General features: G+C 39.8%; 3 protein-coding genes across 4 annotated transcripts in view; all 3 read left to right on the plus strand.

The window, feature by feature from the left end:
- LOC117950826 (glypican-1-like) overlaps positions 1–8,276 on the plus strand; it is a 33,838-nt gene extending 25,562 nt beyond the window's left edge. The window contains exons 3-10 of the mRNA XM_034882172.1: positions 77–294; positions 798–971; positions 2,513–2,678; positions 2,910–3,040; positions 3,838–3,975; positions 4,241–4,371; positions 6,007–6,182; positions 6,500–8,276. Coding sequence (XP_034738063.1) covers positions 77–294; positions 798–971; positions 2,513–2,678; positions 2,910–3,040; positions 3,838–3,975; positions 4,241–4,371; positions 6,007–6,182; positions 6,500–6,681 — 1,316 coding nt within the window. The 3' untranslated portion in view covers positions 6,682–8,276. The remainder of the gene's footprint in view (positions 1–76; positions 295–797; positions 972–2,512; positions 2,679–2,909; positions 3,041–3,837; positions 3,976–4,240; positions 4,372–6,006; positions 6,183–6,499) is intronic.
- A 4,001-nt stretch (positions 8,277–12,277) lies between these two features.
- Positions 12,278–98,209, plus strand: LOC117950593 (ephrin type-B receptor 1-like). The gene is made up of 20 exons (XM_034881745.1): positions 12,278–12,556; positions 43,487–43,551; positions 44,557–44,847; positions 45,939–46,157; positions 46,285–46,465; positions 54,545–54,700; positions 59,776–60,038; positions 61,891–61,966; positions 63,366–63,490; positions 72,742–72,907; positions 73,112–73,217; positions 74,509–74,570; positions 74,668–74,865; positions 82,016–82,263; positions 84,830–84,897; positions 85,375–85,522; positions 86,026–86,175; positions 91,611–91,807; positions 92,602–92,760; positions 94,767–98,209. Exons 1-20 carry the CDS (start codon positions 12,463–12,465, stop codon positions 94,876–94,878), a joined length of 3,084 nt encoding a protein of 1,027 aa, XP_034737636.1. The 5' UTR covers positions 12,278–12,462; the 3' UTR covers positions 94,879–98,209.
- A 15,969-nt stretch (positions 98,210–114,178) lies between these two features.
- LOC117950993 (putative bifunctional UDP-N-acetylglucosamine transferase and deubiquitinase ALG13) lies at positions 114,179–129,089 on the plus strand. 2 transcript variants are annotated; one of them, XM_034882457.1, is made up of 24 exons: positions 114,179–114,406; positions 115,711–115,794; positions 116,029–116,079; positions 116,152–116,198; positions 116,712–116,784; positions 117,593–117,671; positions 117,757–117,922; positions 118,414–118,477; positions 118,933–119,050; positions 119,328–119,392; positions 121,325–121,425; positions 121,669–121,754; positions 121,979–122,225; positions 122,532–122,633; positions 123,238–123,415; positions 123,998–124,082; positions 125,017–125,052; positions 125,143–125,198; positions 125,617–125,758; positions 126,323–126,363; positions 126,844–126,946; positions 127,389–127,496; positions 128,457–128,898; positions 128,935–129,089. In XM_034882457.1, exons 1-24 carry the CDS (start codon positions 114,275–114,277, stop codon positions 128,948–128,950), a joined length of 2,622 nt encoding a protein of 873 aa, XP_034738348.1. In that variant the 5' UTR covers positions 114,179–114,274; the 3' UTR covers positions 128,951–129,089. The 2 variants fall into 2 exon arrangements, with proteins under 2 accessions (XP_034738348.1, XP_034738349.1); XM_034882458.1 differs by having other exon boundaries at positions 122,535–122,633.
- Positions 129,090–144,179: the final 15,090 nt, after the last annotated feature.

Genomic DNA, 144,179 nt, shown 5'->3' on the forward strand with positions numbered 1-144,179 from the left:
CAACTTTCTTGTTTTAGTTCAGTCTCTCTCTTTTTCTCTACTTCCTTCTCTACTTCTCTCTTTTCTCTGCTTCCAGCATATTTCACTGAGCTGCACGGTCGCTCTGAGCGCTCCCTCCCCGAGGCGCTGTCTCCCCTCGGCGCCCTGTACTCACAGAACACCCGTCTCTACGGAGATCTCTACACCGACCTGCGACAGTACTACCGAGGCTCCGCTCTCAACCTGGACGAGACCCTATCTGAGTTCTGGTCCCGCCTCCTGGAGCGCACCTTTAAAATCTCTGCTCCCACAGAGGTGAGTAAAACCTTTAAGACACATGTTGAATGAAAAACTGGTGTACACAATGATGAAAAGGTAACAATTAAAATAGTAAAGCAGAAACCAAAGGACTGATACTGAGATGAGAGAGAATATGGCAGCCTCAGTATGTCAGATGTTTACTAATACACTAACAATTATATGAATTATACCAAATATATTCAAATGGTGATACTTGCAAATTTGAGTCAACACAATTGAAGGATTTCTTGAACTAGTTCTCCTGATCCATTTAGATGCTGGCTGAATGGCCTCTGTTCAGCCCTTTTTTATGTTCTGGCAAGAGAACAAACATTTGCAAATCTTTCATTTGTAGATAAATAACTTGCACTGTTTTTATCTAGTATTAATATTAGCTGGTTTATGTTTTACTGCTATGGAGTAGATGCAATAATTCTCTTCCAATGACATACTTTTTAACATAACATATGTTATTAATACTCCCATGTTTTTTCTCCCTATCACCTCCTGTCTGGCAGGTCAACCTGTCAGAGGACTACCTTGAATGTGTTGCCAAGCAACAGGAGACGCTACGGCCATTTGGAGACATCCCAAGGGACATGAAGGCGAAGCTGATCCGTGCTTTTGTCACAGCCAGGTCGTTTGTCCAGGGGCTGATAGTTAGCGGAGAGGTGGTCAGGAAGGTCTCACAGGTGAGGGAATGTGTGTGTGTTTTGCGTGTGTGTGTGTGTATGTGTCTGAAAGAGTGCGTGTGTGTGTATGTGGTGTTTGCGTACATGGGAGAGACAGTGAGTCAGACAGAGAGAGACAGGATGAGTTGTTGGTGTGAGAGAAACTGTGAGAGAGAGTGTGTGTGTGTGTGTGTGTGTGTGTGTCAGTGAGACTAACGCCTGCTGGACTGAGTCCCAGGTTAGGAGATATGATGGATGCATGTTTGTCACACCCTAACTGTCAGAGAAAACGTCTCCACCCTAAAAATTAAGAACACACAGATCATCAAGACATTAAGCGTCTGACTCTGCCATCAGAACAAAGCTTTCATTTGTGAGAAATGACAACAGTGTGGTCAAATTACATGTGATGTTTTTTTGAGCTCCTGATGCCGTTTTTTTCCCAGCACTCAAAGACGCAATAGACATGGTCTGATGTGACTGTGTGATTGTTTTCTTGCTATTAGTGTTTGATGTAGCTTGTGGTCACTACAATACTTTTTCTTTCTCCATTCATCCCTATAAGGTACAACTGTACAAGCTTCATCCAAATTCGGCAATTTAAAGGACCATAGTATATCTTAATTCCTATTTTTCATGTTTAATCAATTTTACACAACTCAAATATTTTGTACTTCACATTACAGAAAAAATATTTTGCTGTCTTTTTTAAATCTGAATCTTTTTACCTTAGTTTCAGGCCTCATTTAGATTATATTCCTTTCCTGTTGATGCACTAATTAGAGCACATTCTTGACTTAAGTTGTGAAATCCATCACAGTGAACATCATGTCTGCATTAATTTGTGTCAAAGCTACATTATCGTTATAAGCGCAGACATTTTACACCAGCACTTAAACCACTTCACCACGTGACGATAATGTAAAATTGACACAAATTTATTCAGACTTGATGTTGACAGGGATGGATTATTTACAACTTGAGTCCTTGGACTGATTTCAGTTCTGCACAGACATAAATGCATGAAGACCTGTTGGGAAATGCATCCACATATCTAAACTAGTGTTTCAATTACAAATAATTAGCAAAAATGTAGTTTAAATCTTGCAGACATACTGACGTGCCCTTATTTTCAGCGTGTCCCTCCATCACATCTGTGCAGCATAGTGGTAAAATAACTCCACTGTGGAACTCAACACCTTTCATGACTTGTGTACATGATCACTAGTTGACAGTGTAATATAAACCATGTACTGTGTAAAGACAAGCAGGGCCATTGCCGCTTTCTTGGTCACAGCGTGTCCCTTGTAATGATGCAATACTGCCCTCTGCTGTATATGCCTTTCATTGTGCTTTTTGTACTTTGTAAATTCCCTGTTAAAGAGAAGTGGGGAAGAGCTAAACAGGCAACATTTTGATTTAGGCCACAACTACGTTGCCCACAATAGTGCAATTAAGGGTAAAAGGAAAAAAACAGGACCTAGTACCAACATACTCTTGTAGTATTAATTGTCCTTGCACCGGAGGTTTGTGACGCTAACTGTCCTGTCAAACCTCTCCAGGTTAATTTGAGTCCAGAGTGTATGAAGGCCCTGATGAAGCTGGTTTACTGCCCCCACTGTCATGGCATTGCGTCCGTCAAACCCTGCTCCAACTACTGTTCCAACGTCATGAAGGGCTGTCTGGCCAACCAAGCTGACCTGGACCCCGAGTGGCAGAATATTATAGGTGAGGTTCAGACCCCAAGGTAAGACATTGTAAGGTGGAGTGGATCGATGGAACAGACATTGGGCCACATGCAATACCACTTTTGTGTGATCATGTCAATACAATGCATCATTTATGTACTGGTAAACTGTGATTTAATGGCTTGGGAGTAAATCAAGTTTTGTGCTGCAAAAACTGGTTCTGAGTGTATCCAAAAGTTCTTCTCTTCTTTTTTTGCTATTCCATATGCAGACACCATGATCCAAGTGGCCTCTAGTTTCAGCACGGAGCCCAGTCTCGATGTGGTTCTCTCCTCTATCCCTGCTCGAATCTATGAGGCTGTTCACTTCCTGCAAGAAAACATGGACACATTTACAGCAAAAGTAAGACATCTCGCTTTGTCTCATCACTTACTACATTTCCCTGGGAGAATTTTATCTCCAGTCAAAAGCCAGTTTATGTTTGCAATCCTGCACCCCTAAAATTATTTGTCAAACCCTTCACCACTTTATCATATTGTTCCCCTTCCAAACATCATTAAAAAGTGTGCACATTCAAATTATTGTCTTCAAGAAGTGTTTACCTTGATTACTCAAAGTAGAGCTCAACAATTTGCTTCAACAGCAACAAGCTCAACCTCTCACCACTCACCTTTTATTTGTTTTATAGATGTATCCTTTAAAATAGGGCTAGGTAGCATTATGAAATTGCTAGGCTCCCATAATTATACTGATGTATATATCAATGTCCCTTTTTGGACAAGCAGTGAGTGTAGCTATAAACATTCTTGACCTGGTTTTCAACTTCAAGCTGTTCCTATTCCAACATTTTATTTAGTGCAATTTATTTTCAAGCTCTGTTTATGTCCGGTCACATTAACTTTAATATATAACATTGAATGTAATATTTCTATGTATTTGGAAAGCAATAGCAATGATATGTTCCTGAACACATAGGCTGTGGAATTATGCTAGTCAGTCGACACAAACATCCTCACAAACACTTGTCTATAGCGACATCTATTGGATTATTTTAATTGTCACAAATGTTGCAACACAGACTAGCCAGTCATTTCTGGAGCAGTGTGATTTGATATCAGTTGTTTAACTCCAGTTCACAGCTTCTAGCACATGTTTGTGTTTATGTATGTCTGGATATCCATGTATTTGTATGTTTGTAGGTGTACCAGACATGTGGTACTCCAGGTGAACCAGGAACAGGAAGTCCCATACTTCATGAGCAGAGGAAGAAGAGCGGCTCCCTGACCGCATCAGAGTACAAACCCTCTCCAACCGCTGGGCTCAGACTGGAGATGCAGGTGTGTATATACACCACATATCATATAACAAAGATATTATTTCATAGAAAACATGGATTCCTGGCTTTGTATGCACCTCTTAATCTTTTTTTATGTGGGTACTACATCCCAGGTTATTTTATATGTTGTATGGTAGGTATTCTGATGCTGTTTACAAAGGCTCTTTAAAACTCATTATGACTTGTTTTGGATATACAGTATACCAAAACCAAAGGATTTGGGATTTGAGACTCACACTTGTCTAAAATATTGTCTTTGTCCTCAGGTTTCAGATCTGTCAAGTAAGCTGAGGGACATGCGGCAGTACTGGACCCAGCTTCCTGTGGCACTTTGCAGCAAACTGGCAGCAGGAGGCGCCGGTCAGGATAAATGCTGGAATGGCATTACAAAAGCAAGGTGAGGAAGAAAGGGTAAGGGTAAGAATACCAGGCTAAGCCAATCAGAGGCAAAGGAAAGGACATCCTTTTCCAATCGTAGGAAAGACAAATTTCTCCTTTGAAAGACAAATTCTCCTCCAGGAAAACATCTATCACTGACCAATCACAAGTTTGTTTAGTTTAAATGTGACTACAAGTCTCCAAGTTTAAAAATGTCCCTCAAATCCAGAGTGTTTCGATATGGTTTGACTAGATATTATTTTTGGGAATGCATTTTTGAATTCAGTCCTTGAACCCAAGATGATGTAAACGACGTTGCTGCAACAAAGCTTCTAAACAAAAAACTACCACATCCTTCAGCTAGAGTGTTGAAAAAAATACTTTCAATGTCAAAAATCGGTTCAGACAGCACAACGTGGGTTCATGCAGCACGGAAACAAGATACATTACAGAAAGAAAACTCATGTTCTTTAGCACCTAAAAGCTAGAAGAGACTGATGTCAGGGGTATAAGTTGCTATGATACTGGGCAGTTCTCATCCTGTTGAAGGCCATTTGTGTCAGAACAAAAAGAGGCAGCAAGCTATTTCTGTTAGGACAAAATAAAAGCAGCGGTTAACGGAAACTTATTTAAACTGACACTGCTTCCACATAAACAGAAATTAAAAAGCCTGTGCAGATTCACACTAGCAGACATAGCCACACACTTTACACTTCCCATAATTTATATGTAAATGGATTACAGTACATTTTGATGCCTATTTAATATATGTTCCGTGTGTGAGTGAGAGAGAAATGTGAGAAAGATCATAAAATATAGATGAGTCGCTGATAGATTGAGTAAATATGTGTGTTGTAATGTGTGTTGATGTGGCAGAGAGTACATTATTACTGATTTCTGTTTGAAGCTCTACAGCGACATCTCGTGGATGCCTTAAGAGCTCAAACACAAAATTATGACTAATAAATTCTCAGAGTGGAAGATGAATTGTATTGTTGGAGTAGTTTAAATTGGGTGTTCCAATTCTTAACTTCTCTAAAAGGCAGGTCTTGCTATAGCATTGATAATTCTATTGGCCATCAAGAGACCATTTCCTTAAGCACATGGAAGACAAAAATCCCAATTGTGCAAAAGAGTAATTTCATACTAAACAGATACCCGCTCGATATGTCTCAGACTGCTGAAGCCAAACACTAGATCCATCTAAACTTTGGAGTACATTTTTTTACTAAAAGGACTGAATTTTGTCCCCCATCTCTTCCATTAAGAGCATGTTAGGAATAATTTCTTAATGACCAGTTTTGATTTGAAAAGATTTCAGACATGGTTTTGAGGTTGAAGTTTTAATTAGATTGGGAATGGTTAGGGTCAGGATAGGGCTGAGCAATCGTTCAAAAATGTAAAGGATTTTTACTTAGTTTTTCTGAAGTTCTTCAACAATTTTATTGGAGTGAACAATCTATGGAGTACTTATATATATATATATATATATATATATATATATATATATATATATATATATATATATATATATGTGTGTGTGTGTGTGTGTGTGTGTGTATGTGTGTGTATGAGTATATTGCTTTACGTTTTAAGAACTGCCCTAACTATGTTGCCACACATTCTTCCCCTTTCCCTCTTGTCCTCCAATCAGGTACCTTCCAGAGGTGATGGGTGATGGTTTGGCCAATCAGATCAATAACCCAGAAGTAGAGCTTGACATCACAAAGCCAGACATGACCATCAGGCAACAGATCATGCAACTCAAAATCATGAGCAACAGGCTGAAAAGCGCACTGGAGGGCAATGATGTGGACTTTCAGGATGCAAGTGGGTACCTTTCTAATATTTGGACTGAAAGTACTTTCTAGTGCTAATATGTTGTCCATGGTACACATTCTCCATTCTGTTAAATGTTTCCCTTATACAAAGTCAGCACACTCCCACGTTCACGCACATATTCCCCTGTGTGAATGGTCATAACTAATAAATAATAAATGTTACTAAACCATTGATTTCATTCATGTACTGTAGATCAATGCTCCCCACTCAGTAAGCAAATCCAAACGGAAAAGTTATCAAGAGCAATTGAAGGTGACATATTTCTTGTCAAAAAAAGTAAAACTCATCGGTTTTTACCTCTGTAGGTGACGACATTAGCGGTTCAGGAAGCGGGATGTGCGTGGGTGGTCTGTGTCCTCGGAACAGACCGGGATTGTACGCCTACACGCCAGACAACAACCGAGTCAAAGGCACAGCCACGTCTCAAACACGCATCTGTGGCCTCCTACTCCTGCTCCCATTGACCATCCTGCTGCATCAGCGATGATGGACCGCAGCTGCCTCACATCAGACTCGAAGTCTAGGGGAGGGTTGAACCACACGACGGACAAAAAGGGGTTGGATGGGGGGCAGGGGGGTGGGGGGCTTGGAAGGTAAATTTGCCAAAAAAAGGAAAAAGACATCTTGGGGAACTAATGGAGGACATTTTATTTGACCAAGAGGAGCAAAACTGACAGTGACAATTTTCTTTATTTAGTTTTGCTCAGTTTGAATGTGTCTTAGGTTGGGTGGGATTCAGTTTGTTGAGCTGGTTTCAATGGATTGTTGGAAGAAGACTGAGACGAGGAAGGCAACGAAGACAAAGAGAATGATGGCTGTTTATGATGAAAATAATGAGGGGGATATTGATAATGATTTATTGACACTTTATCAGATCCATTTAGCTCCAGGTTCCAGTCAGCAGGCAGCCCAGCTCAGTGAAAAAAGGTTTGGTTCCCTGATATGTACTGCATTCAACAATTCTTTTGGAGTCGAGGTTGACCTTAACAAACATTGTGCAAGTTGTAAATGTTTGTGTACAGTAGCTAAAAAACTGGCAACATATTGAGCCATGAATGTACAGTGTAATACTATATTGGCAATGAATCTCCCCATAATCTGGGATGTAGTCGTCCAGATGTTTTGGTGTGTGTTGGCATAACTAGATACATTCAATAGGATTTGTTTAAAATACCGTGGATAAATTATCACACATTACTGTATGAGATGTTGTGATTGCAAGATTTAACTGAATTTTAATGAACACCCAACTGAAAAGGAAATGACCACCTTTAGAACAACTCGTCACTTTCTTAAGTTAACAAGCAGTCTCATCAAAGCTCTTGTAAACAAGCACAGACAAGCAGGTTCCTTCAATCCTGTAATTTATCCTGCAGTGAAGGCAGAAAACTGCACATTATTCTGACAAAATCTCTGCAGAGAACATTTCATGACGCAGAAATTTGGAGAGAGAACTCCTTGTTGAACGCACACCCGCGTTTAGTAACTTTAAACTGAGTCTTAGAAGCAACACAGTGGCTGATAAACAGTACAGTAGGTCAAACCAAAGCACTTATTACACTTTTTTTTGCATTTTTTGACAGCAGACATCCCCTCGTTTAACATTTGTGCCCTTTTTGCCAGGTTTTGTAACTGCATATTTAAACAAACAAAAAAGCATCAATAATAATAATAAGGTCTTGCGCGTACAGTACAGGATGTGCAGAATATTGACAACATGTATCCATTTACCTGGTGATACATAATTTACTCGGCATGCCTTTCTTTCCGTCTACACTACTATACTGATACATATGGGACTCCTGATTCACATAAGTCTCTTGCACATACACACATTTGCACACACTTGGGTTGGGTATTAAGCTGATTTGTATTCATTAGTGCATTTAATCACACTTAATTCATTAACGTGGTTTGATTGTGGCAGTGGATTTTGCCATGCACAATCTTTAGAGCTTTATTTTAAGTGGCACTCCACCGATTTTACACATCAAAATTGTACAAAGTCCTCTGTGGCTCTGGATGGAGCTTTCTAATGTTTGAGAAAATAAGCCTGTGGATGTCATAGGGATGTCATCAGCTTGGGTTTGAAGGCTAGAATTTTATAACCAAAAAAAACTGGGTGCATCAGGTTTGAAAAACGTGGGTGTTTACCAGGCAGAGAGGATTGAACAAAATGATTGGCGTTGCAATTACGGCAAAATATAGGATCTAGTGTTTACGGAGCTTGACCCATTATTAGGGAATAAAAGTCAGGATATCTCTAGGGATGGCAGTCTCGGTCCATCTGTTGGACCACCACTTTGATCCAGACTGAAATATCTCAAAATCTATCAGAAGGATTGCCATGTTCCCTGCAGGATTCATTCGTATCACTTTGGTGATTGCTTACCTGTTCATCCGGTGCATCAGGTCAAAGTTTTAATGTGTCTAATACTTGGGTTAATGACCAAATACCTGTTCAACTTTTGACATTCCCATCAGCCTCAGTTGTACATAAAGTAAAGGTAAACTAAAATTATGAAAATGGTAAACATTCCACCCCCTTGGCATCATTTGGTATGTTAGCATCTACCATCCATCCATCCATCCATCCATCCATCTTCATCAGCTTATCCGGTATCGGGTCACGATGTTAGCATCGTCATTTCATTTATTCATTTATTTTGCTGATGTTCTCCTTTAGCTCATAGTGCCACTGTGCCCAAGTACTCATAGAACCACCAGCATAGACTCTTGTTTAATAGTCTCTTGCAAGTTCCCCACACTTTATGGAAGTGCAAAACTAAATCACTGGAGTACCCCTTTAAGGCCTCTATGTTCCTCTCATTGTGAAGACTGATACAACTTTACAAACATGTACTGTATCTAAGAATCTGTCCATTAGCCATAGAGATATGACCAAACACCAGTTGCCCTCATCATAATGTGTGTGCCTGATGCTCTGTGGCCCGTGGATTTGGTCACAACTCAGTCCCTGACTTTGCTTATTTTCTATAAAAACTCAACTTGCCAGCTGCATGGCAGCTATAAATATGCATATAACTCTTTAGAACCGGCACTGATAAGCCTCATGTGGCCCTGCTGGAGAAAAAATGGGGCCATGTGTTGTGTGTGGGGATAACAATCCTGCACCAGTGAGGGAGTTTTGAGTTAATGAATGATTTATTTTCCTGACGCGTACAACAGAATAATGCAGAGCACCAGGCACATACACAAAGAGTTTACTACAGATTTCCATCTTTGAAGCTGGAAAGGTCTTAAATGTTTCATTTCTCAACATCAGTATTGAATATAAAAGACCCGATCTGAACGTCCATCCGAATTCACCATTTCTTTGCATCACAGGTATTTCCCAAAAGTCTTTTTCTGTAATTGTAAATGATGTGGAAGAAAAGGTAGGGTCTGAGTTTTACTGAGATGTGGGAGGACAGCTGGGAGGACACGTGTAGCAGCCATAGTCTACAACACTGTTGATTACTTGTCTAGACATGAAGAAGATGTATCGACTCCCAGCACTCCGAGCTGAGCTGTCTGTCCATGACCAACATTTTGAGTCACCCGGGTGAGAGTTACCTTTGAACAAAAGGTGCCAAAACTCTTGCTGAACTAATATAAGAAAGGTAACTCTGGAGACAGCTTAAACATTATTGTTCTGCTCATCTAGCAGCTTGCAGGTCTAGAATCGATTTTGGGTTTCATCTGTAGTTTGAAAAGAAATGGATTCAGTGCTAATGTGTTTTCTTGTAGACGTGGCTAATTTTCTTAACCAATTTCAAACGCCTCCAACTGCTGGCTCTAAGATAAGAAGCATCTCCCGCTCTTTGTTTCCTTTCACTTACACACAGACATATACACAACTCTTTAAGATACTGGTCAATGTGTACAAGGATACAATAGCCAATGAATAAAGATGATTGTTGTCGTGGTACATGGATTAGTGTCATGAAAGCTATTGACAAGGGAAATGTGTTGAAAGACTTCAAATAGATTGTATGGGCTTTAAAATGCAGTGTCACGCCAATGATACATTTACTGTTGTGTTGTTTAGCAACTTCTTTCCCTCTATAGACACAGTGTCAGAGACAGGAAGCTGCAAGAGATGAAGGAGACGAGAAACTTCAAGAGCAAATTGATCTGAGGCCATTGGAGGTTGAAAACGTTTGTAGTTTACAAACTGCAGTTGTCATTGAAACTTTTAGATTGTTGTTGCAGAGGGCCAAAAAAACTTGAACATACTACTAGGGATGCACCTACAAGTTCTATCCTGACACCAATTCCCACACCTCTACTCAGAGTATCTGCTAGTACCTACCAAGTTCCATTTGAATACAGATCCTCTCTTTGTCCTTGAACTTCGAATCTATTTACCTACTGTATTCCTTCCTACATCGGAGCCAATTTAAATCTTTTCCATGTAAGGTAACATGGAACCAGGGATCGCTGATGCACCAATGGCTGAGTCAGAAACAATCAGATTTATAATGACATTCTCAAAGAAACTGAACTAAATGTCACCTAGTAGGAAATACTGCTTCATGTAAGTAATTAACCTTTTACCATCGCCCACTGTTCATCCTTAGGGATGCTGGGAATACTTTCACTGGCTGTTTGGAGCCATTGAAAGTTGGATAGATGTGAACATGCATCATGTGTATGATAGATATTTTTTGGTGTCATTGTGGTCACTTTCAAAAACAAGCCCCCAATCCAGAGCAGTCCAATGGTGTAATTAATCCATAAAAATCCTTATGTCTTAACCCACCACCATTAAAGCCCTGCTCTGTGTGTGTAGGGTCTACACACATGCAGTATTGTTCAGCCACAAATACTTTATGTTCACACTTTTACACACACGTTGTATTGCACAAGTTTCATGGTCAAAAATGGCTCTTTTGTTTTAATGTTAAATGGACCAACTCCAAAAAAGCAATTGTCTGTTAAAGGGTTAAAGTTGTTCTCATAGACTTGGAGGTTAACTAATTAAAGTGCCAACAAACCGCGACAGGTGTTTTCACTTACACTGGCTGATTAGAGCTCTCAGGTTGAAGTATGGTGTGGAGCAGCGTTGAGGTTGTCAAAGGTAAAGCTGAAAAGATTGCTTCCATTATCAATGTTATTATCACATGTATGGTTTTCCTGCTGTGACTTATCGAAATGTTTGCTGTGAGAAAGGCATATAATAATAATACAGTAAATTATCCTGCCGAACAGGCACCGCAAAACTAACCAAAGTCAATCAAACTTAGTACTGAGAGGAAGTCACTCAGAAAAGGTGTGAACATGCAGTATGTGTGGCTGAACCGTTCTGTATGTGTGTAGGCCCCACACACACAGAACAGGGCTTTAATGGGGGTGGTGATTAGGAACAATAACACTTAAGTGTTAAACTTGTGTAGCTAAAAGTCAGGTGGACATGGAAAGATTATAGAGCAGCTCAACTAATTTAAGCAATTAGAAATTAAAATTCTATATTCACATATTATCATAAATCAACTGTAACACCATAACCCCATATATTGCAGTTATGTAAAAGTGTGTGAAAGCTGTGACAATGTGGAATTATTTTTGTGCCTTGAAAAGCGAGACCATATGTAATTATAGCTTGACAATGCACAATATCACCCCCGTTAGAGAGTAGAGTACATACGCTAGAGGCACCTATATATAAAGTATGGTAGATTTTTATTTTGATAAACTTGGGTAATGAGTTGTTAAACGTCCATTATTCATCGCTAACTTGTCAGTTTTGGATGTATACCTTAACAGTTACAAATTTTGTTATTGTACTGTGCGTGCTTATAGACCATAACTACAATCTGTCATAAAGAGGCACGAGCCATCGCCACCTGCACATGTCCCTGAGGGGGGGGGGGGGGGGGGGGGGGGGGGGCACCATCAGCTTCTCTTTCAGTTGCTGTTCTGCCATGTGACCGCTGGGTGTCGCTGTCCCTTCACACTAGCCACCATGCCGGCTCGGGGAAGAAACCTGACCATTGGGCATTCAGCCTGGGTCAGGTGGAAAAGAACGGGTGATTGGTTTACGATCCGCCATGCTGTCTCCTGATTGGACAGGAAGGTGCGAGAGTCGAGAGAGGGGAGATCCACCAGCAGTGTATCGCTTCAATCCCCGCTGAGTCTGCCGGTGCACCGCACACACACACACACACCCACACACACTCACACACTCACTGAGGGCTGAGATGTGACAGTTCACCAGAGGAAAACAGCGTGTTTCTTGTGGGATTTTTTTATTGTCAGCTGGATAATGGGAGAAGACATGCGGGGAGTCATTTTAAAGATGCGAGCCACTTGGTTTCCCGTGCTTCTCTGTGCCATGACTTCGGTGTGCGCCTTGGAAGGTAGGTGTGCAAAGACGGGGCAAATTTCACTGTTCAGATGGAAATGGGAGCTCGAATTAATTTAACTGTGGTTAAAGCTGTCCTGTCCACTGACCTGTTTTTTCATTACTCTGTTCTTACTATACTTAGCCTACTAAGGCTACAGTTTAACTTTGTGTATCCTTGCTCTGTAGACTACTTTCAAACTGAAACTTAATGTGATATTTAGCCTGAATGACTGCTGTAGGGATTGTTAGGAAGTTTTCTTATTCGCCAGGGCGTGTTTGGGGCAGGGTTGAACATTTCTGGGATTTTCAAGGTGGAAACTTTCCATTGGAATTAACGGTAATGTATGGGGAATAGCCTTTGTGTAAATGAATGAGAAATAACGAAACAAAATGAATATAAAGAGGTCAGGCTGCTTATACCATGTACTGTGCAGACAAAAAACGAACCATTCACCATATCATAAGAAGACATAATCCAATAATTTGCCCAATAAATTCATGAATCTGTCAAATACAATGCGAAATTTTAGATGTGATGAGTTGGATATATAGCAGGTCCAGCAGGGGAAATTTACTTTGGAGAAATCGAGCAGGGCTGTGTGCACACCTAGGGTGTAAGGTGAACAAATAATGTATATTTATTTTTATTTGTTTCCAATATGAATGGACATAGATGAATTCACATGCTTAATCAAGGAAAGTAACAGCTAGCCAACAAAACTAGCATAAGGTGTAAATTGTTATTATTATACATTGTTTAGCCTACTTGTGGGCTATTATCTGCTGGTTAACTGAAATATTATAGAAAAAAATGTAAAAAAGATACAGTCCTGTAACATAATAAAAACTTACCTGAAAACATGCAGTCGTTTAGCCTAGGCAGTGCACTTGTTCAAGTCAATTAATTGGGCATGCGTTTAACCAAAACATACTTGTTATGTGTATTTCCACACAAATAAATTCACTATTAGAATATTGTGTCATATTGTGCAAACGTTCCACAGTGTGAAATGAAACTTATCTTGGAAATATTTCCGATTTTCCCGACCCTTTTGCAAAGGTTTTTGTTTTTTTCTTTGTGTGGGGTTTGATATGAGGGTTAATTGACCTTTTAAGCTGTGGAATTTTTGACAGTACAGGAATGCAACTGTGTCTTATTGGAGGTTGAAGACAGTCTGATGGCCTGTTAGTCACAGCCCACATTTCTGTAATAAGAAAAGAAAACGTGCAGGCTTTATTTGCTACTGCTTCTCAATACTATTCTGAAAATGTTGTTAATTCTAAAGTATACAATGATTTAATTGTATTTTAATAATCCAGAGGAACAGAAAACACATGCAAAATAATACCAAGCATGAAATGGCATTAAACAGTTTATTCCAAATTACACACATTAATCATAGAGCATTGCATGATTATGAACGTTTAAATCATATCAAGTATGCACCCATGATATAATTCCACTTTGTAATGCTCCCATGATATGTTTATGCTGTATAGGGTTGCACTGACAAAATGTGATATTGATAATGACTAATACGATTCATACCAAAATAATGCACAGTGATACTTATATACATCTCCGTAGTGTGGCTGGACCACGGGTTGATCATGATTAAAAAAAAATCGATCTATTCGACCCAAATACATTTGCGGGATAGCTACCTTTTGAGAAATAGATGCGTGATGGGATTTGGTACCGTTTGTCTAGTTAATTCAGAAGCTTCTTGAAGCCTTTTTTTATCCATTGAGGATCACATCTTTCACCAAATAAGACGTTATAGCATTGGCGATTCAGTATATCTCTTTGAGTTTTTGTCGTGCTTTGTGCGACTAGCAAAAACACTCGCTAGCGAGGCTTGTTTGGCTAGCTCTGGCGTATTAACTGCAACAGTTTTTTGGGGGATTGTATCATGCACTCACGATTCGTTCCGTATTGTTCTCTATTTCCTGATTTACACTATCACCCTGCCACACAGCCAACGGACGGGAGCCGTCTCTCCACAAAATAAACAAAATTATGCATACTTATTGTGACACTTTCAACCTAATATTGCACAACGGTATATTTCAATAACGATTTTAGGTTGATATATCATGCACCCCTAATGCTGTATCACATATTGTGTGGTGTTTTAGTACCAAACCATAGTGCACTGTAGTAGTGCCAGTAACACACTCGCTGCTGCTCAGCTGGAGCGTCAAAGTGAATCATAAATGTAGCTGCTCCCTTGCTTCTCCTTCTCCCGCTCCTCCCCAGCATCACCTCCCCCGAAGCATCGTCTCCCCCGTAAGAATGTGACCTCCTGCTCCTTGTCCCAAAGCACTATCAGCTGATACTCCTGCTGCTCCTCACTAGGTTTGGGCATCGCTTTGATTTTAACACTTCAGATTCAGATTCTTCCTTTCAATTCCGGTTCTTACCGATTCTCGATTTGGATCCTTTGGTGGGTGGAGTTAAAACTGGTCACATGCTTATTTCACAGATCAGAGGAACATTTTACTTTGATTGAACAGGGAATTGCAGTTTTAGGTTTTTCAATGGAAAATAAAGCGACACTTTAGAGCGCCTGGAAGTACAGTGGTCGCCACAGAAACCAAATCTGACGCGTATTAAATTTGGAACGGATAATCAGTTTTTTTTAAAACCATTACAATTTTTGAAACTGTTCCAAGTTGGAACTGGTTTTTGAAGCCTAATCCTACTCCTCACACGGAATCAGCTCCTGCTTCTTCACAAGCATCACCTGCAGCTGCTGCTCCTGTCTGAGTATATCTCACTGCTGCTGCTTCTCCCCAAGAATTACCCACTGCTGCTCCTGTTAATTCTCTTCAGGCATCTGTCACCTCTTTGCTCCAGGCATCACATTTGTCTCCTGCTTCTCTTACTCCTCCCCAAGCATCACATCCTGCTTCTCTTGCTGCTCCTCACCAACTATGAGCTCCTACTACTTCATTACCGACTGCTGCTCCTGCTTCTCCTCACACACACACAAACAATACCTGTTGCTCCTTGTGCCATTTCTCCCCAAGCATCACTGTTGTTGCTGCTGCTTCTCCCTAATCATCACCTCCTGTTCTTCCTCTTTCAAGCATCACATTTTACTCCTGCTCTTGTACTTCTCCTCTTACTAAAGATTCACCTTATCCTCTACCAGCCTATCACCAACCATGCCTGCTCATTCTTCTACTCCTCTCCAAGCATTTCCAGGGTTTTCTCCAGTATATTGCAAGTACCGGGCCTAAGCCACTAGGAATTATTGTTAATGCATTTTCAAGAGAATTCTTTTAAGCAGTTAAGGTGGGGCGGCACGATGGGAGAACTCAGTTCTCCCAGTTAGCTTTTTGCACTGATTTTATTATAGGGCCCTATGGAATATGTCTTATAGCTCTTTTAAATTCTCAATTATTGCGATTTCAACCATGATTCTGTTCTGAAAACAATTTGGCTCTCCATTAATGCTGCCATCAGTCTGTGACTGGCCCCAGCCGAGCCCTTGTCGTAAACAAAGACAATTTCCACCGAGCTAAACAACTTTTCTGGAGGAAACATTGACACGGCCCTGCTGCTCGTCCCAAGAATCACAAATACTCCTGCTGCTCCTCTCAGAGCATTACCTATTGATTATTTTAGTGTTCCTTCCAAATAATCACTTGTTGCTTCTGTTTGTTATCCCCAAACATCAGCTTCTGCTCCTCCAAGCAAAATCTCCAGCTGCAGTTTAATTTCTGCACCTGCTGCTCTTCCTCAAAGCATCACTTCCTCCTCAATCACAAGCTCCCTGCTCCTTCTTGATATCCTCCCCAAGCATCATCTACTGTTTATCCCTTTGCTCCGGTCCATGTTTGTGCTCCTGCTGTTCCTCCCATCATGTCCTGTGCCACCTACTGCTCTTTCTTACGTTTCACCTGCTGCTCCTGCAGCATCCCTTGCTCCGTCTACCCCTCTGACATTCCTGTTTTCTGTTCTTTCTGCTGATCCTCGCCTCCTCAACAAGAGCACCCTTCTCCTCCTCTTCTTATTCATCTACATATTCTTCCAAGTCCTCTTTCAACTTCCTCCTCTTCACATTTCTTTCCTTTGTATCCTGTTCTTCCTGCAGCATTCTCCACTCCCATGTCCTCTACGGCGTCTCGTCTGTTCCTCCTGCTGCTGCTAGTTGTCCCTTATGGAAGCGCTAGATTAGTCTGCTGCTGTGTTTTAATGGTGCACGTAATGACGGGCTCTGTAGTGAGTCTCCCCCATTATGAGACCTGTAAATGTGTTGAAGGGCAGGACTGTTTTGATTAAACAGGAAAGTGTGTGTGTGTGTGTGTGTGTGTGTGTGTGTGTGTGTGTGAAAGAGAGTTAGGAGGTTAAGATGGAGATGAGAGACAAATAGGTACAGTGTGGGTTGTTTTGTGGTCATGGTGGCCTTTTCATGCTAAGAAGGAGCTTAATGAACTGATTTATAAGCTGATCTGAGTTTGATGGTGTAAAATAGACCCACTGCTGACACAGTCAATGTTGGTATCTCTGGTCTGTATCTTCTGTCTATGATTGTGAAAAATGCACATCACATTTACAAAAAAGGAGTTTCATATCACGTGTTTTTCAGTCATTTCTTTTTTCAGTTTTGTTTTATCTTCTTTGTCACTGATTAAGAGGGGAAAGGTTTAAGAGGAAGGGTTAAGGGGGAGTGATCTTTCTAGTCTGATTCTCTTTGACAGTCCGTTTTTATTTTTTAAATAGTCATCTATCAGAATAATGTATTCATTATAAATGATTCTGATACATAATATAATTTATTTTTTACATAATCTATTAGATAATATCAGCCCGCTGATATATCGGTCGGGCTCTAGTGCTAGTGTTAGCTAATTGTCTTCTGGGCTGGTCGACGTTCTTCTTCTTGGGCATTTAGCGGCCAATTAAAAATACTTTTAGGCGTATATGTTTCCCATATCAGGTCTGGAAGATTTGCATTCCCTGGTACCTACGGTACCTACTGTACTGTAGAAAAACAAATCAAGTCATTATTTCAGAATTTGTGTGTTGATTTGGTAACCGAAGTATTGGTTCTCGTGGCGTGTGAAAAACGTTTAAGGAATACGTCACTCTGGCTATAGCTGTTCGCTGTCTTCTATGCTGCACAAATACAGTGACCTTTATATTCCCTCAGGATTTACACCTTTTCATAGAGCCCAAAATGCAGTACAGTATATTTGACCCTGTAATTTTGAAAGTCAATGCAAACCCTGACCCAGCGGATACTGTTGGGTATAAGTGCTACATATCCCACAAACGAGGCTTGGGAGTGGTGGCAAAGTCATCTGTGTCTGAACCAAAAGCCCTGTCAGCAGCAGGCCCTGTCACTGAATATGCTGATTTGTGTCAGTGTTGAGTGTCGAGGGGTCGAGGAGTTAATTTCTTTCGACTTTTTCATGCAAGAGCTGCTACTGTAGTCAGAGCCTAATTTAGAAATCCTGAATTTGTGTGCTGCTGAGGCGTGGCTACCTGTAAAATATGCACTGTAGATATGATTCCACTGCACATGTCATTTCTGCTACACGTAAACTATTTTGGTCCTTTTCCCCAGAGCCTGAATACATACTCTACGTGCTGTGCACCATCTGTCATCTTGTGGGAATGCTAAAGGTTAAACATAGTTGATCCTGTTTTAAGATGCAGTTATTACCATGACAAGCCGTAATTTGTGACTTTGTTTAATATGTTCGATATGTGTGTGCAACTAATGATTAACAAATTATCTCCTCTGGGAAATCGATCACACACTTATTGCTAAGAGAAATGCAGATGAGACTCAGCACGTATGCAGCACTGCCGCCACACATACATAAACACACATACTGTACACTGCACCATCCTCCAGCCAGCTCATGTTTTAAAGATGTGGTTTCTATATTCATCTGGTGACAGGTTATCAATGTGACAGGGAAAAGTGTGAGCCTGATAGAAGAGCCATCTCACCAGTCCTGAGGCTTTTACTCCAGTGTTTCCCAGTCTATTTTTTCTGAAGGCCTCCCATTAGTACTAAATATTTATTTCCACGCAGCATTCAAATTTTTTCAAAATAACTTTTCTTCCACATGGTACTTTGAACCTTTGGGAATTGCCTTCTGCTGAGAGACGCCGAGTCCTGGGCTTTGGCGCTGTGTTTCCCACGGTGAATTGGACGTCAAGAGACAATTTCAGATCAGTCTGGAATAGGGATAGGCCGATTATTGTCCCTGGCCGATTATCAGGCCGTTATTTGTCAGTCTGCAGAGTATCTGTATTGGCATTTGTTTGCCCTATAACCGATAAGGTAATTAATTCAAAAGTGCGCCACTTTGGCTCCGCTACAGCTCTGTCTGTCCCTCTACTTCACTTTCACTCACCACTGAGTCTGACTTAATGTCCCGCCCACAACACTGTCTGCCTATCTTTAACTCTGTATTATGTTCTAAACAAAGTTTTGTGTTGGATTTGTAACGTCCCCAAATCTTAATGTTTACTTAAAGATTTTCATAATTACTGTGTATTCATATCGCTACCGAATATCAGTTATTCGATTTATTAAACACTAATAACATTTATTGGTATCGGCCTTGAAAAACCAGTATCGGTCGATCCCTAGTCGGGTATTGGAGACTATTGCATTCAATACCTAGGCTATTTGTCTTCAGTATTACAGCTTTCCTTGGTTCAAGAAGTAATTCAACTAAACATTGATGCTCAATATTTACTGAGAAGTGATTAATAAGTGTGAAAATATATCCTTAACTATGAATCGTCTTCACACCTTGGCTGTGAATTTTCACACAACTCACAATCCTCTTCTTATATGCGAGGAAGGACTTGTTGTGATGTGTTACATCAGTTACTGAGGTAAGATAGCTTTTTTCTGTTTATACTTTTGACCGCATTTCTATACCAATTGCTTGGCTCACATTTTAGGCTACATATTTGTCTCATGTAGATTTAATCTGTGCATCATGATCTAAAATAGTTAATACTGTATCTGCAGCTGTACCCAGTTTGAAATGGTTTTTGTCTTTATGTCCCAATTTTAAGTCTCAAGTAGGGCACAACTATACTACAAGTCTTCATTTGCAAGTCCAGATGCAAGTTACAAAGCATTTGAATATTTTCTATTCAAAACTGTATTAAAAGTACTTAAACATAGTTATCCACACCTAAATAATCCCTGCAATGCATAGGACAAATAATTACATATTCAGGCTACGGGACACTGAATTATTGAATTATTATATGAAGGATTTTACAGTTCATGGGTGGAGGGTTGAAAAGTAAACATCTTTTGCCTTTCCTCAAACTAAACCCCAAGTCTAAAGTTCTGGCTGTAGCAAAACCAGTACTATGCAACTGGGTTACATACATACTGTATGTAAATAAACCTTATTTGGCATTTTGTGCATTTGGTATTGTAATTGACTCCAGGACAGTAACATAAAAAACTTGATCCTAAAATGCAGAGAATGCATTGGTGTCTGTACATACAATGTAATCCTTGAATTGTGGTAATCTTTTTTGGGCGGGGGCCAACTTCAGGGCAGCACAACAAACTGTAAACACATGTACTGTACATATCGCCTTATTAAGTTAACGAACGTTTGCAAACAGTTCAGTTAATACATACAGCAGATACAGAGCAACATTTGCATTTAAAGTCTTATTTTTATTATTATTTCTGTCTACCTGATGAATCAAAGTCCAATATTCACTCCTCTTTTATCTCTGTTTTGTTCTCCACCTACTCCTGAGGGAAATATATGGCTCTTAAGCTGCTTAATGCTCCATATGTTCACTATTTTCACTAGATTTTCTGCTGCTGGAAACAGCTGCCTGTGTTAGAAATGAGGTTGAGAGCAGTGAGAGTGAATCAAACGACCAAAAACAAAACAATGAGCTGAGAGACACTAAAATTCTCAGTAGAGCTGAGGGGATTATAGCAGCTTTAAGCTTGACATGGAAAATCTGTGTTGCTGTCTGACCTCTGAGGGGAATACTGTGGCTTATAGGCAATGAGTGTTGTGTGAGTGGTCCACGCTGTACACAACCTGCTTAATGAATATATTGTTTAGAACAGTCAAACAGCATTTAAAGCACCCTTTTAACAAACAAGTTAACTACAATCATGCTTTCTCCCTCGCAGCTGCCAACACTGACATGTTTAAAAAAAGCGTCAATTTATTTTAGCTGTAGAGAAGCAGAAGGCTGGCACATTATGAAACTTCACCACCTAAACTTATTTGCATAATAAACTAGTTTAAATAGATTATGTTTTCCCAATAAGAGACTATAATTGATATAGAGCATTGGTGGGCACGAAAGGAATGTAAGAATCCTTTGTTTTCACGTAAAATTCTCCCTTTCCCTTTACTTGGTTCCCTTTATGCTGCCACTTATAATACTATGCAGCTCAAAGAGTCACATCAATACAAAGTTTTATTAGACAGACGGCAAGGGCATGCTCCTTGAGTTGTTCTGTCTTCTCTTTTACAACATGCAAGGTAAGCCATAACATCAATTACCCTTTGTTTCGGGCAACGGTGCACTTGCAGTAGACTTCACCAATAAAAAAACATCCTATTTTATTTCTACCTCTGGCCTCCCGCTGACTTATCTACCTGCTGGCCGCAGAGAAGAAAAAAACAGAAGAATAGAGAATTTGAAATACGCTTTCACTGCCATAACCTTTGTTGTCCGTCTGTTTTGCATATATATAAAGTATAAATTTGATTCTCCCAACTTATTAACACTATAGTTTTACACTTCTTGTTTGCATATAATGGTCAATAAACCAAATTCATACTAAATTATACCTAATATTTGGGTTAAAAAACCCAGAAATTTTTTTGACTAATATGAGAAATGTATGTTGATGGATAATAAGAACCTGTTTTTACTACGGAACTTTCCGTGTTACTTTTGTCAACTTTGGTTAAAAGAATCCTGTATTTGTGATATAGAAACTTCGGAAATGGGTCAAATTTGACCCAAAGACAATAGGAGGGTTAAATGTAAATTAGCATAAAAGGATGACAATATTGCTGCATATTGCAGTTCTATAGTTTTCCTGTAGTGATGGCACAGTACCATTAATACACCTCAGAAAAGCAGTGTTACATGAGGATTATTGTGTAGTGCTGACATATATAACATACAAAATGTAAGTAATAAACTTAATTTTACATTGTCACAATTATTTTCAAGATTAGCATGTTTATATTGGGGAATCAGCTATTTTCATTATTGTTTAATCTTATGTGTTTGATTAATTGACCTTTTCTGGAATCAGTGAATGTAATTGCCAACAACATAATCAGCGTTATCACGCTTAGGTTTTGTGATTATTTTTTTGAGTATAGTGCAAGGGATTCAAAGCATGCGATTGAGTCTGGCAGGTGTATGGGCGGGACCCATACACCTGCCAGACTCAATCGCAAGCATAATCGCAACTGTCAATCAGGATGTTACACGCCCTTTTTATAACATCAATAATAAATAATAGTCTTAAATAATTAAAACAATACTTATCACAAAATGAACACATGAAGAAACACCAGCAAGACAAAAATGACCTAAAATGACAGGAACCATCTGATATGTTGATTTGATGTGTGGTGTGATGACTGTGGACTGATAAAGTCTTAAATTATATTGTTTTAAATGTGTTAATACAGGAGACGTGGCATGTGGGTAAGGAGGCTTTGAAGTTGTTATAAAGCGTCTTTGATGGCGCTGAGTAATGTAACTAGACAGGTTTGCTGTTGAGCAATTGATATTATCATAGTAGTGTTAAAAGTACATCCGTCTATTCTGTTCTTGTCCTTTCTTCACTCCGCATGCTGCATACTGCAGCTCTGAGCTTTAGACCTTTTATAGCTCAGCATATGATTGAACATAATGGCCCATTATTTATTTGCTGGTTGAGAGTGGGCCCTCTGCCAGCCTCTATAGGGTTCCTGCTGTGGGCATATGGTCTCACAGATAGCCCTGCTGGATATTAAGGACTGTGTCACTGTTGAAGCAAAAGAAAAGAGGGGAGAGGACATAATGACTAAGACAGCGCACACCAGTGCATTTACCTCACCTTGAAAAGGTTGGGGGGGAGAAGTGCCTCATCAGTAATTTTAATCACTTTTAATTTGAAAGTAATGTTAAATAGTAAAATGTTTTCAGTGAATGGGTTAAAGTCCGTTTTAAAACATTATTCCAGTGTCCGTATGAATAAGGAAAGAGGTTTGGTGTGTCTTTTCTTGATAAATGATTTCTGCTTTGACAAAAGAGGAGCGTAAACATCGGCTTACGTATTACATATTACGACACACTTATTTTGATGCTCAGATTATCGTATGTAAAACAAAGGTTGGTTAGAAATGTGAGAACCCAACAATAGCTGCTCACTGCCTTCACACCTTGGAGCAGTCCCATCCTGTTTTGGTAAACCTTCTTTTAGCCAAGGTGATTTGCCTCCCTTGATTGCAACTATCTCAATGTCTCAATTTAGGTTCTCTGCAGACAATCTGTTGATCTCCGACAGACTGTCTGGACCAAAAACAATTTCCCAGGAACACTCTGTGACATTTCAACACATTCTCACTCCCATCTCGTAAAATACGTATACTTGGTCAGGTGCCTTTGTTGTTGTTATTGACGCTAAAAGTCTCCTTTAGCGTCTTATCAACACAAACACGCTGAAGGGCAACTTTTTAGTCCCGTATTTTATGAGTTGTGAGAAGGGGTTGGACATTTGTAACACATGGGGAACAATCGTGCAAGTTTAGGATTAATTTATTCTGAAAATCGTATTCAATTATTGAATTGTCTCAGCCTGGAAAATCTCGTTCAAATATTTCCAATACCAGTAACAACACCAATACTGTGACTCCGTACACCGTCACACAAATCTTTAAAAAAAGAATTTCCGCTCCTACAACGTGAACCCCGTTTCTGTGTAATGTAGTGTGTCCTGCCTGCTTCTATGACGTGTAACATTAGACAGCCAATCACAAACATTATTAAATCTGGGTAGAAGCATGCTGCATGCTTATTGGCTCACTGAGGAGATTTACTCCTTATGTATTGAAATTAGGTATTGAATGAGGCAACATTTTTTGATACTCAATACTTTAGAGGCAATGTGGTCTGTGCCAACAAAGTACTGAGCTCGGTACCCAGCCCTAATAACCTGGGTTTTGAGTTCTATCAGATACATGCCCAAAAATTATCAAAAGAATGATCTTAACATGACCGAGCCTTGGTCACTCCATGACGTTCTTTTTGCCAATGTCTCTAACAAACAGTGCCAACTACGCTTTGGCCCCATTATCTCACATCTTATCAAAACTTGGTGATTAGCTGAAACAGACTGCTGTCTAACTTTTAACTGGAACACTTTTTCCCATAATGCAATAATACAGCACTCCTGATTGGTGGGAGGCTGATAACAGCACCACAATGGGAACAAAGGGGAGTTTGTTGTCTAAAAGACATTTTTAGCAAAGTTGGCTTGTTACCATTCTCTGACTTGCAAAACGATCTACCACGTTCCTCCTTTTTCTTTAACCTGCAGTTAAGGTCGGCACTTAAGGCACACAGTGTCCCTTGGCAGAGGCCTTTGCCTTTTCATCCTATTCGGAAGTTATTTTCTGTGCAGCCTAAAAAATTGTGGTATTGTGTCTAGGCTTTATCAGTTCTTAGTGATATCTGGTTGTTATGCCCTTCCTATTGAGAGGATCTGGACACGTGATTGCCCAGGCCTGGGTATTGATCTCAACTGGCATAATGTATGGTCAAGCATTCCAGAAGTATCTCGGTTATCCAGACCATCAGTGGATTCACTACAATTTCATACAAAGGACATATCTCACCCCCGTGAAAATGCATCACATGAAAATAATTAACAGCCCTTAATACAATTTTTTGCCTAATTAAAGCACAGGGCACATAGCTTCACATGTTCTGGGAGTGTTGGTCAGTTCTGGAGCAGTATTGTATCCAAAATCTCTGCCTTGTTTAATGTTAATGGGTCTGTTACTGTTAAGGTCTTGATTATGAATGACCTGTCAGCCTTCCAGCTGTCTGGGACTCAGAAATGTGCTGTGTTGGCTGGACTTACAGCTGCGAAGAGGATGATTTTGACCCTGTGGAAAATGCCACATGACCTGTCTATCCGCACGTGGACCCTTTCTTACCTGGATGTGGTCTATTTGGAACTGTCCATGGTGCGGTTAAAAAACGAAAATTGATCACAAAGACAATCTGAAAGCATAATCCTCTTTATTTGTAGGGATTAAACAAAGCAATGCCAGTTCCACCTGCAGTGGGTACATGTAAAACTGTCCGGGATTTCTTTACTCTGTTTAAATTTGATCAATTCCCACCAGGTTGACCAAGCGCCTATGCTCTTTTATAGCAGCTTCACACTTGCTCGGCTTCATCCACACCCTTCCTTTTACAGCCACAGGCTTCTGGCTGCTAAGCTGCTCTACTGGAGCAGTGGGGCATTCAGTGGTTCTGCTCGGGAACAGAAGGAAACTGACCGCAAGAAAAAGGAAAGATTATTGTTCATGTCCGACACGTGTAGTCTGAGTCTTGGCTTTTCTTTGGTAAAATGTCACAATGTTGAACAGTGCACGTATCATGACCCCATATTTCAGGCTTTATGTGCGCATGGTGTTTTTTAACAGGGGTTAAGCAAACAACCAGGGCAGAGCAGACAGGCAACTGGGGCAAATTTTGTTAGTTTTATTCTGCACAACATCTGTTATATTAGCAAATCTCCTGAGAAAGGGAGCGAGCAAAGGAGGGATAGAAGAGGACAGAAGACAAGTAAAAGCAAAGTAAAAGACATAAATACAGAGACGATGAACTCAGCGGTTAGCCCTCTGCAGTTTGATATATGGAGCAGAGAGCCAATAAGTGTCAGGTCCCTCCCACTAGGGAGCCATTTTAACAAGCTCTTAATGTTTGAGTGGCTGTTAGCAGGTTTATTTTCCAGCCTGGCAATTTCCAACTGCTGTATAATTTAAAATGTAAAGCTGTCAACATATACGTAGGTATGTGCAAGTAAGCAAGATATAGCAGCCTCGTTCCATAAGTATCTACAGTTCTGTGAACTTTTGACTCAACCATCAAACTACTTATACTTTTATATTATTCTTTAAGATTCACTTATTCTATAAGTGTGAGCATGGCATATCAGTCTCCACTGACTTCACTTGTAAATTTAGAAATTCTGACTTTTACACAGTAGCTATCACATTAAAGTGAGTAACCAGCAAAAATAGAGGCTTGTTTATATTGTAACACTGTCCAATAATTCCTGTAGTGCTTCTCTTTTTAAAACTGTAGTCTGTGGTGTTGCATTGGATTACATTTTGTTAGCTGTTTCCAATGTTTAGGTAGACAAAATAATGTCTCAAATCAAGACAAAATGTGTTTAGTTTCTCTATGGCCTTGACAGGCTGAGCAGCACTGTCTTATCATACAGCTGTTACGTCTCCTGTCTTCCATGGAGGCACAAAGATGAAGTGCTCCTCTGCTTGGAAAGGTCATGAGGGGTATGTTGGTCACTGACCTGAATGAGACATGGGGAACCACTATCAGTTTACAATATAAGTCCGTAAGATGGGAATTCTATTATGTCTCAATTAGTTTGAGACAAATAATCTGCAGTGCATCCCCCAGTTATTTCACTAATTCTTCTGGTTAATTTGGTATAAGTACTACCTAAAATTACAGAAATCATACTTGGTTAAAATGTAATTTAACGTGTAAGTACATTGTTTTTGTGGGGTTTATATTTATGACCTATAATGCAGCCAGCCACCAGCAATCAAGATGTTTTGTTTTCACTTTCGGGGGAGTTGTCTTGTCGTTCACATTCAGTGTATGAGTCCAATTTGTACATCAAATCTGCATTGTAGCCTACGTAAGTGGCCTACGCAGTTGGAAGGATTTATACTTTGCGCTGGTGTCTGTGTTGTAGTTAATCTCTGTAATAGAACAGCAGAGCCTGTGTGTGTGTGTGTGTGTGTGTGTGTGTGTGTGTGTGTGTGTGTGTGTGTGTGTGTGTGTGTGTGTGTGTGTGTGTGTGTGTGTGTGTGTGTGTGTGTGTGTGTGTGTGTGTGTGTGTGTGTGTGGTAGAGCAAGTAAGAGTGATTGGTATAAGCTCCAAAGCGACTAACGACTCTTGCGGTGGAGACGGATGAAATAAAGTGTCTTCCCTGGGGCACGAAAAGTTAACCCTTTCCTCGATTTCATGTAATTCATGGAGAAATACAACTCGGAAATGAGTAGGGGCCCATAGCCAAGCGGAACCTTCACAGTTGGTGTGTTCTGCGTTGCCACGACGTGAAGTAAAATTTCCGGGGAGGTGCAAGTCAGGCTACGGCGTAGGGTCCCTATCTATGCTTACCTATGTACAGTACCTACAGCATGGATTCTATGCAGAACCTTAAATCCTTAAGACTGAGCTTAACATACACAACAAAAAGTCTTCCCTTATTCATATTTTAATAATTTTATAGCAATAATAGATAGAGACATACCATCTTTTGCAGCTAAAAGCTAATACTTCTGCCGTCACGGTGGTGTTTTTTTTGTCTTTGTAGCGCTAAGACAAGGTTTTCTATCCAGCTTGGAACTTGAGCCTTTTTCAGGCTCGTTGACCAATGAATCCAAACTCTAACATCTAAGATTTATCCACTTGATGTCCATAATTTATACGTTTTTCTCTCATTGCTGCCTCTAGCTTTGTTGCTAGCTTCCATCTTGAAATTCCCCATAATGCTTTACAAGAATTTGACATTTTGTCAATCAAGGGAAAGCAGATCCATCACGCGTTAGGCCCATATAAGGCATTCAAGGGAGAATGAAGAGTGTTCGTGAGGAGATCACTCGCACAAGTCAGAATAGTAGCATGTGATCGTCTATTACCGTTTGAAACCACTCTAAAGAGAAGAATTGCATCACTGTTTTGAGATTTGACATAAATTGGGGCTTTTTTGGAGGAAATGTAAATAATTTGTCATTTATATGAGAATGTTTACTATGTTTATTTCTTCACTGGATGACTCCGAAAATATAGAACCATTTTAAACAATACAAATGCTTGTGTAGCATTGCTGTGTATGTGATATCAATAAATATGACATTATTATTTTGAGTATTGGCAAAAGTGAATGTCATGAGGGAAAAAGCTTTGAACAAATGTAGATATTTTGTCAACTGAATGAGTTATGTTTATTTCTTCACAGTTTTGACTCCCAAGACATGTGAGATTGTATTGCTGTGTGTGTGATATCAGTACACATCTGTGAGATTCATGTTCCGTTTTTATTTGTTTTGTTTATTTAATGTGTCGTTAAGGTCTACAACCTTTTGAACATTTAACATTCAAGTGACCTCAGTGCAGCAAATATATTCAGTCATTTTATACAATTCAATGTCCGTCTGTTTTTATTTTATAAAAAAAGCTTGTATAACATCAACTCTGTTGTGAACTGTCAATCTACAAACAGGAAAAAATGGGGTAAATCAGGCTTTACTCTGAACAACTTCTCAGAGTGTACTTTACCTATTGAAAGCCACAGCAAAGAGTGTTAGGGGTGGGAATCTCTGGGCACCTCATGATTCAATTCGGAGTCCAATAATTTGATTCTAAACTGATTATTGATGCATCTCAAATTTGTATGTACATTTCCATGGGTGATTTAAAAAAATATACATATAAATCTGAGTTTGTTAGATTTTGACATATAAAGTATTTATCGCAGACAAGTTGTAATGAAAGATTTTTATTTTGTTGTCCCTCCAAGCCTTACACTTTCTTGTGAAATTCATCTTCTCTCACAGTAGTAGCACTCAGTCAGGGACCCAGTTTATACATGAACACTGACAAACTGTGGTTCAAGACCCACAGAAAGTAAAAGACAGCGGTGAAGGGGCAGAGGTCAACATGGGGAGGGATGGAAGCAGAGATTCACAGAGGAAATGTGAAGTTTGATGCAGCTGTAGTGTTGCATTCCTAAGGGTAGATCCAGGACGAGACAAAAGCACATCTCCAACAGCAGGTCAAATTCTGTGTGTGTGCGCATGTGTATAAATGCACTCAAGCAAAGCAATGCAGTTGACTAGCAATGTGGTTGACTAGACACCAACACTTGATATTGACGACCCCCCTCCCCACACACACACACACACACACTTAAAGGCATACCCTTCACACTTACTCTGCATCTGCAACATCCAGATGCTGAGCGTAGTGCCCATCAAAGTGATATGAAAACATTGCTGATGATCTTTATGTCTGCTGATAAAATCAGAGCTCACTCTTGATTTATGGCAAGAAAATGTAACCCCTGTCTCTCGTGTCCCCCTCCCCATCAAGTGCTACTCCTCTGATTTCTGCCTAAAGGAGCAAACTTAAAACTCTCCCACCCACAGCCAAACATATCTCTCACATTGCTGAAATTGTTTATGTATGCTTGGTTTACCTACGCTTGCATGCCGGATTTACATAATCATCCTCACTGACTCAGAAAATAGCTGTGGCATGTCACGGTACACAGGTGACCTTGGTGAACTAGGCTACTTAAATTACACCTCGTGGCTCAATCTTGATCTCTTCACCTCTGTGACACAAATGGGGTGAGTGTATGAAAAGAGAAATGGATTTTGAAGAGCTTTTCATATCTGTTCTGTACTGGCACTTGATTTTGCTGCACCTCTCCAAAATGTGTAGGCCTAAAAGTGGCCTCTTAGCATTTTAATGAGAAACAGGAGATACAAATGTTAAAGCATTTCATACAGCAATCAAAAATGTCCCTTCCACTGTTTGAAACAATTATGATGAAATTTTATTTGGAATTAGTTGCAACTACCATTTCATAGAAGCAGTTTAATGTACTATTTTATGTTCATTTTGAAACTTTTAACATCATTTAATAGGGTAAAATGTGAGTCTCTTGTTGAATTATCTGGTCATCTTCAGGGCTAAATGGTCAGTGCTATAGTATTTAAAAAATGATATGACTGTTTACATTAATATGAAGATGATGTCTAATATAACTTTTGATGTTGAATGAGGTTGCATATAGAGAGACAATATAGATATGTGCAAAACCAGCATAACAGAAAGTTCCATGTCATTTATTTATGGTGGAGGGCGGATGATGTGGAGTGGAGGAGTCTCACAGCCTGAGGAAAAGAAGCTGCTCTGTTGTCTAGAAATGTGGCAGATACCTCTGTGGGGCTTGCCAGACGGCAGAAGGGTGAACAGGTTGTGGCTCGGGTGGGTATTGTGATTTACTATCCTTTGGAAATAATTGGTTAGTAATGAAACCATTTGCTCAGTAATGTGACATGATTTAGTTTTTCTGTTGAAGTAATCTGCAATGGCTTTATTATAATTATTTTAATAAAGACACTGATTCCAAAAACTAGGCGTTACAGGGCAGCAAATAACGATTATTTTGACTGCCAATTGATTTGTTAATTAGTTGATAATTTTTTGGTCTGTAAAATGTCAGGAAATTGTGAAAAATGTCATTCACAAATGATTGTGAAATGTCTTGCTTTATCCGAAGCAACAGTCCAACCCAAAGATATTCCGTTAACACTGATATAAAATGGAGAAAAGCAGCACATTTTCACATTTGAGAAGCTGTAGCAAGTGGATGTATGACAATTTTTGGCCAAAAAATAGATATGATTAATTGGTTATCAAAATGCTTGCCAAACTAAATTGACTAATCAATTATTCATTTTTGCTGTGGATATTTTTTAGTTTGTGCACCACGAACATTTACCTCCATTGTATCGGTGTCGGGGTAAAAATCGCAGACATTCAAGAGATCTCCAAGCTTCGACACATACAAATTATTTAATGATTATGTACGCAATTCAGATTTTTCTAATAGAATTTCCATTAATAGTGTGTAGAAATATAGTACCACACTCTCGGAATACATGCCAGCAGCCACTACACCCCACATTGTGGTCAACAGAGAGTCTGCTAGCGTGAGGCTCCACACTGACATGACCAAGCTTCAAACTGTGCGAGCATGTGTGTCTACAGGTTGCAAACTCTAAGTTAGCATAAGGTGTCTCACTCAGCGAGCGGGTGTCTTCCAGGCTGGCAACGGCAAAACATCTGTCAACAGATTGACCCGCTGATAGATGGAGGCTGTCAGGGGAGATACAGCAGAGGCTTGGTGGCCTGTGGTCAGCTGATATCTTTCTCTTTCTTTCTTTGTTCATTTCTTTCTTTCTCTGGCTGTCTCCGGGGAGACATGCAGAGACACATGCTGACATATGATAAACAGATCTGTGACTAATGGTCTGCCTTATTACAAAGTAGATGATTACACCACCTATTTTATGCCAAAGCAAGGTTTACCATAGAATGCTCAAAGCTGGAGTCTGCTTGTCTTTGATTACCTTTGTATATCCCATTGGTGTGGTAGGGGATGGGGTACAATTAAAACTGGTACATTGGCTTGGTGGTCTGCATTGATTTTTGGAAGTATTGATTGGCTTGTCAGGTCACGCTTGTCCTGGTATGTCAGTAAATTATATATTCATGTTCAAATTACTTTGACATTTCACTGCTTGACACCAACAACATATCTGCCAACTCTTCTGGTTTACTTGTAATTTTAGCCTGTACAGCTACCGTTTCTTCTGGAAACCAACATATACTCCCTGAACCTTAAAGGAAGTTTAAAAAGTCTGCATTAACAGATCATGCTTTGGGTGTTACCTGGCAACCCCAAATGACAATGGAAAAGGAAAAGTGAGAGACTGTGGTTATGTTTTCATTGTCAGTTGGTGTCAGGATCTCAGATGTTTTCTGCTGTGAAAAAGGCTTTTAGAGTCTTTGTCTGTCGTTTTTTAGTAGTTGTAACATCATGCAGTAAAATAGGTTTACAACCTTTGGAAGTTAGTGAGAGCCCTGCTTTAATTATTTTTGCACAGAACTCTTACTCTGCAATGATTTAAAGGACAGTCAAATTGTTGTTACAACCTAGATATGTAGAATGTAACTATCATAAAGAAGTGTGGTGTGTTGAAAGTATAAACTAGAGACGGTCCTTTACTATTGGTTGCTTCCCAATCGCCCTGATACCTGAACTTGCGTATCGGCCGATACCAAGTATTGATCCAGTACCAGTGTGTCATATATTTGATCATGTTTTAACAGCTGTATACTACTATCCCTGTATGGATGTGACGTGATTTCTATCTTTGTTGTCGGCCAGGCTCAGGTTAAACTCTTTATGAAACATGAACAAACACAAACGATGAACACCACATAACTTTCTTTTATTGTAAAGTTTGACAGTCAGTTATAAAGGAGAAAAGAACATAAATAAACTACTTTTAATGTAGATTTTCTTTTGGGATTTATTATGGGGTATCGAATCGGTGCATAAACGCCAGTACTTCCTGATACCAGTGTTTTAGGCAGTATTGGAGCCAGTACGGATACTGGTATCAGTTTTGGAACATCTCTAGTATCAACATACAGTATAATACGCTGTGCAGCTCAAGCTGGCACCGGGCCAGTGACAGGCGATTAATCGTGACTCAGCTTTTTATGGTTTATGGCTGTCTTATGAGTAAATTGCAGAAAACAACTTTTGGAGAAATGCAACCCCACGTCACGCCGCGTTTTGAGGAGGTGTGAGTATAGTACACAGTAATCACTGCCATTATTGCTACCACAAATAAGTTTTAAAACACCAAACACAAGCCCTGAACTGCCTGGGAGTTTGTAGAACGGCTAAACGTTTGCCAAACCCCATAACACAGTCGATATCTCTCGCTCGCTCTTTTCTTTCTCTCTTTCTCCGTCTGCCTTCATTTGTAGTAGTAAGTGTTGAGTTCTATAAACGATTTGACCAAAATCTGTTACTATGAAATATTAAGTCTACTTGTGCTACATTGGTGGGTTAAAGAACACAACAGGACGTCACACAAATTTCCCGCCGGCGCAGCTAAGCGATTTCTTATTTTTTTAATTATTTTTTTCTCTCTGAACGTAACCACGCTAAAGTACGGCACTCATGTATGATGATGGTCTGATGTCCCGTTTCCATGAAGGCAGCACGGAGCTACGTCAAAAGAAGCTGACCAAAGCACAGAAGATTTATAATCCGTCTCGTCCAGTTGCAGTGCCGTACACTTGAAGGTTTTAATGATGCAGACCACTGTATTTTTGCAAGCAATTTAAAGTGTAAACATATGTTGTTATTGTGAATCTTTGGTTTGAATCAGCTTTCAAATGAATGCCCCCCCCCTCCAGGGGTACCTCTACGCCCTCTTTTCCAAAATATTGCTTCCAGCTCCCCAATCATCCTCTGAACATTCTCCAGGGGCGGTACCGCCCCCATTGAGAAACTCTGCAATGCACATTATTGATACTGAACAAAAATCGCATGATGTAAATCACAATGTAAATTTTGTGAAAGCAACAATAGTCAACCCCACCAAATGGTCGCAATATTCATATCGGGGTATTTGGCAAACATGTGATATTTGATTTTCTCCATATTGCCCATCTTTAGTATAAGTGTATATGCACTTATATGTGCTCTGTATAGTCTTTTGAAAACATCACCCTGGGCTCGTTCCCCTACTATTCCACTCTTTGTCCAAGTGTTATGTTTGCAAAAAAAAGAGCATATTTTAAGACCACATTCACACAAATATTTATAATTGAAGGCTCTGCTTGTTGCAGTCTTCAGTACACCAGGGATGTGTATTTTATCCGACTTCTTTTTCATCACCACATTGCTTTCTCAATACACTTACATCAAAGTAAGAGGCTGTAATGCTGCTGTGGGTGTATTCTTTGTGAATAGGTTAAGCTCATCGCCATGTGAGATGCAGTGTAAACATGCACTTAAACACACAATACATACTGTGGCCCATTTTCCTTTCAGCTACTGAGTCCTTTTTTCATTAAGCTTTTTCTGATCGCATGTCAAAATTATTATAACTCCCCACTTTGATGGACTCCCCTGGGTTTCTACAATGTTGTCAGTTTACATGTACAAATTGCAGAGAAAATATAAAACGGAAGTGTGTATATATACTTAAGATTGATTTGATGAAAAAAGTGGGGGATTAGGGCTTTGATGTTTGAGGGCTTGGAGATTAAATGTTCAATGTGGAGCTTCTGGTTCTTCGGATTCCGCGTCCCACGCATCTTTTAATTCTGACTTGCAGCTGTGAGACGCACACAGTGAAAACATCGGAGATCTCTTGACGCTCTTAAAGCCCTAATAGATTTTACCACGTAGTTTTGAGAGTTTTCTGGCAGTTGAAGTTGTAGTTTCATCTACAGTGTACTCAAGATTTCAAATCAAATTCAGTAATACCTTGTTAAAGGGGAACTCACTTACACTTAAAGGCAGTTTACTCATCAGGTTAAGTACTTTTCAGCAACAGCGTTAGTTGTAATACGTATTCTATTGCTCATTCCCAGTAATGTAATCAGGTTTATTGTTGTTTGGGTTTTGAGACTGCACATTTCTAACAGACATACTGCATTACAATCCGAGTTAAAAAGACGTGTGTGTCCAGCACAGGAAGGGAAGGGTCTACCAAAACGATCATATTGGTTGTATTTTGGGAAATGTAGGACCAAGCTTTTTATTTAAGCTTGACCCAAACTACGGAATAATAATCAAGATACCTTTGCTTCCTATTGTATGTATTGACCATTCCTTTTTAATCTGTCTCTTGTGAGTTCCCCATTTTTATGGAAGTAAAATATGAAATCTGTGAGGTACCCATGAAGCTTCATATTTGACAATTGAAGCATTAATCTCCTATCAACCTCCACTGTAACACATGCAGAGGGGTTGTGTTAATCACTATTACAGTGCAATGCAAGAGTTAAATATGATTATTTCTTTCTGCGATACCAAAAACCCTTGACTCATGGTATCTGCTGATGCCGAGTACCAATCCTAACCACTGCTGTTTTTGTTTTCCCAGATCTTTGTAACACTTCGTCACTTCATTGAACACATTTCCAATAACATGAGATTGTATCTGTGACTGTAACTTTGTGGCAATGCTAACTACCAATTGTCAACACCATAGGTTTAACAGTAAGGGCCTCTGCTGCTTTTAGATTGAAAATCTTTCATTTTGAAGCATATGCACGTGAAATCTGGCTGATAGCCATTCTGCCAAATAAGGCCAGAATTGGGAATAGTGCATCTCTTGCTTTAGTATTAATTAAATGATCCTCTGTGATGAGTTTAACAGCTGTTTCCTCTCTCACCCGGGTTTCCCTCAATGAACCTCCAGATATTTCCTGTGTCATGGTCTTGTCAAGTTTCTGTTGTAGTGTGTTTCATGTTTTCTGTTTGTTTATCTACTTCCTGTTTTATTTTGAAATCCACTGTTTGGTTACATCTTTGGTCACTTGTCTTCCAGCCTTTGTACGTTTTCCCTCCCGTGTGATTATCATCTACGCCCCTAATGAGATTCACCTGTTTTTTTTCTACTTCCCCTCATCCCAGCACTTAAATACTCACCATTTCCACTTCACCTCTGCCAGATTGTAGTTGTCCGTATGTCACTCTTTCCAGCGTTTTGTTTCAAATTTGCTTCCCTGGTTTTTTTTGGGACTAAAGCCTGTTACCAGTTTACGATTCTTGCCTGTTCCTTTTGTACTTTTGCCTTTCGGAGTGTTATTGGACTTCTGCCTGCCTTTTGACCTTGATTACTACCTGCTCCTGCTGTACTATCGCCTACATTGTTCTTTGAACAATGAAAGTACTTACCTCTTACTACCTGTCATTCGGGTCTGCCACTTTACAGTGATCTGCTGACAGTCTTCCTGCACGTGGAAGACACTCTATTGAAATCAAACAAAGTGTAATGTATATCCATTGCCCTCCAACCCCACCATACATTCCTAACTGGATTTTTAAAAATACAAATTTTTGTATATTGAACCATATGTTCCACAGTGAGCACATACACTTTTATGTGTGTCCACAGAAGTTATATCAGCCTCACACACGTCCACTCACGTAGTCCTCTGAATTACCCGTCCTATCAATACACTGAACATTCAGCTTAACAAACGTTCCGACATGTGAAGATGTCTTATGGGGCGTCCACAGGTGCCACTCTCCTTGAAAAAACAGGGCATGTCAGATAGAGGCATGTTCCCCTTGTGTTAGGCACAAAGGATTCTACCACATTGACAGACTGGATGTTTCATGCAGCACTTGTGTCCCTGAGCGAGCGTGTGCACATGTGTGTGCACGTTTCTTTTTGTGGTAGTTGCAGTTTTGTGTTAAGTTTTCTTCCAGAGAGAGAGAGAGAGAGGGATATAAAGACAGGCTTCATCAGGGCTCAGTACTAAAAATAAGAACCCAATATGTTCTCGTTTTATTGTTGTGCCTTAGCTTTTTTTTCTAAAAGACAATGTTATTTATTTATTTTATAGTGACTAGCACACCCCGCTGTCTAAAAACTCAATATGTTGCAGTTGTATTTATAATGGCAAGCCTCTACCGTGACAAGCAATCGTATTGTGGAGAACAACAATACATCTTCTGTGTTTTAAAGCCACAAACATGCCCTGCTTATTTAAAGACTGTATTTCAGACAGTATCACATAGGTTTCTGTAGTAGTGTGATGATACGTTATGTTTTCCAACAGTGACAAGCATTCCCTCTTTCATCAAGTGAAATCATTCCAATGTTTTCTAGGTCAAGGCTGTGGTAACAGATGTGATAGGAGTGAAATCAGAGAGTGAGGGAGAAACATAAAGGATATGATCGAGAAAGAAACAAAGACAGGGACCTAAAAGTCCAAGACTGAAAGTGTGTGCTTGCGTGTGTTTTGTGTGAGATGCTTGTTCACTAAGAAACTGTGACACAGATAAGTGCTCATGTGACAGCTTGGTTTTTCTTTTAACATGGTGGCCCTGTGCCTCTTCCAGCTTCTAGTCACAACAATGATGTGTCAGCAGTGAGAAAAACAACCTGATATTTCAAGGCATGGGTTACACTTGTGCACACATCTGATCCTACAGATCTGTAGCTGTGAGACCAAACTGCTTTGTGGGCACATTTGGCCTGAAAATGTTTGAAATGCTTGTGATGGATAGATGTCTTTTAAATCTGTGTCCATTCATTATCTGTTTAACACCTGTCAAGTAGTCTTTTGTCCATGCTTTGGGTTGGTCTTGGAAAGGATATGAAGGTAAATATGGTGCAAAAGGTGAGAGCTCGTAGAATGCAATGTGAGAACTTTCAGAACAAAAACTCTGAACATTTATGTTACGATTTGTACAAAATATTACTGATTGATTTTGATATTGATTGATATTTGCATGAACACAATGACAGCTGCAAACTTGTAATGCAACATTCACTCGTATATTTTTTTTTGTTTAAATTAAGGTTCATTTTCCATCACAACCACAACTCAGTGATTGCAACCTCTCGAATCTGTCACTGCAACTTCACATATGTGCCCACTTACATTGAAAAGTGGCGAATCTGCGCATCGACTTTTGCAACACTTCTTGCGATACATTTGGTGCAAAAGAGAATGGGAAAAGCCGGGTTTCTATTGCCAGATGAGGGGCAACTCTGTCTTGCTTATTTGTGTAGCATGTGTCGGAGCTAAATCCTGCTCCGGTCTCAGGGTTCAGTCAACTAGTAGTCAGAATCTCAAATGTTGATGTGTGAATCATTTTTATTACATAGGATATCCTGAGAGAAAGTTACCTGGATCAAGCTATCACAGCTCTCCACTTCCTTTCTCTGGCTCTTTGGCTTTTGCCTTCCTAGTATTATGCACAAAGGGTGGGGTCTCCAGGTCACAGTGATGTGATGTGTTTGTGTGCTTATTCTGCTTCCGACACATTTAGGAGAGGCTGGATTATAATGGCTTGTACCAGAACATCTTATGTTATAGAACGGAGTATTTCAAAACAACTTAATGCATGAACAACAAACTTAATGCATGACCAACATGTCTTCATTTATGGTGAAATAATGCTTTGGCCTTTTAGCTTAAATGTATAATGCAAATCACACACAATGTTTAAGCACTTATAACATTTTAAATTCCAAAACATGGAAGCTTGGTGGAATAGCAAGCTAGTGTTATCTAACTACCCAGCCAGCCCGCTTCTAAATAAATGTTTTAATTATCGCAACACTGTTAACAGTCAATCTGAAATCTGCAGTCGGAGCTCCAGTGGGACATAGAGAGCCCCACACCCGGCAGCAGTTGCTAACATACAAGTTCAGATTTTTTCTTCTCAATTTGTATTCTACAAGCTTTTACCTTTTGGACCATATTTACCGTCATAGAAGGGTCAAAGGTTTGACATGTTTTGAAGAAATATAAATATTATCAGAAAAACAATTTTTTTTGGCCACACTCAGATCTGAAAGCTGAAGATGCTGAGCATTCATTCGGCGCAAATGTTCCGGTCACTGAGTGTAGGTAAAATATTTCCTCTCCTTTTTAGCTTTGTCTGGCCTTCGCCAACAGCTGTGGAAAATATCTGTCTCTTTAGCTTCTAAATGCTCTATGTTCACCGGCTAGTCGCTAACATTGTCTGATGTTTGCTGCTTACTCAGGTAGCATACAGGGGGCTTTTTAAGTTGCATTTGGAAACAGCTGTCTGCAGCAGCTGGGGAAAATAATGACAATGAAAAGTTGCTGACCGTAAAACTAAAACAAATGAGCCAAAAGAGGCTAAAATGCTCCACAGAGCGGAGGGACACTGCTGAGTCATGTAATAATTTAGTCTGTGAGTTTGTCACTGTGTGCGACTTCATTTCTCAAAGTACATTACTACCTAATTATAACAGTAAAGGCAAAGTGTTGGTATATATGTATGTATGTATGTATGTGTCTACATAAACATATGTGTGTGTGAATATAGTGTATGTATTGAAAGTCTAGTAGGCTTAAAGTCGATAGGTGTTGTCTACATATAAATTTAAATCAGTCCTCTACATTATTATCTACAGCTTCAGGCTTTATGGTCCATAAATATGAAGTAAAGCAATATATATCTGTATTTGGCCGAATTATATCAAATGACCAATTCAGCTATGTTACGAAGAAACAGAATGCTAGCTTCTGATGCTTTCCTCACATTCAGTTATTTTAACTTTCATCAAACCCATTTTTACCACAACACTATTATGTTACTTCATAATGTGTTGCATGCTTTTTACCATAACTGCTCTATTCAGAAAGATGTGTGTGCCATAGTCTATATTTTAGCAGGGACGGAAGTGCTTGAAATACCCCTCTTGGTAAAAGGACTTTAAATGTGCATAAATAAAAGTGGGGCTGACAGTAGCTGAAACCCAAAATACTTCAAGAGGTGTAGCACCTAATTTAGCAGCTAGGAAACTGAGAGCAAAAGCTTAACACCACAAAGAGCAATTAGCAACCTCAAGTGGAACTTTGACTCAGGAATATTTTATCATCAGGATTTTGCTCTTGACACAAACATGCCTTTATTAATACCAGTATTAGCAGGAAACGTTAGCAAGGGGAGAGGAACTGATCAATGTGATACAGCAGAACCTATAGTCGTCTCAGATATTGTCAGCAGAACATGTGGCTATGTTTTGTTTTCCTGAACTTAGTGGACTAGTCACAGAGGCTTGGACAGTTTCTACCTATCAGTTATCAGTTATCAGTTATCAGGGTATCAGGTATTAAACTGCATAAGGATATCTTAATGTTGTATCAATGTAATTAGTTTGAAAGACGTGGGCATTTTTTTGGAGCCTCACCCATACTAGAGACTACCAGGATGCCTCAGGCAATGTTGTTTCTACTTTGACCATTCTTTTAAAAAAAAATCTGTCTGAAGTACATTACTAAATTGCTAGAGTAGCCCTTTTAAATCTGTGTTTTTGTTTTGAGATAGAGAATCATTTTTTAGACACGCCCATACAGTATCTAAAATAGAGATATACACAAAAGTAAATATATAGGATACAAAATAAAACCATTTAGTATATCTTCAAATTGCACCTAAAATAGTAGCAGTACATGTTAGTTTAACTCAGGGTAAGTGGATAAAAAGGAAAATCCCCCAAAACAAAACCCTCTTTAATTGATGACATAATGGTGGCACTGTAGGAGAATTGTCCGCAACATCCGTGGCTCCTAATGTAAATACTGTCGTTGCATAGTTGTGTCTTTTTTTTTGCTGATACAATGTGTTTTTGAACTGCTGAGCAGACTCTTTTAAGACAACAGGGTCAGCCCATTAGTCAGTACTTCAGATTGATGTTGAATGTGAAAATTATCGGGCGAGATTTTGCAGGCTGTGTACAAGCCAAAGTCTAGCTGAAGGGAACTATGTGCAGGTAAGTAGCAGTTTTAAGACACAAGGGTACAACACTAAGTCAGCTAGAGCTCCTGTGGGCCTAATGCAGAAAAAAACATTTTAGTCAGGAGCTAAAACTTGATACGATTTATATGCTTCCTTTCATTCATTCTTTCTTATAATCGAAGCCATCTTTTTGGTTAGCTGTTCATCCTAATGTTTAATTCTAATTCTATAACTTCCTGTGGAGAGGTAAATGCTCACTAAGGTTGCATGTGTGAAAGAGTTCTTTTTTTTTGGATTTGTAGAGCAGAGTGCCCTGCCTCATGATTGTCTTCCTTATTGATTTCGGGGACATGTGGGGTTGGAATAAGAGAAAAGCTGCTCTGTTTTTTGTGTGTGAGAGCACATCCATGTATCTGTATAGCCCCAAGTATATTTGATATTTGCAAGTGCGTGTGCGTGTGTGTGTGCGTGTGCGCGCGTGTGTGCATGCTCCTGACTGAGTTGTCCTTCCGTGATGCTGTGCCATTTTACTTTAACACCTGATTGGTCAACAGCTGCCTCTGTGGGCGGCATGATGTCTTTCACTCCAGGAGGGCTTTTAGCCTGGGTTTGGCTGGTGTGAATGTGCATGTGTGCGTGGTGTTTTGGTGTTCTCCCTTAATCACGAGTATGATGCCCCCTGGCATTTCTCTAAGAGGCACATACAGTATATGCAGCACAAACACACTCACAATAAATCAGCACTAATTTTCAGTCTTTGAATAGACTAATCTAGTAAGAACACGATAGGCTAATTAACATAGGATAAACCTCAGTTGCCATTTGACCACCTGTATTTATCGCACACACATGCATGCACCCATATAGAGAAAAACAAAACAGGAGGAGGCAGTGAACCTGTAAAATTACTTCTAATTCAGAGTGTGTGATGGAAATACTTTTATTTTCCCCTCTTGGTCCACAACAAGGATTTAACAGCCTCTCTGACTGCTGCCATATCATACAGATTTACCTGCTGTTTCTTCTGCCATAAAAGGCTTTGGTTTTCCTCATTGGTGTTGCGTTGGTTGAGGAGGTGCAACACTGCGGGGGAGGTGGGCACAGTGCTATCACAGCCTCCAATATGTCAAAAGTAATTAGGCTGATCGGAGAGTATACCCTATTATGCACGGAGAGGTGTTCGCTGTGCGCTGTTAATTACATTGATGAGTTGATGCACTCTAAGAATTCCAGTGTAGACTTCTCTTTTAAACTGAGAATTCCAAAGGCATGTTTGCTGATATGGTTTGGTTAGGTTGTTTTTATACTTCTGGACAAGTGGTTTGTAATTGTAAAAAGATATGAAGAGAATTGAAACAAGTCAACAAGTCAATTAATTGTTAATTGAAAGATAATTAGTTAATATATAAACAAATCAATTGTTGTTTTGCAAAATGCCAAACATTTGTGGTGCTGCTGTAAGGGCCAGCTTGTAGCATGCATCAACAATGTAAATGATCAACAATGTAAATGATCATTAGTTGTAGCCGAGAAAAATGGCATTTGGTCAGATTTCATATTTTTCTTCATTTATATTTGTTCAATATAAAAATAAAATTTAATCTATAAATAAAATATTTATTTATGTTTACGCCTACATTTATACCCACACAGTTCTCACAAGAGATCCTGCTCATTATAGTGCAATCAATTTTCAATAAATGTATTTCCAGATAAGCTTGTATACTGTATGTTAAAAGTGCCTGAACATGCCTTAACACCCTGTTTTTGAACCAGAACTATGGTGGTATGGTAGTGGTATACAGTATGACAATGTTCTATTCTTTAAGCAAAGCTCTATATCAAATCCATATTTTGCTGGAAGGTATAGCTTGAAAGAATACATGAGCTATTCCAACATCTCTTCTGTCAACATTGTGGATTTCTCTCTATATTACCGTTTTTCTATTTGGCCTAATTCTTTTTTCACCCAAACTTCAAAGACATCTGAACAGGCAAAATATGCAAGGCAGAAATAAACTGGGTCTATATTCTGCTCTGGGTTGGTGTTTGAAATTCTTTGTTGACAACATGCTACTAAATGCACTGAAGCTACAAATTAGATAGTGACAATTGTCACCGTTTGAATAATCTTTGGTCCAAGATTTTGATAGTTGACTACATTTTTGCGTGACAAGCATTTCATTTTCCCAAACGACCTTCATTCCCTAGAGAGAGCTGCCAAACTGGGTTCTGCTGTAATTAGGCTCGCTCGCTGGCAGAGAAAGGAAGCATCCAAGGTAGAGGTGGGAGATAAAAGACAGGGAGGTAGAGTGAAGGAGAGGATGAAGGTGGGGAGGATGTGAGGAGAAGGGGCTGGATGGGGGGAGATAATGAGAGGCAGGGTGACAGAATGAAAGCGTGCAAGAGGAGAAGAGCATGTCAAGAATCAAGGGGTGTTGTTTGCCTGCGGCTGCCTCGTGGTGTGATGTCGTTGAATCTTTTCACCTTGATTATTACAAAGGGCTCTGTGTTAGGGTCTGTGTAGCCTATATCCTTCACGTTCCACTTATGGGATCGCTACGGTGCAACAGGAAATTCCTGTCCGTTTCCTTCTGCTGTCTCTGTGTTGGAATTTTAAACTCTGGTCGATTTCTGACGACTACGGTTAAACTGCTCCTCAGATCTCTGCAGGGTTAATCCAGACAGCTAGCTAGACTATCTGTCCAATCTGAGTTTTCTCTTGCACAACTAGTTTGATTGTGATTGATTAAAAGAAATGTCAGTTAACCAGAGCATGTGTTTCTCCCATCCTGGAATGCTATGTGGAGTAGCCAGACCCTCCTCTGCTCCGCAGCGGGTGGATCGTCTGTCAAAGCGTGACAAGGGTCTGCATGTCAACATACTTATGTCAACTTGAGTGTCTTAGCCTGTCTGCTCCCTTTTGATTTTGCATACAGCAGTTTAGTTCACCTACACAAATAATGTAGGAGAGCTAAAAACAACTGCCTGAGCAAAATGTTAAAAAAACAAACAAGCCTGAAACAACAAAGGGCACATTTAGCGTTTTAGCCTTCTGTACGGTTCAAACACAGTTTTGGTTTTGGTCTCTGTAGCTAATTTCCCCCTTCATGAGTGTTCAGCGGGTGAATCTTTTTAAAACTCACCCGTTTAAATTCTATTATTGCTGAAAGTTCTGCATAATTAAGGGCCGCGACAGATGGGCTGAAGTCCCAGGAAGCAAGCATCGGCTTCATTTGCCTAGAAACCTATGGGTGGCGTCATGGAAACTACATCTACATTATAAACAGTCTATGGATATGTCATTGCTTCAGTGTATACTTAAGTAACCAGAGGCCTGTTCATTTGTTTAGGTTTATATGTAGACATTTTGTCGTTGATGAAAGGGGAGGGGGGAAGCATTACAGAAAACAGTGTAAAGTGGAGTTTTATGAATATAAATGACATGCATCACTATGCACTGCAGTACTAAAGTTTGTGTCTGAGCTGACTATTAATTAAATTCATACCTGACCTCTTCCTGTAGCTCCCTCACTTCACTTCTCCCTCTGTCTCTCTTTTTGTCTGACAGAGACGGTGATGGATACAAGGACAGCGACAGCTGAGCTCGGCTGGATATCGTTCCCTGCCAACGGAGTAAGAACAATGTGCAAAAGTGTACTGTGCATGTGTAGGTGTATGCATGTATGTGTACCCTTGGGGAAAGCGGTTTGAGTACACTTTACAATGCTCCATTAAGAAGTCTGTCAAAATCTTAATTACAGTTGCAAGGTGACACTAATTAACAGCTATTGATGCACAACAGAATGGATTCCAATAGACCAGGAAGGTGTAGCTCACGTGTCCACAAAAGACAAATGTCAAGCGTGTTTTTTGCTGAATGTGACATTTGTTGTCAGATACAGTAAACATCTCCTCACTATCCGCGAGCTGTCTGTCCCCAGAACGCACTGTAAAAAACGCAGTCTCCGTAGACAGCCGAGGTTCTATAAACGGCAAATAAATAAACTGTGCCCACCTGCACCATGAAGCTTAAACAGTGTTCCAGCTTTCCAGCCAATAACCAGCAAGAAGGGGGTGGAGGTGGGGGGTTATTGCGTGGAAGCACAGAAGGGAGGGATGAGGAGGAGGGGCAAGCTTGTCTTGTTTTGTTTGAAAATACTTTGTCAACAAGAAATTACGTCACCCAACATCGATTAGAGCACCTTAAATAGAAAAGAATAAGTTCAAATATAACGGGGGAAAAAATACAAACACTTTCATGAACTCCTGTTTTTTTTTCTAAATGCTGGCTTGGCTACTAGACGGTTATTTTTGTGTGTGTGTGTGTGTGTGTGTGTGTGTGTGTGTGTGTGTGTGTGAGAGAGTGAGAGAGCTCTAATTGTGATGAATGGTTGTCTCTCTTCAGAAAAGAACAAGGTAGAGGAAAGGGAAAAAAAGCGATTGAGGTAGGGAGGTTGGAAAAAAGAGACAAAATGGGAGGGAGGGAAAGAGAAAGTTTAATTTGTGTCAGGTCTTGGTAAACCCATTAATCATTTTGGCCTCTCCTCTCCCCTTCTCCCCTACTTTCTCCCCTCTCATTCATAACCCCCTCCCCCTTCCTTACACACACACACACACACACACACACACGTTTCCCAGTGGGAGGAGGTGAGCGGTTATGATGAAAACCTCAACACCATCAGGACCTACCAGGTGTGCAATGTGTTTGATCCCAGCCAGAACAACTGGCTCCTCACGACTTATATCGACCGGCGGGCTGCGCAACGTATCTATGTGGAGATTCGCTTCACCGTACGCGACTGCGCTTCCATCCCCAGCGTCCTGGGCTCCTGCAAAGAGACGTTCAACCTGTACTATCTGGAGACCGAAAGGACGTTGTCACAGAGCATCAAAGGGGTGGAGTACTGGGCCAATGCCCCTTTTCTTAAGGTAATGAGTCCAGAAAAGAGGCAAAGTGTTAAGAGCTGCTGGTTCTGAAAGTATTGTCACACTATAAATTAGCACTTCAAAGTTGAATATGGATGATAATCTCAGTATTACCCAACACAAATACATCAAAATGTGTAGAATACCTTATTGGACCAGCTTCAATTTGGATTTTTGGTTGTTGTTTGACATGTTAAATGGGAGTCTGGGAATCTGACACCTGTGCAAATTTAGAACATTGGATTGGATTATCAGATTTAGATTTCCTGGAAAAGGCTTTGTCTCAAAGCTGATAGCGAGGATTTGGAAATTACTTATTTTCATAGGATAGGGACAATCTGCCATCAAGAAGAAAACACTGAACTGATCCAAAATTGATCGGATAACAAATGAGTTTATTGAACAAAGTCTACAATTTTGGAAACTTCCTGCAGCTATTACAACTGAATGCTTACTGATTGGATGTGTTTTCCCAGTGCTCTTTGGGATTCATTGTTGACTTCTCTCCTAAAAATGTGATGTGTTTGTATTTTTTCAATTAACCAAATTGCATTACATTTGAGTGTAGTTTCACACCGTTTGTGTTGATGATTAAGAGTGTTAGAAACCAACCAAGTGTTGGAAGTCTCAGCTGGTGGCATCATTGAGGTTCATTTGGAAAATAGCAAAGTATGACGAAATTCTAAACATTATGTGGTCACAAGTGCATCACGTCAGTCATATACAGCAGATTCAAGCATCACTTGAATCTAAAATAAGAACCAAAGAACTAGGACAGAGAACGTCTTGGGTTACGTATGTAACCCTTGTTCCCCGAGATAGGGGAACGAGACACTGCGTCGGTTCACCTATAGTGTCGTAACCAACGCAGTTCGAGTTCCCCTCGAAGGGGAACGTCCCGGGTTACGTATGTAACCCTTGTTCCCCGAGATAGGGGAACGAGACACTGCGTCGGTTACGACACTATAGGTGAACCGACGCAGTGTCTCGTTCCCCTCGAAGGGGAACCCTAGAAAAAGTTTGTTTATTTTCTTTTTATTTATTTATTTCTTTTGCTCTTTCTATTCTTTCCCCTGTCCGTACGTCACTGTAAGGTGGACACTATCGCAGCAGATGAGAGTTTCTCCCAGGTGGATTTTGGTGGAAGGCTAATGAAGGTGAACACAGAAGTTCGGAGTTTCGGGCCATTGTCCAAAGGCAGAGGCTTCCATTTGGCGTTCCAGGATTTGGGCGCTTGCATGTCTCTTCTGGCTGTCAGAGTATTCTATAAGAAATGCCCCAGCGTGGTGCAAAACTTTGCCTTCTTCCCAGAGGTATGAGGTTTCCCAAAACTAACTGAAAACAGCAATGCTCCTTCTATCAGACTTTGGTGCAGCTGTTGTCCAAGATGTATACAGACATAAAAGTTAACACTTTTTTTATGATTCTGATTCTGTGTAGACCCTGACTGGAGCGGAGTCCACCTCATTAGTCATCGCTAGAGGAAGTTGTATCCCCAACGCTGAGGAAGTAGACGTGCCCATAAAGCTCTACTGTAACGGAGACGGAGAGTGGATGGTCCCCATCGGCAGCTGCAGCTGCAAAGCGGGTTATGAACCAGACAATGACAACGTGTGTCGAGGTAAATCTGTGCATTATTGAGGCTGTGCTAGAAAAATAAAAACCGCAAACGGCTGCAAATAGTAAACAGCATCACAGCACATCAGAGATGATGCCATGTATGCTGAATTTTCTCTCTTCCAAAACCTCTTCTGATGACCTTGCTACAGCAAACACTGTTGCAATGCTGCACACACATTTCATATTGTGTAGCAAAAGCTAACAAGCCGGTTTGGCAGCAAATCAATATCCAGCAAACATGCTTCCAATAATTGACCATATCAAACGTGCTATTACAGCAGGCAATATCTCACAATGCATACACCAAAGAAGGCATCACACAGCATGCTAGAATCCAAAAAGTTTCAGCCTTGAATTTTATATAAAATATGTGCATGTTACAAATATGATATGGATATTATCTTTTGAGCAAATGTGTGCATAGTAAAAAAAAAACAAGCCAAACTGTATGCTCAGTCAATTCTCTAGAAACTGCTAATGTTTTATTGCGAGCCCACGGTGCTCCATATGTTAATATTAGTAGAAGCAGACTTGGGTGAACAAGGCACAGAAATAGCTATTCTATCTTTTTTAGCTCCTTTTTTATATCTGGCCTCCTTCCCCATTTCCTCTCCGAAGTAGTACCCATCATTTCATATTCTGCCTGGAGAGTCTCATCTATTTTTTGTGTGTGTGTATATGTGCTACAGAGCGTGTGCGGGGCCGTGTGAGCATGAGTGTGTGTGATGAACTTTATGTACATATGGTGAAATGATAAGTGAAGCAGCTTCATCCAATGTTAATTAGTTTAGCATGTTCCAGCCAGATAAGTCTCCTGCAAATTAGTCCTGGACTGCCAGAGAGTGTCGAAAAGATAGAGGGGCATCTGGAAGGAAGGAAAGAAGGAAGAGAGGAAGGGAGGGAGGGAGGGAGGAAGAAGGGAAAGAAGGAAAGAAGGAAGGAGAAGAGCCCACTGGAGAGATGGACTGCCAAAAAAATTAAAAATAGGACAGAAAGGTAAAAAACTGTTAGAGATAAAAGAGATAGAGAACACAGAAGGGAAGGGACTGGTGAATGGTATTCTATCTGTCTCCAGTGAAATAAATTAAGTGGTAGTTTTGCCTTTGGTGTCAGTGTTGCTTTTGCACAGAAATAATTTTTTCATAATTGAGTGGGAAGAAGGTAATCCAGACACGATTCATGGGAGACAGGGATTCAAGTTGACAATATTACTGTGAGTTTAGTCTCACTTTGACAAACCTTTCTTCACGGCGCTGCGGAAGAGAGTCTGGCTAGTCCACACAGCATTACCGGGAAGGGAAAAAAACGGTGCTCTGGTTTATAAACATTTCCTTAAACCAATCACAATCATCATGAGTTGCGCTATACACCGGGAAAAGCCATGGGAAGGAACTTGTTTCGGTAGAACATTTTAGTAGCAGTTAGCTGTAGTCCTTATAAATCCAACGGAGTTCAAATTTTTAACACAAAAAAAATGGAAGGTAACGGACGTCTGGCTAAAAAGAATGAAATATGACGCAATCTTGGACGTGGAATGCGTGGATGTAGACTACAGTGATGTTGATCGCATTTCAGAAAGAATTAGATTGCAATTTGTAATTATTAAGGCCTTTGCTGTCAATCTCTAAAGAAAATATTGAGCTTGTACATGTTGCCCTTGAAAACAAAACTAGAAAGTTGATATGGAAAAACATTTTATCACAATAATTTAATGTCATTATAGTTTTCATATCAGTTGATATATTGAATGAATGGAATATTTTTGACAAAATAAATTAGTTTTTTTTTTGAGTGCCCTTAAGCTTGACAACAGAATCTGCAGAGCAAACCTCACCAACAAAAGCATGTGTATGTATTGCCTTTCTGTTTTAAATGACTGTTAAATAATAATAAAAGTATCCTCAACAGCTAGCTGCCGTGCTAACCAGCTGTTAGCACCAACATACTAACTGTCATCGGTTAATCACTGATCTAGCTAGTTACATATTCAAAAAAAGGAAAGCCGTTCCTCCGATCATTTAACTTAACACACATTCGAAAATATCAATTAAATTAAAGACAACATGGCACGGAAACTAGCTTCAAAAAGATATTAAAAAAAACAAGTTATAAGTGGATCTGCGGAGCTCCTACCCCGGTAAGCTGACCAGCTAGTTTTGTGTTATTTATTTTAAGCTGATTGACACTAATGAATCTTTCTGCTTGTCTACTACACTGTTTAGATTGGCGTCGTCACGTGGCAGTGGTCACGTGTTTGATTAAGGTCTATAGCTACAGGCACAGAAATGGCTCATCCTAAGGAAAGCTCATTGTGATGTATTAATGGGGGAAACACTTTGTGATGTTATAGTTAGTTACTACTCGTTCCTGGGGGTGTGACTAATTACTGGCGAGACTTACACTCTGCATACATTAATACTATAGATGGTAAATTAACTTAATTTTTGGCATTTGACAGAGGTTTTCCTTTGTCGATATCCTCATTTTCCATCGTGATCAGTGTTTATATTGTTCATATTGGCCAGGTCTAATTAAATGTAGACAAAAGACAGACTCACTTTCTGTGATGGCATGTCTACGTACACCTGCCTTGTGTGTTCTCTTCAAAGCTTTTTGTGCTTAAACAGTCATTTAAGATGATGTGGGACAGAGTCTGTCCACCAAGCTGGCATCTTTTTGGTGTGCTCTTCTGCCAATCAGCTGATAACAACATGGCAGGAAATTGGACTCACTATTAGAACAGGTGTTTGTGTGTGTGTGTGTGTGTGTGTGTGTGTGTGTGTGTGACACACACACACATACATGGTGTTTATTTTGCACCAAACCAGCATATTGTGCAAACCATCCAGCAAAACTGGCATAACATCAATCTACTGTGTGTGTGTGTGTGTGTGTGTGTGTGTGTGTAAGGTAAACATATTCAAATTGACCCTCACTTCAAATGCAGCACTTCAAATGTCAGCACCACCACTGAATACACAAAAACTACCCCTGATGTGGCCCCCGACAACGCTCTAAGAGATTTTAAAACCTGCAGCCTTTTACCACACACATACGCACACACACACACACACATACGTTACCCTATCATTTCCATAGTTTGTCTGTTTTTATGTTACCATGCGTTCTTTTAATTGTTCGATTTGCGTGATGGGATTTCTGTTTCACTTCATCCTCTTTTGTCCATTCTATCTTGACACAATTGGGTCCATAAGTGTTTGAGAGTTAAAGCAAACACATCTATACTACTTACTTGTGTACCATTAAATTATCTAAATTCGGACATTTCAATAACAAACACTCAACTGTTGCTCCAAGAATGTTACTTTCTGTAACACCAAACAAATGTTAATCGAAAAGCGACCCTTGACATTAAAATGAACTGACAGTACACATTTACACACAAACATTCACAATTGACATAGTTTAAAACCCAGAGTGATAGAGAGACTTGTTGCCATGGTGACACACCCCATGTGTACGAGCAAGGTGAATAAATGACCTTGACAAGCCAGATGTCTATCTGCCTATTCAAGAACTGCACACACACACACACACACACACACAAACACATACACACAGTGAGAGTGAGAGGGTGCCCAACAAAGAGAGAGATTGACGGAAAAGTTGGCATTTGAATGTGTGTATAAATAACAATTACCATGACTTTTCAACCAGCAGTCTTACGCATACTTTGCAACAGGTTTAAAGGGCACGAGACTCTGAGGAGAGCAACATTGGTCAGTTTATTCAGTTGGATGCAGTTGTAGTCCAGTTGAAAACCACCAGAGCCTCTAATACAGTCTTATAGACATTTACTTACTGCAAGTGTTTGGGGGCATTTTTCTGCCTGCATTACAGACAGTCAGAGAGATGACGGGAAATGAGGGATAAAGATCTATAACATAAGTCCCTGGACAGATTCAAAAGGGTTACGTTGCACTTCATGGTGTGCGTCTTAACTTCTTATTTGCTTTTGACTCATAGATCCTGCAATAACTGATTTATTTCTTCATATGTAGCAGAAACAAGCTGTAAGCACAACTTAACATATTATCTTGTATATTATTATTATATTATTAACTCATAACGTTGGTAGGGTGAATGTGTAAACAAACAGTTTCTTTTACCAAGCAACTATCATTTAGAGTCATGTTTCTGGCGCATGTAAGTCTAATATTCATTTAGCTCTGTATTTGGTCTCGACCAACTCCTGAGGGAAATATCTGAGTCTTGAGCTGATAAACTTTCCACTATGTCCACCAGCTAGTCTCTAACTGTGTCTGTCTGCGGTTTGGTACTGGACAGGTAGTGCTGAGTACTGCTGCCTGCTGCAGCCACAAAAATGATGCTATGAGAGCAGTGAGGTTGAACCAAAATAGTAAAATTCAACTTATAAAATTGGTTTTCTCAGAGACTCACAGCCTCCCCCACGCCACGCAGTAAAGAGAGGGCACTTAGACCTAAAAAATGTGTAGTTCACTGATGTTACATAATTGTAAAAGTTGTGTAACGGCTACTCTATGCTATGATTTTGGGGTCAGCGATGTATAAAGTATTTCACAGTTAATACATGCTTGATCAAGTCCTGAAATATGATATGAGGTGTACTTCAAATCTGAGAAGTGAGTAGTTTCTTCAAGCTCTGTGGCTCATGCACAATGTAATATGCAGTAAAACATGGAGGCAGAGAACAGCATCCTCCATTGATGAACGAAAGCAACAGCAAAACTAAAAAAGAACAATATCACATTTGAGAGCGAACACAATAGAGCCGTACTGCAGACATTTCCTTCCACCAGTCAAAAAGCAAGTGAATGTTTGAATTTTAGCACTAAACAGACTACCAGTTCGTTTTGGTTTTTGTTCATCATTATTATTGTTGGCTGAAACAAATATTGAAGTGAATTGAGTGACTTGGTGTCTTTTGGGATTGGTGCCCTATATTGTAGTGTAAAGAGAAGTACTTCCACTCTTGGTTATGGTTAACCAGAGTACAAAGTCACATGATCCTGCAGGGCCCGTGGTGGATGGATGAGATGGTAAAGACATATGGTTCTACCTGTATAGAGGACCCACCTTATTGGTCAACAAAGTTTGGGTTTCCACAAAATGGTTACAAATCTGATATTGTTTTTAACTGCTCTTTAAAGTTAAGTTTCTTATACTGCAATGTAACTTTTTTCATATTCATATTATGTTTTGACTGTTTTAACTTTTTGTATTTTAATCTTTTTAAAGCACTTTGAATTGCCTTGTTGCTAAAATGTGCTATACAAATAAAGCTGCCTTGTCTTGGTGAGTGAAGCAAGTATACCAGCTTTGTCCATGGATCATGTCCATGCTGCATGGACATGCACCATGGACATGATGCATGGAAATGATCCAAATGCTGGTGCCATGAGCACCAGCTGGTGCTCATTTTGAACCCTGACTGCAGAAATAGTGATATTGAGAGGGAAGAATAAAACACATCATTTTCATTGTTCTCCTAATTCTCTCCTCCATTACCCCGTCTTAGTTTTTTTGTTTTTTCGGTTCTCTCTCTTGAACAACATCTGTTTGACCCCTAAACCCTTTAACGTTTGATTAAGTGACACTCCAAGGCTCTTAACTCACTAGCACATTGTCTCATTTACTTCTTTCACTCAATTCATGTTAATATTCCTACTCGCAGTTGGTAAAGACTCCGTAAACGTCTGTTTGTGCAATCCTCTGCCTTCCACCATGAATCTGTGTAACATTTGCTTTTTGTTCTTACAGCATCTAAAGCTACATCTTCGAGATAAAGTGAACATTTATTACAGCGGAGGCAGGAAAAACAAAGTGCTTTAAATTAATCAAACCTGCAGAAAAAGTAACATAAAAAACTAAGTAGTTTTTTCCTTAGCCTTTTGAAAGAGCTTTTGTTTTCATGCTAATTTCTCATTTTACACCTCTCTGTTTACCTTTTTGGCTTTGTATTTTAGCTGTAGTCCTAATTCAGAATGTGTTTGCCCTCACCAAAAAGGCACTAATGAACTTCCATGTGTAGATTACAGGCATGTGTCCTTAACCTGTGATATATTTAACTTCACATGTACATACAACCATGTAATATTTTGTGAATCTAAACTTTTCACCTTTAGCTTTAAACTAGATGTAATACTTAGTTTTGAACTTGCTGTAACTCACACAGTCAGTTGTAGTAGTGCTGCTGTGGTGGCAGCGTTTCTGCACAAATTGGAGTTTTGAAAGATTCAATTGCTAACCTACTTGCAAATGTTTAATGGGTAACCTCAGCTACTGTACTATCAAAATGCCTCAAACAAGAATTGTAATTTACTCTAGCCTGAATGAACATAAACTGTTTCTGCACCTGCAACAGCTGCCAAACTGTCCTTTGGTTTTACTTGAGATTTAAACCTTGAAAACAATAGCATCTGCTCTGAAAGCTTTTTCTGATTTCATCCAGTGCCCTGCTTTGTTTCATATCTGTAAACTGTGGCAAGGACTTTAAAAATTGTGATTTCAAGAGACACACCTTAAAAAACAAAGGTAAAAGAAATATTCCCACCAAAATAAAACTGATCAGAAGCACTATTTCTAACATAATGTGCTTATTTTGTTCAAAGAGCCAGTAAAATATGTGTTGTACATACAGTATGATTCTAGTCTTACATTATATTCAGTTTAAGGTCTAGCTTTATTGGTATTAATTATTTACGCAAAAATAAAAAAAAATGGAACAATTGTTTTGCCAGACCAGCTGGGGAAAAGGGGATGATGCATACATCTTTGGCATCTCAGAAACATATTGTTTTTGGACAGAAACTCTACAAAGAATGGGGTCAATGGGCAGATGGCAGTTCTAAAGGAGGCCAGTAATGGTGATGAGGGAGACCCTTTTTTTTTAATGTGGCCGTTTCCTCAAGCTTCCCCCTAAATGATAAGGTGAGCAATGCACAACACGGAGGTATAACTTACTACTGTAGTGTTGAAAGTTGTGAGGTCATTTTGTAACCGATGGGTTTTGTATACATGATCCAGTGGAGATAACTACAAAGGCTCAGAGATGTGTAAATGCTTTAAAAATAGGTGCTGTTCTTCCTCAAATTTAAAGTGCCCTTATTATGAAAAAACAGTTTTTCAGGGATTTGGGGTGTTATTTTGTGTCTCTGGTGCTTACAAATGCATACAAACATGGAAAAACTATCCACGCTGTTTTGAATAAGAGACGGGTTTCTTCTGCCTTCAGTCTCCGGGTGAGCTGTAAAAAATCTGCACTGCTTTCTACGTCACTAGCCAAGACAAGGTGGCTAAACGCATTCTAGCTCGTTCTCAATGGCAAACCACTGCTACACCACACACTAGTTCACCACAATTTACAAAAGAACTGCTTCCGTGTCCCTGTTCGGCAGGTATTCCTGTATTTCATTCACATTTAATGAACTAAAAGGGATGGCCTTCAAACATGCTACTAAACTATGTAGATAAAAAACAAATCCCCTTAATCTCAATGCAGGAGTGACACCCTGACTCCGACCTCCTTTTTCAGCCTTGTCTTATCTCTGGCGGACTGCAGTGCAAATGACCCAAACCGGTGTATACAAGCTAAACAACAAGATTGTGCTGTTTGCTCAGAACAAGCCGTTCCTGGATGAATCAAAGTTGGATAAAGGGGAACTTTATCTTTTAAGAATTCATGTACGTGTTTCATGTCACAAAGAATATTTTAGTTAATATTTATGGACAGAATCAATTCTGACCCAGATAAAGGAACCAGAGAAATGAAACCATATTATACACCACACATAATCAGTGTGACGCTCAGTTTGTGGTAGTGCACAAAATAGTTTGTTGTGATCGTATCTGAACAAGATAATGTGCTGCAATCCTCAGAAAACACCCTTCAGTGCTCTGTCAAATTACCAGAAATAACTCCACTAGTATACCCTCTTTCTAAAACGTTGCCAATTGTCTTGCAATCCAGACAAACAATAGGTTGACACTTATAGCCTATTTGTCGTGTTTTGTTCTTGTTCAGGAGGCTGAGATATGTATTGTGTTTTATGTCTTCTCTCTCTCTCTCTTTCTTCAGCTTGCCCTCAGGGGACCTTTAAGTCATTCCAGGGTGCTGGGTTATGTCAGCAATGTCCGCTCAACAGTCGCTCCACCATCGAGGCTGCCACAATCTGCAGTTGTCGCAACGGTTATTACCGTGGAGACATGGACAAACCAGAGAACGTGTGCACCAGTGAGTTGGTCTCTCTCAGTCAAACACACACACGCAAACAAAAATACATAGTCTATAAACCTCTCAGTGATGTAGCTGACTATGGTCATGCAGGGCTGGACTCAAGACCACCTTTGTCGAGTCCAAGACAAGTTCAAGACCAGGACTAGTCAAGACCAAGACAAGACAGAGTCCAAAAAGATTTGAGTGCGAGTCAAGGCCGAGTCCAGGACAACAACAAAAAATGTCTTTGTGATTTCTATAACCACATTTGATTATGGCAGAATTGGCTGACATCTTTGTTATAGTGTGTGTTCAGGTGGCCATTGTTTCTACTTCCCTCCAATATTATTATAAACATAATAAAGACACCTGGACTTTGTCAAGTCCAAAAGCCATATTTGGCAACACCAGTGGCAAAGGCTGAAACCAAGTCCAAGCCCAAATACCAGCAAGTCAGACTATAAAAAACCTGTCTTGTGTCTGGACAGCCCTGTGGGAATGTTTCAGGGGCAGTCTTTTGAAGGCAGACTATTGGACTGAAGTTACCAATAGTTGCATATTACATAAATTAAAGTCCAACATCTGCTTTAATTTACCATTACAACCCTAATTTCATGCGCCTCATTCAGAGCGAGTGTGCCGCAATGTTCCCGTCCTTGTTTGGGGATTTGGGGAGCTGTAAGTAATAACACTGCCACACTCCTCAGGCTTTCCATTGAAGTGAATATGTGTTTAGTGTGTCGAAGAGGCTATATTGCTATGCAAGACGAGGCACAGAGTTTGAAAAACGCTGCCTCTGTGTTCCACAGAGAGATGGTATAAGTAGGTTGAGACATGAATCATTTTGGACTGTCTCTGTAGCTAGTCTAAAACTGTGAAACTGTGTGTGTGTGTGTTTGTGTATATCCTGGTGACCTGGATACAGCTTCATGTTTGTTTTAAGGCTAGAAAAGCTCTTATTCATTTAGTGGATCATTATTTTTCTGTTTTACATTCATGAATGAATTTGCAACATTCTTCCTGGATAACCAGACCGGAGATGGCGCAAGGGTAGGCAAATATCTTCTGAAATATGCAGCCAATATCATGCTTATTCTACCAGTCCACATCTTGTGAGGCAGACTATATTAAAGGTAACGCAAAAACTGTGGAATTTTCTTTCAGCGTATTAAATGCATCATGGCTGTGAATATTGTCCAGGGGCTACTTTTAAGATAAGATTAGATATACTGTATTGTCTTGGGCTCCAAGTTGCTGCATCACACAAGACACTTGCCAGCAATGTCAAAATGCACTTATTCACGCATGTCATACACGCATAGAACATAGATCCCTTTTTTGACAGTTTCCGATGATTAGATGGAATCAATAGTAGTTCATCTTTTGATTTAATGCAAACATGACTTACTTTATCTATCTACTTGGTTTGCTTTGTGCTCACCCTCCCCCTAAACAAACCACACCGGAAGCAAAACCTTTCAGGAAGATTTGGTCCCGTTTCCCAGGAGGTCAACTGATAGCTTCCTCTCCTGTCTATATAAACCGAACTAAAAGGTTAAATGCACCAGACATAGTTGTGAAAGTAGCCTTAGAGGCTTTGTCCATGGTCAAATAGTGACATAATGATCCATGAAAACATCCATGGAGACAACAAATTAAGTGATTTGTCACCCACAGATTTCATTATTTAAATTAAAACTTATTATCATTATTATTATTATTATTATTAGTAGTAGTAGTAGTAGTAGTAGTAGTAGTAGTAGTAGTAGTAGTTGTAGTATTATATATTGTTGGGGCTTGATATTGTAATCAAACTCTGTTGCTACTGATCAACTATTGCAGTATATTACAGAGGGAAAATAAAAAAGGATTTGGCGATGGTGAGAGACAATTTCTAGGGTTAACCTACTCTGTCAGCAGAGGAAGCACATGAAAAGCCTTACCTCAAACAAGCGGCAGCACACTCTCGAATTGATGCTGACAGAAGAAGAAAAATCAACTTTCCCAGTGAAAGGGTGTCAGGTGTCAACCTGCTCATCCTACACAGCTTTGTGAATTACCTTGGTACGCTCATTCAAAGGCTAAAACAAATTGAGTCACAAGTTGTTGTTTTTTAAACACAACAGCAATGAAGAAAAAGAGTGACAACTCTGAAAAACTGTGGTATATATAAGTATATAATAATAATAAAGAATAAGAAGAAGAAGATCAGATTTAAAATCAGATCAGATGAATTAGGTAGTAAGTAAGTAAACTTTATTTATGTGACACCTTTCACAGACAAGAGGGGTCACAAAGTGTTTTACAGTAAAAACAAAGAAAACCAATCCAGAGCTGATCCTGTAATGCCTACGGTTGTTTTCAGTCTATCAATCAGAGTGCAGTAACAACAGTATCAAACGCTGCACTGAGATCTAATAGGACCAGCAGAGAACAGTTACCTCCATCAGCAGCCATCAAAATATCATTAGAGACCTTAAAGAGAGTAGTCTCAGTTGAATGTTTTTTACGAAAGCCAGACTGAAACTTATCAAAGATAACATGAGAATCCAAAACAATATTTAGCTGGTTTGCAACAACCTTAACTAAAATAGAAACCGAGTGAGCGTGCCTTGAGTGGAGAGGATAGTTGTCTGACATTTAATCATTCCCTCAACTGGCCTCATGGGCTGCTAAGGTGTGTGTGTGTGTGTGTGTGTATGTATTTTTGAGGTGTATTTTGTGTATAGATCAGATTTATGCTGTGAAAGCCACTTACAACATAGTGATGAAGCTCAGAGTGGGATTGGGGACTGCTGAACAGATCACTCTTTGAGGTGAAGCCATTTCTTTTGTTGCAGCAGTAAAAATGGTCAATTGAAAGCTGCAGAGAGCAGAACTTACACACACATGTTTGTGTGTTACATTCAAGCCCTTGACAAACAAGTTTACTTAATGCTGATTAATTCAATCCCCATCAGGGAAAGCGATCTGTATTTTACAGAGTTGTGGTGTCTGTGGCCACTTTCTAGGCAGCAGCTAGGAGTTTGTTGGAAGCTGTGGCGGCTACCACCTTATACAACATCATAGGGGTTTATATACAGAATAGAAGGCAAAATTGTTAATTGCTAGCATTACTTTTTTTGTAGTGTTAAAAGAGACACTTAGCTTTTGCTCTGCAGTAAAGTCAATGAGTAGCTATTAGGCGTGATGTGCAACACATTAACACATTACTTTAACTTACTGTAGTTGAAGCTTGGTTTTCCTTCATAAGTAAATAGGGGTAACATTCTTTTTGCTATAATACACTTTTCTGTGATGGAAAATAGTCTACATTTTTGCCATAGACAATTACCAATTCTAACGACTCCAAATCTCTGCCTTTTCTTTCCCTCTGCCCCCATTTGCTCTGATAGACTTGAGAAATGCAGCAAAAAATCCTACCTGCAGGCGTACATCATACATCCACACATCATCACAGTAAACACACAAGATCCTATCCTATCCAAAATATTAACCTTTTATATTTGTAATCCCATAAAGAAGGCTACCCCCAAGTATGGTTGACACAAGTTTAGTAGCTGTGACTGTCCTCCCTTTGCCGTACCTGAAGTTGCAGCATTTTGGATGCAGTCTGTAGAACTTGCTATCCAGATTAAATCAAAATGTTGTGAATATCTGTGTCAATTATAATAATATTAAATTTTATTTAAAGGTGCCTTTCTCGGCACTCAAGGACGCTGATTGTGAGTATATTTATGAATGCTCAGATTCTCTCTCAATAGGGATGTTTCTAAAATGGTGCTGCTTTAAATTTTCAACCTGTCACTGATTGTTAGCACTTTGATTCTGCAGCCAGGCTGTAATACACACATACATACTGCATGCATATTCCACAGGGCCATCTCAGACGTTTCTTAGGACTCTGATGATTAAACATATTTCGACATGTAGTAGGAGTGTGTCTGTGTGTGTGGCACAGGGGTTTTGATGCGGGAATAGTCAAGGACAAGTGAACGTGCTAGGTTTAACCTTGTGAAAACTCTGGGTGTGCTTTTAGGACTCAATAGAACACGCTAAAAGCCCAAGTTTTTCCTTGGATCAAAGAGATGAGCTGACAGAAAAGAGAGAGAACCAGCAAGAGAGAGAAGCTGGCCGACTAAAGAGTGACAGGAAAAACTATTCTCTTGCTGGCAGTGAGCTGTTAGGTCACCTTCTGGCTGTTAGAGACAAGAGTTGGCTCAATTCCTGATATCTGTACCAGCAATACTGCTTGGAAACTTCAACTGGCGGTTCAATTTCAATTTGATTTTATTTATAATTTCAAATCAAAACAGAAGTTATCTCAGGACACTTTAGATAGAGTAGGTTCAGGACATGCTGCAATGTACAGAGACCCAACAATTCTCCAAAGAGGAAAACATTTAACATGCAGAAACCTTGAACAGAGCTTGGCTCTAGGTTGGCGGTCATCTGCCTCGTTCAGTTAGGCGATGGTGTCCTCTTATTCACTGGTCAGTGTGCCCAAAACTTCTTTTTTGACATGGGAACTCACTCTAAGTTAAGATGTGATTTGTCTCTTTTTCTGTGGCAGTGAGTGTTTACCTCTGTCGTACTTTAATGCAGATTATAATCCTGGCAAACAAGGTGAAGCAAAGGTTCTTCTAATGATGTTCTTATAAAGTTCTTTTCTGTTCCCGCCCCCCAGGGGTGTATTCTGCTAAATCACATCTTGTGTTTTGTATGTAAAACAGGGTTGCAACTAATGGTTATTGCCAGTATTCATTAATCTTCAAAACCTTTGTCTTGATAAAAGGTGGAGTCAGCGATTCTAATGCGATACACACCGGTTGCTGTGATGCTCTGCCTGCTTAGCTATAACATACTAGACATCCTGTGATAATACAAAACATATCCATATGCAAGTCATTAGTAGGCACTGCTTTATTAAAAATAACATTTTATTTTCTCAAGTCCCTAAAATAATGAAATTTGATTTCATCCATGTGTGGAGCATTATTAGCTCTGAATTGACAGACTCTGAAAAGAAAAAACTGGAAATATGTAGTTAAAAAAAAAGTCAATCCCTTAACCTTCTCATTGTCTTCCTCTAGGTGTTCCTTCAGCCCCGCGCAACGTGGTCTCAGTCGTCAACCAGACATCGGTGCAGCTGGAGTGGCACCCCCCACGTGACACCGGGCACCGGGACGACATGTCGTACAACGTTTTGTGCCGCCGGTGCCACAGCAGCGAGCGCCGGGCATGTCAGCCATGTGACGACAGCGTAGTATTTGTTTCAGACAAGCAAGGGTTAAAGGAAACGAGGGTGGAGATCAGCAAGCTGCGGGCCCACACACCTTACACCTTCGAAATACAGGTTTGTCCACTGAGCAGGGAGAAGTTTATTCAGCATGCTGTTTAGTGTTGAAACAATATCTTTATTTTTAGTATCACACGCTAACTGTTTTTAGGCTTGAGAGGTGTCTTGAAAAATAGTTTTTCCTTTCTGTTGTTAAACAGTAGATGAACTTCGATGGCTACCTAGAATCACATCAGAAAATGTATCCAAAGTGTATCAAAGATCTTTAAGAAACTTCACATCCACTCCCTTTCTGCTGATTTGTACAGAGTTTCTTCTCAACATCCATGGCTACATACGTGATTCTTCATAACACTGTTGCCTACTCATAGCTCTAAAGCTATGCAACAAGCCCAGTTTTGACAAAAAGACCATGCCAATCCTCAAGGTTGTCATTGGAATCCATTGTGACTGTGAATACAGGAAATCTACAACTGCTACCCTCCACAAAGAAGCAAATAACAAACCTTAAAAAGCCACCCTTAAAGCCTACAGACGTAGAGTATTTCAGCAGAGAATTTCTTTTATAATTCACACCACTGGTTACACAATGTTGAAGACTTACTTACTTACACTTACATTAAAATTTAACCTTTTACAAAGTTGTACTACTGTTAACAATACAAAGTTTTCCCTCAAAAATTTACAACATAAAACACAAAACAAAAAACAACCTTGGTGCTTAGTGTGTTGTCAACTCTTAATATGTAAAAAGCTGCTATATTCACTGTGGTGCTCAAGGTTACTAAGGCTACGTAGGCTCGCCAACATGGAGGCTTTTATGCACAATTTCCGGTTATGTCATGTTCACTCAAACCACAAGGACACCCTGATACCTATAAAGCCACCATGATGGTGGACCCTCAATCTTTTGCTATTGGCCGCCTTTACCGTCAAGGCTGGTTGTCTAAATAAAGGTCATCTGCATTTTAATAGTTAACGGGAGGAAGAGTGTTACCTTCTTCCCCCATTCAGTCCTCTGTTGTGAAATCTCATATAATCTAAATGTGGCCAACGCTTTATCAAAGTCCAGTGAACCTATTAATAATAAAATATGATTTTTGTAGGAATACAACACATGGGTTATGATTGTTTTATAAATCTACTTAATAAAGTTTTTTAAATCTACTCAATAATGTGGCCTATCCATCTTAAAAGCAGTCTGTTGGACAGATGGACAAATCAATAATGGAGTATGAATGAATGTCCAAAACACTGACCCGATGAAAGTATTGATTGTAATGTGATGTGTTTACTGAAGGCAGCCACCATTAAAGACAGAGCTGAATATCCATTGAGATATCCATCTATTCTTTCTCCATCCATCCATTTTTTGACTAAACTGTCATTTTTTAATCCTCAGAAACTCAAAAATAAAATGTGAAATGATAAAGAAACACACAGAACTATATAGAGCTAGAGAATTGGAGTAAGCCATTAAGCTAGCGTCACCAATTACCATGCCTTTGTTTAATGATTTGCTGTGACTGAAGACATTGATTCAACCGTCAAAATGATTAACTGAGCTCATGACAAACAATATGTGGCAGCTAATTAGGCGGTGTTTAAAACACACTCAGAACCTGTTAATTGTGTCTTCGTTGGTGAGATGAGAAAGATGGTTTGACTTAAAAAAATCACCAAAACGAAAACCATGTCCTTGTTGCTGATAATTGACTGTGTGTTGAATTCCTTCCCCGAACAATGATTGTCCAATAATAGCTTAGCAACCGTAACTCAGTAAGGCAGGTCTTGAAACACTCTATATACATAGTTTTATTTAGAAGGCTTGACAGGCCTAACAACAGTAGCTATACGGGTTAATGTTTGTAAGGTGGAATAGCTGACCATTACACTTTTTACTCTACAGGCAGTAAACGGCGTCTCCAACAAGAGCCCTTATCCCGCCCAGCAACTGTCAATCAACATTACAACCAATCAGGCTGGTGAGTGGGGAGTGCAAAAGGTGTGTGTGTGTGTGTGTGTGTGTGTGTGTGGGTGTGTGTGTGTGTGTGTGTGTGTGTGTGTGTGTGTGTGTGTGTGTGTGTGTGTGTGTGTGTGTGTGTGTGTGTGTGTGTGTGTGTGTGTGTGTGTGTGTGTGTGTGTGTGTGTGTGTGTGTCCATACCCTGGGGGACAGTGGATTATGAGAGGGAGGGATGGCTAGGGGGATAAAGGAAATTGAGCTACGGCTTTTTAATTCATAAAACATGTTATAAGCTTGTCATTTCGCTCCCTCTGTCTCTCTTTCTCTGTTCCCTTCTCTGTCTTCCCTGCACATCCACAGCTTTCGTGCTCTTTTCCCTCTTTCCCTCTGCCTCTCTCTCTGTTCTCTTTTTCTTGCCTTTATCCCCTCCCTGCCCTCCCCTCGCTCTGTCTCTGACAGTGTAATTCTTAAAGACTATAAAGTGAGCAGAGTTACTGCTTCATCAATACTTTATAGAGACAGACACAAGTGATATTTCCACCGTTACCCAGATTTAGATTTAAAGGCTGCTTTGCTCGGATGGAAAACACATCATTTACCTCATCTAGAGCAACCCAGGGTCATTCCTAATCGAAACATGATCCATTGTCACCGTGCCGCTTTCTGAGCGTTACCGCTGCCGGATGCAAAACTCTCTTATCCCCGAAATCTTTTAGTACTCAACAAAAACTGATTTATTTTCCGGTTGACTGCACTGAGGGGTTTAAATTATGCAATAGGTTTTAGCGTATGTCATGGGACCTTAGGTTATGAAACTCCCATAATATATAGAAAACCCTGTCAAATGTCAATTGTGTCAATATTTAAAATGACTGAGGTTTTTAGGTGACAGCTAACTCACGCTGTAAAATTATGGCAACAGAGGAAGTATTTGGCGCATGAAGTATCACAGCATTTACTGAGGATCATTGCAGTCCTCTGATGTCCTGATAAGTCAGCTGTGTAAGATGCACACCTTCTGAATTTATTTGAATTCCTTCTTCTCTTTACTGTATGTGCTGTCAAGTGAAGTACAAATGATGAAAACCATCTCATAAAAAGATCTGGGAGGCAGAACCATGAAATACCTTATAGCCAAGAGCTTCTGGTTTGTAAAATTATGGGTAAAAATGCATTGCAGACATAACTCTTTGTTCCCCATCAGTGACAAGTGCAGTAATTTGTTTTCATGAGCCTGGATGAGATAACATTTTTCTCCTTTGGGTGTAAATAATCTTTGGCAATATGTCATTACATGAGACACTATATTTACATATTTATGGAGTTTAAGCATGCTTGCGACTCTCTTAACTGCATAATTGATTGTGTATACTTGTGTGTCGGTGTGTGTGTGTGTGTGTTTGTGTTCGTGCTTTAACAGCTCCCTCTGTAGTTCCCATAATGCACCAAGTGAGCTCAACAAGCCGCAGTTTCTCGTTGTCATGGCCACCGCCCGAACAGCCCAACGGAATTATCCTCGACTACGAGATACGATACTTTGACAAGGTAGAGTGGGATGATAAATGTGTGTGTGTGTGTGTGTGTGTGTGTGTGTGTGTGTGTGTGTATGACCGTGCGTGCGCGCGTGCATGTCTGTCTCTATCATAGACTGTGTTGTGGTCACAGACAGAAATCTATTAGAGTCGATCAAACAGGGGAATCAATATCAACTACATCTAAGTCATCTATTACTGAGAAGCAGCAACAGTCTCACTGCTTCTCAAATACTTTAGCTTACAAGTAATACTCCTGCACACTGTCTCACTATAGCTGGAATGTTTATTTGGGGTTTTTAGGTAGGTTACATAAGAAAGAAGTCACAGCAGTTTATCCTTTATTCATAGATAAATTGGTAAACCAATAAGAGGACTACAAAAAATTAGGTCAGTTGGTGAATGAAACACATTGAGGATATATAGCGATTTCCAAGGTATTTAGATAAAGAAGGTATTTTTATTAAAGAATTGTTTAACATTTTGGCAAAAACTCGTCTTTTAGTTGCTGCCCACTGGAGCACCTATCATGATTCATGTAAACATGGATATTTATTTTTTAATTTTTGTTTAGGTATTGAAGCAAATAACTAAACATATTAACTGACTACATTACTAGTAAGTAATGTTACTACTAGTAATTTCCACTGTTAGACGTTATCATCACACATGGAAACGCAAAACAGTGACACCATAAGTGTGTTTACACAGACACGAGTATGCCAGTTATGATTGGGTTTTTGAAGTATCCCGTTTTTATGTTTGAACATGTGGACACGATATCCCAATTTTAGAAACCAGAATATGCTAGCTAAATTGCAGGAATGTCTGTCTGTGTGTTATACACATATCTCTCGGCCTGTTAGTCCAATGGATTTTAAACTTGAGAGGTGTCTTGCTACAGGCATGGGTACCTGCAGTGCCAAGTTTGACATGGTTTGGATTAGAAATGCAAAATATATTTTCAAATATTGCATAAATTGGTAAAAGAAGCACACATTGGCTTTTCCGCTCTAGCCGCTGACCAATTCCTCTCTCACACTGCTCAATTATAGAGCACAGCCCCCGATTTGACACAGAGAGGGTCGAAGAAAGCAGCGGAGCTTTGGCAGCTACAATGTGAAATACACCTCTGACCCACAAAAATGTTGTAAAGATGACTTTGAATAAACAAGCAATAATTCTCGAATTTAAGGAAGTTTCAGAATCCCACACATTGAAAGCACAACCAGCTCCAGACCACAAGTGGCAAACAGAGTGGGATGCCACTTAAAGGCTACCGTTTTCAATGTTAGCTACATGACTGCTGGTTATACCAAACTAACTTTTCTTTACTTTCCTGGAGCACGAGCTGATAGCTGAAAGGAACATCGCAACTGTAAAAAAAGGAGTTCTACTTTTCCATGTCTATGTTTTTGCTAAGAGGAAACTCAATAAAAAAGACATTGTCACCACTAAATAAAACCAAAAACCAGACACTACATAGTATTAAGTTGCTGTGAGCTGTAGCCTACATTCACCACTTTTAACCAGAGGCAGAATATAAAGTCATCTCAGAGATTATTCCTTCACACGGCTGTGCAATGCGTGAAAATCTCAGAGCTGAACCGGGCAGACACAGCACTTTTCATCAGACTCACCCCAGGTTAATTAAGTTTACTGCTAACTAATAACATTACCATTGCCAAAATACCCCCGCGAATCAAATCCCCTACTTCACTGTTAACCGTCAAGCCAATAAACCTGTATGGAAATTAACTCCGCTGAAATGTTAAATTAGTAAGTGATCATACAACACGAGACAACACCGTCTCTCTCTCTCTCTCTCTCTGCACACACACAGGCCGGGTGGGCAGCGGACTGCCATGAGTCCATGAGGCTAATGTCTGATTACTCCACGTTTCCATTGTGATATTTTGTGATTACATTCTGAATCTGCAATGTTCCCTGCCAGGTGAATCAGTAAGTTAGTACTAGGGTAAAAAGTAAAGTTGCATATTAAGTGATTTGGGGTCCTTCTGTAAGCAGTTTTGGGCAAAAATTTGGTTTTGGTGAATTCCACAAGCAGCACACACAGGCCAAGCAATTGGCCCGTTCCAAACAGGCATATTTTCAACTGGCACTGCACTAGTCTTATCAAAACCAGGTTAAGCCTTATAACCAGAAAACCCATGTGTAAACACACTAAATGACAGATGAGTGTTTGAGTGTGTGAGATGTGTTTGTTTTGTTTGTATGTGTCATTCACCACAATGTCTCTCAAAAGAATAATGATTAATCAATAATGTATTATTCTTGTAATATTCCTATTGTTATTATAATACATTTTATATATCACTTCCTGTCACCTACCACAAATACTTCGTTACTAAAAAAGTTATTATTATTATTAGTAGTAGTTCAGAGGCTGGCATGTGTTCAATGCTGCTCCTTATGGACAGGACATGATGATTAATGAAAGGCAACTAAAGGCGGAAACGTGCTGACATGCTTCTAAGATATACAATTTGTGACAATGATGTATGTTCTCTCTCACTTGTGCTCGGCATGTGTAAAAGTGATGGGTTTGTGCATCTTCTATACAATATTATTTCCTAATAAGTCTGGATTGATCCGAGAGCCACAGTGTATATTTCATGGAGCCCGTTGTCACACTGACAGGGTTTTACAGTGATACAGTGCCTCTCTTTATTCCAGTAATTGTAGTCATGCAGCAAAAATGAGCATCTATTAATTAATAAGTGGCTACATTGGAATCCCGTCAAACTGTAAGACTACATCAATTTTTTCAAAGTTTCTTCCGTGAACAACCGATGTAGTTTGAGGGCCCGTAGTTTCATAAGCTGTAACAAACTATGTGGAATCAATTAAAATCTGTGGGCTCTGGAAGATCCAATTATACCCGTTTAATTGGTCAAGTAACTCATCTTGTGTGTTGTGTGCACACCACTCGTTGCTTTGATTGTTAGAAGAAACAGAGCCTCATGGACAGTGATATAGACAAACATAAATTAGACCAAAACAAAAGGGGAAAAAACTACTCTCACCATCCTAGTTAAATCATTAAATATATTTTATGATTACAGGAGCTAAATCTACATTTTTATAGCCATTCCAAATGAACATAATCACATCACAAGACTTTTTAATTTTCTCAATAATATAATGACAAGTTTTTACAGCTTGCATGCAGTTTTTCACTTTAGGCTCTTCATGTGGATGACATTCCAAGTCATATGGTGAGGAATGTGACAGTGTTTGTGGATTGCAGTCGCTTACATTGCTGCATTGTTCATTGGGTGAGCTTATGTCCAAGAGTCATCTCCCCTTAGCTGTTTATGTGGCCTTCAAGTCTCTATGTGGTCTTTGATGTATTGATACTGTATGTGCTAGAAGACTTCATAGACCACCATTTTTTTATACGCACCTTCATTTATGAAGGTTAAGTCTTTCCTCCCAAAGAGATGGACTCCCCACAGTATTGCATCTCAGCAGGAAACCGTCCATTCATCAAGGCTTGGATGTTGAAGAGCTCTCTGTTCCAGGCAGTTGGGGTTGAATGCAAAAAAGAGATATCCACAGTGATAATTTGTATTCTCTTTGCCATCACCAATGATCAGCAGTAGGCCTGCACAATTCGGGGAAAAATTAATCATGATTTTTTTAGCTTAGAATTGATATAACCCTTCTCTGCCACAATTTTTTTCTCACAGTTTAATGTTTTAGTTAATGTCCTTTAACTAAACTTATTGGTAGTTGGCTTTATCCTTCCCACTCTGGATCATTGTGCAAGAGGCCTTTCCACTAATTCTGCATCCAACCATTATTTTATTACTTATCCGGGGCTGGTCAAAGTAGTCCAGATCTATCTCTTCCCAGGGCATCCCAAGGCTTTCCCAAGCCAGATGAGATAAACAATCCCTCTAGCATGTTCTAGCTCTTCTCCGTGGGCCTCCCACCAGTTTGACCTGCCAAGAAAAGAAAACCTCAAAGATGAGGTGCCCAGGATCCATCAGAGGCCCAAACCATCTCAACTGGCTCCTTATTGTCAGTGTTAAGCAAACGTGAATAAAAAAGTGAATGTGATGATAAACAACAATGCCATTCCACTGCTTTTGGCTGTTTGTCAAGATCTGTGTATCTCCCAAGCTAAATCACTTAAAGACAAGAAGACCAAAGCACCAATTTATTCTTTACTGGCTGCTGCTGAAGTCAAAACTCCTACTACTCTGCTCTGTGAGGCTGTTTGTCTGAAGCAGTCAAGCCTCCAGCTGTTCTGTAGTGGACAAGGTCCGAACGTGTATGACCTAGCAGACTGAGGCACAAAGCAATTCACTGCCAGAGTCCAATGATCAAACTAGCCTGCATAAAGAATGTCAAACCCGGGGCACCAATAAGGGCCTTTGATTCAAGGGTGAAACTTGCAGGACCTGATTGCTTTCTCATCAAAGGGTGCTGCTCCAGGACAGAAACAGACTCCAAAGAAAGGACAAACTGTGGCTGCATATCTTCTTTTATTTGTAATTCACTCAGTGGGAAGCAATGCGTTTGGAGGCTGAAAGCTAAATTAAAAGCATATCTATCACCCAAAGCTAAACATAAGAATATCCTCATCTTTTCTGAAGCTGAACCAACAACTGCCAAAACAGAAAGACTTTCACTCCAGACCGATTAAAAAAAACAAAGAGCAAAGCACCTACAAGGGATTTTGTGAGATACACCAAATAGAACAACTTGCCTCCACAGCTCACATTGGATTTCTTGCCATTTAGCTATCCTTTTCATAAAACTGAAGAAAATAGTTGTTGGCATGTTTTTGGGATACCACTGCTAGTCTCCGCACTCAATTTCTTTCTTTTTAATACATACTGTCAGCAAGTTTGTGCTGCCATAACTCACTACAATTTTGAGATGTATTCATAACAACATACTGTAAATGCTCCAGACTGTTGTCAACTTTCTTTCTTATCTATTCTCCTTGATGAAGACACTCAGGCACACTCCTAAAGTCCATGACTCCAGAGGGCTAGCTTACAGATTTCAGTTTTCCAGCACGATGTAGTGTATTACTATAGTTTCACTAAACTGCACAAGGAAAGGAGTAAGTGTGTGTCATTTTTATTGTGGTTGCATCTCTTTGTTGAGTGTGTGCTACGTACTAAATCCTAAGTAAACTAAATACAACACTGACACAACTGTTCATTATATACTGTATGTTCCTATTGTAAACTATTAATACTAGGCATGCCTTAGTGGATGTTGATGCTTTTGATAAATATCCAGCTTTCAACAAAATCAAGAAATAATGTATGTATATGCATTAAGTATGTACAATATCATCTTGGTATCCTACAAAAGTAATGTCATTTTTACCTCACTTACGTTTGTTTTTTAGTCAGACTAGGCTCTTTCTTGTCTTACTCACCTGTTTTAAAGAAGCTACTAAAATGGTCAACACATTCCAATCCAGTGATAATAAAAGCTGGGTTCAAAAAATCCTTAATAATGATTTTCTTTGATAGAATACAATTTTTTTTTTAAGGTAAATAAGTGAAATGCAATTATGCCCTCATCCAAATGCCGTTCATGTGCGTTCCAAAAAATAACTATTGCAGAACTGGCTGTAGTTAAGTTATTAAGTTAAATATTAAGTTTCTAACAGCAGCATGTGTTTTTTGTTGATTTTAATTGCTTAAAATCTTGACATTTCTTGACATTTAACCTTTTGTGATCATGCAAACTGTGACCGTTCTCGCATACAGTAGTGGGACATTGTTTTACCGCCGTAGCACTTCTTAGGAAGGAGCTGAGGTTGAACATATTTTAGAAGACTTCGAATATCGTGTTCAGTAAAAGCCACTGGAATAAAACAGCAACTCATGACATTATGTCACCCAAACCACATGTCAATATGAATATGGCAAAGTTGTACTTTATTCGTTAAGACAACTGCACCGGCATCACACTCAACACTCATGACAATGCCATAGTTTTTAAGTGAAGCTGTTGGTTGAAAACTGCATTTAAAGAATGATAATATTATGTTCATGCTTGAGAGGCCGTCTGAATCTATGAGAAACTGTACACACTAAAATAGGAAACCATCTTAAAGGCTCACGCTGCCAGTGATAATTAAGATTAACATACAACAACAAAAATACATCTCAAGAGGCAGGGGTGCTGCACCTGGGGGCGGGGGTGCTTCTTCCTAAAGTTTGGATAAGATGAATTTCCAGGGAAATATAGATAATAGCAGAGACAGAAAGAGAAAGTTGAGATTCTCCCTCTCGGAGAGCAATTAGAGTGAGTTTAGGACAGAGTGAGAAGAACTGAACTCACTGAGAGATGTACTCGAGCTGCAGTCTGACAGTCACAGATAAAACACTTACTTTGTCAAAATCAGGGCAGCGACTTTACTCAAAGCGTGCCTTATTTGCTGCTGCCTTTTGCTTTAACATTATTTAATATGGAAGCCAATTAAGACCCGTAATCAAAAGTGGGCAGTTAGGTTCTTTCATTGTTACATCTTTATATTTTTCTTCCTTGATACATATCTTAAGACGGGAGAACTACTGCATATACACTGTAGACAAGCTATTCACATAAAGTGGCTAATTTTAGCTCATGGCTTTAAGTGTAGAAGTCCTCGGGGAGCAGTTTGATAAGCCCGGAGAGAGAGAAATGACAGTTTCTGCACTGCACCCCACACACACACACACACACACACACAAACACACCCACACCTCTTCCCCTCATAGCCAATAGCCACTCCATAGATAATGACGTTTTAATGTTGTAAATTTGATATGGCATAGGGAGGCAGAATTTCCCCCCACTACTTATCTCTGGCTTCCAGACCTTCCCAGATGGGTTGCCCCCTAACCTTTTCACTGTGGCAAGCCTAGAGACCCCCCCCCCCCTCCCCACAGACACACACACACACTCACATTGACACCCCCAAATCCAAACCTCGCCCTGACACAATACCCCCATTTCTGTGACAATTTCCAAATATAACTCTATCTTGTTCTCTCCTAGGTTTTTTAACACTGCAAACTCTGTGGTTGCCCAAGAGCCATGTACTAATTATGACAGTGGGAATCTAGCTTGTCATAATACAATATCAATTCTGCAGTCCAAATAAATTAGACCCCAATGATGTTAAATACAAACCAAATCCTAATCAAAGTACTGTGGGTTGACAGGAATAACACTAATACATGACAGAAGACAACTCATTTCATAATAGTAATTGGATAGCCACAAGGAAGAACAAAGGGGGTTCAAGACAATCACCGACTCACACTCAATTCAAATCATCTTGAACCCCTTTTTCATTTCTCTTTGTGTCTTTTTTTGATAACCGTCTTTCTTCTGCTCTCTTTCCACCATCAAATCTTAACCTCCTCCATGCTCTTTTCCCTCCTGAACTCTCCTCCTCAAGACTCTGATCTCTCTTCTTCTTCTATTAGCTCTGCTGTCGATCCCTCCACCTCCTTCATCCTCGCGGCATGATTCCCTCCCCCATCCTTTCATGCCATCACCAAACCATATCTGTCGTTCCCTCTGGACCATTTCGATCTTGCTGCAGTAAAACCTTTTTATCTGAAAGAAATGGGTGAGAGGAAGTCGTCGTAAAAAGATAGAGGCCAAAGGGTGTTGCCTCGGGTTTAGAAGATAGGTGTGTTGCCTAATTCCGTCAGGAAAATGACTGGATGGAAAGAGCCTCAAATGCTCTGCTAGATCTTTTTCTAATCTTTTCTAACTAATTAACTGCATCATCACTCTGTTGTTGTTTGAAGGCAATGGAGGTAAGAATGGGTCAAAGAGTCAAAGAGCAACAAGTCAAAGAGGAAGAGTTTTTTATTCACAAAATATGAAGAATGTATTTGTGGAAAAAATGACTGACTGAAAAGAAAACACTATTTTTTCAACTCTAGTGGTGTCTTGCATTGTAAATCGTTTAGGGTTTATGTGCCAAGGCTTTGAATTATGCCCTTTTTTCTTTTTCTCTGTCACTGCTTCAGTAAATGGAATTCTGTTTGTGCTGCACAAAACACAGAATAATTAAATTTAGTAAAATGTTATGGCAACGAGTCTTTCGAGAAACAATGACCCAGTATCTCTACAGAACAACATAAGTGTTCACACCAAAGCCTGAGGATTATCCAGTGTGAATTGTAAAACATTTCTGCAAAGATAACTTGCTGCTATAAATGTATTTTAAGGACAATGGCTAGGTACCACATATAGAGCAAGTTAACACCAGACCTTCAGTTCAATCAGGAGAGACATGTTTGCAGATATGCAAATAAGGTTTATTGTACAGCTCAACAAAATATACAAAGTCTTTGGCGATTAGACTCGATCGCTATACGAATATTTTGTATATACATAAATAGGGGTAGAGAACCATCAGACCCCCCCAATGGAATCTAGACACCGGTGGTAGTGACGATGGAGCCCGAGGACCAGACCGAAGGAGGCTCGGACCGGTTAGCTGGAGTAGATGACTGCAGGTGGAAGGGGGGGTGCACTCTTTGCCTGCAGCGACAGCTGATAGCAAAGGGAGAAACGGAATTATTATTATTATTTTTTTTTTGAAGCAGGGTTTTGACTCTGTGATTGGCCCTTGCATTTTGTGTACGATTCTGATCTGATTTTGATTCTTAAAGTGAACGCCTCAGCTGATTTGAGTTAGGTAGAGCATTGATTAGGAGTGAGGTCTTTTTACACAAAATTTACACTGAGACACATTTCAATCAGAAGAGACTAGTTACAGATAAGCTAGTTTAATTTGAAATCACACATGTCATCCTATTGATGACTTCCATTTCACAAAAAAATACATGTAGTGCCTGTAGGCTTTTACTGTACATTCCTTCAAACCCCTCACTACCTACATGAGTCTGGATGAGCATGGACTTGAACTGCAGCTTGACTGGTTGGCAAAGGCAGTAATTCTATTTTACTGTTGGAAATGGAAAATGACAAAGAATGTGATGAAAACTGGCATCCTGTGATTAATTCAAACTCAATATGTTGCAGTTACAACATGCTGCCAGGCTGTCTGTGGTGTCACATTTTGAAAATAGTGAATGTCTCAGTTTGTAATGTAACATTGGAAGAAATAATCTTCTCTTAGCTGAAGGCCAAAACTGAGTACTAAATTTAGTCTCTCTTAGCCTGAGACTGAAAAGTGTTATCCTCTCACTTGGCTCGCTGCAAAACATATATTCATCTCTCTCTCAACCTCCTCTCTAGTCCCTGTCGTCAGTACTGAACAGTTCAGTGGTCCAGAGCGAAACACCCAATGTTGTTCTGGAGGGTCTGAGGGCGGGGACCGGCTACGTGGTGCAGGTGAGGGCTCGCACTGTGGCCGGCTACGGAGCCTACAGCAAGGAAATGCTCTTCCAAACGCTCACCGACGGTAAGTAGGTGGATGTGTGGGTGGCTGAAGTGTATAAATGTTTGTGTATTTTCAGTCATGAAAAAATGAGCTTTGTAAATTATATTTTGTGTGCATTTTCCCTTCTGGAAATGCTTAATTGTGTGTATTTGAGTAAATAATACCTCTTTTTCCAATGTGTGTGTGTTTGTGTCTTTGCGTGGGTCTTTCTGGTTGTTTCTGCAGATGAGTATAAGTCAGAGCTGGGACAGCAGCTCTCCCTGATTGCAGGCTCTTTAGTAGGTGGAGTTTGTATTGTCTCATTGGTAGCTATCGCCATCATCTGCACCAGGTAACGCACCCACACGTGTACACACACACACACACACATGCCTACACACACACACACACACACACACACACACACACACACACACACACACACAATGTGCATTCATTTGTGTCTCACAGGAATATCCTAACTGGTAGAAGTAATATCCTGTTACAAATGATATATACCTTGAATAGTCCAATCAAATGTCCTTAAGCAAGGCATTGAACATGTAGTGACTTTATAGGATTCAATATGACTGATCATGTTTCTTTTTGAATCTGGTAATGTAGCTGTATATATTTTAATTTCTTTTAACATGTATGAAATTGTGATACAAAATCAGATTTGAAGATTATGAAGATCAATTGATATTTAGCCATCATTTACTTACAGAAAACAACAAGACGTCATGTAATGACAGGTGTATCCCCTTTTGCTAGTTTAAAAAAATGTGGCTATTTGGTGGAGAAAGTTTGAAAAACCCAAAAAATGATTACCTCCTAGCTATAAACTACTAAATATAGTTGTTGTGCAACCATATGCCACGACATACTGTGTGCAGACACATTAAATAAGAAATGCCCCTCACCTAGCAGAAGCAACAAGCAACAAACCTTTTTTTCCTGTTAGTATAAGGTGTCTATTTTATTTTTACAACAAAAACATTAAAACAGTGTTGTATGTTTCACAAAAAGATGTGATGGCCAATTGCCGAAAAAACCCTCAGGGGCTTAAAAATAATTTATATATTATTATGCAAAACAAAAAACAAAAACAAATTTCTTTGTATAAAACGATGAAAAATTACGTTTAGAGCATAAACCCATGTGGAAAATTCAGCCAACTTAGGAGAAACCTCAATGAGTGAAGTGGGAAGAGTGTTCCATATCTTTGACCCTCTGTATAACACACTAAACTGTGTTTGAGTCGCACGAGAGTAAGGAGGCCTAATAAGACAACTACTACGGGTCGGATACTGATGACATTTATTATTTAAAGTAAAAATATTACAAAAGGGCGGGGAAAGATCAGTTGACATATTCAATATTCCAGAGTGCATTTACTTGTTTCCATCCAAAGATGACAGCAGGAAAGAAGAGCTGACAAAACAGAGCAGTGACAAGCCACCAAATACTAATGAATTCCTGAAAGATTTTTTCTTTCTCAGAAGCAGACTTTTTTTTTTTTTCGACGTTCAGGCAGACAATTTATTTTAACGACAACCAATTAGCATTTTTCCTTTTTGTGTAGCATTTCTGTCTGCTTGCCTTTTTCCTCACAGTCTCTCCGTATGTTTTTCTGCCTGCAGAAGAAGGCAGTTGAAAGAGAGTGTGTACGGTGACAAGCTGCAGCAGTACAACGCAGGAGGAGGTACGACCAGTGCTGAAACTTTAAATGAGCTCTACCTTTACACACACCAAACTTCCAAAACAGGGTTTATTTTCACACTTTCACATTTTTTCCTCAGATGTGACTCTGAGGCCTGACATGTTCAGTGGTCCTACCCCCACTGTGACCTTTCCTACCTTGTCTGAAGGCCATAGTTCACCGGGGGTCAAGATCTACATTGACCCCTTCACCTACGAGGACCCCAACGAGGCTGTCAGGGAGTTTGCCAAGGAAATTGACCCCTCCTGTGTCAAAATAGAGGAAGTCATTGGATCAGGTAGAGATTTTCATAGACCTAGTGTCTTTGACACTAAGTCCAGCTCAGACCAAAGATTTGCGACGCGCCAGTCTGTGATGTTGGTCTGGGACGCCAGTTCGCTCTTGTGTAGTCCTGCTTTGCCAGACCATCCACATGTTGTGGAGCGGAGCAGGGTCTGGCTACTCCACACAGCTTTCTTGGATGGGAGAACAACATACTCTGTTTAATTGGCATTTCTTTAAACCAATAAAATCGTCTTGGGTGGTGCTAAGCTCCGGAAGGAACCGCTGCAAAATACTTATACGAGAGAAAACTCAGATTGGACAGATCTGGACAGTCTAGCTTGCTGTCTCAGTTTACCCTGCAGAGATCTGAGGAGCCGTTAACTATAGTCCTCATCAATCCACCGGAGTTTAGAATTCCAAAAGAAAGAAAGCGGAACGGTTTATATCTCAGATAAAACCAGCCATTAGCGACTTGACAGGGTGAGTTGCAGGCGCAACCATCAGCTGGCTTGAGTCAGGTTGAGACGGGCCGTTTCAGACCGCTGCAAACTTTCCCTGCGATGGTATTAAATTTCTTGGTCATGTTTCGAATCTTTGGTCTGAACTGGGCTTTATTCTCTCTCTCTCTCTCTCTCTCTCTCTCTCTGTTGTTTACAAAAGACAGAAACGTCTTTACAAATGCCTCAAATAAAAAAAAAGCCATGATTATTTTGTGTCAAATATTACTGTACATTCATTCTGTTTATGCGAAAGCTTGGTTCAAGAGTTGGATAATAAAAAACACACAGTCCTTGTTCATATCTACTATTAACTGCTTCAAGGGAAAGCTAGATTAGTAAACCTTGGTTTCCTCTAATGCGTCACTTGAACTGGCAGATACTCAACAGTAAATTAATCAATTTCTTGCATTGTGCTAGATATTTATGTCAATGAGAAAGATTTGGAAACATGCACTGCCAATTTATAATTTTCCTTTCTTTTTTTTTTCCTTTGAAGTCAGGAGACATGTTTTATTCATTCTGAAAACTTTCCCAGCAATACATAAAAACAGTCTCAGTGCATTCTCTTTGGCTATCCGAGCTGAACTGTGAAAGGAATGCTGTGTGATGTTTGGCAAATAGAGAAAGTCGGATGTGAGAGGGAGTCCGAAGGGTAAATGTTTTGGGGAGAAGGAGGTTCAGCTGTCGAAAAATAATGAAAATAATGAAATGAAATGAGAAATGAAAATAAGAAGAAAAAAAAGACACATTTACTTCTAATCCCTGAGTATTGGAACTATTTAATACCTTAAATTGTTACAATGGTGGAGAAGGTTGGACCCAAATGCAGACATGGCCAGGCGATTGAATATTTATTAACAAAAAAACAAACAACAAAAGGTGTCCAGAAAAACAGCAGGCAGGGTTATGCAAAAACGAAATAAAGAATAACAGGAACCACGGGCGAGCACGCTGACACAGAAAAAGCCACAATGATGAGGGAAGACTTGGACCCTGTTTACACGTGCATGGTTATTTTCACAAACTAAGACGTTTTCCTTTGTTTGTACCCTTCGTTTAAACCTGATCGGAGAATTCACCTCTGAAAGCGAGTCTTTCTAAAACCTCCGTCCAGAGTTGATATTTTGGAAATCTTCATTTGCACGTTTGCATGTAAACTGAGACAACTGGCGGTTTAGGAAACTGGGAAAGTGAGTACGAGAAGAGCGAGGAAGTTGTTGGTATTTTCGGGAATCTGATTGGCTAACGTGGGCTTGAGCTTCTCATTACACTGCCACATACAGGTTTGGCATGCTCTTGACGGCATATATACACGGGTACGTGTATTTGAACACTTTTCTGAAAACTGACAACTGTGCACTATGTTAATTTTGGAACCGGAGAGGTTGAAATGGTCATTTATGAAAATAGCTGCACACGTGTAATCGTAGTCTAAATACACAGGGTAACGAAACGAGAGATGGGTGACACTAGGTTCAACAACAGGTGAAACACCTCAGGGTGGGGCAGACAATCACAGGGGCGGGAAAACACAAGGCAGGTAGTCAAACCAGACAATTATTATGGAGGAAACACGGACTACAATATAAAACAAGAACCAGAACACATACAAAATACCCAGAACAAATACCCAATCATCACATAAATAACTGTATTATTTATTCAATCATTGTTGCCAAGGTGAGGCAAGGCAAGTGAAACACACAGATTTGAGCATAGTATACAATAAAAACTGCAAATACATAAAACAAAGTACAAATATGTAAAAGGTGCTAAAGCACACCTCACAATGTCATAAATATAGGTTCACAAAACGCAGTGCCGGCACAATATAAATCGGGAGTATGTCCAGCCATCATCTTCCAACCCAGTCAACAATTGCAGGGCATGGAAAAATAAATAGGCATTTGACATCCAATCAAACTTTGTTTATAAATTAATTTGCCTTGAATACTTTGGGGAATATGAAATACTAAAGAACAACATAAAGCTATGAGGGTGATATTGATGCTTAATACTTAATAATTTTTGCATCAAGTCCACAAATAAATAAACTTTTCAAAGTCTCAAAGAAAAGCTGTGTGTCATATCTGCATTTCATTTGGAACTTTAACATTTTTTAATGAAAGTTCAGTACCACCATGGGGCAAAGGTGACATTATTTAGCTGCCTCTGGGACTCACATCTCTAACAGTCACCGGTTCACTCTCACTTTTTGTACTTTGATTAATTTAAAATGCTCATATTATGCTTTTTGGCTTTTTACCTTCCTTTTATTGTATTATGTATCTTTTTGTGCATGTTAAAGGTGTACAAAGTAAAAAAGCTCAAAGTCCACCCCGATGGGACTTACCATCTCCAACAGAAACACTGTTCACAAACTGCCTAAACAGCTCTATTGTAGTCCAGACTTTACTTCTGTGACAAACGTGCACCCCTTAGTAACACGTTATAATGCTCGCCTAGCTGCTAACATGGCACGCCCTCATACTCTGCTTATGATTAGCTAGTCTTTACCTAGCTACTGCACGTGTGGCAACAAAGATGGAATTGAAGTGAAATGCCTTACTGTAGCTAAAACAGAGAGCCTAACACAACACAAAACAACAAAAATAGTGTTTTTTGCAAACCAAATAAACCTATTCTGGTACAACCTCTAACTACACTTATGAACCTGATGAGCATGATATGAGCATACATTTAAACTCAGGTGGGTCCTTCATTAAAACCTCATACTCTTCTTTTTAATTCTTTAGTTTATATTGCACTCATGTGGAGCATATATTTTAGTACATTTGTGTTCAATCAAATTACCATAAACTAATCAACACAAACCTCACGCGGGGTTAATATTTCAGCTTGGAAGTACTGGTTGTTTTTTGGGTCTCTTTAACTGCTCTTAATCAGACACAATGCATATACAACACAGAGCAGGATGTAGACAGGGGTCATAGGGGCCGGAGGAAAAAAATACTTGGGCCTCTTAATAGGCCTCTTAATCTAGCCATTCCCAGGATATTCCCAGCATACTTTATCCTGACCCTTTCTCATAGTGTTCAAATCTATTTCTTAATCCTCTCTTTTAGTTTTAGTTTTGCTTGCATGGTTCATATTCCTAATAGTGTGTGCATGTAATCTAATTACCATAACCTCACACAAATTAAGTGTTATTCCAGCATGTGTGCACTGGTTGCGCTAAACTTAATGAGAACTTGGGGGTGACAGGGTAAATGCACATTTCACAAAAGGCTGTAGAAAGGAATCAAAAGTCCAACAGCTAAATTGTTATCCTGGGGCCCCCAACAGTTTAATCTGGCCATGGTTGGATTGGCAATCTGAGATAAATTGTTAATGGATGAAAGAATTATTACAAAAGTTACCCTCTGTTTTAGTCTAATCTGAATGACAAATCACCGTACGTCATCACATTGATGCAAAAAATGTGAAACTGTGAATGTTAAAGGCAAGGCTATTTGTTTTATACAGTACAATTCAGACACAAATGCTATTCAAAGTGCTTTAAACAAGCATAAACATACAAAGCAATCAAAACAGGACATTCAATAATCATAAAACAAACAAATGTAGATGTATAAGACTTTAGAAGCATACAAATGTAGGAATGACCTCAGGGAAAGCAATGGCAAACAGAAAGGTTTCAATTCTTGGTTTAATGGAACACCGAGTTGGGGAAGATCTCAAGGGTTCTTGCAGTTTATTCCAGATCTGTGTTGCATAGAAACTAAAAACTGCTTCTGCATGTTTGGTTCTGACCCTGGTGAGGGTAAGCAAGCCCGTCCCAGATGCTCTAAGAGCTCTCGATGGCTTGTAAAAAAGCAGCATATCAGACATGTATTTTGGCTCCAAACCATTAAGCTCTTTAAATGGATAGTTAGCACAATTTAAGTGTGTTGCTAAATGTATATTATTTTATGGTGTGTATTGTCATATTGCCCAACCCCAACACCACCATCTGGCTGCATTGCATTTATGATTTGTATACCTCATAATAGATAGTGTTGTTTTTACTCCAAATGTTATCCCCCAGTAAACTCTTTTCTTTTTTTTCTTCCTTTGGGCCAAAGCTAATTAAACCCAAATGGCCATGGAGCTCTGGGTGGTTAAGGTCATGAACCAGATTGTGACCCTCACCGCTGAGAGTATGTGCTCTGGGCTTTTGGTCTGTTGAGGCTTTCCGTAATCCCTCCGTTTCTCACTTTATTTTTCTCTGGGGAAGGTTTCTCACCTCAGCCAGAGGTGACAGAGGAGAGATGAAAATAACGGGAGGGATGGAAAAATATGAGCCCAGGGTTGATAGTAGCTGTGGCCAGACTTTGAGCCCTTAAACGGCCTGATCTCTCCCGCTGTGATAGAAAGTAAAAATGTATCCAAAGCTCATTCTCTCTTTCTCCCTCCCTTTGACTTTCTCTTTTGTTTTTCTTTCCGTATTTCTTTGATACTTCCTATCTTCATCTTTCTCTGGGATACATCCCCTCTGGAGTTTTAGAGTTTGTTTGCATATAGAGAAATGCTAAAACAAAGAACCGAGGGGGAGAGGGAGGGGCAGAAGATCAACAGATTGAGGAAGAAAGATGAAAGTAAAAAGCACCCTTAGGAGATGATAAAAATATCTCACCTCACTCTCTCTTCCGCTTCCTCTCTCTCTCTTCTCTTTCCTCATTACTATCGTTCACACTGTAAGAAATGTCTTCATAAAAAGCACTTTATTTAAATCTTGAGACACTTTAATTTACAATTGAAAGTAGCGATAATATTTCACCTTACAGGCCAGTTGATATAAAACTGTATTAAGTTAGATATGCTGTAGATTTAAGACCGGATTGGAGAATAAAAACGAGGAATATTTCTTCTAAAATATCATATCTATATTTCTGCTCCATATTCTCCTTGACCACCTCTATTTTAGAAATGGGGAAGGGAGATGTCATCCGATCATGCCCCTTCTTTGCGAAAATTGCTGTTTTCATCCCTCTCCGTTCATGCTTTCATACTTTCTTCCTTCTCCCTTTTTATAAATACTGTCTCATTTCCATCCTTCACTCTTTCATTTTTGTACCCCCTAATCTTTCTTTCCACCTGCCTCTCCTTTCATTCTCCTTCTTATTTTGCCCTCCTTCCATCTTTTCTTCAGCTGGTTTACAGCAGTGACAGCAGTAGATAGTTTTTAATGAGCAGTGAGATGTGGAGAAGAGATCACAGTGAGACAGGACGACACAGCCTGTCATCCAATTCCCATCACTCATCCATTATTCACATGTGATTTATATCTCTGAGATGAGGACTTTTATTTTGAAGTGATGTTCAATTTTCATGTCCCCAAGCAGCATATGGCTGCATTTATTTCGACAAAAGACATCTGTGTCACCAGCAGTGTAGGAAGTTGAGACAGTTCATATATTTGACATTGTAACCAACCACGACCTATCAGTTCATACGGTAGTCAACATAGCGATACATTAAGAAAGCAAAAACACGTGAAAAAGGATAACCTGCTGTTTTTCCAAAAAAGGAAAACTTTTTTGTACAGGACTGCATTTGTCTCCTCCACACTGTGGAGCTTGGGGTTTATTTGAACATGACATGAAGAAGTGACTGGTCCAACTTGAACACGTCTCTTATAGTCTTGTATTGCCAGACCTTCCTCCACAGCTCCGCAAAGGAAGGTCCAGCACAAAGCATTCCAGGATGAGAGAAAAACACGCTCTGGTTTATTGGCATTTCTATAAACCAATCACAATCATCAATGGTGGTGCTAAGCGACGCACAGAGCAACGGTGCCTCTGCAATATGGCCTTCGGATGGAACTTGTTTTGGTGGAACATATGTAAATTCAAAGCTTGTTTTAGTCTTTTCAACAGAAAACTCTTGTTTGACAGACTGTCTAGCTAGCTGTCTTAATTTACCCTGCAGAGAGGAGTAGTTATCCAAAGTCCTCAAAAATTGGGAGTTTAAAATTCAAACGCAAAGAAAGCAGAAGGTAGTGGACATCCGGCTGAAATGAAAGACATCCAGCGGAATGTCTGGCGTTACATGAACAATCCCGGAAGTGGCATTGTTCCTTTTTATCTTGTTTGCCACATCTGCAAAAAACCTTTTCTTTGCCCAAGTGGAGCCATTGAGAGAATTAAATTTTTCTGGTTCTTTCGGTCTGCAAAAACACCACCAGTGTCCCCGTAATCAAAGCCCTCAACCTCATTCTGCTTGGGCAAAACTGCTCAATGGCCATCAGTGTGAGACTGAGAGTGTGTTTGTTTTTAACAAGTCCTGCCCCTCATGCTACTGCCCAACTCAGCTGCAGAAAAGGACAATATGCTCCCCTATGTCTGATTGATTAAGAATTTGTAATCATAAATTGTAACCAAATTGTATGACCTTCAGCCCATCTGCTTTCTCTGTTGACTGATTTCCATGTCATATAATGTGATTAAAATGCAATGATGTATTTGTCTGTTTGATTATGTTTATTCAAGGGCTCTGAAGTCAAAGAAGCATTAAAAAACATCCCTAATAATGTACTTGTTTTCCCCTGCTGAGTCACATATTGTCTTCTAAAAGAGCATTAAATCTGACCTGCTCCTTTTTGATTTTGCTCTGGGACAGAATGCTTTCATTTCAGCTCTATAGTGTTTTCTTCTTCTTCAGGTGAGTTTGGGGAGGTGTACAAGGGTCGCCTAAAGCCTGTTGGGAAAAAAGAAATTCCTGTGGCCATCAAGACCCTGAAGGTTGGCTACTCTGAGAGACAGAGGAGGGACTTCCTGTCTGAGGCGTCAATCATGGGCCAGTTCGACCAACCAAACATCATCAGACTGGAGGGCGTGGTCACCAAGAGCAGGCCTACGATGATCATCACAGAGTTCATGGAGAACGGAGCACTTGACTTGTTTCTCAGGGTAAATAACACATACAAACTGTAACGCACAAACACATACATATGTAGCCATTGTAACAGTGTACTGCTGCACTCAATATAACTTTCTAAATGATCTGCAGTTTTAAGGTTGGGCGGATACAGTGGAAGTGCAGGAATGCTTCCTGTACCACTAAAACAATCATGGTATCAACACTATATATTTAATATATTATTTAATAGTGTATATTATTAGATTAAAGCTGCTAATGACAGATATTTTCTTTTACTAATACTAATACGAATTATAATAATAATAAACCTTATTAATACTGCACTTTTTAAAACAAAATTACAAAGTGCTCTATCCACATGGTTGAACCCGGGTCAAACTGCTAACATCAGGACTACAATGAGGCAAATAAAATTAGGCAACTAAAAATAATTAAGATTTAAAGGGAAAAAGCAACAATTTAACACAAGCCAGTACAGGTTTAATTTTACAGGCAAAATGAAGCAGTTAAGGAAAATATCTCATGTTTTTTTGTAAAATAGCATAGAGGAACATAGGTGTAATTTACGCTGTACATACTGTCTGTGTTAATGTATGTGCCTACAGTATTGATATACACATTCATCTTCAATCTAAAATCACCTATAGTCCAAACCAAGGATGTAACTTTGGGTTCAACATTGGGGGGTTGAGGTCCCGGGACATGCCTGCATGTACTGAGAAAAGCGACAAAAACATGGTAAAAATTGTGGAAATCAAAACCCAAAAAAAGGCGACAAAAACATTGAAAAAATTCAAAGAGAAATTCCCAAAAAGCAAGACAGATTCAGAAAAATGCAACAAAACTAGGCGAAAAAGCCCAGCTTTGATTATTGGGGGGAGTGTAGCCGTAAATTACGCCTATGGTCCAAACACAGAAATATCCAAACAGATGGAAGGAGTGGGAATTTTCTGAGAAAGAGAACTTCCCACTTATCCTTTTCTCCTCTCTTCTCCTTCCTGTGCTCCTTCCTCCTCATCCTGCGACCATGTCTGTCTGCCAGTCTGTCCGTCCCTTTGATCCTGCCCTCCTTTCGAGGCGCCTCTAAAGACAGAAAGAGAATCTCTTTGATGTTTGGTTCTCACAGTGTGACCCCTTTTGACTAAAAAATCCTCCACTGACTTACACACACACACACACACACACACACACACACACACACACACACACACACACACACACACACACGCACGCACGCACGCACACAATGATCGATCTCGCTGGTGTTGCAGTCCTAGCATGACCATCTTGCAGACACAAAACCCAGAGGATCAATTGTGTGTGTGTGTGTGTGTGTGTGTGTGTGTGTGTGTGTGTGTGTGTGTGTGTGTACCTAGAAAAAGGTTTTGCCTGCAGAGGATTAGGCTAGAGGAGCATCAAAGGCGTGGTTTGATGCACAAAGTGAATTAAAAAGACACACACACACCTTCGACTGCAACCATGTCAGCAGGGATGTCAGTGATGTTTATAAGAGACAGAGAATGTCTGGCCCAAAGGTGAAAAGAGTAAATAACAAAAAAAGGCTTGGGGTTTTGTCAACATGTCTCATAACAACATCAACAAGCTTCCAGCTCCTCAAAATGAGGCTTTTTCTGTTGCTTTTTGATATTCAGCAAAGGAATGATATGTTTGTTTGTGCACATTAAGAAAATATTTGCCAAACCTCTTGTTCTATGTTTTAACATCTTCTCTCAATCATCTGAGTTAAATTGTTGAAACTATAGAATGAACCAACACCTTTGGGACAGCAAAAGCCAATTGATGAATATAATTTAAGTCCCTATTTGATTAGTCCATCTTGAAAAACATCTTTGTTTATCTGAACTGTTAATAGTTAATAATAGTTAATAATTATAATAATGAATTCATGCTTACCTTTTTAGTGCTATTTGTGAGTAGCATTGGTCTACCTGAATTGTAGATAAGGTAAAACTAATTCATTAACTAGCAGCTCATACTGTAAAGGACACACATAGACATACAACATGAAGCAATGCTCACATTAATGTAACAAAGATTGAATGTCAGTTTAAGAAAGTTACAAATTTGTCAGACAACGCCTCCCAATTCTGACATTTGCAATTTGTGGAGGAGGGTTTTTAGAACCTGTTCAATACAAGCAGATTGTTTATTATTGTCATTATGCAAGCACAACAAAACTTCAATTGGGTCAGCATTACATAGTGCATTCTTTTAAGGACTTCACACATATTTACAAAGAATAAAATAAGGCACAAATGAGATAATAAATATCGGCAATAAGAAGTACAGAAACTAACTTTGAAGTATTGTCTCTTAACCTAACCCATACCATACCCAAGACCAAGGGCTATAACAAGAATAAGAAATTGCTAATTGAATGATTAAAATTGTAATGTTCAGGTTAAAATCTGAAAATCAAATTTCAACAACACCAGCAGTCATATTAAAACCACATTTTATTTATATGTAACTGTCATCTGGTTTGAAAAGAAGGTGCTTTTTCTTTCTCCAAAAATTTTAAAGTATTATGAAGGAGTCTGAAAATGGGAAGAAAAAAAAATTATTGTTTTGCAGCAAAACGATGGGCAGTTTCCAGTGATCCAGCTGGTTGGTATGCTGAGGGGCATCGCATCTGGAATGAGGTACACACACACACAATCACACCTGCTACAGTAATCCATTATTATTATAAAGATGAAGAAGAAACGTTTTCAGATGTAATGATTGTTCAATTGTTGTACAACTTATGTTTTTATGTAACATTACTAAGAGACTTTGAGATTTCATGTTGTTATCTCCAATATACTAAATCAGACATCAGCAGCACACAAACAAACACATGCACACACATACGCACACACACACACACACACACACACACGATCATATCTGTGTTTTAGTGCAGGTACAGTATATGGTTGTATACACACAAACATGGACAAGTTCACAAACCTTAAATCCCATCCCTATATCAAAGGCTAGGTGGCAGTGATAACACACACGCATGCATACACACACACACACACGCACACACACACACAAATACACACACACACAATCCCATTAGCTTTTTATAGTAGCCCAGTATATCCACACAATAAATCCGGTTGATGTTACAGATACCTGGCGGAAATGAGTTATGTTCACCGGGACCTGGCGGCTCGGAACATCCTGGTTAACAGTAACTTGGTGTGTAAGGTTTCTGATTTTGGATTATCACGTTATCTGGAGGAGGACACCTCTGACCCTACCTACACCAGCTCACTGGTGAGGACTCACACACTCACATGCAATAACCGTACACTCATGAGGATACTAATGCTGCAATTATTGGTGCAAAGAAAACAGTAGTGACTTTACAGATAATGACAACAATGATAAGAACAGAGGTAAAATACATAGGACAAATGAATCAATATAAACCAATCCAACAGTAGTAGTAATATTTCCTTTTTTCCTGGTATCCAAAATCTACAAATGTTTTCACATTGCCTTAATTAGAAGATTTTTTTGCCATTGAGCACAGTTTGTTATGACATACAGCATGCATATGCAGGTTATGGTAAGGATTGTGATGACCACCACAGTTGTTAGTCCTCATCTTTGTGTTTATGACGTACTGTTGCAAATATGTGCTGCCTGTGGCCCTTTGCGTAGCACTGTGTGATGACTGTGCACTTCATGAGTGGAACTATGCATACATATTTTTTCTTTCTTTCCATCATTTATCTTCCCCTCTCTTCTTCCCTTTTCTTTTCCTTTTTTCTCAGGGCGGTAAAATCCCAGTGCGGTGGACGGCTCCGGAGGCGATTGCCTACAGAAAGTTTACATCAGCTTCAGATGTCTGGAGTTATGGGATCGTCACCTGGGAGGTGATGTCATACGGAGAGAGGCCTTACTGGGACATGAGCAACCAAGATGTAAGCCACTGTGTGTGTGTGTGTTACAGTGACTCTTGTGTTCTCATTGATGTCTGTGACTGTATAATATTGTGTACATTTTACCCATTCTTTTTGTTGCTCACTGCCTTTCTGGAGCGTGTGTGTGTGTGTGTGTGTGTGTGTGTGTGGGTTGGGGGCTGTGCTTGTTTGTTTCCTTTGCCGTCTTTCACAGCATGGTGTCTGCATGTCTTGGAAAACACATGGAAAATGAGGACATCAATTTAAGTGTCACAGAGATGGTTGTTCTCTGGAACATCAGACCAAAAGGCATCAGGAATTTTGTTTTTCAGCTGATCTTTTCCTTGGGGAATACTTTATTTCTTGACAACTTTATTCCAATTACCTGCACAGTATGATCATTCCGCTGCAGCATTTTAATACCTTATTTTTTCTCTGTGCTGGCATCACAGTGATGTTGTTAAGTGGTCTGAAGTTACATTTATTCCCGTTTTTTAGGCTAAAATGATTTTCAGTTTTTTTTTAAAAGAAGTGCATTGTTCAAACAGTGCTTTACTTGTGTTTAAATCTATCATACAACAACTCTCTTATCCTTTCTTCAAAATAAGTACGGTTTACTGTTGAAAAATAAAAGGAAACACATGCGGTAAATTAAATCCAAATGATCGGATTGTTGACAATCTTATTTTTAGATTTCTATTCAGAGAAGAATTGGGATACTCAGACTAAAGTTTTGGCACTAAAACCCACAAAGCATTGAGGCTCTAAATCCCAGTTCTTGCTTTCTGAATCTACAGTATATATCTAATGGCTTTGACACAGAGAGGACATTAATCTTCCTAAGTAAATTTTGTCGCTGCAGAAAATCTTCCAAAATATATCTGACTTGCATGAGTTGTGTTCATCACCTAGAAAATATTCTTAATAACCTTCTGTTAGGACATATATTAAGATTTGATATGTCACATTTTCCCCAGTAAGAACCCATTTTTCAGACACACAGCTCCACTTCAGCAACGTTTAACATGCTTGAAACCTCATTAACTTGACTGTATGTAAACGTCTTCTCTAACTGGTTAGCTGTCCCATTAATGATGCCCTTCCTACAGAAACGCATTTTATACTAATAAAACTAAATCATTTCACCATTTTGGTCAGCAGGGAACCATTTCCGTCTCGCATCTGCATCACCTTAACCATCTCTTCCCCCCTTATTTCACACTTCACCCCATCGCTTACCTTCCCCCTACTGTCTCTCCTCACCTCCTCCCTTGCTGCCTCACCCCTCGTTCTCCCATGGTTGCTCCTTAGCAATAGAAGCAGTCTATGTAGCAGTAATGACATAGAGACACAGACAGTGTATAATGATGGGGAAAGTGTGTGTTACCACTATAGTTAACGAAGGTCTGCTGGGGCATTAACTATGCATGAACCTCACACCCTAAACTCACACAGCTGAACCACACACATGCATGCATACAGACACACACACACACACACACAAACACATGATTTCAAAGAACATGGAACGGTGAAATTGTCAGTGGAGCCAGCACAGGTGCTGTGTTCATCATGAATTAATCATGAAAGAGACCTGTGATGTTTTACTACACTCACTGCTATGTTGATTGACAGCGGTGCTTAGAGAGAATTTATGCAGCACAAAGCCTGAGAAGTGTGTCGGGGTCAAGTAGAGTTCAGTCAGCGAGCAGACAAATCCCCGTTGCAGAATTTACAGTAGTAGAAGCACCGCATTCCCTCAGCTTACTGTTAAGAAGGCTTACAAGTGACACAGGCTAGTAACTTTATATTTGATGGAAAGCATTATTTCAAGGAATGCCCTGGCAAATCTGCTTTGTTAAAGGCAGATTCTGGCGTTAATAATGTTGCAGCAGCACCAAAACTTAAGACACACTTGGAAGAAAGGTTTGGAGTCCAAAGCTTGAATCACAGGCAAAACAGGTAGAGTTAAAATGTTTACTAGGTCAATAATAAAAGGGGGTGGGAAGCTGGTAGTAAAAGTGCAGAAACAGGCAGAGGTCACAATATAAAATCTAGCAGAGCTGCTACAGGGCAGGAAACATAGGGGAGATAATGAGCAGGTGATGGGGAACGGTGGGAACATACTGAAAGAATGGCAGTGTAGTGACCAAGACATTAAACATTCAGACAATCGAGAGTTTATTGACCTTTTAAGAAGGCAACTAATTCACCTACAATGTCTGGCTTATCTGACTCTAATAACACAACAAGAATAAAGGAATAGTTCTGAACTTTTATCTGCTTTCTTGCCCTGCACATTAACACGGTGTACCTTGTTTGTTTACAGGTCCCATGACATGGTGCTTTTTGGATGATTTTATATAGACCTTAGCGGTCCCCTTATACTATATCTGAAGTTACTTTCCCAAATTCGGCCTTGGTGGAGATTACAGCCACTAGAGCCAGTCCCACAATAAGCTTTCCTTAGTATGTGCCATTTGTGAGTCTGTTGCCTTTGAGGAGGAGGGAAGGGGGGCCAAGTTTGAAAACCCTCTCTCTCATGGGTGGACCAAATTCCCTGGGCGGGTAAAGCAGAGAAAAGGGAGCTAATCTTGCCCCTTATGACCTCATAAGGGCAAGATTCCAGATGGCCCATCTGAGCTTTCATTTTCTTAAAGGCAGTGCAGGATACCCTGGGCTTGGTTTACACCTATCAAAATTTCTAGCCACTGGGGGACCATAGACAGGCTAGAGGAACTCATATTATTATTAAAAAACCTCATAAAGTGATATTTTCACACCATGGGACCTTTCAATACACACAAAAACGTAAATGTAGAAACATCAATGTTGAATATGCTGGGGTTACGTGTGCAACTATTTCCTGGCTGGGTGCAATGCAAAGTTCACCGTTTGCATGGAGACAGGTGTAGACCAGTCTTGAGCAAAGTTAAACTAAACGGCTGCTGGTGGTAACTTCATATTTACTATGCAGAGATACAGTAGTGACATCGACATGCTAAGAAGAAAGGTACTTTTATTGTCACATACACACTCACACACATAGCCAAATTCATTCTCTGCACTTTAACCCATCCCTTAAGGGAGCAGTGGGAAGCTACTTACAGATCCAGATCTGAGCCAGTGCCTTGATCAAGGGCACTGACTAGAGAGCCTAAAATACATTTTGAGCAAATAAGCTTGTTTCTAAAATGTCAAATATTTAACTAGTACTTTGGGATGTACCTTTTTTATATTACTTATTGTGGTCACATCCAAACATTACTGATGTTGAGAATGTTCCAGATTATTGACGGTGGTCATTACAAAGAGTTGCAGCCCGCTGATTCCTGATGCCACCAAAGGTTGTTGGGCCTCTCAAGAAAGAAGTGTGAGAAGAAAGATGAATGGATATGTGATGTGTGAAAGCAGTTGAAAGATCAATGTAATCTGAAGTCATTACAAACACAGAAACCAGTACATGCTATTTTGAGCCATCAGGGTAGACAACAATGTGAGTTTTAAACCTTACAATGATCCTAATTACAGTTGGGTAGATGTTTAAAAAATGATTGTCACATTCCTATCACGGGAAGAATAATTTGAGATAATGACCACTGAATGATCACGGAACTTTTTCCATTCTTTGATTATTTTTTCGGGGTGGCGAGGCAGGTAGTTACTGTTTTAGTCAAACGAGTTTTTGAATTCTGTGATGTTCTTGATAATTAAATTCAGTACTTAAAGGTATTCCGGCTTATTTAGAACAACCTCTCCGCAATGCAAAATTCTTGCCTAAAAGTCTTGGCAGATCCTCAGTACCAGCACTGCCTTAATGAAATCAAAAGCTCCTGTGTTTAGAACTACCTGCCTCGACATCAGAGACTGCAGAAAGCGTCAGATACGGCTGCTTAGAGATGCATATCTGGATATGCTGTGCGACTGCATGCTGTTTCAGGATGAAGTATTCAAATGGAAATTGAATCCCCTAACTGATCTAAGTCTTCTTTTTTACCTGTGGTTTTAATTCAAGCTTAAAGACGCAAGAGTCTTCAGTAAAAAATACACCTTTCAAAATCATAACGGCGCTACCGTATAACAGAGAAGACTGAACTCTTCTCTACTAACACTAAGTCACAAATCAAAACTCAACAGCAAAATATAAAGTGTCCCCTAAACAGCAGCCAGAGAGCTAGACTCAATTTTGGATCTTTTTGCCTCTTTCATCCCTTTGATACCCTGAGTACCATAGACCAGCACCGTGCTGTGTGCAATTTACTGATGTCTGATCACAAAAATAAATGTTTTTCAAAGTATTTTCTTCCCGTATCCTTACTAGAAAAATGTGTGTCTATAAATATACATTTTATATCTTCCGGCAATGGGGTTTACATGAATTTAGCCTATTCAATCTGAGTTTATAGCATTTAATAATTATCTTTTCTCATTACAAACAATAACAGAAGATGGGAAACATTTTTAGATATCTATGGTTGTTTGATTGTTAACATTAGCTCAAAACTCCATTCCGGTGACAGCCTTTGTTGTTTGATTGCTAGCTTGTAGCCAAACGTGAACAAACTTCATTATGTAGGTCCATTTTTACTGTATTGACATTACTGAAGTCTCTTGTTAGCATCTTGTGCTACTTGTGGCAAAGTGATGCATTCACGACTCAAATCTGCACTCGACTTACAATGGGGAGTGACAGTAGGTAAAACTAAAGTAGTTTACTGGTTAGAGTACTAACAAAACAAAACATCACTCACAATAAGGATCAAAGTACAAACTAAAGCGCTCACTTGATGGATAACAAAACTAAACCTGATATCATGGAAACATGGCTGGACCGTTGGACGAGACTGTCACACAGACTGAACAAGACGCACTGGCACAAGACAAAGGGAGACAAGGACTATTAATACAAGTTGTGGAGATACCTGTTGTGGAAAACAGGTGAAACCAATCAGAGTTGATGAATCAATATTTCTTTCTCTGCCTCCTCGTCCAACAATGATGGGTGATGGGGGGTCTTTCAATTGCACCACGTTTCGAATTGCAGTAGTTCCCCAGAGTCTCTGTGCAATCAAATCCTTCAATAATTTCATCAGATCCCTGTAAAATGTAGATATGAATATGGCGATCAAGTCTGGACCCTTTTTAATAATAACTCTGTTTATAGTCCTATTTTGGTCTCCACCAACTCCAAAGAAAACAGCTGGTTTAACTGCTGAATGCTTCTCTATGTTTACCATTTGCCAGTTGCTAACTTTGTCTGCAGTTTGTTGCTGAGTCTGTTTATTAGCTGCCTGCTGTGTTTGAAAAGGGTACTGATGTCAACGGAGAGAGTGAACCCAAACAGTAAAGTTGCAGGCCGTGAAAGCAAAACAATGAGCTGAGAGTCAGCTATTAATCTTGTGTGGGATTTGTCTCTTGCCTCTTTTCCCTCCTCACCCTCTTTCACTGTGTCCCAGGTGATAAATGCCATTGAGCAGGACTTCAGGCTGCCAGCTCCCATGGACTGTCCGGTTGTGCTGCACCAGCTAATGCTGGACTGCTGGCAGAAAGACAGGAACGCACGGCCTAAGTTCCCAGATATTGTCAGCATGTTGGACAAAATGATACGCAACCCTGCATCTCTTAAAGCCGGCACCAACAACATTGCCCCCGGGTGAGTAGCGATACACACTCATTTACATACACAACCACACTCTTCCTGTCTTAAGGCTGATTTCTGGTTCTGCGGGGGCTCCACGCAGAGCTTTCACCATAGCCTATGTAAGTGAGCGGAAGTTTTATACTTTGTGTGCGTTGATCTCTCTCTGTTACATTCAAGCCATTGCCAAATGAGTTGGTGCAACGGGTGGAGGATGGGTTAGGGGCGATGTGCGTTCACGGAAGGCTTGCATTATGTTGACGTGCCAACAATTTTGTTTTTATGGGGGAGACAGAAACTCTGGACATTATCTTTAAGAAAATAGCAGGGTCCAGCATGTGTGTTTCCTTAGGGTGTGTGTGGTAGAGGAAGTGAGAGAGTGACAGGAATTTGCTTCGGAGCGAAGACTCTAGTGAAGCTTAGTGAGAGAAACAATGTGTCTCCCCTGTACTGTGCTTTCTGTCCATGGTCAGAAATCAGTAGCAGGAAAAGTTAACCCTCTCCTTGATTTCTTGTTGTTCATGGACCAAGAGAACCAGGAAATGATTAGGCCTGCCCTAGGGGGAAATGCAACGATACCAAGCCACGGCCAATCGTCGTGCATTGCCGCGACGTGTAGTTACGGTTTTTGAGAGTGGCACATCAAGTTACAGCATAGGGTCCAGGCATCAGGTTGGTATCTCCATGTAACTACGTACCTAGCCGTGGCGTGGATTTAGCGCAGAAGAATAAATTTGCCTTTAATGAAACTAAATATTTTTTCTAATACCTTCATGTCTCTCCTATTGTATCCACTGTCTGGTCTGCAGTCCATCCCATCATCCTTTGTTAGACCGTGGCGCTCCAGACCTAAGCAGGTTGAGCTCTGTGGAAGACTGGCTGGCTGCATTGAAGATGACCCAGTACCGAGACTCCTTCCTGGGCTCGGGCTTCACTTCTTTGCCGCTCATCACACAAATCACAGCCGAGTGAGTCTATCCGTTTAACTGCCTCTCAGATTTTGTGTCTATGTCTCTCCCTGCCTACGTCTCACACTGCTCACCTGCCAAGTCTGTTTCTTGTTAGTTGGACAACTGGCAGGGCAGTTGGTTGGCTGACTGCTAGCCCCTGTATGTCTGTCTGTCTCACTGAACAATCTCCAAAACTTTCTTCCTTTTCATCTTTTCTTCCATTTTTTGTCATGAAATAAAATACTTTGAGTACAATTACATTATTATTAAAGACTATTGTCTTTCCTCCAAGAGAAATGGTTGATGCTGTTGTTTCTGTTAAGCTTTCATGTAGTTATTTCCCATACTTGGCATACCTGTTTTATCTGTATGAGGTCTGTGGTCACTTTTACTATAGTAAATGTGTTGGAAGCCAGATTGTTTATTAGCATTTCACCCCATTGTGAGATATTCTGTGAGTTTTGGCTTAATTTACGTTGTATACACTGTAGGTATGCATTGTGTTGTTTGCTTTTTAAGAATGGGTAGATTGTTGCTGTTCCTGCCTACACAACCCTGTGAAGGAGCCAAATTAGCCTCACTCCAGTCTGAGAGCTACAAAATGTGGCTACTACTCCTGCTACTATCTTTGACAGAGGCACCAACATCACATCTGGAGTGGGTCCCTGTATGCTGCACTGTGGGTCAAACATACAGTGGGGCTCAAAGGTTTGGGCAGCCCTGTTCAAAATTTGAAATAATGTGCATGAAGAAGCCAAGAAAAGATGGAAAAATCTCCATAAGGCATCAAATATGTTACAAAAGTTAGATTTTATTTCCATCACTTACACTTTCAAAATAACAGAAAACTAAAATATGGCATCTGCAAAAGTTTGGGCACCCTGTATAGTTAATACCTTGTACCCCCCCCCCCCCCCCCCCCCCCCCCCCCCCCCTCTTTGTTGCCATGGTATGGATGGTTGGGGCAAGGTCAGATGTGTCTGGGCATTTAAAACCTTAAAGTTGAAGATTGACATCACTTGGTCTTTTCAGTCAGGTCTCAGCTTTCCAAAAGGGGGCGGTGCATGCTATAAACTCCACAAGGTGCCCAAACTTTTGCAGATGCCATTTTTTTGACTTTCTGTTATTTTGAAAGTGTAAATGATGGAAAAAAATATTTTATACAAATGTCTAATCTGTCATTTGATCCCTTTCATCTTTTCTTGGCTTCGTTATACACATTAATAAAAGAATTTACCTGGGGTGCCCAAACTTTTGAGCCCCACTGTAGATGATGAGTTTCCCCACAGGGATAAATTAAGTATACTTCAACATAGTACCAGGGCAGATAGAGCTACGTGCTATTTGCCAGTGAACTGTATTTAAAACCCTTTTCTTAGGCGAGGTACTGCTATTAAGGGATAAAATGGGCGGTAAACCTTCCTGAACACATTTTTCTTAGTTTTGAAACTAAATTACACTTTGCTATACATATTTGTGGTGTGTTGCCTAAGTTAAATTATATTTTAAAATGCAGGCCCATGTTAGATCCTATATAAGCTAAATATTTATGTTTTTTAATTGTGGTATGATACATTGTATTTTACCTCACAGTTTAGTGTGCATGCACAAATATACATTTAAAACACAACATTTCAATTGTTAAAAATAAGACATTTCTCTGCTCCTTTTTAATCCTGAAAAGAAGTTTAAAAAATGTATCTGTAAATTAAAAAAGTTGAAAGGGAATTATGTGAAACATTTACATTTTTATCCATGGAGATGATTAGTTAATCATAGGCTACTACTTTATTATTTCATCAAACTAGTCAAAAACAGCCAGCATGTTCTTGCTGTGCTCTAAATTTTACATCACCTTCGCCTCTTTCATTCCAATTCACGCACCACTCCTGATCTATGTAATAATTCTTTATTGGTGTTAAGAAAAACTACATATAGCACCTTTAAAAGTTTCTGTTAATTTGAATTTTTTGTGATGATGCTGCAACCTCTTATCCATACCTCTCTCTGTGTTTTTTCCCCAGAGATCTTCAGAGGATTGGAGTGTCTTTAGCCGGACACCAGAAGAAAATCCTGACCAGTGTTCAGTCGATGAGGCACAACATTGATGACCAGTCTCCTACTGGATCTGTGTAACGACACAGGGGAGCGACCCAGTATGAAATATCGACACGTGTACAGTCTGAACGAGCAAGCTATCATCTTTACGCTACTGTTTTACCCTCCTATCTTGGAAATCTTAACCACTTTGCAAGAATTTAACAATCACTGTGGCCATTTTTGTATCTTTGTGGCCTCAGCAGTCACCAGGTCCCTCCTTCATTCAGTGGACAGACATCACACCATTAAGCAGATTGATTTAAACTAAATGTTAACCAGTAAACTTAGATCGGGGAGCCTGGACACACTCCAACCACACCTCTAACAACTTGGAAGGCTTACTAATCACACCATCCTGTACAGTTTTTCTCAGTTTCCTCAACCCACCATCCATTTCTCATCCATTCCGCCGGACCCCACTTCTCCATTTCCATCCCCCTCATCCCAACCCCATCCCTCCCCCTCATGCATTTACCCATGACCCCATCCATCCCCCTGCTCGTCCCTATTCATCCCTTCTTATTCAATCCAGTCTCCGGGTACTGTCTGAGACACGTTGTGGGACTCCAGAGTCCCTTCCTTCCCAGCCTTCATACATCTGTCCCAGACAGGCCTAACCAGTCAACCAGTCACCAGCCTCCCCCGCGTTCATCACCTTCTTTGCATTTGTTCATTCATCCTCAAGATCCTCATATTATTAAACCTTTACATGATTGCTACATAATGGTCATGGTGGGGTCCTTGCTAGTGAAATGCCTCTTGGAGAGAATTAAATTTAGATGTAGTGCAAGAGGAAAAACAAGGAAGACATGATTTGTGACTGCAAAAAAATAATGCCTGGACTTTTCTGTCTGAGTCAAACAGGTACAATCACAAACCCCATTCCCTCTTGCCCCGCTGTTTGATTTGAAGACAGCGTGGCCTGGTTTTTTATATAAGGATAAATCACACAAACATGCTACTGTGAAGACAAAACTGACCAAACAGACATTTATATGAAGGGACACAAACTGGACGAATAGCCTGACAAAATGGTCTTTCTGGAGACCCATTGCAGGCTTTTTAAGCTCCAGTATGTTTTGTTGAGACTACTTCAGTGTGTTGGTGAAAATTGCGACCATTTGAATCCAGACAAGAGCCAACAGTTAATGGGACTTTGTGAATCCATCTTCATATTGAAGAGTCTGTACATATTATGATATGGGATGTTAATTTCCTATTTGCTCATTTGCTTTCACTTTTGCCGACAGCATCAAACAATTAATTGTCAGTGGTGTATTTTGTGAGCTCTGTATGATTATCTTCCTCTGCCTGGACCATCACTGGTACACACTTTTAAGTGCTGTGGACTGCACAAAAACACAACAGAAAATAGGTTTCATGCTTCTATTTTTTGTACTTCCCATGCAGCAAAAGGAAAAATACTCCTCAACACAGAGAGCTAGCAAAGCCTGGCCTACTTAAAGTACTTAATTCAAAGGTTACTCATAATGGATGATGTTTTACAATCAGCACATATACCCTCTGAGTAAAGGCAATGACAGAGCAGGTAACGGAAAACAAAATTGGATAAAGAACTATTAAACCATTGCAGTGTAATATGGGTTTTCCTGGCTAGGAATTAATGCAGGCTTTAGATAATAGAAGAAATGGAAAAAACGGCTTAAGAGACTGTAGTTATGGAGTCATTATCAGCTGCTTAGATGCACCTGTTGTGAGTGAACACAGCAGTGACCATACTATCTCAAAAGGCAGAAAAGGTTAACCATCCGAAGTTCTTGTGATTTGGCTGCAAATCCTAAAGCTGACTTCCAGTCAGGAATTAATACACGGCCTGAACAAACCAGACATCTAATGGTGGTTTACCATTTGCACATGAAACAAATGTAATTTCTGTCATAACTGTATGGCTGCAGTCCAGATGGTAATCACTCTACAGTAGGCAGGGGCCTTTGTATCAATTTGTTCATCATTGGCTGTCGGACATGTCATTATTGTTAGTCACATTTCCTCCCGATTGACTGTCAGTTTGCAGATGAAGTGACCCATCCACGTTCATCTGTGGACAGCAACCTTTTCAATGGCGGGCATTACCCAAAACTAATTTACAAGCAACACAGACTGAATTCTTTGACTTGTCAGAGAAAACGATCTAACAAGAAGAGACAGTGAAATAATAAAATTCTGAAGGTGTCAAGAAGGAAATTGCTGGCGTATTTATCATGTTTTGGTGCAGAAATGTGATGTTTGACTCACTCATCTTCACAAAATATGATAGCAAGAATGCCTGATCTCCCTCTGGGGCCTGCTGATGGAGAAGCAATGGAAGATCTCTTTTATGTTAGTGCTAAGCAGATTACCAGCTGTGAAACAACAGCAAGCTCGCTCTGCCTTTAGCCCAAACCTCTGGTCATGCGTGGGCCCCCACATCCCAAGGATTACCAGTCTGCAGCACTGATTGGATGTTCTGATTTCTATTTGTCATTCCCCTTGGAACCATGCTCATAATGACAGAAGTGAGAGTATTTAGTTGTTTGCTTTCAACACGTTTTATGGCTGACATGTCCTACAGGTCGATGTGTTTTTTTTTTGTCTCACACCGCTGCTCTCCACTGCCGGGACGGCCCAATCTCTTTTATTAATGAATTTTGTGACATTGAGAAGTCCGCAACTATTTAAAACCTCTAAACATTTCAGTTTCCACTTTTTTGGGGAGAGAAAACTCAGCTCCGCTGGAATTACATCTGTTGCCTGGCAACGATAGGTTATTGAACGTTTTATCAGGAAGTATAGATCAACTGGGAGCTCGTCAGTGGTTCAGAGGCATAATTCATTGTAAATAGATGCCTGTGGAAAAAACTGTTTCAGCGCTCGGGGGTTTAACAAAGATTGAGACAATGAGTGCTCATATTGAACACCATCTAAACATAAAAAATGTCATGCAGAAGAAATGAAAGGTTCCAGCACAGACAGCCTTCTTAGTGTAACATGTGGCTATTTGTGATGTGTATATCCTTTGCTTTGTGTTTTCTTTTTTTCAATTTAACAAGGTTAGATATGAGCTTTCAAAGGTATTTCACATGTTTCTGTGTCAGTGTTTGAGAAAGACGTACACGATTCACAGCACGTCTTGTAATTTATACTTTGAAATGTCTTGGTTTGAGGGCAGATATACAACCCAGAGAGAATATCCCAGGGACAAAACAGATGTGAGTTTTGTCCAAAGTGCTGCATAAAATGGGAACGTTTATCGGTACATGGTGCATTATTTAAAAAGATACAGGATAAAGTGCTTTAAGAGTTCATCTAGAAAACTGTTTGATGTTAGTTTTCTGAAGTGCTTATTAAAAGTTAAATCCACCCTAAATCCAGCTCCTAAAGAGAGTAATATCTAACTAAATCCTTTGAGAGGTTGCTATGTGTGTATGTGAACAAGACTTTTATACTAGAAAACAGAGAGATACACTTTCTGATTGCATCAGTGCTAAATGTCAAGGCTAAATTACATTTGTAATCCATTTTTATTAAATGTAAAGGAGTTTTGACATCATGTTTTTTTTAAGAAGGGTCTTATTTTGAAAAACAAAATCACCAAGCTTCCAATGAAAGATCATGCTTAGAAGTTTTGACATTCTTTATTACCTTACTATTTTACACAAACATTTTGCTCTATGTCATTTTGGACTTTTGCTATGTCCTAATTCCATACTAAAGTGCATATTAAATCTAAGCAGGATTTGAGTACAGATGAAGTAGAGTGTTCACACTGGAAAAGTATACTCACAAAAAATTAGAATGCAAATTAAAAAAAGACCTTGATTACAGAGCTGTTAATGGACACTTGACATTTAGAAAGTTGCCGTTTTAGTGACATGTATCTGTGCATGTATTCAGTGTTCTTTAACAAAACCGATTGTTTGTAGCCGTGATGTCTAACAAGCATGATGAATGTATTTCTTTTCTTTATAAAACTCAGTAGATTAGCTTTAACATTGTAAATCTGCAGTCTTATACATCCGGGTTCTCTTTTTCTTTTCTTCTTCTTTGCCTTTTGCTGGCACATTGCAGCCTTGTATTGGCACTTTGTTACCCAGAGATTATAGTGCGGTTAGCATGTGGGCTTGCCTGTGCAAAGAATCGGAACCACCCAATCATAAAAACATAAATACACAGTACCACTAATGGTCTAATACTCCAGATGAGATATTAAGACACATTCAGTTGCCCTTTACATTTGCACTTTTGGCCAGATCACAATCGAGGAATTCCAAGTAACAGCAACAACATCCCCTCGATACAAGCCTTCCATGATGTCTATGTACCTTGTCTGTTCGTTGTATCTATTTAACCAAAACTGTCAAGTCCAATAAATGTATTATTATCATTAATATTATTATCTGAGTGGCAGTTGCTGGTTGTATTTAGAACTCCGGGACGCTGACCACCAGCCCTTAGCTGACTGCGAGCTGGCTACAAGCACAGCCAGATTACAGTCTTTTTAGGCGCCATGGTAGTTGAGTTAAGCCAGAAAAAGTGAGTGTGATGCAGCAATGACAGTTAGGTTTAGGCACGACTAGTTAATTTTAGAAAAAAAGATTGTGGTTTGGATTAAAACACTCACAATGAACGAACAAGCGTTTCCTGGGTGAAAGGATTTAATTTTCGCCGTGAACTCCACTCCCCATTTTATGCGGTGTCAACCACATATTTTTGTGTATATATTTTATGAATATTTGTTTCACTCTGAGATTATTATCCATTGAATATTGAAGTTCATTATTCAGTGTTTTTGCATGGCTGGCAGAGTGGCTATGTCCATGTTATTGAAAGGGGGAATTTATCATTGCATGTTTTAACCAGAGTGAGATTTGTGCTTTCTTCACAAATCGCACCCTGGTTAAAACAATAACAGTTTAGCTCTCGTTAGCTAACAACATGCAACAATGAATAATATTAATGACCTACAAGTTTTTTTTTTTTTTTATCTCCTTCACCTAACTCAATGCTGTCTCCAGCAGATTTGCACATAGCTTTCTTGAGAGCGGATCTATTAGAAAAATGAAAAGGACTTCTACTTGCACAATAGCCCGTAATAGCTCCTCCTACTTCACATCGCACTTATGAATTTACCCTGAAGGAAAGATCACCCCATGAATATCCTTCTAAGGTTTCTTTATTTGTATTCCGTATTGTTTATTAGGATATAATTTTGTTGATGAATGTTGCATGATGCTTTAGTGTTGCGTGGAAACTTTGCTGCTCTGAAAAAGGTTGGCATATACATGTATATGAGCATAGTCTCTCTCCTGAAAACATTGTGTAGCTGCAATGCATACTGGTCTGCTGGGATTACTTTCACTGGGGAGGACCATAATGAATTTCTCAGTGTTGAATGGCTGTACAAATGGCAGTTGCTGACAAAAGCACTGACACCAAAAACTGACATTTACTGGAGATGTTTTAGATAGAGAACTCCATTCAGACTCCATTGTAACCATAATGGAAAATATATCAACATGCTGTCACCTTATGTTTGGCCAATTAGCCACTGAGAGAAGAAATATCGACTAATATGGCCCAGAAATGCAAGGTGTCACCAGAAGGACCTTTAAGTGCTTTAGGGTGGATTTATCTTTTAATTGCAGATATTTTTCTGGAGGCTGCTGGACCTACTTGGCTGGTTCTCTCCTCTACTGTTGCACTGGTGTAATAGAAACTGTAGGTGCAGCTGGAGATGAGAGGAAAAAAACTGAAAGGGAATAATAGAATGGGTAAGATGAGAAGGGAAGGATAAGAGAGAAAGAGAGAAAAAAGGCGAAAGGCAAAGTTTGACACTTGTGTTTGAATTAAAATGAGGCTGGGTGTGGAGAGATTACTTTTTCTCTTTTTGTCTCTCTCTCTCTCTCCCTCCGCTCTGCCCGGTTGTCCTCTTTCTTCTCCTAATGCCCACAACTTCTCTGTACAACTCACTTTGCTTCCAGTCTGCATCTCGACTGACAAACGGTTTAAAGGCAAGCGAGTTCAGCACTCGTTTTTTTTTCTTTTTCTTAGATGCATACAATCATTGTAACTTCGGCAAGTGTTACTTGTACACATACACAAAACATGCAGTATGATGTTCTCCGTTTTTAGGACAGCATTCATCCCAAAACGGTGAAATTTAAGGTCTTCTCTACCCCAAAAATGAAGGATTCATTATCTAATTTTAAGCATTGATGCATGTCTCCAATCATTCACAGTCTTTAATCAAACTATCCTAAAACTAAAACAATTCTGTCTGTGAACACTCTCTGGACATTCAGTAAAGTTATTCCTGCTTTATAATTGTTTAGATTAATTTGTTTCCTATTGCTTGCCATACTTTTCACTATGTATGTTATGTATATTGGTTTCTCTTGGAAAAAAGAAAAACAGCTGAGTTATCAGCTGTAGTCTACCTTTCTCTGTTTACCTACAATACTGTTATAGGTGTTACTGCTCATATAGCCAGAGCTTCCCACTGTAAAGTATTATAATGCTGTAATATAATGTGAGTATGTGCACGCCTGTGCATCTTTGTGTGTGTGTGTGCGTGTGTGTGCGCGCGTGTGCTTGTGTGTGTGTGTGTGTGTATGTGTGTGTGTTTGTGTGTGTGTGTAATATAATGTGTGTGTGCTGTTCAGTGTGCAGTAAAATGTTTGTACATTGTGTGTGTGTGAGTTTGTAGCTGTTAACATTCTGGGTCTTACATTTACAATGCAGTGTTTGTCAATAAAGAAGACGAATCAATCAAACTGATCAGCTTTGGTAATCAATTAACAAGCAGTCCAGCTCAAGATACACATAGAAGAGGAAATAGAATTTACTAAATGTATTTTATAGGTTTCCCAAGTGCAATACAAATAAATTAATGTATTATTATTATTATTTTTATTAAGGGTATGTCATCTATATATTGAGAAGGTAACAACAGCTGCCTATTGGTACCTCTAAAGCTCACCCATTAACACGTTATGTGTTTATTGAATTCATTAAGCAAAGTGTAAAAAAGACCCAGGAAATAGTGTAGCACATAGTCCCTGCGGATAAACACATTACACTTATTTTTTTGGTACAGATTACACAAACAAGACCCAATGTGTTGATGAATGAGCTTTAGTGCTGGTAAAAGCAACTTTGATATAACCCCACGCTGAGAAAATATAGCCAATCTTCAAAAGAAACATCATCAGAAATAACAGACACACGGATGTTTTCTAAATTAGGTCATTTTAAGTCTACTCAGGACATTGCAGATAACTGGGGGGTTCACATTATTAATAATAATAATAATAATGATAATAATGGGGCCACTCGATATTCTTTGCCCTATGTTCAATACTGGAGGCAACATTAAACCCAAACCTGACACACTGTAGGATGAATTCCTTAGTATAGTATAGAAGACAACACATTCTGAAAAGTAATAAACAAAAAAAAGGTAATAAAACCCCATAATGAGTTTCACTTTTATGCCAGAAGACTAAATGAATCATTCATGGCAGTAAGAGTCAGTTTTTGAAATATGTAAGTGACTCATGTTTTTGACTGTAACTGTTTTTTGATAAATGTTGTGTTTAAAACCTCTTAGAGGGCTTTGAATGATACAGTGTAGTTTACTCGGCGCATTATAGAGGCATTTAAGAGCTGTGCTGAGCCAACAAAAAAATTTACAAAAGCTCAAAAACCCACAAGGCGAGTTTGATTGAATCACATTTAAAGCTTGATTCACTAATAAAAGAAACCCATTACCTGCCAGCATGTGGAGTCTGCTGCAGTATATTATTTAGAGCAGTGAGAGCCTCATCAATTCATATGAAAACGATTAACAGCCATGAAAGGAAGTTTTACAAATGGCTAATGAGTGCCATGAATACACGTTAGGATTGTAATTGACATAAAGCCATTAAGTGTAATTAAATTTGATTACAATAAAGTGTGGCCTGCGAGTGAAAAGTAATACATACATTTTCTATTTATATCACTGATTCACTGAATTGAAAATGCAGCTAATCAGCTAAACATCACATGAACCGGCCACTTTCACTGATCTTGCCCCTCTAGGATAAGGATATATTTTTTGTATTGACAACATATATCTTTAATTCTACTATCCTGTATCATTTGTAGAGCCAAGTCCTCATACAAATGTAGCCTTTCTGTGCCATAAAGCTACATTTTTTTCCAAAAATACGCTGCACTGGGTGACATGTTCCTTCAATGCCGTGAACATCGGGACTGTATTTTAATTTGATTCAATCCCACATACACCATCCCGCTGCTGTAGATACCCACCACAGCACTACATGGATATTAATCAGCGGCGGAAAATAGTCCCTAACAAATATGCTCTTTACTCCTGTTTGAGTATTGTTGAAAGAATACAGACCTCAGGTGTTTTGGGTACTTGACCACACATTTTACAAAAATAACAGAATATATCTAAGACCTGTTTTTAAAGATTTATAGGGCTTAAAAAGTCAAGGGTAGGGTAGAAAAGAGTTTTTTTGATGGAATCATTCATGCTTAGAAAAATGATGAATGTCATACCTATCAGCCTTTAAGGTCTGGTTCAGTCTAGGTAGCTGATATTTTTTTCTAATTTTTGGGAAACTTCATGATTATGGTTAATGTTAGGGTGGATTACTCTGTGGTTTCAAGAAAAACAGCACATGTCCTTTGTAGGAGATGGGATACAAACGGCATGCAACAATCTAGAGCTTGCATTGACACAACAAAACATCTTTAAGCTACGTCCACATTTGCAACTGACTCATCTGTTACACCAAATGTGTGCATGCCTAGTTTGTACAAGGTGCAGGATGACGCTTATATGCTAACGAGGATGCTACACTGGAATCTAAACAATTTCTTTTTTTTTTTTTTATTTAGTATTCCCACCATCTCTGACATATTCCTCAATGTCTGAGAATGTTCACCAAATTTAAAGTTAAATTAGTGGAACTTTTCCCACAAAACCTGAAGGAAAAGCTGAGCACTGTGTACGGCTTGCACAGCTGCTTAGAAGAAAATTGACATATTCTTTTCTTGAAAATAATGACCTTGCTCTACACAATATCTAAGATGTTTGGCTGTTGCATGAAAGCACTGGGATGTCACTTGCCAGGAATTACCAGGGTAATAATTCCATTCACTGCTGCCTGTGTCTCAAAGTCTCAAAGCCTTCAGAGTTTAGAGAATCGGACCAGAGCTTGTGTCTTATGGATAATTTTTGGTGTGTGTGTGTGTGTGTTTCAACCAACCCTCTGATCCAAGGGTTAATGGCTTACAGTAGTTACAAACCGAAGCCTGAGCAAGCGTGTTAGTGGAATGCACAACACCGGGCATGGTGGCATGACTTCATCACCCATGGAAAGAGTGACAGAAGGAGGTGAAGAGAGAGAAGATGGTGGAAAAAAAGACTCTTTATGAAATGTGTGTGTGTATAGGTGTGTGTCACATAAAGTGAGTCATCTTCACATAACCTCACCACACAATTCCGTCTTTCCTCTCCTCCCCCAACAACCCCCAGGATAAATAATTGACTCCCTTTCTCCCAACACTGGTCGACTGGTGTGAGGCATTTTGCTCTCCAGACCGTGTTCCTGGAGATGAGACGGCATGATTCTTTCTCTTCCTCTCCGGCTCTGTTTCTTTCTCTTTTCATTCTCCTCTATCTTTCCCTCACAGAACTCTCTGCAGGAAAACGATGAATAGTGAGCGGGTTTTTACTTTTCTTTTTTTGAAGGAATGAATGGTTATCTATTATTGAGCAGCAGTCAGCAGCAGCTATCTCCATGTACTAGGCTGCTGAAATAAATATGACACAGCACTGGAGAGATTTGCACAGATCTGAACTGAGCCCTCTCGTGCTCTTGAGTTACACATTTACCAGCAAAGCAAAAGCAAAACCCGGGCAAGACAGTTTTTCAAAACAACTAGAAAATTAAATGTTTTTTTGTATGTGTGCAGCAACATACAATAAAGATTTTGTTCACCTGTCTTGTATTTGGAGCAACTCTTGTGCTGAATGACTGGATGGTAGAGAAAGCATGTCTGTTAACACCACAGATAAATAGTTTCAGGTGGTTTTGCTTCCTTTTCTTTAGATTTAGATGTCAAAACAGCATTTTTCATTAACTAACTGTCATTTTAGACCCTATTTGCAACTTGTCCAGCAATTGTCCACAATGAGTTTCCTGCCTTCACTGAACTGATTGGTCTCCAGCAGGCACGTCTACCCCTTATTAGTCAATTAGATCTCCGGCGGTATTCTCCAAAGAACACTTCTGGCCTGATTAACTGTGTTGCCTCTTCATTGGAGCTTTTCAGCCTTCTTCTCTGTGTTGCCTGCTTTGGTTGTTTTAGAGTCCTAACTTGCTGCACTTTTCCTTTTTGAATTTGTCTGCCTATTCTGTGAAATGTCTGCTAAGACTATTTGTATCCCCACAGTACATGCTTGGTTAACTTAGTCTGCTTCTGAGCAATGTTGCTTTAGATCACAAGTTTTACAGGACCAAATAAAATTTGATTTTTTTGGTTTCCATAAACACACCTCTGACTCAATTCATGGTACAACCCTGTTCAGAATGGAAACACAAATGCCCAAGAGCCAAGTCCTTGGGCTGTTGCTCGCAGGTGAAAAGCCCGGCAGGATAACTACCTTGTGGAGTTGCCATATGGGAGGTACAGAGACGGGATCAGGAATAGTTTCAGGCATTGTGGGACTTGGCAGTGGAAAGCCTTGGCAGTGAAATGTCACCTCTCTTTGCATCAGAGGCTTGGGTGGGTGTGTTGAGCTTTAGTAACTACAGGGACATACGGTAGTTAGACAATCTCAGAGGCTAAATCCAAATAAACGGTTTAGCCTTCTGGAGTGTCAGGCAGGGCTGTGGTCAAAACCACCTCAGTCATATCCAAGATGAAGCAGAGTTGGACTCATCAAAGCTTGTCCAATGCTATAACGTAGCTGTTGCTCCCTTTCAAAGTTTAAATTCCTGAATGCTGTGCCAAGATGCATCATCCCTGCAAGCTTTGTCAAAGTCAGACCAAGATTTTGACCTTTAATTATTGCATCCCATTGGGCTAATTCTTTTAGTTTGTAATGAACACAGATTGTGTGTCAACTGGACTCACAGTGTTAGAGTTTGTGCCCTTTAACGTGCTCTTAATAAATAGCTCCCACTCAGAGCATTTTTAACACAGGAAAACAATGTAAAAATGAATCATCAATCCAGCTTTCATTTAAATCAAACCCAGTGACAAACCTTGCATATCCTAAGATTAATGGAGGCAATCCAAAGAATGTATGCAAATTGCATTATATACCTCTGTGGAGAAGGCAAGGCAACAAGAAATGTTAAACAGTCAAGGAAATTCCAGAAACAACATCAACAACAATGCTATAAATAACCGTTCAGAGTGGAATTTGAACCCAGCAGGGTGCAAACACCTTTGTTGAAAAAAACTGAGGTTTATGGCATTCCAGCCTTTTTGAACTGTGAGATACCCTGTGACGTAAATTACTTGTGACCTTATCATATCACAGCTACAAAGAAAGAGTTTCAGTGCAGACAGTCATTTGACTTTACTCAGGGTATATGCAGTATTTGGTAAAAGTAGAGTTTGGGCTGGTATTGAATGACTTCAAACGTCATCCTTTTCATGGCATGCAGTGTGTTCTCCAGAAGCACAGTGTATTCTTGTCAATCTAAAAAAAAAAGGCTTACAAATAACTTTTGGACCATAATGGGACACAACATGTTCCTCTTAAAGCCAGAAAAAGTACTTTATGTTTGGAGGGTTTGCAGGCTGTTTTGTGCCAGAGAATAAAGAATTAACATTCACAACTGAGCAATAAATAATGAGAAATTTGCTTTTCAGTGTACTATTAATTAATTCAGTAAGTGTTGTCTTGCATTTTAAATAGATTCACACTGTTACCGAATCCGGATGAAAGGAACACATTTTTCAGGGACTTGCCCTGAGCACCTTCATTTGAAAAAAAATTTGGTCAAACGTAACTTTAATGCTCATCTCTCCCAACTTCATCTGAACTTAATGTCTTCCCCCGTAAGGGCTCACTGAAGTAGATGCAGAGGTAAGATAAACAACTTTGTCTTCAACTTGGGTCAATGCCGTGCAAATTACCTGACTGCTTTATTCGAGGTATAGCTTTCTTTTTGTTGAGAGATTTCTACTAAATGAAGATTGTTTTTGTAATTCAAACCTTGGATGTATTCAGGTATGCGGGTGGCAGTAGCTCAGTCCGTAGGGAGTTGGGTGGGGAACTGGAGGTCACTGGTTCGAGTCCCCGTGTGGACCAATAAGTAGGGAGTGTGGATTGGTTGCTGGAGAGATGCCACTTCACCTCTTGTACTGCCAGGTGCTGTTGAGCAAGGCACAGTATCCCCCCACAACCCCCCCAAACCACTCAGGATGCTGCTTCAGCTGGCAGCCCAATCACTCTGATGTCTTTCCATTAGTGCATGTATAGATCCTGAGCATGTGTGTGTGTGTGTGGTTCAGGAATGTGTGTGTGAATACTCACAAACTGTGGACACAGAGTATAAATTGTAATTTCCCCATTGGGGATCAATAAACAGATGAAAATTAATTAAATAAAATTCACCAGTGATAACAGAACACTGTGAGATACCTTTTCAGTTGTTACAGTAAGACCTGAAATTTAAATATGTGTGTCAAAGATCAAAATATCACCGTATCTGTGTTCTGTCTGTATTTTCACGCTTTTCCCTTCCTCTTTCCTCTTCAGTCCTCTGTATCTCTTCCTTCCTCCCACCGTATCCCCTTTACCTTCCTTTCCCCTCTCTGTTTCCTGCATCCCATTGTTCTTTTCTACCCTAAGGCCTCTGATGTTTAAATTTAGCGAGGGATTCTTCTGGAGGGATCAGTACTTGTGTTGCTTTCTGAGGAAGCCCTTAGTGTTCGCAGGAAGTAGTTCAGTCTAATCTTGTTTTTCACGTTGGGAGTCTTCTGCTGAGAATATTTTTGAAGTACGAACACAACAACACCGAATACTGCTTTAAAACCAAAGTAAACTGTTTCAGACCAAGTACAGGGAACTGTGTGACCCACTGGAGGTTTAAATCTAATCTTATGGAAGACTTTTTTTTAAATTAGTTTCCTCGCTTATGTGTATATTTTTATTTCTCTCAACATCTTCTCGGCACTAACACACTTATGGCCAACCCGCCCCCAAATTCCTAAACACTATATTTCCCACTTACTTCTATATAGTGCAGTAGGACAACAGATACTTTGGAAAACACCTCAGTGTTGCAAGACGTGTTCTGGCTTGTTTTATGGTCAACATAGTATTGCTGTCTTTTCAAATTACAGTCTGCTTTTCTGGAGCTTTTTTTCTCTCCAAAGCATTATATTTGTATGACCTATATTTATGTAGTACTGCCAATTACTGTTATTTGCAACCACTCCAAAAGGTCTGGTTGTCAGAAGAAGGCTGTTGTTTAGTGTCACCTGCATTTGCATCATCATAACGGCTGATAAAAGCACTTCTGGGAACAGTTGCATTATTAGAGGCAAAATCCTTAAAAGATTCTATTTTTTTTTTTTTTTGCATTTTGCAAATACACTTATTTTTTATGCCAAAACTTAGATGAAAAGATGGACACCTCATATCTACATGATAAATATAAAGATAAACAGTCAACTAGCTTAAGTTGGTATAAAGACTCTAAACCTCACTAATTAACAGATCTTATTTGTTGAATCAGTACACAGACAGAAAAGTAAAACAAATGCAAGTAGTTGCTTTTGAAGTGTTGGTAAGTAGATTTACTAAGCCAGGCTATCTTTTCACTCCCAGTTTCAGTGTTTATGCTAACTCTAAATATATACATCTTTTGTATATTTAACACAGACAAGAGATGTACTGGCCATCTGATCCAGCTTGGTCACACAGAATTCCGTGAAAGGATCACGAACTGTTAACGCATCACGTGGTGTTTGCACAGAATGTGTGAAAAGTCTGCGTGGCCTCCACGGAAAACAGTGTAACACTGTAAAGCCAATGAGTCAAGATGATGTTGTTTTAGGAGTGACTATGGTAGCGAGTAGTATGAAAGCCCGAAAATCTGCGTGAGGAGGTTGGTTGGCGTGGTGGATGGGTCAAACACAGGACTTTCACCCAGGAGACTGGGAATTGTGTCCCACGTTTCCCAAAAGTCACTTTTTTCTTTTCCTAAATTGAACCGTACCGTGAGCACACCCACGACCTTTTCCTTAACTTAAGGGGCCGTGGTCATTTCACGGAAGTCTTCACAGAATATTTTGCAATTCCTCGAAACTGCCACAGATTTTGAGTTGAGGGGCTTTGTTCATTTCATGGAATTTTGTGAGATCAGGTTGTGCGATCTAACTCTCGTCAATGTTGAACTATTCCCATAAAAAAAGAAGCCATGTCAGTGGAAAGCAGCTGTAAAAAGCTATCATGTTTCAAAGTGAGAGGAGCTTGACAAAGTGCGTCTTTTTGTCATGTGACTTTTAATATACTAGACTAACTTACTAGTAGCTAATGGGAAAATGCACTAATGATTTTTATTTTGCGGCTGTTTCAAAACTTAGCTTAAAATGTGTGCAAATAAAGTTATTTTGATTCTTTGTGATCCCACCATGGCCAAAGAGAGGGTCACCTACAGAAACCTTCTGTTCATCAAAATATATTACACTAGTCCATGTTACATTTGAAGGGTGGTCTCTTAGAGAAATAATATATATTTTACATGAGGATGTGATTCATGATGTCATGTTTTCAGGAATTGACTATCATTGCAACTTCAAAAACAGACATTTGGATAAACAAGGTTTTCCGACTGCAGCAGCAGTGGTTTGAGGAAGCCCCCTAACATGAGATCTCACCGGTCTGATTCATTTAGCCTCCTTCACAGTCACAGCATAACAGCAACAACAACAGTAGCAGAAAGGGGAACGCAGCACAGTCAAAAACACAGACACACACACACACACACACACACACACACACACACAGAGACACAGAGCAGTTAAGGACTGCACCATGTTGATTTGACCATAATGAGGAGAGAGACAGAGAGAGAGATAGAGAGACTCAATTTAGTATCGCCATAGCAACAGGGGACTGTGGAGAAATTTGGTTCTCCCTTTTAATCTCTTTTTAAATCATTTTTGAAAAGATGGCTCAGTGACACTTTGTGTGTGTGTGTGTGTGTGTGTGTGTGTGTGAGAGAGAGAGAGAGAGAGAGAGAGAGAAATACTCTGAGTATGAGAATGAACCTCTACAGTAATTGTGGCTTACGTCTTTTTACACACCTTCTTCCCCTAACTCACACACACACACACACACACACCCTTCACTTCCTCCTCTTTTGTCAGTGTACAGATTTTCTATCAGCGCTGGCCTTGTCTTCCTCCCTGCACAATGCCACGTTTCAGAATAGCAATCAGCCTGTCTCATTTGGCCCCTGTCTCGTGTACCAGAGAACACTTCTGATCTCAAGTCAAAGGCTGCTCCCTGTGGTCGTCTGGGCGTCCCTTCACAAGGGTAACTCTGATGTCTGAGTGGTTAGATGCTTTGTTGCTACTCAGCTGGTGAAAAGTCAAGATTAAAAACAAACAAAAAAAATCAGCGACACTTACAACAAAGTTGAACTTGAATAATGGATTGGATTGAAATCCAATTTGCATCCGTTGTTGCGTTTCATATCCTCCTCTCTCCTACTCTCCTATCTTTCATCTTCTTCTCTTTTTCCCCATTCTTCAGTAAACACATGTCAAGTAATCTTGTTACAGTACAAATTTGAATTTTCTGCTTGCAGCGATTGAAAAAGCAGACAGTTTTGCTGATATGAGCATCCTTGTAACTTCTCAAGGGGCAGCCTTTGTGCTAAAGCAGGGTGATTCCATGCCTGTCTCTGGTTTACTAACATGAGACTAATAACATCAACATGATTCAGAAAGATTCAGAAGAGATGCATATTCTGAATATTTTTCTCTGTGTGTGTCTCAGTTGCAGGATCGTTGCATCATATCAGAGTAAGAGCTGAGTTCAGACTGACTCACACGCACAGTGGCACTGAAGGTTGCTTCAAATTACAATCTGTTTTAAATTACTGATTAATTACCTGCTGTTTAACACTTCAGTCAGAACAGGAATCCATAGAATGACTTCAGTCAACCATGAGTCATCAAACAAGTACTCACAGATTCTTCTTTCTCTGAATTTCTATCAGATTTGGCTTTTTTCAGGCTTTGGAGTTTCAAAAAAATGTGGGTTGGTCTGTGGCTTCCCTTCTCTTATTTATATCTTCCTATTTCGAACAAAGTCTCTTTTTATGCCGACTTGACATTATGCAGAGGCCAGGGCTGTGCAGCAGCTCTACAGTCCCAGGCCTTGTTAATATTTCACATGGTTAGAAGCCAGAGCAGACGCAGGGTTTTCTCCCAAAAGGAAGATCTTCTCCTCATTTAACCTCCGGCACCAAATCTCCATACTAACCAGCCCAGCCGTTGGGTTTGAGTAGAGACACACTGATTGTTGCAGCTGTGGCTCCCCTGTTGTTTTCTTCAGCAATGTGCTACACATCATAGCCATACAATTTGACAAACACACAAAATGAAAGAAGAATGACAAAACTAATGTACCTGCAATTAATTATTGTTGTCCGGAGGTGCCTTCAAGGTTGAAAGCACCTAATTGGAAGTCACATTGGATAAAAGCGTCAGCTAAATGACATTTAATGTAATGTAATGTAAAACATGACTGTGTAGGAAACAAGGCCGTCACTGCAAAAGCAGATACTATGGCCCTGACTGGAGGTTAAAATCTGGTTTAATGAGGAATTCCACACAGAAATAAAACAGGTGGATCAATTATTGATTCTCTCTCTTCAACTGGCTGTGATCTAATTGTAAATGACATTAGACTGCTGTGGAAATTCTATTTCCTGTTGTTACGTTAAACATATAGGCCAGAAATACACACACTTGCACACACCTGACATGACCCAGAGACATGCAATAATGGAGAGGTGATGGAGCGAAGGGGCTGACACATAGTAAGCACTCCAAGCTGTTGGGGAGGTTTGGTGCCTTGCTTAGGGCAGCTACATGCTGTAAATATATGTGAACTATGGAATTATAAAATAAAAAAATTATAACATTTCTCAAAATGAATAGATTACCCATGTTTCAAAACATTAATTTAAGACTAGAATGCACAGGAAGTAAAAAAAAGACATCAACCTCAACAAACAATAGTTTGTAAATGTGTAATGCCATTAAAGAGTTTCTTTCATTCACTTTATAAAAACAATCTGTCTCAATCCACCACTAGCTACATTATACAGTTGGGCTCGAAAAATTTGTTTTAATGTGCATAAAGAAGCCGAGAAAAGAAGGAAATATCTCCAAAAGGCATCAAATGACAGATTAGGCATTTGTATAATATGTCACAAAAAGTTTATTTTCATCATTTACAAGTTTATTTCCATCATTTACACTTCCAAAAGAACAGAAAACTAAAAACTGGCATCTTCAAAGGTTTGGGCACCCTGCAGAGTTTATGGCATGCACCGCCCCCTTTGGAAAGCTGAAACCTGACAGCGTCATGGATTGTTCTCAATCATCGTCTGGAAAGACCAGGTGATGTCAATCTTAAGGTTTTAAATAACCCAGACTCATCTGACCTTGCCCCAACAATCAGCACCATGGCTTCTTCTAAGCAGTTGTCTGGGAAACTGAAACTGAAACTAGTTGACGCTCACAAAGCAGGGTAAGGCTATAAGAAAATAGCAAAGCGTTTTTAGATGCCAATATCCTCTGTTTGGAATGTAATTAGGAAATGGCCGTCATCAGGAACAGCAGAAGTTAAAGAAAGGTCTGGAAGACCAAGAAAAATATCAGACAGAACAGCTGGCAGGATTGTGAGAAAAGCAAGTCCAAACCCACGTTTGACTGCACGATCCATCCAGATAGACCTGGCAGACACTGGAGTTGTGCTACACCATTCCACCTCAAAGAGATACTTGTACAAATATGGTCTTCATGGAAGAGTCATCAGAAGAAAACCTCCTCTACGTCCTAACCACAAAAACTTGCGTTTGAAGTTTGCAAGTGAACATATAGACGATCCCAACCTGATGCATTGTGGGAACAAGTTCTGTGGGCCGATGAGGTTAAAATAGAACTTTTTGGCGGGAATGAGCAAAGGTACGTTTGGAGAAGAAAGAGCACAGAATTTAAAGAAAAGAACCTCCGTCTAACTGTTAAGCATGGGGGGGGGGGGGATTAATTATGCTTTGGGGTTGTATTGCAGCCAGTGGCACAGGGAACATGTCACAAGTAGAAGGAAAAATGGATTCCATAAAATTTCAGCAGATTTTGGACGCTAACTTGATACATCTGTGAAAAAGCTGAAGTTAAAGAAAGGATGGCTTCTACAATTTGATAATGCTCCTAAAACCACCTCAAAATCCACTGTGGATTACATCAAGAGGTGTAAACTAAGGGTTTTGACATGGCCTTCACAATCTCCTGACCTCAACATAATTGAAAATCTATGGATAGACCTTCAAAGAGCAGTGCGTGACACACAGCCCAGAAATCTCAAAGAACTGGAAGACTTTTGGAAGGAAGAATGGGCAAAGGTACCTCAAACAAGAATTGAAAGACTCTTGGCTGGCTACAAGAAGCGTTTCCACGCTGTGTTACTTGCCAAAGGGGGGGGGGGTTTCAAGGTATTTTTTCAGACGCCACTTTTTTGTTTTCTGTTAATTTGAAAGTGTAAACGATGGAAATAAAATCTAACTTTTTGTGACATATTAAAGGAATGTTTAATCTGTCATTTGATGCCTTCTGGAGATTTTTCCTTCTTTTCTTGGCTTCTTTATGCACAAAATACTAATTTCTACCTGGGGTACATACATATCAAAGTCCCACTGTAACAATGGATTATGTTATAGATGTTTTCATTACAACTTGTTTGCTACTAATATGTGTCTTTAACCCAATTAAGATGGTTAACCATTTTGAACTATTAACAGCTTGAAGTTGTTTGTTGGGGACCATCATTTAATTTAATTGAGCTACAGGTCAATTTGCAGTCGCATCATTATTTCTTTATATGCAGGCACTAATTATATTCAGATACACACTGGTGTAGTAGGTTTAACAGGCTGCAGTGTTCGTTAAGTAGCACTTCCTTCAGATTCAACGTTTGTAAATGTAGCCTACTGCACGGCTTACTCGCTTCCGCCGCCAGGTACAGTAAACTGGAAAGGGTGGTGCGCAACGTGGGCGGAGTCAAATTGCACACTGCAATGTGGGGTACTTGGTACAACCGGACGGTTTTTGGAAGGTTAACCGTGCATGTTTTGGTTAGTTTCTCCGCGTTGCGATGCAGAAAATACTGACTGAAAGCCAGAAGAAGTACTTCGTCAACATGGACGAGTACCTGTGCACTCTGGGCCTCTACAGAAAGAGGGTGGCCCAGGACGCGTCCAGTCTGTTCCGAGCCGTGTCAGAAAAGGTGAGCCGGTACAGGTTAGAGGTCAGCGGACAGGGCGGTAAAAGGCGAGGCTGGAGCCGGTGAGAGGAGAGGTTACAGCCGGTGAGAAGAGAGGTTAGAGCCGGTGAGAAGAGAGGTAAAAGCCGGTGAGAAGAGAGGTTAGAGCCGGTGAGAACAGAGGTTAGAGCTGGTGAGAAGAGAGGTTATAGCCAGTAAGAGAAGAGGTCAGAGCCGGTGAGAGGAGAGGTCAACCACAGGGGCGTTTCTAGAACTTGAGGAGCCCGTACCCACTTAACTAAACTAAAAGTAATGCAAAACAGGGCTTTGACCAGTGCATGTTTATTTTAGCTGATCAGTTTGGTGGATGTTAGTTAAATACCACCAACATTTGGCTTTATCAAAACTGGCCTGGCAACCCAAAGCCAAGGTTTTTCCTCCAAATGTGTGTGGTGGGTGGTCTGGGAGTCCCCCAATAACCTTTTTAAGCTCAAAACACTTCATTTCCTGCATTTTGGTGATTTGTTTATGCCCCTATTTCTGCCTTCTTTTTTTTTTAATCAATGTTGGCTGAAAATATCTTTATGCAAAGGGAAACAAAGATATTCCAAATACGAAAACATAATGGGGGCGGCTGTGGCTCAGTGCTAGAGCGGTTGCCTGCCAATTGGAAGGTTGGTGGTTCGATCCCCGCCCCTGCAGTCATTGTTGAAGTGTCCTTGGGCAAGACACTGAACCCCGAGTTGCCCCCGGTGCTGCGCATCGGAGTGTGAATGTGTTTGAATGTTTATCTGATGAGCAGGTGGCACCTTGTACGGCAGCCCCGGCCACAGTGTATGAATGTGTGTGAGTGGTGAATGTTCCCTGTAGATGTAAAAGCGCTTTGAGCAGTTGTTAAGACTGGAAAAGCGCTATATAAATACAGCACATTTACGTAATGGAATACATTGCAGTAAAGCTCTCAGACATTTTGTATTTCATCATTAATCACCAGTGAAACCAGTAGCCTTAATAAGACATATTGTCAGTAAATCCTGATTGCTAAAACAGGTTTGAACAAGTCTGACCCCAGTTACCACCTCAGATCCCTTTGGAAAACTTAATTTTAAACTGTTAATTAAACTTGCTTTATTTTTACTGAGTTATAAGTTAAACTGAGCATTCAGAGAGAAGCTCTTCTCCCATTTCCAGTCCCTGTTACTACACTGTCCAAAAATGGCAAAAGTTCCAAAAATTTAAAAAATGACAACTTTAAATGTAGTCAAATTTAATTAGTTTAATTTAATTTAATCATATTTACTTAATGATGTGCTTGTGTGTGTGTGTAGTTGTATTACTCTCAGAACTACCATCAGAAGATCCGTCAGGACTGCGCCGACTTCATGAAAGCCACCAGATGCAACTTTGAACCTGTGAGTTACCAGTCGATCGACCAGGGCAGATGTTGACTTTTCAGTTCTGAAAGTATGATTTCAGCTTGATGCCCTACATAACCACTGACCAGGCTCTAACCAGTCAGTTATCAGACACTAACTAGTCAGTGAGGCAGCAAAGTGTAAAAAAAAAAATATATATATATATATATATATATATATAAGAATAAATAAGAGGCATGTTGTTTTCAGCTTGTCTGTTTTCTCTTTCAGTTCGTTGAAGGTTCATTTGAGAAATATCTGGAGCGTCTGGAGGACCCCAAGGTGAGCTGCAGTAAACCTTTGACTCTTTGGTCCACATAGTAACAGTGTGTAACAGTGAGTGTGTGTTTTCAGGAGACAGTGGGTCAGGTGGAGATCAAGGCTCTTTCTCAGCTCTACAGGTGAGATGCTGACTGCAGACTAAAGACTACATGAACAGCGTTCAATATAGTCACAAAAGAAGTGTAGTCTGTTTACTACAACTAATGAGAGTCTGCTACCTAAGTGGTTGTCCTCATCTACTTTTGGCTAAAAAAAAATGGCTCCGACCTTGGCTCTTTGCTGCATGTCATTCCTCCCTCTCTTTGCCCTTTCATGTCTTCAGCCGGCCTAAAATGCCCCAAAAATTATCTAAAAAAAAAAAGAATTCAAAAAAATTAAGGATCTGGATTCAAACTAGACAGAAGCTACTGCACCTGCTGGGTTTATTAGAGCTGACAAACACAGGAAACCATCCTGCAGTAGTTTATTATAGATGGAAAGGTTCCATGTGTCAGGTTATACAGGCAGGTGTTTGTTCCAGCAGGTGTTACATTTGGATTTGGTTTGTCAGAGTCTGAAACTGACTCCAGGTAGAAGTTTTTGAATTTGACATTTGGCACAAAAGTTAAAAGAAATCTGATGTGTGTGTGTAGGCATTGTTTCCTGATCTATCGTTACCCAGGGGAACCCGCTATGGTGATCTCAGAGGATGACTTTGTTGACAAGGTAAGCCGACCAGCAGGATGTTTGACTGAGGAAGGAATAGCTCTAAAAGTAGTATATACATACATATATGAACTAGAGAGTTTCCCATACAAGTATCGGTATCGCCTCCAATACCTCCTAAAACGCTAGTATCAATATGGGGAAGTACTGGAGTTTATGCACCAGTCCAATACCACATAATAAATTCCTGAAGAAAATCTACGTTAAAGTAGTTTATTTATGTTCTTTTTTTTGTTTATAACTGACTGTCAAACTAGAAAATAAAAGAAGATTCTGTGGCCCTCATTGTTTCAGAGTTTAACTTGAGCCAGACCAACAACAAAGAAAGAATTCATATCACATCCATACTGGGATAGTAGTCTACAACTGTTAAAACATGATAAAATATATGATACACTGGAATCGGATCAGTACTCGTTATCGGCCGATTCGCAAGTTCAGGTGTCAGAATTGATATCGGGAATAAAAAACGGAATCAGACCATCTCTAATTGGAATTGGAATTGTTGTCGGTCTTGTGTATCTGTATCTTTTTTGTTGTTGTTCTATTTCATGGGCCGTGAGTCTAATAATATAGGCTATTTATCGAACATGAACAGTGAAATACAGGAGACGTACGTCAAACTTGATATCTAACTAAACAATTAAGGACATCACCTTGGACTTTGACAAACGGGGATGGACGTTCTTCACTATTGTCTGACATTTTATACACCAAACGTGATTGAGAAAAACTCAGCAGTTTAATCTATAATGACAATATTTGTTGGTTGAAGCCCTTCCGTCTGTCTCTGTGAACGTCCGTCTAGGTGACACTGTGTGCCTCCAACAATCACTATGACATCATTTACCCGAGGAGTTACCTTGCCTCTGCTGCTCTCTGTCAGTGTGAGTAATGATCAGCGATTGGTGGATCAGGGTGGGAGAGGGGGTGTAATTTTTGTGTGTATAATGTGTGGGTGTGTGTGCGTAGCTATCCTCTATGAGCTGCTCTACACTAAGGTGTTTGGGTTTGAGGAGGTAGAGCTCTGTGACGCCATGGAGGCCTTCAGGATCGGAGGTCGTTGCTATAGAAACAGACCATCCGTGTGTAGGGATGTCGACTTTGGCTGCGACACACCTGAGGACCGATGTCACAGGTACGTGCACGCACAACCACACACATACAAACACACACACACACACACACACACACTTTAATATTCATCTGTGACTCTCATTTATCAACTTTGAAGCTGATGTTATTAAAATATAGATGAACTTAACTGACTGACATCATGAAACAATCTGCTGTAGATCACGCTAACATTAGGTAACAGTAGAGGGGAAATAGCACCTGTAGATGCAAGTAAATCTCAGTAGTTATGACTTCATATCTAGCAACAATCTGCTGCGTAACATAATAAGATCTTGTTAGTTATTACTACTATAAAAAATTCTGATGATCAAAACTTGTTATACACAGTTGTTCAGAGTGTTTACTGAGTCAGATGGTAAACAGATCATTCACATCAACAATTGTGTGTGAGCAGGTAACAGACTGCACATCAACTTCACCTGTACAATAACACCATGTTGTACTCTTACTTCTATTGGGAAAAGTCACAGGTGTGTTTGTGTCATGCTTTAGGGAGGAGTCAAAGTCAGGTGGAGATTCAGAGGAGAAGCTCCAAGCTGAGATAGATGACTCAAAGGTGAGGGGGAGGCACGTGTAAATGTTTTTCTACCTCCTGATGTGAGTCATTATGATCATGTCACGTAAACATAAGGGCATAATTCATCACTTAAATGGTCTAGAATCGACCAATTTGGGAACGTGTGCATGCGCTGGGAACAGTTTGATTTTAATTGTCTGCAGTAACAATAGAAAGATGAAGTTTAAATCTGGCATATCAATAGTATATTATTCTATGTATTTTTGCCAAATTACCACTGCATGGTATGGCTATGCACAACAACTCATTGTAATTTTCTCGACTGAGGTAATAACAAAAAAGTACCATCCATAACTTGTGCCACAAGCTTTTGCCAAAAGATTCCAAGTGAGTCAAGTTGATCTGTGCCGTGCCATGCAGTGGAAATGGGCCATTACATTATTACCCAACCATTAAACCTGCATTGATCCCAACCATTTACTTTTATTGGTCAGCCTCCTGATGAAGCCCCGCCCCCCTCCAGACTGTCTCTTCCTTATAAGGTCATGAAGTCCCTGGACGGAAAACGTTACAGAAACCTTGAGTTTGATGTCTGGCTGGACACCTGCAAAGGTAACACAAGGAATCCTAAAGCAGAATTTCAATGAAGACTTTAATGAAGTCATTTTATAATAATATATTTTTATTTTGACAATCTCAGTTTTAAGTTTTAACTTTCAAAATATTACACAAAATTCCTATTGTTGTTTTATATAACTGACTGTAAATCTCGGTGCTTCAGATTCGCAACAGGTGTGTAATCTGGCTACAGTGACTGGTACTAAAATGCTACTATTAATAATCTGATCACTGTGACGCTGTATAACTGAAGTCTGTGTGTGACTGACAGAGATGCAGAAGACCAACTACATGGTGTTTGAAGGGAGGCAGTACTTCCTGGGAGACAAGTGTCAGGTAACAGAACACTTCACAACACTGACAGCAATAAAACTTCAACTACTGGTACTAATACTGCATCAGGATCAACACTGCTTGTTTCAAACTGTCAAACATCAAAGCTCCATTTTAAACTCAATGTAGAGCTCAACAGCAGACAACTAAGATGCAGGCCCTCTTTACGGTGGCCTTACAGGGACATACTCCTTTCATCAGTCTGCATGTAGGCGAACATTGACCTAAATATGTTTGCATAACGGAGTACATCCGACCAATTCAGACAGACAAAAAGTACCAATAAGTTCAAAACATTTAAGAAAACAGAGTGAAAAGATGTGATGGGACTTCTTTCCAAAACACGTTATTGAAATTTTCTATAAAATGTTGTGACATTAAATCAAATTTATTTACATTTCCTCTCAGTAAAACATCTGTGTTTTTACGACAGGACTTCTATAAGCCAACAGTTAGGTTTACTGAAGAGAACGTGTGGCAAAGTTTCGGCGCGCTACGTGCAGGTTCACATTGCAATGCATTGCTGATATGTTTGGTATATGGGCTTGGGATATTAAAATTAATCATTGCATTGATGCAGTGATGGAAAACAATTGATTGCTGCCTACTTATGTTGCTTGTTGATTTTCCATTTTCTGCTTTTTCTGTGTCTGCCTTTTGTTTGTTGTCTGCCGTGTTTAGACTCCTCTACATTCAGGAAGTGTCCTTTTAAAGAGCAGATTCAATAAAAGGGGGCGTTCATATATATCTTACTGCTTGAATTTGTTGATGATTGTGATATCAATTTGAATCATTGACAGGATGATCGCAATCGAATCAGAGCAGTGAAGATACACATCGCTAGTGTGGCCCTGTTTGGAATGTACGTTCACACATAACACTCTCTATGAGTGTTTTCACTTTGATGTTTATGTCTACCTGCAGAAGCCTTTATTCAGTTTTAGGTGATTTCAGTTTCAACTGTACTATGAGCTAAATGCTAACGTCTACGTGTTTGCTACAGCTGAACCATAAAACTGAAGCCTCTCCGGGGTTATGTTCAAAGAAAAACAAAAGCTGCCACAGCATAACTGACAGACAATATATTACATTCACAAAAGAACAGTATGCTGCTTAAAAAAAGTAAAACGGAAATGAAACTGATGGTTTGATTTGTCGCTTTTCAACCTCCAGCAATGCAAGGCAGCTCTATTTGTAAAGACCATTTCAGTAACAGGGCAATTCAAAGTGCTTCATATAAAACATTAAAGCGAAGTTAAAAACGATATATATATTTTTTTAAACCGATCAAATATGAGAATAAAATGTACAGTGCAGAATAAGAAATGAACAATTATTTAAAGAAGGTTATCTCCAACCTGGCCTGGGAACACCTCGGGATCCCCCAGTCGGAGCTGGTTAATATGGCTCGGGAAAGGGAAGTTTGGGGTGCCCTGCTGGAGCTGCTCCCCCCGTGACCTGATACCAGATAAGTAGGTGAAAATGGATGGACGGAACATCAAAACGAAAGGTCTTTAGCCTTGATTTAAAAAAACTGAGAGCTGTGGCGGACCTGCAGTTTTCTGGGAGTTTGTTCCAGATATGTGGAGCATAGAAACTGAATGCTGTTTCTCTCTGTTTAGTTCTGACTCGGGACAGAAAGTGGACCTGTCCCAGCTGACCTGAGAGGTCTGGGTGGTTCACAGTGTAGCAGCAGATCAGAAATGTATTTTGTCCCTAAACCGTTTAGTGATTTATAAACCAGCAAACGTATTTGAAAGTCATTTCTTTGAGGCACAGGAAGCCAGTGTAAATACTTCAGAACTGGAGTGATGCGATCCACTCTCTTGGTCCAAGTGAGGACTTTTTTTTTTTAGGGAGACCTGTAAAGACACCGTTAAAAGAGCATGGACACGTTTTCAGGTGTCTCTATAGTTACCTGTGGGTTTGTTTCAGGTGCGTCTAGAGCCGCTGGGGAAGTACTTCAACGGCTTCATCCAGGAAGTAGGAACACAGCCATCAGCCGTCACCGTCTTCATCGAGGAGCTGGCAGAGAAGTAACACATAGAGTCAAACCTGATACTAACTTTAACCCTCAAACAGCTCTTGAATAAATTAAACTAAATTGTCTTTAAGTTAAACTGATTCTCACAAAGAAACCTAGCAGCAGTTTTAGATGAAGTTGTCACAGTTTGGGTTTGTGTAAAAATGTGTTTTCAGTGAACCAGATAAGATTTTTAGCAGGAGAGTTACAACCTACAGTTTATCTTTAATGTTTAACATTTCCCTCTCTGTCTCAGACACCTGGTTCCTCTGTCTAATCTAATACTAGTAAAACCAGTTCCTGCCTGGAACGTTGCTGATCCCAGCAGAAAAGGAGACCAGGGTAAATAAGCACTGAGATGCCGTTTCTGTTCAGCTCCTTCATTCTCTTCTAAAGATGTATTTTCTTCTTCATATTCCTCATACATTCTGGACTTGGTTTGTCTCGGTTCTTCTAGGAGTAATAATTGATAACCAAATAAGTTTCACCAAAAACTGTAACGACCTCCTGACTATTTTAACGCCTTCCTGACCACTTTCACCCTGTCCCTTTGTGTTTCTTACTAGACTCGGACTCCCGTGGTCAGCGACGTCACCGCCATCGGTACTCCAGGAAGTCTTGCGGAGTGAAAGGGGTAAAGATGCTGATGCCGCCACCATTCTACTATAGAGGCCCGGATCCCTTCGCCCTGCCGCCACGCTTCCAGACCGACCCGCCCCATCCTCTGTCACCAGGAGCCATAACCTATGACCCCTACTCCCCCCTACACCATCACCACCACCCAACCAGACCTCCTCGCAACAGAGCCTGCAGGTGGGCGTTTATACCAGTCCCAACATTAAAAAAATCAGAGCTTATTGGAAAACATTTAGATCCATACAAACTCTTTTTTTCTTTGACAGTTAGTGTGTTGATCTCTACAGGTGCATATTTTTTGTCCAAGCTTATAACTTTTTTCTAACTAAATAAATGTTCAGCTGCTGTGATATAAATATGAAAAAACAGATTTGATTGATTGATAGATACATTACCTGTGCGTGTGCGTGTGTGTGTGTGTGTGCGTGTGTGTGTGCGCGTGCCTGCGCCTGCATGTGTACCTGTCTCATGGATTCCGGTCAGAAGGTCTACACGTTTCCTGAGCCGCCACCTAATTGGTCCACAGTTGACCTATGACCACCCCGGCAGACGATATTACCACGACTACGAGAACTATGCCTTCAGGTCTAAACAAAACAAAAACACAAAGCTTCAAGTTTTTCAGTGATTTCTTTGTTCTGAAGTTTCCCTGTTGGTCTAGTTGTTAGTTACCTCTGGTCAAGGGTAAGGTACTAATACACTATTAAAATGATTGACTTTTTGATGTTAACAAACTTCCATTACATTTTAGACTTGCCAAATAAGTTGCTTCAGAGCTAATTAAGATCCACACAAGTCTCTCTGTATTTCTCGGTATGGCTGTGTTCAGAAGATTGTGGCGTCCGGTGACTTTCCCGTGCAGAAACTCAAGTGAAGATAATTACCTATTCTGAACAGTCCAGCATGTTTTTTTAATCCTATGTGCCCTCCTTGCTTGTATTAATATTAATAAGATAAAGTAGGTCTCCTTACATGACACAGGGTAACCACAACAACTTACACTTGTATGAATGTCTTTGTTTAATGTCACATCTAACAACATGGCATTATTTCACAGAGCTTGTCCAGTTGATCTCTAAGACCAATTTATAATAAATGGGGACCTTTACCAGTAGTGTTGGCGTAATTAAGTAATGAGCATCAGATCAGTCGGGTGCTTTTGGTTTATTCGTTTTCATTTTTTGTTCAGTCGAAGTCGGCGTCTGATGCTGAATAAAGAGTGTCAGTTTGGTTTCCCTGAGGAGACAGTGGAGGAACCGACTTATCAGGATGGAACCATGGCATACTACCAGCTGGACGAGACCAGTGACGCCGTCTTCCCTCCAGTGCTGGTGAGACGACCAAAACTACAAGAAATAGATTACACAGTAAAGGATAAACTTGTCCGGGAATTATTATTATTATTGTTATTACAACCTTTATTTATTCTGTGGGGCCCATTGAGAGCAAGCTCTCCTTTCCAATGATCCCCTGATTAAAGCGCAAATTAAAGGAAATAAGACTCTTTATAGACTCTGACTTTAGACACTTGAACTTTGTGGGCCCTATGTTGCTCCCGGCGCAGGTGCAAACGCACCTGGCTTTTAAACGGAATAATGACACTCTGATTGGTTTATTGCATGTTACGCCCAAAACACAGCTATTAATTAACAAAGACACTAAGTACAACCCTTATGAGCAATGCGCCTGGTGCACAGACCGTTTTTTCCACCGTCAAACTAACAAAAGTTGATTTGGACGCGTCCTAAACGCACATGCGCCATGGGTTTTACGCCATGCGCTTACATCGTTAAAATAGGGCCCTGAGACTCACTTAAGGTTTGGACTCGATCCAGAGACTTGTGACTCGAACCTTGGACTGTTATAAACGCTGACATGGTAACAGTGTCATGATAGTATAAAAACATGTACTATATACTGTATGTAATAAAATATAGCTCCTCCCTCAGGACCCGGTTGTGGCACCTCCCTCCATGGGAGCCCTCCCCCCTCAACCTGAAAACACCCCAGTCTGTTCGTCAGAGGAGGACCAGGGTGAGGAGCAATTAAAAAAAAAACAGTTTAACAGTTTTTATTTGTTTAATCATATTATAGTCTAAACAATGATGCTGTTCCACTCTGTCTGTTCTATGAAACAAATGCTGATTTCATTAGCCGTATTTTCCGGAGTATAAGTCGCATGAGTCACAAAATGTGTCACATGGGGAAAAAACATATATAAATCACACTGGACTATAAATCACATTTATTTCAGAAAATCCAAAGACCAAGAACAGACATTTAATCTGGAAAGGCAGTTTAATCAACTACAAAATAGCACACAGAACAACAGGCTGAATAGTTGCCCGGCATGTTAATGTAACACACACGTTATTCAACTACACAATAGCACACAGAACAACAGGCTGAATTAGTGTCCGGCATGTTAACGTAACACATTAACAGTTATTCAACTACACAATATCACACAGATCAACTACCAGGGCGTGGAGACGTAACTGCACCGCGGACACAGCCTCTCCCGGCAGTACATTGTTCAAGCACCCATCTGTGGACTCGTTCCTCTAGCTGGGGCCATCTTGCTTTTAGCCCGCTGTTTAGCTTTCTTTGTTTTTTTCATTGCAGTAAAAGTAACCTTGCCAGTCCCTCACAAGTTTCTTACTTACTCCAAACTTTCTGCTGCTCAGTTGCCAGCTGCAGACGAGGATTATTACTATGAAAAAAAAGTATGACTTATATATTATTATCGGACACTTTTGTTTTTTTAATCACTGTTTCAGAAACTTAACAATTCCTTTATATTTCAATATAAAAACCTTCCAGTGACTCCAAGGGCCTAGTTGGTCACTCCTCTGATAGGCTTTCATTGGGAAAGATTATGCAGGATGTTTCATTGATGGTAACTTGGTAAGGTTTTTACAGTAGTTCTGTAAACATCTGATATGATTTATGTGTCTGTTTTTGTCAGCTGAGTACACAGACGAGTACATCTACTTTACTGAGGGTGAGTAACCTTATCTGTCTGTAGAAAGTCTTTAGAAAGAGGCAACCCTCCAGCGGAAGTGACTGATGTCTGAATGTGAACCGTTTTTAGATCAGAGCTACCGGCCCTCGGGTGTTTACACGGCTGCTGAGGCCCCCACAGATCAGGTAACATACCCAACCTCTGACCTGCTGGATGTCACTTTAGATCTGTTGTGGTTAATAGGGATTTAATCAAAATAATGTTAGGTTTGTTTTGCAAATTTGTTGAGCCACTGTAAGGCATTTTAAATACTCCCAACACAATAACCAAAATGAACAGACAAACAAGAAATGAGATCACTCCTTCCTCTCATGATCATTTATTTGTTAATATAATATTTGTGATTTAAGGAACTTCGGACCACAGGAATGTCAAATGGGAATTTAGTTATATTTTTATATCTTGAGATCTGTCTAAAATTCATCCATCCATCCATCTTCGTCCGCCTATCCAGTGTCAGGGTCGCGGGGGCAGCAGCTCCAGCAGGGATCCAATCAAGCAGCGGCACAGTCACTTGTGAGTGTGTGTGTATGTGTGTTTCAGGTAGAGAAGCCATTAGAGGCCACCTGCTCTTCACCCTCCTCCTCCTCCTGCTCCCCATCTTCTGAGTTGGGTGAGCCTCGCTGCACTGTGGAAGCTCCGCCCCCTTACTCCTACGCCCCTAACGGCAGTGATTTACCCCAAGGTCAGAGGTCAACCAACATAAACACGGTGTCTCACTTACTGCTGCATCTTCTTTTCACACTTCCTGTCTTTATTATTATTATTAGGAATATTATTATTATTTATTTTATAACAGATTGAGGATACACTAGGGCAAACTGTTTCAATGAGATATGGCTCCATGTAGTAAAGTTCCTTTTCTTTGTACCTCTGATCTTTGGTTGTGCTTTTTGCTCTCTTTTAGCAGCACTTGACCAGTCTACAGTTAAATATCATAAAGTTGAGTAATAAAATAGAAACGCTCAAGTTAAGCAAAAGGTCCTCATAATTGTAAATAAGTACACTACTTAGTAAACTGCTAAATTGGTTACTTTCCATCACTGTGTATTCAGCTTTAGGCCATATGACAGACTTTACATACAGTACAGGGATACAGGGTTGTAGTGAAACACTTATCCTCAACACACACATAGAAAACACCCGCAAAAACAGCAATCCCGATTATTACAAACCCCCCCCCCACAGTCTATTGTTTTTTTGCTATGCTTTGCTGTGTCTGTGTGTGTGTGTGTGTGTCTGTGTGCAGACTGCAGAGTCCTCCAGTATTACTTCAACTTAGGACTCCAGGTGAGAGAATATGTTGCTGTTTAATTGTTCCTCATTGTCCCTTACCCTAACCCAAGTAATTTGAACTTCCAAATACCCTTTATCTGTCTCATGTGGGTTTTTACTCTATGTATTAATATATTCAATAAATGTTATTCAGAGTGGTTATTATTTTTTTAAAGATTATTTTTCACACATCACACATCACAACTGATCTAACTTTAGCCCCCCTTCATTTTCTATGGGATATATTTTTTTCGTGTAAAATCACAAACACTAACAGCATCTGAACCCATGCTGCTGTAACTCTTCAGATCATTGTGCCAGTTATTATTTGAAGAATTATTTATAATAAAACATGTCAGATAATAGTGAAAAATGCCCTCCATCATTTACACCTTTGATGTATGAGTGTGTCTAAGCAGTTTACCTTTCAAGTATCAGGTTTGAATCAGCTGTAGTTGTAGTCAGCTCTGAACTCCCCCTTCCATTCTTTCACAGTGGTACCATCATCAGCAGCAGGTGTACCATGCCAACTCACAGGAGGCACCCTACCCCTACCAGCACTACACCCCCTATCTGAGCCAGAAACCGCCCCTGCATGGTAAGGCCTACACCCTGTCTGAATGGCTGCTGGGTGAAAGAGGCGAGCTCTGAGCCGTCTCAGCCTGTGATTTCATTTAAGATTGTATGTGGTGTTTTCTTTTGTGGGGTTCAAATGTTCCACCAAAACAAGTTCCATCCCAAAACCATTTTACAGAGCCATTGTCTATGTCTGCAAAGCCTAAGACAATGGTAATTGGTTTAAAGAAATGTAAACAATCCAAAGCGTTTTTTCCTCCTATCCCAGAATGTGTGTATGGTGGATCCAGACCTTACTCCACAGCACTGTGGAGATAGGTCTGGCAATGCAAGAATATTGAGGTAGTTAGTTAGTAAGTGAGTGAGTTAGTTAATGAGTTAGTTAAAAAACTGCATACCTATCAGGAAGTACAACTACTCCTTCATGTAGACAATCTGACCCTAATCTGGTCTTCTGCCCCCAGCTGCCCCTCCTTCATACCCTGAGACAACTCAAGACCCCAATCAGCCACCCTCCTCTTACCCAGAATCCACCAAGGCAGAAGATGGACACACAGCAGGACACAGCAGTGGTTAGTACTGATGACCGCCTCACAGCTACACTATGACTGTGTGGTGAAATGAAATGTGTGCTTCTAAAGTAATTTTGCCTCAATTTTCGGATCTTCACATACATTTATAATAACATATGCAAAATATTACAAATCATGTTCACAATAACTCTGTTAGACTGGACAGTTTAAAAATGATCTAAATTGATGCAGCACAACCAGAGGTCTGGTAAGATCACTTTTTTTCTAAATTGTATTCTTTAGCCCCAAGTTTACAAAGCTTGCGCAGGAGACACTAAAGTAGTGTTGTATTCGTTTACAAAAATTATGAACAAATATCATTGTGAACAAAGCTTTATCACGTGACGAAAATGAGACTATTCGCAACTAAATGCTGGTCATGTGACGATCAAGGAGGTTCTTAGGTCCTACCTAATTGACTTCTTAGCCGTTTTCCAACCGGAGTTTTTTTTGCAGTTGAACAAAACCTTCCTAGAAACCATTGTTCTTGTGTTCCGACTGGACCCTTTTGGGGATTTTTAAGTTCCTCTGATCACAGTTCCTGTAACTCTTTTAGGTCTTACTTCAGGGCAGGTTCTTCTCCCTCTTCCCTTTTCCACATAGGAACCTAGGTCAACGAGTGTCAGGTTTCCGGTACAGACAGACCAACAACGGGACAATTGTAAAAATTTTATATCAATATACTACATTGACTGGATTAAGTAGACTAGACTTAAACTAAAATTAAAACAAGACGCCAAAAACAACAATATACTAAAGGCTTTATCCTACTTTTAAAACATGTCCAGTAGAACTACTCACACCTTGAAACACACTGGGGTGAAAAATCCCTGCCGTTCCTCAAAGTATAAAGAAATATATAATAATCTATGATCTTAAATTGACTGTGTGAATACTTTCAAAAGTAGCTGTGTCTCCTTTCAGATTCTGTGTTTTCATTTTTGTGTCATCCATCATCAGGCCCCGCTCCCTCCTTTGAAGCCTCCTCCTCCACCATAAGCCCTGCCCCTTCAGACTCCACCCCCTCCTCTGCTTTCCCATACCCATATCAAACACCCCACCCACCTCCCCCGATGCTGCACCTGCCATATGAAGCTCCGCCCACAGCAACCTACCTGCCTACCGCCCCTCCTACTCTGGCTTTCTCTGCTCATCTTGACCCGGCCCAGCTCACCCATCATTCCTCTTACCACGCCTGCCTCCCCCACTCCACCCACTGGGGGGCCCTACAGACCCAAGGTCACGCCACACGGGTCTACTACCCTGCCCCCAACCCCTACCACTGGGGGGCGTTGCAGACCAGAGGCCATGCCACACAAGTCTACTGCCCTGGCCCCAACCCCTCCCACGTTGTTGGTTACAACAGAGTCCCGCAATCCCACCACATGGCCACACACTACATCTCCCCTTCCCACCCCCAAATGGCCACACACTACAATCCTCCCAGCATCTAACACATGCCACATACCTCACTCATTAGCTAAAGGCTAACAACTCCCTTTGTGTTCAATGACCGTTGCTAACAAGTCCTCCAAACAAGTTCCTGCAAATGTGGAACCTCAACAAAATTGAGAAAATTTCAAAATATAATTTCAAAAATGAAATTTGAGAACTAAAAACAAAGATTAGAAAAAGTTTTGAAGTTGTAATAGATGTTTATAAAAAAAAGGGGACGGACAAAAAAAATCACAATTTGGGCATTTAACCTTCACATTTAAAATAATGTAAGAATCAGCAGACAAGAATTCTGCACATACTAAATTTTCTGCACATTCTGCATGTTTTGTACTAAAAGTTAGCTTGTTGCTAAGTAACCTTTTTTGTCAACAGTTAAGTATATAGCACGTCTGCCTCAGAATCACTTCCTGTTCAAAACGTTACATTTTTGGACACTCGTTAAGTTGTGTGTTAGTTGTTTAACTTGTTAATGAGCAGCTCGTTAAAGTGGGATGAATGACGCTTTGCTGTAGTACAGCAACCTGGATGACAGCGTCCTCGGTTGCTACAGTGATGACTGTGAAGCACGGCAATCGAGTCACTGCGGCCGCCTGACAGAATCTGATGTCAGATTTATTTATTTTTTAAATCATCGGGAATATATCTTTTACAAGTTAGCCAGCCAATCAGAGAGAGAGGCGGGCTGCAGGCTAGGGATGGTCAGTCTGTATTATGTTTTGTATTATGTTCACACGTTTTTGTTACTGCGTAAATAAAGTTTGTGTTTCAAAAGCAGACAATTCAATGATTATTATAAATTTTTTTAAGATTCTTTTTTGGGGCATTTTAGGCCTTTAATGGACAGGACAGCTGAAGTTGTGAAAGGGGGAGAGAGGGGGGGTGACATGCAGCAAAGGGCCGCAGGCGGGATTCGAACACGGGCCGGCTGCGTCGAGGAGTAAACCTCTATATATGGGCACCTGCTCTACCAACTGAGCTATCTGGGTGCCCAATGATTATTATTTTTATTCTCCATCAGTAACGATAGCCACTAAACCATTCCTGTTTCCTTTGGTCGGCCATGTAAACATCATCAAACCTGAGCAGCACGTGGGCTTCGTTGAACCTCTTGCTTTTCATTTCAGTGCCAGTATTAACATGTTGAAGTAGCCACATAGAGGGACTTGCTCTAACCTGTTGAAAAACAAGATCCGGGTCTATCTGTGCATGTGACCACAACATCAGACGGGATTTACAAATCTGTATGTAGTGGCAGAAAAAGTTATTTCAGTTGGACCTTAAACACGTAGCTTTTTACTGAATTTGTATACCCAGATAGCCAAATGTGTCCAACACAGCAGCCTAAATCTTGCACAATGGGTTGCCAGACTCGAGGCAAATGAAGGACTAGAACAGGTTCATTGATCCTGTTCCAGGTGTTGACACCAGCCCAAGTGCTGTTAACTAGAGCCTTTTCTCAGCCCAACTCTACACCCCAACATTTTCCGCCATATCAAATCTGGCAGCCATATATGGGCTAGGTCTGGCTAACATTTGGTCTTCATCCAGCTAAGAACATGTTCAGGAAGATGGGCAGCCTCCATCGGACGCGACATTTCACATTGCTTGCCACAGGGTTACATTTGACAAGACATTTGACTTATAACACAAACCAGTGAGTGATTGATGTTCTTCAAGCACAAACAGACATTATGCTTGCAAGTTTCTCACAAAGGCAGATCGTAGAGGGAGAGAAAGAAAGATGGTAAATCGCTTTAGCTGTTTATCCTCTTCAGTATGCCAATGAGAAAATATTTGTCTGAAGAGGCAACATCTTCTTTCTTGCGAGGAAGTGTGGCTTTCCCTTAACACTATTTAAGGTTTATTGTTTTTTGGGACCGTTTAAATTTAGAGAAACATTAGCAGTGACAGCATCACTGGTGCGAGGCTCAAATTACCAATCACCTCGACCTCGGCGTCATTTGTTTACAATACAAGGGTATCACCGTTTAAATATGACTGGCGTTTAAACAGAACTTTTATTTTCAAATATTGTAGATGAGTAGCTACCTTCTCATTAAAGGTGCAATATGTAATACTGCCAGCTAGTGTTTAAAAGAGTTGTTTCAGTACAAATTCAAAATACTGGAGAGAGTCATCTCTCCCTCCTCCCCAGATTCAAACTTCACGGAGGTTGCCAGGCTGAAACCGCAGCATCCACAACAATGTTGCTAGACGCTGGTCTCACATATATTGTCCCAGATATTACCTCACAGCACAGAGGAGTAGAAAGCCCATGTTCATGCAGAGCTCTGTACCCAACTGACAGCCGTACTTTTTCTGCTTAGAATACCGGTAGGAACTGCTAAAAACACAACAACCTTGCCATTCTCTCCACCTGACAGACAGACACTCCATCGGCTTAGAATAAGCTATGGTAGGAACCTCTAAAAATAACATTACCTTGCCGTCTTTTTCCGCCAGACTGAATCCACTTTATTTGGTAAGAATTAAGGCAACAATCGCTAAATACACTGCAAACTCACTGTCCTCTCTTCACGATTACAGCCTTCCTCTTTTGGCTTAAAGGTACCATGACATGGTGCTTTTTGGATGCTTTTATGTAGACCTTAGTGATCCTCTAATACTGTATCTGAAGTCTCTTTCCCAAAATTCAGCCTTGGTGCAGAATTACAGTCAATAAAGCCAGTCCCAGAAAGAGCTTTCCTTAGTATGTGTGCAATTTCTGTGTCTGTAGCTATTGAGGAGGAGAGGGGGGGGGGCAACTGTTGCTCATTTGAAAGCCATGATGTCTCTCTCTTTGTCATGGGCAGGCCATATTTTCTGGGCGGACAATGCAGAGGAAAGGGGGTAATCTTGCCCTCTCATGACCTCATAAGGGGCAAGATTCCAAATGGCCCATCTGAGCTTTCATTTTCTCCAAGGCAGAGCAGGATACTCGGTTTACACCTAGTGCCATGTCCAGCCACTGGGGGACCATGGGCAGGCTGGGGGAATGCATATTAATGTTAAAAAACCTCATCAAGTGAAATTTCATGCCACGTAATGTTAGCCAGGACCAGTCGGGATCACTTTACTGGGTGTGTCTCAACTGTCTTTGCGAGTAAACAACTTAAGTACTCTAGCTATATAATTCAGTGTGAGTACACTAATGTTGTTATGACATAAAATACATGTGCATTGTAGTCGTGATAATGAACATAATCCTTGCGTTACCTGAAATTAGCCAACTCTGTGTCCTTTTTGGGCTCTAAGCTATCTCCATCTTTCAAATACATCTCCACTATTTACCCTGGGTTTTTTATGTCTCTGGTCACTTCACTGTTAGAAACATGCCTTTTTTTCTCTGGAATGTATCTCTGTTGATGCCGTTTGTTTTGCTGCTTTCATGGCTGCACTAGCATTACAGCTGTAGCGCGCTGGCGTTAAGTTTTTAAAAGTATAGTATATTTATCTGGCGAGTCGGCCTGGCTGTCAAACTGGGCAGTTGATAACGACATAAGCAGAACTTATGTCACGGAAATTTCAAAAGGAAAAAATACTGGCATTATCATTGTTGTCAAAAAAGATGGCTTTTCAACTTAGCATGTTTTCTTGATATCTGATGATGCATTGGGGTCATATTTTGGATTTATTACAGTAAATTTATTACACATTGGACCTTTTAACAATGTCATGATACTGTGATGAAAGTCTGCTCACCTCCCCTCAGCAAGACTGAGGGATAAAGAATGCAGCACAGCACTTCACTTAGAAAACTAGATCACATTTAATATAGACATTTATTCTTAATTCTTCTCTTCTAGCAGTATAATGAAGACTCCAGGGATATTGTGTCCACAAGGGTAGAATAAGGGTCAAAGGTCATACAAGATACAGCTCATCCGGATATTTATCTCACTTGGTGAATTTTGGTCTCAGACATAGCCTGTTTGTGTCTCTTTGACTATCCCGTTAAGGTATTTTGTGAAACCTAATCTATTTTACATTTTTTATCATTATTAGTTCATTACTTCAAAGCTAATGCCTGATGCTGTCACACTTTAAGCTAATGTCTTATGTCCTGCTCTTGGATTTCATCTGTCCACGCACATGTCTAGCATCGGGTAGACCTCTCCCTAAAAGCCTTTTCTCCTGAGACGTGAATTGTTTGAAAACACAAAAATGTGAAAGAAATACCAAGCAGTATTGTTTGAAAGAAAGTATCTTATATTTTTCCGTTTCATGCTCATAATACAAAAAATAATTAGCTGCTGCTAGCCATACTGCAATATATATAGGAACAATGCTGTTTCTCTACTTAGCGTTCCTTTATTGATCATCGGCTGTTTAGGAAGTTGACTTTTTTTGTCAGCCAGAGACAGGTTTCTTCAACCCAATCATAGAACTAACATTAGCTTCATTAGCTTAATTAGCTAGCTGCGGTTGAGTAACAGCTCTAGCAACAGTTCTCATTTCATTGGGCAAATTGATGCAGAGGCTACTTTGTCCGTCTGAATCAAAGACCATTAATCTTTCAAATGATTATGAATATAGATGGTAAATCTGCCACTGCTGATCACTGTAAACGGCATACATGAAGTAACCCTAACCCTAACCCTAACCCCCTAACCCTAAATGTACCACAAAATAATTTACATGGCTTGTCACCATTATGATTATGCTTTTTTAGGTCAGGAACTTTATTTGAGATTTCTAAATGACTCTCTCTGTATTTGATTGAATCAACACACACCCACAGTCACAATGATGGCTCCATCGATTTGATTATGTTACTTAGATTAATACACTGGTAGTTGTGAACACCCACATTAACCTCTGCAGAAATAATCATCTGTCACCAGAAAAATGGCAGAAATATATGTGGATTTGTGGAGGATTTATGGCAGTCATTTAGGGCGAGGTGTACAGTTGCATGAGTTGGGGAGGAAAAGCATGGCTGATGAAAAATAGTCTGTCAATCTGTCCGCCCTGAGTAGGATCTCAAACCCTGGAATCTGATGGGAAGAATGAAGTATTATGTGAAATGTGAAATTTTGCAGTAGTGAAATATTCTGCTCTGTCTGTCCTCATTATCTGTCTCTCTCTGTCCGCTTCTCTTTTTTTTCTCACTTTCTACCTTTCTCTCCATTGACTGCTCTCTTCATCTCTCTGCCCTCCCAGTCTCTCTTTGTCTCTTTCTGTCTGTCTCTTTCTATTTCGCTGAATGCTGCAGGGAGTTATTCAGCATCAAATTAGTCACAGTTCTCACAGTGAAAGAGCAGAGGAAGGAGACAGACTGGAGAGTAAGGATATGGTGAGAAGGCATTACCTATCTCTTTTTTCCTGATGACTAAGATTTATTTAAGATTTTTAAAGAGTGAAGTAGAATAATTAACATTGACATAATTGTGAAAAGGGTTGTGAAAGTCACCAAAACATATTGCACCCAAAGGAAATTCTGTAAAATGTGTGATGGACTATATAAAACCTTAACAACTCATCAACTCATGGATGTGTTTTACTAGAACACACTCAGCACCAGGCGTCTCATAAACGTTGACAAGGCTGTGAATAGCAGGGAACCTAATTAATTTAATTTGACTTTAAATGAAATGAAAGTAGAGAGTTTAATTTAATTTGTGTGGCAAAGAGTGGGGATGATTCGTAGCACAAACTATGAAGTTATTAGGGCAGAGATACATTAGCTGACTCAAATAAAAGTGAACAGAAACGACAGTGTATTGCATTTGGTCTGCTAGTAATTGGGTAGATTTGCACCAATTCTGATTTGCTGTTGCCAATAAGTAAAATTGTATAACTAGGACAGGGACTGGCAATAGTCATTTTTTTGTTAAAAAAACAACAGTTTTTACTATCCATGCAGAAATATTTATATTTATGTATTTTTTTTGAGTTACAGTCAGCAGTAAGGTTTCTTGGCTAATGCATCAATGCATTTTCTACTGATTATCTGGGTAAGGTTATTTATATGAACTAGCTAGCTAAGAAGTACTGGAGAAAATGGCATACGATAACATATAATGCTGGGTTTTATGGTCCCCAGTGATTTTTGTCGGTATAGTTAAAATTGTCTTAAAACTTGTTAAACATAAGAGTTAATAAAACCCTTATCAACTAGAACATTAACAATCTGGTAATTAAAAAAAAAATAGGTATGTCAACACGTCCTGCATTGTGTCAATATCCCAGATAAAATTGGATGATGCAAAGGGTTCTCAATGTACTGTAATGCGTAAGTGTTGTGATTTTCATTCATGATTGTTGATCTGTAATCAAAGGAATCAAGTTGCCATTGTGAACGTTGTCTAGGTAAGTATATTTTTTGTGTGTTTAGAATCGCATAGGGTATCTTTAAAGTAAAGAAATATCAATTAAACAATGAATTAAAAGACAGAAAAGAATGTCACATGTCACATAACAATTAAATTTAGGCTATGAATAGAGAACCAAACCCTGAACAAAATAGCAAGAAATACATGTTCAATGTAAATTTGCAGTACCTCTGTCTGCTATCAACACCGTGTAAGACATTTCAATTTTCAAAGCTCCATTCCGTTTGAAAGTCAGTGTCAACACATCCCAGCTGGACTCGATCCCGGTTTAGATTGACTCACTTTTCTATTGTTACAGGCCTTCAACTCAGGCTACATAGCATGAGAACTGACAACCCCCTGAGAGGCCTCCACTTGTCAATCACAAAACTTCTCCTTAGTAAATCTACTTGGACTAGTCGGTCCAAAATGAGATGAATGTCAGTGATCAGGCCTGAAATCATGGTGCAGTGAGCAGGGTACTGTCCATGGTGCTGATCAGGCACTGCGGCCCGTGGTGTTGACAGCAACGCTGCAATGCTTGACTGCCTTTATCCAAGTGCAGCACTCACAAAATCACCTTCTGCAAGCTTTTTTGCTGATGTAATTGATCGTGTCATCTCTTTCCTCTCAGGGTGAACACCATCCCCATCTTGAACACATGAGCCCTGTGCCTGCCAGCCTGATAGACAGTCACGCCACATACAGAGTTAATTCAAAAGCTTGCTCCTGAACGAGATGAAAGATTGTATTTGTGCCAGTGACTTGAACCGATTCCCTTGACGCTGTGACACTTGATGCGCCGTAGCTTCTTTGTTGCAGGAATATTAGCAGGGAATGAGATTTTTCCTCATTTTTACCTATCCAGAAAGCACCAGAAAGTGTCTGGAACTTTTTTTTAGGAGACACAAATTTTGTGAAGCACACACAAACGCAGACACTCCCTGCCTCCCTCTACCACACACATCCACACAAAACGCGTGCATGTGCATGCACAGACACACACAAAATAACACAGACAGAATAATGAAAATGTCTCTGCACTCATGCTGTGATGAGAGCTTGCAAGTGGAAAATAATGACATCTATTGGGAGTCAAGCATCCGTCTTTGCAACTCACATTCACAGACAAAAATGCACATGTGCACAAAGAGGTTGAAAAAATACACTAATTCTCCTGCGCATGTCGTGCACATTGGATTGGCAGTTCTATCCTTTTTTTTTAATTCAAGTTAATTCAGTGTGCGTTTGGCTGGCATGTAAGTGGTACCGCTTTGGAAATTAACAGGCTGCACCTCTTTCTGAGTCATGCTCTGCAAAAAATAATAAATCTGCCATATGTTGCTGCAGCTAACTTGCGTGTGTTGGAGAATAATTCGGTATTTATAGAGTTCCAGTCAGTGTCCAGTCTATTTTTTCATTTGATAAGTTGTGCTTTTATTACAACTCCGAGTCTTCTCTCCTCCTCTTGGCACCTCCACAACACCAAGAAAAGTAATTCCAACTGCAACGTAAAGATAAGGATTTACTGTACGCCAGGGGATAATCTTCTGATACTATGTTGTGTAGCAGCAGCCTGTGCAGGACAGGTAACACATGGTAGTCATTTAAAAGTACCATTACTTGGCAAGTAGAGAGCCGTAGTACTGTGGATTTTCCAAATGATTGCACCTGAGAGAGGCAGGGGTTACCAACAACAGTGCAACAGGAGATACTGTTGCTTTTCCCTGAGTGAGTCACTCTGACATTTAGAAGCAGAAACCGATCAGAGTAGTGAGTTAGACAGGTTGTATCAAAAGATCTTCAGATTTTCTTTAGATCAGCAGTTTGACTTCTTGTCATAAAATTGTACAGCTTTGCATATGCAAAACTGTAAATCTTAACATCTATAATGTTTTTAACTTGACAGAAGTCATCTGAGAACAGCTACTAAATGGACCTTGTGGTAAGATTGTTTTCTCAATTTTTATCACAGTGTTGACAGACCATGGATTGAAGAGATTCATATAAATATGCTAATGTCAAAACACAGGAAGAGGTAAGGTGGGACAATAAGGAAAGAATTACTTCTGCTTTCTGTTTCACCCAGACGTTCTCGCAACCAACTCGTCTGGTGGTTTTACCTGCATTCAAAAAGGGGGCCAGTCCAGTGACAGCAGGGTTGGAAATGTGAAGTAATCTGACTAATAAAACACAGGGTCACACACTGTTCTGCTTCTGTTTAGCCTACCCCAAGCGCATCACGCCAGAAGACAAACTCATAAGTACCATGATAACTGCCTAGAGAGTAAAATTCTCCATCTCTAGTGGTATAGCATTAAAACCGCTGTGCAGGGTTTTGCTGTCTAATACTCTTCAAACTCACAGATCTGTAATTGGGAGTTCATGTATTGTTATTTACAAGATACTGCTGTTGCTAGAAACCACACAAGATACCCCAAAATGCAAAGTAAGCACTGAAACATGTTGCAAAGCTGGAGGAAAAAGCAGAAAATGATCACAATCACGCTGAAGTTATCCTTTGACATAGACCTTGCAGCCTTTCAAGTTAAAGTAGGAGAGAACTGGGAAGCTTGAATGCTTGTAATCAGCTTCTCGTCCATTTTTAACCGACCATTGTTCGTGAAACATAATTACAGTGATGGGGGTACAACGAAGTGTGAGGACTTGATTGGCTGGGGATGGCCTATTGATTCAGAGAAGTTTAGTTGTGGCCAACTGTTTTTCTTTTGACAAGATTGTGTATCATCCGCAACACAGGCCAAGTTTGTTTACTCAGCTCTGAAGGAAAATAAATAGTTTTCACGCTGATAATGTTGCTTGCAGTGCAATATAATGGATTTTTCTTCTGACGGCAGTTAAAGGCAGCAAGTGTGAGAGTCACAAGCCACCAACACAATGAATGAATGAACTAAACAAATGGAGCAAAAAAATGAACAAACAAAGTGAAAAAAAATTCGTCACTCTATCTTAAATCTATGTGTTCTCTTTATCCCTCCTAATCAGTCCATTAGTCAGTGTTTACCGTTCCATTAAATGTTTTCAAACCTTGTTAATGTCTCACTGGATTTGGTTACTGGGTGTGTTTTGGAGTAGCATGGTACAGACTGCTCTGAGTCAGCAGACAAGAGTGGAACTGAATGTTAAAATGACTAAATGCTAAATGCCAGCCTCTTTGTAATGAAAAACTGTCTGAAGCTGTCAGAGGCAACCTGCACCAAATGCGCCAGTTTGATTAAGACATTTATCGTCTGTGTCCCACAAACACAAAACAGACTGCGCTCTAGAAAAAAGGTCAAGTTTATAAAAAAGTGTGAAACATTTGTTAATTTTCCCTGTGTGATCTCTACATTTCACAATGTATTCCAATGTGCGAAGCAAGTCGAGGTTTGCAGTCTGTATGAGAGCACCTCTATGATCATTAAACTATCGAATCATACAGAAGATGATCAAAATGATTTTCCTTGTGTTAACTCTAGGTTTCAGACAAGGTTCAGGGTTTTTAAACAGGTTTTATCCAACTCTTCTGGACCCTATGTTCCCTAAACCATGAACCCAGCAACAAGTCCAGTTTTCAGTGTGGCATACTGGAATTCAAAATCTTTGGACACATTATTCATTCATACTGTATATATCAAGCCTATTCATATTTTCCCCTTACTGTTTATACCTTCTGTTTGTTTCAATTTATTCAATGTAGTATTAGTCATTCTGTATATACTTTAAGCACTTTAATGCTTTGGCCATTTCTGGTTAGCGGTTAACCTGCATTCTGTTGTCTCATTCCCTGTACTCTGTGCAATGACGATGAATTTAAAGCTAATCTAAATCTCAAGTTAAATTCCTTTATCAGGTTCTACCCGTGCACCCAACAAACTCACATTGTTGGAATAAAGAAGTCGGTCAATATTTGACCTTTTTCCATCACAAGTAGTTTCCCTACAGCAGCAGATCACAGTGAAGTTGGTAACCATGCTCGGGACTTAGAAGTAGCAACCTGTCACCTGCAGCTCATCATGTATTGGCTCAGTGTGGCTCCTCACTCTTGTTCCATTGCTTTCGGCAATAACTAAAACTGATCCGCTTTCAAAAAATTACATACATTATTGTTGTCTTGTTTGATGAATGCACTTTTTTTTATTGTTGCTCTATAACACTTCTAGAAGTCCAAAACATTACTTGGTACACTGACAAACTATGTCAACCTGCCTATATCGGTGTCAGATCCAAAAACGCTTGTGTCATTCTGGAGGATTTGGGACAAACAATATGTTTTGAATTTTAATTTGGAGGACTTGTTGGGATGTCTCTTCCACATACCATTCTTTGTTATGTGCTTTGTTTTTCGGCCATGCTGTTTGATTATTGATTAGATGTACAACAGCTCTTTCTTTCCCTCCACAAAAAATTGCTTATGACTGTTAATAATAAAAGAATTTATAAATGAATGATACTTATGTTGAAATTATGTACCGATCTTTCACACTACAGTCATATTTTATCAGTTTGAGGATTGTACAGTAGATTTCCAAATGAAAATGTTGCTTTTTTTAATCATTTGCCTTCAACCGACAGTTTTCAGTCCAGCTAATTTTCATGACGAGTATGAAACCTTTCCATCTTCTATTTTTTGGTCTTTGTTGTTTAATTTCCGTCAGACCAGAACACATTTTGTTTTTTTTAGACGATTGTCATCTTGGTAACCACAGAATCCTACCCCCATCATGGTCGGCACCAACCTCTCTTATCAAAGCCAGGGAAGCTACTTTGATTTAGCAGACAACACAGAGTCGGTAATGATGTTCTCAGTGGAGCACCCCCTCTGGAGTGATTGCGGGCCATGTTTGTTGGTGTTGTTTAGATGCATCAATCTCGCCGCTGAATGGAGCAGGCTCCTGCTGCCACTATTCAGCATTCAAATTATCTTCCAGTCAATTAGTCATAAAGTTGGGAAGAAAAACTGATGGAGGAAGTTTTTTTTTTATTTTCAGAATGACCTAAATCTGTTGGTTTGGAGCAGTGACATGCAATCTGTGACCAAAAAACAGAATGTCACCAGACCAGACAGATAAAAGTCCCCTGCAGTTTTGCACTGAATTGGAGTTTACTTTTCATTTCAGACTGGATTATTTGAGAAGACTTAAAAAAAAAAAAGAATGTACTAAAACACACACACAAACAAACACATACACACACACACACACACTCACACCCATTCTCACATATATGCATACCCTCTCACACACTGATGAGGGTAGAAAAACCTAATTAAGATCAAAGACTTATTTCTCTTAATGACTCATGTCATTGCAGCCCTATCCTGCTCTCCCACACACACACACGCACACACGCACGCACACACACACACACACACACACACACACACACACACACACACACAGCAATAACTAATGAGACTGGTTATTTTGAAACCGGGTTTGGTGTTTCTGAAAGAGTTTTCTGAGTGTGTGATCAGGATCAGGGCTACCCTGCAACTTTATATCACTATCACTTAGTCATATGTATTATTATTTTTATATTGCCTAAAGGTGGATCATACACAGTGATAGAAAGTATCTAATTCACTTAAAAGTACTGTACTTATTTAAAATCTTTAGGAACTTGTGGTTAACGTTGATGTTGCTGCTGGAAAAGCCTAACCAAAGATCAATGGTCTCTGAGTTTTCCGTGCTTTATGACTTGATGCATCAATATTAACAAAGTAATAATTTAGTAATATTTCAGCAACAGGGGTCGGTTTTCGGCAATATTATTACTTTACTTATGATACTTTAATTTTTGTTGAAAACAATTCAGTACATGTATTTAAGTACGTTTTTAAAATTTCACTTATTCACATATTTTTACATTAGTTACTTACTTAGGATTTGACTACCTCTTCTACCGCTGCTCATATGACAATAAAGATCTTACAAAATGATTTTATAGGTGTTGTTTTTCAACGTCTGCTGTGTTATTTATTTTTTCTGGCATGCAAGATAAACTGGAAATAAAAACACAACACACAGTGTGGAAACAATCTACATATTGGCTTGCAAAATGTTTTTTAGGGCTCGCATTTATGCATCCCCAGAGAAGGAAAAAAATTTTCTATTTAACCAAATAGTGTTGTCAAAGTTTTTGGCTCATTGCAACCCTCAAAACAAGACTTGCATGCTGATGTGTGGAATAGTGACAACTGACAATGACTTTTCTGTAATTCTTTGACTTATTCTACTGACGTGCCACTGGGAAGGGAAATCATGTTAGATCAGTTCTTTCTCACATGAGCAGTGAGACTCAAGTCAAGTTAACCCTCTTCCCAGATGACTTACCCCTGACAACCATCTAGGTTTTAAGCCTGTTGTTTTGTTCATTAAAGCCTCAGTAACCTAAGATGTGTGAATCTGATTATGCTGTACGTATCAAAAAACATCCCTGAACACCAAAAGACAATGTGTATGTTCTGTGTACCTGGCAACAAAGGGCTATTTCTCTCTATCATTCTCCAACATGGTGGCATTGTGTGTGTGTGTGTGTGTGTGTGTGTGTGTGTGTGTGTGTGTGTGTGTGTGTGCACACCTGCCACTTCAAAGCTCTAGCCAGATGTGAAAGCACAGGGACTGGCTACACAGGGATCCACAGTGGGAGGTACGCTCACAGTTCACTGGCATTATTCACAGATAATTATACATGCAGAAACATAATGGCGCTCAATACAATGCTGTAAATCATACACCAGCCCTGTGTCTTCACCTGTGGTCACACTTTGATGGTCAAACCAGCAGCAGCCATATTGCGCCTCTCATAAAATAAGCATTTGTTTTAAAATGTTTGGGGGAAAAAATGGTGTCTTTTTAGTGTTGCTGTTAACAATCTGTATGGCAGGTCTCATACTTGCTAGACAGAATGTGTGCTGGTAAAATACAGACGCTTGGTCAGGTGCTTTTTTGTCGTTGTTATAGACGCTTCCTTTAGTGTCATATAACACGCTTTACGTAAACACTTGGTCGGGACCATTGGCGTATAGTCATACTTTCTTTAGAATTTCAATATTAAGCCTCTTGTACCTACAACTCTCTTTTTCAAAACCAAATATTAAATTCACATTTTTTCTTTTCAAAATGTTTTCATCTAGTTTCATACTGTTTGCTTTGCAAAGTGCCAGTCATTTGTTCCGCCAGTCAATGCATGTGACTTGATAAATGTAGTCTATTAAGAAAACTTTTAAAATGTCAACTTAAGCTATGGATGGCATGTCCTAAGAAACATGTATTCTTATAATTCAGGCTGACATGAACTCTAGACTTCAGTAGTATTGTAATCTTTTGGAGGAGGTGAAGAACTTGACTTACGCACTCAATTGCAAGAAAGTCTAGTCTTTGCTTGGGTGCATTTTGCTCATTTTTTGTCATCATTTGTTTCCCTTTTTAAGGGATTTGTCCAGCAGTCAGCCCACTCCTTTCTTCATGTTAGGCATCAGCCAAAGGGAGGCTCTTCTCTGGCCCAGAATATTGTTTCATGGCAGAGTTGATTAGGATTACAGTCACCTTTTCCACTTTCCTCCTCTAGACCAACACCCTTTTGCCTCTGCTTGTTTGCTAGTGTCACATATTCCTTTTTAATACCACAAACTGCTTCCCATTTCAGGGTTGATAAAGCTGCAGAACTATTACTCTCAAGAGCCACTGAGGTGTGTGCATGCGTGCGTGTGTGCGTGTATGTGTAGAGGGGTTTTCTTATCCATTAATGCTTAAAATCATGTGCAGAGGGCACAGCTCTCCATTTCCTCTCCAACAGCATTTACGTTTAGTGTGGAAACATCTAGGATTTAAGTGTTCATCATGTCTCCTGAATGTTGGTCGTTCATTTGTAACAACCACTTGAGTGATATCATGGCAAGTTTGCACACACACGTCTTGAAATGCATTACATGTTTGGCTCTGAAATGCAATGTGTTAATGTCACACTTAAATGTAAATGTGTTCTATATTAGGAGTGTGTGTGTGTGTGTGTGTGTGAGCTTCTGAATTTGGATGGAAATTGTCACATATCTATAGCATCACCATTTTTCACTAAAACAACAAGGTTTTAATATTCCAGAGTTCATGCCATGCATTACAATACTGTCAGGCTGAGGGTCTTATCCATTCTAGAGTCAGGCAGGTAGAAAACTGGAGGGGGTGGGGGGTGACATGCAACACACACACACACACACAGTCAGTCACGCACACATGGGTTGACACACTTTCCTTGTTTCAGTCATTCTCTGGCAGGCATTTCCTGGGGTTGCTCTCTCTGCATGAGCTTTTCACACTTCCTCTCTCCATGGCTGTAAGCAACACCGATCTGATGAAAAGAGAGAGAGAGAGAGAGAGAGAGAGAGTGCAATCAGGCAGATAGTTGGTCAGAGGCAGCCAAGCAAAGAGTGGTAGTCAGACGGAGACAGACTGTGTGGGAGTGGTGTCGGGACCTGAATCTTGATTTCACCCTAACCAGCCGTCTTCATTCAAACATCAAACCAGTATCAATCTAGCGGAAGTGAAGGAAATGTGAAGTTGAGGTGAAAAGAGCAAGTGTTCTTCAATGCCAGTGACATGTTAGATGTTTTTATTATCTTCAAAACGGGACATCTTTGACTCATCAGTTTCCTCCAGTTAGAATACAGTTGTATGATTTACAGCAAAGAGCAACTTTATACCTGAGCACTGAATGAAAACTGCATTTTTACAGCTCACATTGCTGCAGTCATGTAGAAGTGCACTTGAGTCTGTGCCAGTACCGTGTGACTTCAGGGGTATAGCACAACATTCTGGACCCTAAACTGTATATGCATGGGCGTCTCCCTGCATCTTTAACAATTTAATCTAGTACCTTTGCCCACCTCAAATGAGGACCATGTGAACTCAGT

This window comes from Etheostoma cragini, chromosome 9 (assembly GCF_013103735.1).
Source record: "Etheostoma cragini isolate CJK2018 chromosome 9, CSU_Ecrag_1.0, whole genome shotgun sequence".
Lineage (NCBI taxonomy): Eukaryota > Metazoa > Chordata > Actinopteri > Perciformes > Percidae > Etheostoma > Etheostoma cragini.

Excerpts from the sequence above, each read along its gene's own strand:
- LOC117950593 (XM_034881745.1), top strand. The coding sequence starts at position 12,463 with ATGGGAGAAGACATGCGGGGAGTCATTTTAAAGATGCGAGCCACTTGG. Across the intron at positions 46,158-46,284 it reads ACTTTGCCTTCTTCCCAGAG|ACCCTGACTGGAGCGGAGTC; the intron begins GTATGAGGTTTC and ends GATTCTGTGTAG. Across the intron at positions 73,218-74,508 it reads ATCGCCATCATCTGCACCAG|AAGAAGGCAGTTGAAAGAGA; the intron begins GTAACGCACCCA and ends TTCTGCCTGCAG.
- LOC117950993 (XM_034882457.1), top strand. The coding sequence starts at position 114,275 with ATGCAGAAAATACTGACTGAAAGCCAGAAGAAGTACTTCGTCAACATG. Across the intron at positions 115,795-116,028 it reads CCAGATGCAACTTTGAACCT|TTCGTTGAAGGTTCATTTGA; the intron begins GTGAGTTACCAG and ends TTTCTCTTTCAG. Across the intron at positions 116,785-117,592 it reads AGGATGACTTTGTTGACAAG|GTGACACTGTGTGCCTCCAA; the intron begins GTAAGCCGACCA and ends ACGTCCGTCTAG.